The following is a 144,179-nucleotide window of genomic DNA, read 5'->3' as shown; positions in this document are numbered from 1 at the left end:
AGTGGCTAGTGTTGCTAGGTACGTTCGTGACTCAACTGAACGTCACTTAATTAATCATAAGATTCGTGAGAGATTGAGATTAGATTACTAATAAGAATCTAGAAGATAAATTTGAATGTTATAAATACTCTAAGAGCAAACCACTTAACTGAACATTAAGGTTTACGAATAGTCAGTCAACAAATGATTTTACTTCACTTATTATGTTATTATCGCTTTGCCTATAATGTTAAATATACATAGATACGACAACTGGCATATCATAATATTATTTAGAGATAATTATTTTTATACATCAAAACAATATCCGCAAACATATTGCATCATTCGGACTTTAAAAGGACAGAGGACAGAAGGAGGAAGGACAGAATCTAGATTACGATTAAAAAAAATAAACTTATCCTAGGATGAATAATAAAAACCTAGCTAGCCATAATTAACATGATTGAGGTACTTACAAGACATGCCCAGTAGAGTAACGGGTTATCGAATAATAGTAAAAGTCGCCCATTGATACTAGCTTCTTTTCTGATTAAGTTGCAGTCCTTCAAGGATCACTTCATCTCCCAGTTGTAAATTATGTTTTGTTAATGTTAAGTAAGGGGTTATGATGTTACGCAATAGGGATCCTTTGTCTTCCCTTACGTGACCTTCGCAGGACGTTTGTTGACAAACAAGCAGCGGGAGCGGCCGCGCACAAGGGTCTTATTCCATTCGCTTTCCGCGCACAAGGGTGTAGAATGCTTAGATGAGCCAGTCTATTGCGATCTCCGGTAAAGCCAAGTTGTTACGGAACTCGAGGCACCGTTACATTGATTTAGCAGAGCAGTTGGCTTTGTCTCGTCTGATTTCAGTGAGCAATCCGAATACTTGGCCAGCGCACGTGGTACCCGACCGGTCCGACCGGCACCCGGCAGCCACACCGCCATGTTTGTTGTCACGCCACCCACCCGTCCCTCTCTCAAACGCAGTCTGTACTCTTCTAACCCGTTTTATATTGCATCTCCGTCCATCCAATAGCAATCCTATTCCCCTTCTCTCTTGCTAGCCTACGTGACTGACAATAACAAAACATAACCCCAGCAATTACGGCAGCCAGTCCAATATTCATAAATTGATCGCGCCTAAGTGTTCTTTCGTGTTGGCATCATAGCAATCAAGCGCCACAACATAGCTCTGCATTTTAATTCCGAATATTAACGTACCTAAGTACTAGATAGACACCAATCGCTTTAAAACATTTTGTGAGCAGTTGGCAAACATAACGATGACTCTGTTGGTAAACATCACCTGATAACTGATAACTGTAAAGATTAGAGAAAAGTATTGTTAGAGTTATCTTTTAAAAACAAGTCAAGATATCCGAAGTAACTTTCGCGATTGTGTTAATACGCTTGAACTAATTTGATGGATTACTACTATTTATTTATTACTTGGCAATTTAATCATATTGGGTAGCCAGTGGCTACTAGCGATATAAAAAATCATCGGAATCCACCCAAAATTTTGGGAAATTGGTCACCGATAAGGCTTCATCGAAGCCAAATATCTGCACATAACCCGTTAATTGCAACATTTGCAAACGGTTAATGTTGATTCCATGGTCACTTTCCCTTTTCCAGGAATCGACGGTTGGAACGGGGTGTCGACCATCGTTACGTTACGCATGGGCATCCCCGTAAGTTATGGCGGTTGGGGTGAGCAGGTAGCTTGCGCAATACAAATCGGGGTCCGGGAGCACTTTCTTTGTCCCGAAATGCGGGAACAAAAGCGATACTCAAGCTTTGTACTGTCTCATTATATATGCCTTTGAAAACACTTCGAAATATTGACGTCAGCCCAAAAATAAAGCCCCTGTTTTTTATGCGGGTGGACTGTAAGCAATGTTTTATATTACTAATATTTTTTTTTGTCTTGATTGTGCTTACCTTTAATCAAAAACTTCTGTATGGCTTTTAGGATATCTTCATCGTCATCCATTTTGAAACTGATCTGAAACAATACATACAACGGCTTTGAATCGTGACTACTTTTGAAAAATACGAAAACCAAGTAGGTACTTAATGCAATCCATCCACGCATCTTCTTGAGAACATTTACGATCTGCTATAATGTAAACCGTGAGTTGAAAATTTAACAGTAGGTAGGCCTTTTGTTAGATATCAACAAAATTGTGCTTAAAAGATTATCCGAATAAAGTTTCCTTTTCAATATCAAATCCTATCCGTATACCTATAAATGTGTAGCTTTACTTTGGGAGGGCGGTGCGCCGGGGTAAGTATTCCCGTGGATCAAAAATTTTAGCCCTTTTGTGTAGCTCGAAGGCCTCGAAGTCGCTGCTTCGCGTCACGTACGCCAAATGTATATACCTGATGAACAAAGAACGATTTGGGACTTGGGAATTCGGGGGTCAAAAAATCACAATGCTGCATTGAATGAGAATTTAAGTAATGCAAACTTATAATAAGACTTTTTATAAGAATTTATTTGTTGTGGTGTAATTTTAGTAACACTAAATTCTCTAATAATTAAATTTAGGTCACAAATTAAAATAACATAATTAAGTAGCAAACAGTGAGATGACAGATGAGGATGAACACGTTACGTAACAGCATGTTAATTTTGTAAAACAACTCTAAAATCCTCGAGCAAATATAAGATCGTGGCACTATTTGTACGTCTACGTCAATCAAGCTGGAAGTGTGATAAAAAGAGGTGAACTAAGTGCAACAGATAAGTAAGGTGCCAGATTCAGAGGATAAACAAGTTTTACATTTTAGTGAGAGAAAACATAGGGTCGTGTTAGTAATAAGGAAGAGAATGAGATTTTATCTAAATTTGGATCGGTTTAAATTAGTTTCATTCTTATATAGACGAAACTGAGACACCACACTAAATGTAATAAATTAGATAGAAAGTGCTTATTTTATTATAAGTATTAACTGAAAAATGTATAGTGGTAAAATCAAATAGGTACTGAAAATTATGAATTCCTATACGTAGGCAGTTTATTGCCGCCACTACTTATAACGCTGACTTAGCTTTGAGTTGAATGAATTAAAATCTGAGCAAGTATATATAGATACATACACAACTTAGTAAGCTGATGAATAATTACAATACTACTCGTAATTAGAAGATATTTAATAAAGTTAACCTACCACTAAGAGTAAGTTGGCAGCGATTTTGATAGCCCAGACCCAGACGGTGCAAGTAGTATGGCATGGGTATTAGTTCTACATATCTGTCTAAACCTGCAGTGGTAGGCAAAACATGGCCCGCGAAATAATATTATCAGGTCTGCCGCCGGTCCTTCGAAATAATTTAAGTACGTATGAGTATATAGCCCGCAAAATAATGAAAATGCATTTTCACTGCAATTCTGGCCCTCCTCTGAAATTTCTTAAACTTTCTGGCCCCTCATGAAGAAAGTTTGCCCAGCACTGGTCTAGAAATCTGTCACCGTACCCAAACTATATTTGATGGTTTACTTTAAACCGGCATATTAACATACCTACCACAATATAAAATATAAAATAAATATATATATATTTATATATTTTGTATATATATAGTATAATTTAAAATTTAAATTATTTTTTTAATTTTGCAGCGTAGGCACATCTTACGGTAGGTACATCAGGTACATGCATTTGATTATAAACTATTATTGGCATACGGTACATGGCATGGTCTCGTATATTCTAAAACGACGCAATAGCATAGAACACGGCATGACAAATATGTTCTCATCAGCTTTTCATGAGCCCGATATAATAGCACATAGTAGACATGGCACTATTTTTCCCCTGATCACCATACATTATACGGTCACCCAACACAAGGTTGCGGGAAACATTTGCCTTGCCGATGTAGTTTGCGCCTGTGCGCTAATCTAAGATGTTTTAAACATATGAGGCCCGCGGGCGGTAGAGTTAAGTCGACAACCTCGTACAGTCGCAATCAAATAAGTCGGAGCGTTCCAAGGTTCTCAAAAATATCTGAACACGCACTCTAACGCCTTGACAACAGAGGCGTGTTCAGATATTTATGAGCACCTTGGCCGCTCCAATATAACTGATTGGCGACTGTACCTACAAAAATACAGTACCTTTTTTTAAGCCTAATTAAATTAATTTTGACCACAATGTCTATGGTCTAGAAGTCTAGATTGTCTAGAATGACGCTTACGCTTAAATATAATTGAAGAGCCATTTAACGCAAGCAAACATGCCGCACGCAAAAGTTAACCCCGTAATACGATAGCAAAAAAATGTGCGACTGCGAGTTCCAAGTCTAAAACAATGGTGACCCGAACTAGATACATTATACTTAGCAGGGACTATTGGCTATGTGTGAATCAGAAATGCATAATGTTAAATATACATAGATACGACAACTGGCATATCATAATATTATTTAGAGATAATTATTTTTATACATCAAAACAATATCCGCAAACATATTGCATCATTCGGACTTTAAAAGGACAGAGGACAGAAGGAGGAAGGACAGAATCTAGATTACGATTAAAAAAAATAAACTTATCCTAGGATGAATAATAAAAACCTAGCTAGCCATAATTAACATGATTGAGGTACTTACAAGACATGCCCAGTAGAGTAACGGGTTATCGAATAATAGTAAAAGTCGCCCATTGATACTAGCTTCTTTTCTGATTAAGTTGCAGTCCTTCAAGGATCACTTCATCTCCCAGTTGTAAATTATGTTTTGTTAATGTTAAGTAAGGGGTTATGATGTTACGCAATAGGGATCCTTTGTCTTCCCTTACGTGACCTTCGCAGGACGTTTGTTGACAAACAAGCAGCGGGAGCGGCCGCGCACAAGGGTCTTATTCCATTCGCTTTCCGCGCACAAGGGTGTAGAATGCTTAGATGAGCCAGTCTATTGCGATCTCCGGTAAAGCCAAGTTGTTACGGAACTCGAGGCACCGTTACATTGATTTAGCAGAGCAGTTGGCTTTGTCTCGTCTGATTTCAGTGAGCAATCCGAATACTTGGCCAGCGCACGTGGTACCCGACCGGTCCGACCGGCACCCGGCAGCCACACCGCCATGTTTGTTGTCACGCCACCCACCCGTCCCTCTCTCAAACGCAGTCTGTACTCTTCTAACCCGTTTTATATTGCATCTCCGTCCATCCAATAGCAATCCTATTCCCCTTCTCTCTTGCTAGCCTACGTGACTGACAATAACAAAACATAACCCCAGCAATTACGGCAGCCAGTCCAATATTCATAAATTGATCGCGCCTAAGTGTTCTTTCGTGTTGGCATCATAGCAATCAAGCGCCACAACATAGCTCTGCATTTTAATTCCGAATATTAACGTACCTAAGTACTAGATAGACACCAATCGCTTTAAAACATTTTGTGAGCAGTTGGCAAACATAACGATGACTCTGTTGGTAAACATCACCTGATAACTGATAACTGTAAAGATTAGAGAAAAGTATTGTTAGAGTTATCTTTTAAAAACAAGTCAAGATATCCGAAGTAACTTTCGCGATTGTGTTAATACGCTTGAACTAATTTGATGGATTACTACTATTTATTTATTACTTGGCAATTTAATCATATTGGGTAGCCAGTGGCTACTAGCGATATAAAAAATCATCGGAATCCACCCAAAATTTTGGGAAATTGGTCACCGATAAGGCTTCATCGAAGCCAAATATCTGCACATAACCCGTTAATTGCAACATTTGCAAACGGTTAATGTTGATTCCATGGTCACTTTCCCTTTTCCAGGAATCGACGGTTGGAACGGGGTGTCGACCATCGTTACGTTACGCATGGGCATCCCCGTAAGTTATGGCGGTTGGGGTGAGCAGGTAGCTTGCGCAATACAAATCGGGGTCCGGGAGCACTTTCTTTGTCCCGAAATGCGGGAACAAAAGCGATACTCAAGCTTTGTACTGTCTCATTATATATGCCTTTGAAAACACTTCGAAATATTGACGTCAGCCCAAAAATAAAGCCCCTGTTTTTTATGCGGGTGGACTGTAAGCAATGTTTTATATTACTAATATTTTTTTTTGTCTTGATTGTGCTTACCTTTAATCAAAAACTTCTGTATGGCTTTTAGGATATCTTCATCGTCATCCATTTTGAAACTGATCTGAAACAATACATACAACGGCTTTGAATCGTGACTACTTTTGAAAAATACGAAAACCAAGTAGGTACTTAATGCAATCCATCCACGCATCTTCTTGAGAACATTTACGATCTGCTATAATGTAAACCGTGAGTTGAAAATTTAACAGTAGGTAGGCCTTTTGTTAGATATCAACAAAATTGTGCTTAAAAGATTATCCGAATAAAGTTTCCTTTTCAATATCAAATCCTATCCGTATACCTATAAATGTGTAGCTTTACTTTGGGAGGGCGGTGCGCCGGGGTAAGTATTCCCGTGGATCAAAAATTTTAGCCCTTTTGTGTAGCTCGAAGGCCTCGAAGTCGCTGCTTCGCGTCACGTACGCCAAATGTATATACCTGATGAACAAAGAACGATTTGGGACTTGGGAATTCGGGGGTCAAAAAATCACAATGCTGCATTGAATGAGAATTTAAGTAATGCAAACTTATAATAAGACTTTTTATAAGAATTTATTTGTTGTGGTGTAATTTTAGTAACACTAAATTCTCTAATAATTAAATTTAGGTCACAAATTAAAATAACATAATTAAGTAGCAAACAGTGAGATGACAGATGAGGATGAACACGTTACGTAACAGCATGTTAATTTTGTAAAACAACTCTAAAATCCTCGAGCAAATATAAGATCGTGGCACTATTTGTACGTCTACGTCAATCAAGCTGGAAGTGTGATAAAAAGAGGTGAACTAAGTGCAACAGATAAGTAAGGTGCCAGATTCAGAGGATAAACAAGTTTTACATTTTAGTGAGAGAAAACATAGGGTCGTGTTAGTAATAAGGAAGAGAATGAGATTTTATCTAAATTTGGATCGGTTTAAATTAGTTTCATTCTTATATAGACGAAACTGAGACACCACACTAAATGTAATAAATTAGATAGAAAGTGCTTATTTTATTATAAGTATTAACTGAAAAATGTATAGTGGTAAAATCAAATAGGTACTGAAAATTATGAATTCCTATACGTAGGCAGTTTATTGCCGCCACTACTTATAACGCTGACTTAGCTTTGAGTTGAATGAATTAAAATCTGAGCAAGTATATATAGATACATACACAACTTAGTAAGCTGATGAATAATTACAATACTACTCGTAATTAGAAGATATTTAATAAAGTTAACCTACCACTAAGAGTAAGTTGGCAGCGATTTTGATAGCCCAGACCCAGACGGTGCAAGTAGTATGGCATGGGTATTAGTTCTACATATCTGTCTAAACCTGCAGTGGTAGGCAAAACATGGCCCGCGAAATAATATTATCAGGTCTGCCGCCGGTCCTTCGAAATAATTTAAGTACGTATGAGTATATAGCCCGCAAAATAATGAAAATGCATTTTCACTGCAATTCTGGCCCTCCTCTGAAATTTCTTAAACTTTCTGGCCCCTCATGAAGAAAGTTTGCCCAGCACTGGTCTAGAAATCTGTCACCGTACCCAAACTATATTTGATGGTTTACTTTAAACCGGCATATTAACATACCTACCACAATATAAAATATAAAATAAATATATATATATTTATATATTTTGTATATATATAGTATAATTTAAAATTTAAATTATTTTTTTAATTTTGCAGCGTAGGCACATCTTACGGTAGGTACATCAGGTACATGCATTTGATTATAAACTATTATTGGCATACGGTACATGGCATGGTCTCGTATATTCTAAAACGACGCAATAGCATAGAACACGGCATGACAAATATGTTCTCATCAGCTTTTCATGAGCCCGATATAATAGCACATAGTAGACATGGCACTATTTTTCCCCTGATCACCATACATTATACGGTCACCCAACACAAGGTTGCGGGAAACATTTGCCTTGCCGATGTAGTTTGCGCCTGTGCGCTAATCTAAGATGTTTTAAACATATGAGGCCCGCGGGCGGTAGAGTTAAGTCGACAACCTCGTACAGTCGCAATCAAATAAGTCGGAGCGTTCCAAGGTTCTCAAAAATATCTGAACACGCACTCTAACGCCTTGACAACAGAGGCGTGTTCAGATATTTATGAGCACCTTGGCCGCTCCAATATAACTGATTGGCGACTGTACCTACAAAAATACAGTACCTTTTTTTAAGCCTAATTAAATTAATTTTGACCACAATGTCTATGGTCTAGAAGTCTAGATTGTCTAGAATGACGCTTACGCTTAAATATAATTGAAGAGCCATTTAACGCAAGCAAACATGCCGCACGCAAAAGTTAACCCCGTAATACGATAGCAAAAAAATGTGCGACTGCGAGTTCCAAGTCTAAAACAATGGTGACCCGAACTAGATACATTATACTTAGCAGGGACTATTGGCTATGTGTGAATCAGAAATGCATGCATGCACGCAAGCGACAACAACATTAAGTGGGAATAGTGGGATAAATAAGAACGTCCATGGGACCTCATCGTCACGCCTACATAGGCACGACGCACACGTCAGCCAAAGCTGCCGGTCGCCTTCTCTGCGGGCCCGAAACCTGGCCCCGCTCAACCGGTATCACCAGGCTAGGGGACGTATGGTTGGATAACGGCCTGTAGTGATAAAGCTGGTAAACACCAGCCTCACAGCGGTCCCCAAAGCGACGGCGAACGACCGCCCCACGAGGTGGGGCGCGAACAGAGGGCCTACCGCGAACCACGTTTGACGTGTTGCCTCTCTGTCACACTTGTTAATTCGTACATAAGTGTGACAGGGAGGCAACACGTCGAACGTGGTTCGCGGTAGGCTCTCAGACACGGCCTCCACCTCATAAATGCGGGAGAGGCCTCTCACATCCTTCCACACTGCATCGTCATATTCTTTGATGGCACAGAAGAGCTAATGTGTGAAATTTATCTGCCCCATAGCCAGGGTGGCGCCACACTTCCACAGACTGACTGACATTTGGTATTGTTACGAGTGGCAAAATATGTAATTTCCGCCACAATTTACTTAATATTATTCCTTCGTTCCATTCCAATTTTAATATTATTTTATTCATTCCAATTTCAATCCAATCACTACGCTGTCGAATGCAGTCTGTCTGATTCGCATTAAGTTGATAAAATACGTAGTTACTGCCCGCAAGTAAAGTAAAGGTAAGGAATTTCTTCTATTAGCTTCCTATTTGTCAATTTGACATGGTTCCGTGGTTATTTTCTTCAAGCATTGAAACATGTATTAAACATAAAGGACAAAACGGACAAACTTTACAATAAGATAGCAATATCAGAAATAAAACAATGGTATTTGTATTAAAATTATTAAAGCTTTGACGTTAGACCGATAATAATCGTAGTTGCGAATTGACCGCACGAGAATTTTGAAGATATCTCAATTCAAAGAACTGTAGGTATTTGTGATATAACTGGTTACCGCTGGTTGATATCTGTGTACCTATTACCGAAATATTGGTATGACGGCTGTCTCGAAGGCACGAAGATTAAAGATATACCTACTGATAGGTGGTATATTTTTGGCGGTTTGTTTTGGTACCACCCACTGATGTAATTTAAACAAGAAATTTCGTTTATAAGCATAGACTAGATACACTTAAGAACAATTGACCCGTGTCAATTATATGGAGATTTCAGTACAGAATAATTCATTGTTCTTGAGAATCTTGAGAACGAACAGCACCGGCCTAGTGTGCTATTGGCTGATACTGTGTGCCCATGCCGTGCGATGATATAAGGCAGCGGTCGGCAACAAGCAGCCCGCGGGCCGCATGCGGCCCGCAAACCTCTCACTTGCGGACCGCGAGCCTCCCTGGCTATTTTGTATGTAATATTGACAGACAACAATGTCTGATAAAGTCATAAATATGAACAAAGTGCGGCCCGCGTCACCTTCATTAACTATTGTGTGGCCCTTGGCTGCTAAAAGGTTACCGACCGCTGATATAAGGCATAATTAATAATTACCTTGGTTTAGTTGGTTTTCTCAAATAACCGATTACCTATTTGTCTTTGACACTTACAGTTAGGTAATGAGTCGTCTAGCCGTGTGCCTATTTTCTTTGTCTTTGATATAATGATAATAACGATATAAAAAGATTACAAAACACATCACACAACGTTGGTTTTAAATTCCCTGTAGCACCGCGACGTGATGTTCTTATTGAAGATCAAAAGATGTTAAGACGAAACAGGAGCTGAGATGTAAATATTTTAGGTAAATATACCCGTCTCGCTAACGGAAGCGGCTCCTAAAACTAGTGCGATAAGGACAAGGCGAAAAATCCTGCGTAAAAATCTCAAAAATCGAGGTTTCGTACTCGACTGTTTCCTCCTCCAAAACGTAACCAATAGTAGCCAAATTTGGAAATCTAAATTATTATGAAATTATCTGTGTCGGACCGTGTTGCTTTTTTGGCTAATTGATATCAGTTTTGAATACCACGCCTCTCATTGCGGCATAGTCAGTTAGGCCATTTTGGCCATTTATGAAGGGCTCTAGCGCCTTAAAAAACAAAAATATCAAAAAAAGCAAAACGGTCCGACACAGATATTGACAATATTAATTTGTGTCGAAAAAATCATTGCTCTAGCTTCAAAACCCACGGAGGAAACAGTCGAGTACGTTTGTATGGAGAAATGACCACTCCTTTTGGCTCTTAAACAGCAATTGACAGTTGTATATTACACCTGTCGATTTCCACGTGTTCCTCTGGTCAAGGCCTGGCATTGGCAATTCAGATTGCCAAAAACATCACCATTTGTATCTGCTGCATGGCAATAACACCGGGTTCGTTGCGCCCGGACATGTAAAAATAGTCGATAGTCGTAGTTTACGGCTTTGAGTAACCATCCATCACTGCGACAGACGCGATCCATACATTTATTCAATGATTTCAAAGTAATCTACTCCACTATGTTGTGGCGTCAAATTTATCTGGGATAAAGACATATTAAAGTTAATTTGGCCATCTAATAGCTATCCATGTTTCTTGCCGAGGTATTTAAGAACTTTTAGAGTAGGGTCAATGGGTGCTACGTAAATATCGATCGCGAGGACGTTTATCAATGCGATAGATGGACATATACCAATGGATATATAGTAATAGAGGAAACCATTGATATTTGGAAGAAATTTACATGCCACGACAACGAAAGCTGCTTAAGTTCATTCTGTAGAACAAACAAGAAGATTCCAGACTTTATTTCAACTTTCTTAAGTAACAAAGCGAATAGTGGGTTCATAACTTATTCCGTTTTTTACTTGTGTTGCATATTTGGTATCTTACACGTGTCTCTTGTTATCGCGTGGGCCGATAGTTTCCGACAGACAATTTAAATGCTTCCAAAACTTAGACCGAATTAATATTAAGAAGTTAAAACAAAATACTACCTTGTGAATCTCTAATGTTGACGTTGTTGATATTGAAATTGATGATAAAGCTCAAATGTTGACGACCAAAACTTACAACAAGAGGCAAAGATGAACTCAATAGTATAATGTCTTAAATGCTCAGTGAGTCAAATAACGAGTTTGAATACATTGGTGGTTGGTGGCTTATACTTACATATATGATGTCATCCATGTACTCGACTAGACGATACAGCAGGTGTGTGAGTAAGTTGGTACATACAAACACTTTTAGTGTGATGTGGAAAGTTCCACCCATAGACCCATATTCAACCAATGCTAACATAAAATGAATCTAGAATTGCCTCACGTTAAAATGTACACATGTAGCCTTGATTTAGAATCCTTAGCTGTATGTTTAATACTTCTGATTATAAAAGGAAATCTAGCTTATCAAGATTCAAGTGTAAATCCAGTTACGTATAAAACAAGGCAAAGTTGTAAACAAGTTCCTTTTAGAACTCGACGAGAAAATAAACGCCTTTCGTATTATTTTCGGTCAAGGTGTACCAAATACCTGTAGAAACTGTAAAGGTATATTTATACACGCAGATTAGGGTATAAATAAAAGATGAAATTCCGGAGTCTATTCTACCATTGATGGATAGTTGAGGTAACTGAGGTAAGTAATTAATATAATAAAAAATCCTTTTTATTTTATTAACTTGTGATAACTATCGACATGTTTTTCTCATATGTGTACTTTAAGACGCAATAAATATACCTAACGATAACCATTTAAATAAAATACATTTTTTTTATCAGGGGGCCCACTATCTGGTACAATAATAAATAAAATGGATGAGTTTATGATAACCTGGAGGAGCTTACGCACAGCACAGTTGATAGCATGTGATAGCGAGCATGTACCTAAACATTACGGCCAGACGAAAACAAAGCTGTTGCGTAACCACACAAATAAGTTATCGTCCGCTAATGCAAGATAACTAAGAAGCTTAGCAGTCTGCCAATGGCTTCATACGGTACAGGATAGTCTACGTTAACTCGAACTATTGATCCAACTGAACAGAAGACGAAGCTAAGCGAACGATTTCAAAATGATCTGCACAATATTGCTGGCATAACAATCAAATTACCACATTCAACTCCTCAGATCGAGTGACCAGTGAACTGCCACTAATATTCTGTCAGAAATAACATAATTGTAGGCAATATCTGAATCTTAGAAGTCAAAAACCCCCGCACATGATTTCGGGTCCTTTGGGTCTTGGATTTGGGTTCGATTAAAAGTATAAGTCAAGGGGCGCATGCCAGCTTCATGTAGTGACTAAACTACTGCCATATTTTTGGGTACATTATCCATGTTTTATGAGCAATCAAATCAAGCAAAAAAATCAACCCCCGGTTTGCCTTCGCATTTAAATAAAATAATAATTATAAAACTAGACTTGGCTCACGAGATAACCGCCATGTGGGATGTTGATTCGACGATCATTGTCCCGATAGTTGTTTCAGCGAACGGTCTAATAGCGAAGAGTCTCGACCAACATCTTGAGAGACTCTCGCTAGGTGGTTGGATCAAGGGTCAGATGCAGAAGGCGGTGATCTTGGACACGGCGCGGATAGTCCGCCGGTTCCTCTCTCTGCGGCCCTGACCACCGGCAGCTTGAGCCTTGCCCCGCTGCTGGCGGCACCCTAGGTTAGGTTTTTTTGTAATATGTTTATATGTATTTTTTATTGTTTTGTAAGTGTTTTTTATTTTACTTTTATATTCATATTGTAAAAAAACCTAAACTAAGAAGATAGTAAATAAAGAGTAAAATAAAAAAATCTATTTAATTCCATAAAAATACTTAAGTATACATACATATGTGTGCAAAATCTCTAGTATGAGATTATGTGCGCGGTCACTAAGTAACTCGCGTTTTGTTGTTGACACTGCATGACACTGCATACCTACTTTTGTGAGCCCTTGGAAATATTGTCCTCCTTTATTTGTCAGTCGAATAGAAATGTATGTGTTGAGCGTCAAAGTACTATATATTGCAGCACAAAAACAATCAAAACCATACCAATAGGGCATACTCGCTAGCATTTATCGGCCTAGAAAAAGCATCCGTCTTTCCCACATTCGCCATCGCCAACTGGTTGAATGAATACTATTGCTTTTATTACAATGTAAGTTGAGTATCTGTAACCAAAAAAGGAATTTTAACAACCTTCCGTTCGCCTAAAGTTAATTATCAACTCCCACACTTGTTTGCAAACTAGGCCACTTATTGATTATGTCGTGTCGTCAAGCTGTAGAAGGTTGATTCAACCAACTGGCAATCTCATGCAATAGGTATAACCGAAACCATATAACTTGTGCGGTTGCGAAGAACATGGTAATAATTACTTGGGAGTTTTATTTTATATACCAAGTGGGTTGCAAACAAACGTACCTAGTAGTGCGTCTGATGATAATGTTAGCGTCGGTAATGGAATGGACGTTTTTGAGTTGCGGACCCTGCAACTCTGCAAGGGAGTATCATATGGTGGTCTAATTAAACATCTACAGCTCAACTTTGCTTTGCCAGTTACGTCGCCTGAGCAGTTTCATTGACCGCGCGGTCTTAGACCACCCTACTAGACACCTTTTTTCTCTTGAAGGACACAGTCCCTCTTGACAGAGAGCTATTTACAAAGAGAAAATTTGACGGCTGGAAATTCCTCCTGCAACCATAGAATTTAGACTTAAACGAATAAGAATGAACGTGAACTTCCTACCTACCGACAGAGAGTGATACAAAATAGGAAGCAACATAGTAAACATCAACCCCTATATAAAACAAATCTGCTATTTTGATTTCTTCATTATTATACTTTAATTTCTAAATCATTCAATAGCCGTTCTGCACTTGAGGTTGCAGACTTAAACGGACGAGTTCGCAAGCAACGCATATTAATGGATTTAAATGTGTCAATACATTAGCCAAGCCTTCCATACACGCTAGCACTATATATATGCGAAGTTTTGCAGTTATTTACCGATGCAACTATGTAATAATCATTAAATACGCAACATATGCCATGTTACTTGTAATCGTTTACCCGTTTATCATCCATGACCTGCTTATCCGAATGATATTAACGCTATTATTGCCGCTGGATTAAATTGCTATGTATCCATTTGGAATTCCGGAACAACATCCCTGATAGTAACTTTTCATGTTCATTATAAAGCACAAACATCCCTAAGAAACTCGGCTAAACCAAAAATCCTACACTCTTTTACGTTTTTATAGGTGAACCAGGATCTATTGAGGGTGCGCCATGTTGCGGAATTTCACTGAAACTAATTTTTTCATACTACACTGAATTGTCACCCTATACATGAGAATAACAGCGCCCTCTTGACAATTATCATATATTACTGTTCAGGCTATACTTCATTATCGGTTATTTATCGGTTTTTAACATTAGACAGAAGTGTACTAAAATCCATCGGATATTCGGTTAATCCTAGAATCTGGCGTCCCCGACTGAAGTGTACTCAAACCACTCTGATGATAATTCTGTTACGCATGATCACAACTTGAACACTGCAATTATTGCAACGCGTGTCGTGATCGGTAAGTACGTTACGCTAATGTAATTATACTCAAGTTCTATTTATGTACCTTAGCTCTTGAGTAAACAGCGCAGTCAAGCGCATGTTTCTTTAAAATAAGGAAATGATAACAGATATACATAGTAAATACAGGAACTATTCAATTATGTATATTAAAATGACTGAGAATGTGTGTTGAATTCGATTATTAATAAAAACAATACTGACCAGTGTCAAGTACTATCAAAGGGTTAGGATTCTTGTGGCATTTAGCACAGGAAATGCAGTGAAGCCGCCATTATATACTTTTTGTAACTGTACGAATGACTGAATGTAAAATAATATTACATATGTAGATTTTCTAATGTATCATTATATTACATATTTGACCTTTTTGGTTGACCAAAAAGTCCCTGCACTGCAACTAACTTTTATCTCATTGACGTTTTTAGTCTGTCAGTTCAGACAACTCGCACAAATCATAGTTTTATTAATTTGTGGGAAGTAAAAGTTACACAAATTTCTATTTACTTACCTTAGATGTAACTTCCAAATTTAAATAAAATTATACTCCACTTTCAACAATTTTGCGGTGGATTGAACTATATCATGAACTTACATATAGCGAAGAGAGCAATTCTATATATTGTTCGGAATGAAATGTACGTCTCACGCAGATGTAAAATTATGATGTGCTGAAGCAAACAGTACTCAACTCAACACCGACTGCACTGGGGCATCCAACATGACTTTATTTATGACTTATGCATATTTCTGATTGCGTACAATATTCCGAGGAATAAGGTAAATCATCCAAAGTTTCGAAAGTTTTTCGATAAGTACCTATATCTGCTGCAACTATTCACAATCATGACAACCGTTTAACATCAGATGAAGATAATAATGCAAGATTTTGAATCTTTTATTCCAATTGCAAGTTGTTCAAGCTCATTATCACATGAACATTTTAACAATATTATATGTTTTTATTTCATTATCATGAAAAAATATTTACAACAACGACTCCACTGCTCTTTGTGTTCACCCCAATGCCACCAAACATCCCAACTCTAAATCATATTATATATCACCATTGGACATCAGTTGGATATCGAGAGACTCGAGAGTATTAAAATTGTATTGCCACCTTAAATCTACTTCTATTAAACCAACATGGTCCGGATTCGTAGATATTCTGAATAAATATAAACAAAATAAAATATTACACGACAGAAAACACTTCATAAGAAAATCAAGGAACTCCGTCGATTCCGCATGAGTAATATCATCAGATAGATATCTTTTTGGTGATTCGAGAGTCCAAAGTTTTTTTAAGGCACCATGTGATAATGCGATCTAACACAATCCGACGAAAGCAATCCCGTATAGTTATAGCTTGCATAGGTATGTTTTGTACTGTATACCAAGCTCATCCCTACACACAACTAATTTCATTATTAGGCAAGCGTAACGTAGAACGATATTAAAGTGGAGGAAGGGCAGATAGCGTAAATGGTTTATTTCTATTAATCAATAAAATTGAAAATTCATTTACATAATTATTTTATGTATGGTGGGTTGGTGGCTTAGGCTAGAGTTTCTTGTAGGGTTGTTCTGTACGCAATCAAGCTTGATTTAGAACTATGACCACTTGATTAGGAACAAGGATCAAACATGTATTTTCAATCACACCATCATGTGCGCCGATAGCGACAAAACACATCCAAGTGTTTTATTTTTGGACATGAAGCCATTAAACTCCAGATACAGTTTATGGCGTACGCTGATGGAAAACACGCCAGAGGTTTCTGATGGGCCCCGACATTTAACAGTCAAGGTCGACTTATATTTAGATTTCTGTTCGCGTTAATGTGTATGCTTTTACGCAACATTTTTCAAGTGCTTATCATTTTTGCAAGTTGGAGACGCCGTCAGACATATCCACAGTAGGGTGGAGCGAAATCCAAAATTCTTGAATATAGCAATGGAACCCCTCTAAAAGGATGTCTAATTTTTTATTGTTTAAGGGAAAAATAATAAAAAAAATATTGGTATATACTTTTAGCCCTCTACTATTCGATTATATATAGCAATATTTGTATATTTTTAATAAATTTAATTTATGCTTATTTTTTTATAACAAGTTTTATTCATTAAATAACATCTTTTTGTTACATATATACTCGATTCCTATACTTATTTTTGTTTATAACGTATATTTTTATGACATGGTAAAACCACGTAAATAGAGGTTTTATGGAAAAGGCCCTTTAACCCGGATATTGTGCACAAATTGCAGTTTACAACTTATTACAGAACCGTGAAAACTATTTTGAACGTGATAAGATAATAAAAATACTACTAGTAAAAGTAAATATATGCCTAACATACGTGTGAACATGACCCAAAAACGGCGTAAGCGACGCCGAAGGGCAATGTTTGACGCTCATTTAAACATATAAGTAACCCATTTTTTGCAGTAAAATGATACTTTTCGTAATCAATAACACCTTTACTTTGGCACAAGAACGTCTAAAAAAAATAACTCATATAATTTTTTTACACTGTAGCATTTTCCTTGTTTTGCATGAAATTGCTGTTTAATATGAAAGTTTGAAATTTTATTATTTCATAAATATTGAAAAAGGCACAAAAATTTTGGTAATAACACTAATAACTTATTAAATCCTTATTAAGTATTATATAATTTCAATAAAATGTACACATATTAGTGAAATAGTATATTTAAATAATTGATGAAAATTTACCTTTATTAATTTCTTTAGCGGCTGGGTAGAGGGCTAAAAGTAGTGTTTATTTTGAAACTTGATATAATCACTATAGGTAATCTACATGACAAACTGCAACTTTTTGTACCGGTTCCACATTGATAATCAAATTTTTATTTTTTCCCATACAACGACGCTCCACCCTAATCCACAGGACATATCGGAGCGGCCAAGTTGTTCAAAATATCTGAACACGCATTCTAAGTATTCTAACGCCTTGGTAATAGAGGCGTATTCATCTGAACCCACATCTGAATATCTATTTGTGAGCACCTTGGCCGCTGCGATATATCTGATGGCGACTGTACATACAAAACAATGTATTTCAAGTGTGTTTGTTTCAAGTATGCCGTAAACAAAATGTAGTTTTAAAGATAGGTACAAAGCAAAACGTCCGAACCATTAGTGACAATCGATAATAAAATAGGTATTGATAAGTAATATGTGCCACATTATTGTTTACAGATTACGTAACTGTGTAATCAGGTGACTGAATAAAAGCTGATTGATAGCACTTACATAACGTGCCTCTTCAACAACTAGAAGCAACTCTCGAAAAGTCTAGCTGATATGATATGATACCGGGTATGGGTAAATGTTTACTCAGTGAAACCAGTCACGTTCCCCATAAAGTTAAAATAAAAAAAACATGTTTGCAAAAACACGACTGACCTTGAAAACTCGATTCGCAAAAGATACGAGCGTTAAATGTGTATCGTTTAGATATGAGCGCCGATAGGCATATAGCCGGCGGCGGCGCGCCGGTCAAAATTGGTCGGCGGCGGCGGCGAATCGGCGGCGTGGCCTTGAAACACCTTCGATTAATGAAAAAAGAATTTTAACCAAAATTTTACCGAAAAAACATGTTTTTGCTCTAAGGAAGTTATGAAATAAATGCATTTTTTATTTTCAAGGATAATTTATTGAGTAATGGTACGAAAAAAATTGATATCGTATAAACTGTGGATAAGCGGTATCGCGCGGCATCAGAGGTGGTCTTAATCATGGCGAGGCTTTGGCAGGAAGATCTTAGCGAGGCCCTTATCTTTTGTGCTAAGGTAAAAATTGCGGATTGACTGTATCAGGGAAACGTCTTGTCGACAGTCCAAAAAAAAAAACGAGCTCCGTCGTTAACCAATATCGACCCAGCAAAACCGATTTATGTCAAAAAGTGAGGCCCAACGCCGAGCTCCATGTAACACCGAAGACTTGATTTCGACGCCTCCCAATGCGAGGCCAGAGGATGAGCTGCAGGTAAGCATACAGCTAAGAATCGAACGCCAAGTGTAAGCTTGGCTGACGGCTGAACGCCTGGAGCGCCGATTGCGGCGCGCTTCTGTGCGAGGCCGAGCTGCAAGAGAGCAGAGCGAGGGTGCAAGCCGATAAAGACTGAAGCCATAGTGTTAAAGATCTGGAGCTTTTCTGCGGGCGCATTCGTGCGACGCCAAAGGCCGAGCTGAAATGGAGCTAAGATCGGATAAGGACCAATGCTCAAGCGTTTTAAAACAGGCCGAAAGTTGAGCTCCAAACAGGGCCAAAAACTTGCAGGTTCAGATAGCGGCTTAATTCCATGCGAGCGGTGCAAGGCCAAAGATTGAGCTGCGAGAGAGCAAAGCTTGAAATTTCAACAGTGGCCAAGTTTAATTGAGACCCGATTCCGACGCCCTTCCATGCGAAGCCAACGGCCGGACATTTGGACGTGGAAACGCTTAATATCTCAAAATTAACCCCATTTTATACCTTTTAAAAACGTTTAACCATGCTTGCAATGGTTAAATTCGCGGTAAATGACGGATGGTTAGCTGGCAAAATTAGTTATGCATTGGATCGGTAATCCAAAGATGTGGGTTCGAGTCTCACGTTAGCTAGAGTTGATCACAGTAAATTTTTTCATTGTGATTGACATGTCTAGTGTATATATACAATCTATAAATTGTAATGTGGAACGTTCCACAATAAAAATGGAAGGAAATCAGTATGTTTATTCTAGGCGGATTAGACTCTCGCGCGAGCCACGAGACGAGCCGCGAGCCGCGCCACGAGACGCGAGTGTAAGCGGTGGGCTCGCGGCTCGTCTCGTGGCTCGCAAGCTCGTCGAGCTAATATAATTTAAACACTAACGGCACGGCATAAGGTTTATAACCGAATGACAAGCCGAACGCGAGTGTAAGCGGTGGACTCGCGTCTCGTGGCGCGGCTCGCGGCTCGTCTCGTGGCTCGCGCGAGAGTCTAAATTACAAGCATATTGATGTTAAAATTGATATTAAATAATTTCGTTTCCCCAAGACTAGTAGCGCGGTTACTAGACAGATAAGTTTGCATTTGCCTTCGATATTTTTGAATGATATGGGCCTAAAATACCCTTTGAATGCCTATAAACTATTCGAAGTGGCGCCGTTAATGATCTAAACTGGATTAAAAATATATTATCTGATTCTGAAAGCAGTAGTAACTACCAAGGTCACGCCGATGCCACGCCGATAGCGCAGCGTCGGCGGCGGCGGCGCGAAAATTTTGTCGGCGGCGGCGGCGCGCCGGCGCGGCGCTCATATCTAGTATCGTTATGTAACTAATGCAAATAAGAGTAGCGGAGTATGAAAAAAGAATTAAAATAGTCAGTCTGCGATAAGATATGCTTTTTGCGTAGTAATTCCATTTCTACATGAAATATGAACAGTAGATAACGAACAATTCGGGCTCATAGAAACTGTTAACTATTAGCCTTGAGGATATTTGGCGTTGCTCGACGACCCAATAGTAAGTACCTTCGGTATCCACCGACTCTGACCTACATTTAAAAATATTTCTGGTTCTGATGCGGTCTCGACAGTGGCATTGGTCGGAATCTGTATACTTTCAAATATTATTCTATAAAATATATGTTTTTAAAGAGATAATTGAATGACTTATGAATTGTTGCTGTTATACACATTGGGAAATTCGGGAAACCGTGCAACTGCACGGTTTTTCTATCGGCATTAACTAATGCCGATAGAAAAACTATCCAGATACAACATACACAATAATACTGTTGGTCGAGGGTTTAAATCCTGGGTCCTGGTTAATATCGTATGAGAGATTATGTATCTAAGATTGTACACATTTTTAGCACACGTTTTTATATGAAAAGCATCAAGAGGATACCTAATAGCTGGCAAATCCAAAAGCCTATGCAATATGCTACATAAAAGTCTTAGATTGTCATATTTTGCCTTCTTCCTAATTGACTATTATCATCACTACATAGTATAAAACAAAGTCGCTTTCCTGTCTGTCTGTCTGTATGTATGCTTAGATCTTTAAAACTACGCAACGGATTTTGATGCGGTTTTTTTTAATAGATAGAGTGATTCAAGAGGAAGGTTTATGTATAATTTGTTAACCCGTGCAAAGCCTAGGGCTCGCTAGTTCTAAACTAAAACATACGAAAAAGGTATGTAAATTGTAAACACGGACTATTCAACAAAGTTATTAATTAAATTTTACTTATTGCGCAGTACTCGTGGTTCCGAAGTTATCAATACAGAATAATTTACATTAATGTTCCTGTTAAAAACAGTAATACATATGTATGATTATTAGTCATATGTTTATAACCGTTCCTATGGTACAATCCTATCTCCCTATCAGCCGCTTACTTTGTGCCTAATGATTCATTACCCATCATAAAATGAAAGGCATTAAAAAGTATAATTAACACTTTTCCTGACTCACACTTACAGCACCTGACTCACACTTATAGCAGCATCCTATAGTATTTCGCCACGCCACGAGTACCACGACGCACTTTCGGAGCTTGGGGGCCCAAATCCCATGAAACTGCTAATATTTTTTACGAAAGCGACTTCCATCTGACCTTCCCAGATAGGAAAGTAAGATAGGCTTTATTGGCATCTGACTCACATGTTTGACATGTTACATATGCATACACATTTACGTGAAAGATTATTTCCAAAAGTAAAGATACGTAATAAGAGATAGAGTAAAGAAAGATACCTACTTAAAAAGAACACGTGTAACATGAGCAATTAATCATACTTAGTTAACCAGATAAAATGCTTCTACAGAACCTGTCAAAATAAAATGAATGGGTGCTAAAACTAATACTAAACGTATACTATCAATGTGTCATCAAGTTTACTTAACCCGAATTTTATATTTCATGATTAGGTACCTACGTCGAAATAGCGGGCATACAAACGTTACCTGAATTTAACATACAATCTTAGAGATACATATTTGAAATGCTTCTCATAATAAAATGTGATTAGTCGATATGATCAATCCGTCGATTGGATATCGTCAGTCGTTACTACTTTGAAAAAAATCTCTCATCTCACAGTGCTACTCAAAGTTGAAACGTAGTAACTTCATACAGAATTGCATATTTTTCTGTTTATTGACAGAACGAGATACCGAGTTTTTTTTTTCAAAGTAATCACGATAAACGAAAATGGTCAGAAGATGAAAACGGCAATGAGATAGAGCAAACATCTAAATATATCTAAATGTGCTTACTATTCATTTAATTAACTACACGAAACAACATAGTGTAAGGTGCATGAGGGGAGCATAATCCAATTTGTAAAATTTTCGATTGGAATTTATCATCGATCGCGCGAATTTATCATTTATCATTTAGCAATGCAATAGTCACCGCTTAAGATATTAAACTAGTGACATAGCTTGTTAGCTATCTATTACCCTGTTGGGTAAATACATACCTTAATTGTGATTCAGCAATCGTCTTGCGCGCTAAATACCAAAATAAACGCGTAGATAAATACTAATGAGTGGAAGTTACTAGACCTTATGTAATTTAGTTGTTGACAAGTCTGATATAGACAACTGCTGTCAATGTGTGCAAACTGGGTCAGTGCGGGGCGTTGTGTGTTTGTGTGCATCAGCTGACGGCCGCCGGAGGTCGTTGCCCTCTGGCAATGAGGACGACGACCCCCTTACATCGCATCCCCTAATTGGCAAGGTGAATCTCGGGTTATTTATATGTAAATGCGCACAGGAGCGTGGCTAAGTGACGAATGAGTTCAACGCTTTAGGATTTAGGGCAAAGTAGGCGTTTGATATGCGTAACACGAAGGCTCATCTAAATACAATTAATTCCAGTTCAAAATATGTAAAATGTTATGATAGAAATATTCATTACACCAATAGGTCTAAATCTTGCGTGGTAACAACTCCTTTATATAGCTATACATCCCCAATTTGTATATTAAATATGACACAACATAATATTTGCAAAATTCATCATAGATGACATGTCCGTGTTATGTATTTATGTTCTTCATTTGCCTTTGAAATGTCTTTATATGTACTAATACTAATAGGTTATCGTCACTATCAGTTAAGTATCATTTGATCTATGATAATTGATAAAACACTTCTTGCTGTTGCATATTATTTTGTTCCCTTTTAAAAATAAATCTAACCTAATTAGTTCGATGAGGCATATATTTTGTAATATTCGGGTTTTATCTTCTGATTACATATAGGAATAACTTCCTGCTAAGTCCCGTTTTGCTTAAATCGTCTAGTGTATCATTTCATTGAAGAATATGGTTCACCCTACAGATTAACCATTTCAGATCACCACACAGTTATTGATCGAGATAGCATAGTGACAGGTGACAACTCACATTTGGCAACAACAGATTGCAATAGAAAAACGTAAGTATAGAGACATTAGAGGCCCAGAAGACGACGTGACAAACCCTTTAGCTATTAACTTAATACTAATAAATACCCTCACTAATCCTGAAAACCCACAAAACACCTGACAACTAACATGACAATAACACAGTAACAAATGTCAAAAAGTCAGGGTTTTAAAACAGTTTTTATCAGAGCCTGAAACTGAGGGCGTGTTTGAGGTTTTCGAAGTTATAGCTTCACATAAATGGCTTTTAAATAAGTATTTAACCCAAAGGAAAGTTTAATTTTATCTGCCTATAAATAGCAGCCACTTTGAAGCCGTACAGTGGAATACGATTTTATCAAACTATTAATACCGCCCACACGAATAACTAAACCGATTAGAGCCTCTAGAACTGTTTGGGACTTAAATCATGCAGGGCGTCGGGTCTCACTCGTTTCTGTTGAAGGAGAAGAGGATAGAAGACTAGATAAAGTGTCGAGGGGTCGAGCAACTCTAAATTGGCCTTCTAATGCGTCGGCGCAGATATCGCAGCCGGTAAACACGCCTGCGTTCGTTAGAGCACGTACGCAGTGCGAGCGGCCTCGCTTATTATATTTTTAAAGAGATTTTGCAAAAAGGAAAACAAAACACTTTAAAAACATTGAAAATAATTAACAGGGTTACACAGGGTAGCACCGAAGTGTCGGAAGAAGCAGCTAAGCAGATGGAAAAGCCATATGCATAACTAATACTACCAAATAATTATTAATTGTAGAAGAGGTGTAATGACTAAGGATAAGTAACTCGTACCTTGAGTTGGTCAACTGAAGTACATGTGGTATCTGGTTGTCAAAAGTTGACAATTCAAAATTCTGTTCCGTTAGAACAAAATTTATGTCCGGTGCTACGGGGGTAGCCTTGGTCAGCCGATAAACCTTGGACCACGTTTTTTTTCTTTAACTACACCGCTTCTACAATCAACAGGTCTTTAGTCATTTTTCTTTAACTACACCGCTTCTACAATCACAAGATGTCTTTAGTATTACTAAAAAAAAAGCGGCCAAGTGCGAGTCGGACTCGCCCATGAAGGGTTCCGTATTTAGGCGATTTATGACGTATAAAAAAAAACTACTTACTAGATCTCGTTCAAACCAATTTTCGGTGGAAGTTTACATGGTAATGTACATCATATATTTTTTTTAGTTTTATCATTCTCTTATTTTAGAAGTTACAGGGGGGGGGGACACACATTTTAACACTTTGGAAGTGTCTCTCGCGCAAACTATTCAGTTTAGAAAAAAATGATATTAGAAACCTCAATATCATTTTTGAAAACCTATCCATAGATACCCCACACGTATGGGTTTGATGAAAAAAAATTTTTTGAGTTTCAGTTCGAAGTATGGGGAACCCCAAAAATTTATTGTTTTTTTTCTATTTTTGTGTGAAAATCTTAATGCGGTTCACAGAATACATCTACTTACCAAGTTTCAACAGTATAGTTCTTACAGTTTCGGAGAAAAGTGGCTGTGACATACGGACGGACAGACAGACGGACAGACAGACGGACAGACAGACAGACATGACGAATCTATAAGGGTTCCGTTTTTTGCCATTTGGCTACGGAACCCTAAAAAGGCCTTCAAAATCTAACACTGAACTGCACATTCAAATATATTTGACAAATAGAAATGTATAAGTACGCTAAGTGCGTAATGGGCAGCCAGGTGATAAACAGAATATTTTCCGACGGATCGAATGATGTTTATTGGCTGCCGGTCAATATTGACTGATGGCTGATGGCACAAATGGAAGGTTCTACCGAAAACACAGCCGGCTGAATATCTGTAAACCTTATGGCAACGAGTTAAAGTCTACGTTAGTACGATAGACAACGACCATGATAACTCGAGTTATTAAGAACACTAGCTGTTGCCCGCGACTTCGTACGCGTGGATTTGTGAATTGGTGGTTATATATTCTACATTAGCTTAGAACATTGTGCAGCAAGTGATTGCGGTAGGACGGTTAATCATTTGTTAATTATTAATATTATACAACGCATAAGACTTTGTCTTTCACAACCTACGAAGTTTCAAGCCCCTAACTGAATAAAATTGTCCTCGATATAATCCCTCTAAACCCCCTTAGAAGATTTTCATGTCCTCTATTTAATAAAACCTACTACCTAACTACCTATTTACGAAGTTTGAAGTTCCTAGCTTTAAATAAAATTTGAACCCTATACAAACTTTCAACCCCTTTTTAATCATTTTAGGGGATGATTTTTTAAAAGCTGAAATTATTTTTCTTGTATTCTAATAATATGCCTTTATACAACGATTCAAGTCCCGCACTCAAAAAAATGTTTGGCATCCAAACAAATTTTCAACCCCTTTTTCACCACCTCGGGGGATGAATTATCAAAATCTCTGAAATTAGTTTTCTTCTCTTTTGATAAAATACATTTTTACGAAGTTTCAAGTTTGTAGCTTTAAATAAAATTTGAACCCTATACAAACTTTCAACCCCCTGTTTTAACCCTGTTAGAGGATGAATTTTACAAAACGCTAAAATAACTTTTCCTGTCTTCTAATAATATCCTCAAATAGAAAGATTCAAGTCACGCGTTCGAAAAAATGTTTGATATCCATACAAACTTCCAACCCCTTTTTCACCACCTTAGGGGATGAATTTTCAAAAACGCTGAAATTGGTTTTCTTGTATCTTACTTTAATACCTTTTTGCAAAGTTTCAAGTTCCTAGCTTAAAATAAAATTTGCACCCTAAGACGAACTTTCATCCTCTTTTATCCCCCTTAGGGGTTGAATTTCCAAAAACGTAGCAATTACTTTTTTTTGTAATCGGCTATTATGCCTTTCTAAGAAGTTTCAAAGCATTTGTAATGGATTAAAACTTTCAACCCCTTTTTAACCCTGTTGGGGGATGAACTTTACAAAACGCTGAAATTATTTTTCCTGTATTTTCGCGTTCGAAAAAATGTTTGATATCCATACAAACTTTCAACCCCCTTTTTACCACCTTAGGGGATGATAATTCAAAAACGCTGAAATTAGTTTTCTTGTATTTTAATAACATATATTTTTACGAAGTTTCAAGTTCCTAACTTAAAATAAAATTTGAACTCCATACAAACTTTCAACCCCCTTTTAACCCTGTTAGGGGATGAATTTTACAAAACGCTGAAACAACTTTTCCTGTCTTCTAATAATATCCCAAAATACAAAGATTCAAGTCCCGCACTCTCAAAAATATTTGATCTCCGTACAAACTTTCAACCCCGTTTTTACCACCTCGGCGGATGAAGTTTTAAAAACGCTGAAATTAGTTTTCTTGTTTTTTTAATTAATTACCGTTTTACGAAGTTTTAAGGTCCTAGCTTAAAATAAAATTTGCACCCAGGACAAAGTTTCATCCCCTTTTTTACCCCCTTAGGGGTTGAATTACCTGAAACGTCGCAAGTCCTGTTTTTTGTCATCGGCTATTATGTCTTTCTAAGAAGTTTCAAAGCATTTGTAATGGATTCAAACTATCAACCCCTTTTTAACCCTGTTAGGGAATGAATTTTCAAAAACGCTGAAATTACTTTTCCCGTCTTATAATAATATCCCCATATACAAAGTTTCAAGTCCAACACTCACAAAAATATTTGATCTCCATACAAACTTTCAACCCCTTTTTCACCACCTTGGGGGATGAATTTTCAAAAACGCTGAAATTACTTTTCCCGTCTTATAATAATATCCCCATATACGAAGTTTCAAGTCCAACACTCTCAAAAATATTTGATCTCCATACAAACTTTCAACCCCTTTTTCACCACCTTGGGGGATGAATTTTCGAAAACGCAGAAATTAGTTTTCTTGTTTTTTAATTTAGTACCTTTTTACGAAGTTTCAAGGTCCTAGCTTAAAATAAAATTTGCACCCCAGGACAACGTTTCATCCCCTTTTTTACCCCCTTAGGGGTTGAATTACCTGAAACGTCGCAAGTCCTGTTTTTTGTCATCGGCTATTATGTCTTTCTAAGAAGTTTCAAAGCATTTGTAATGGATTCAAACTATCAACCCCTTTTTAACCCTGTTAGGGGATGAATTTTCAAAAACGCTGAATTTACTTTTCCCGTCTTATAATAATATCCCCATATACAAAGTTTCAAGTCCAACACTCACAAAAATATTTGATCTCCATACAAACTTTCAACCCCTTTTTCACCACCTTGGGGGATGAATTTTCAAAAACGCTGAAATTACTTTTCCCGTCTTATAATAATATCCCCATATACAAAGTTTCAAGTCCAACACTCTCAAAAATATTTGATCTCCATACAAACTTTCAACCCCTTTTTCACCACCTTGGGGGATGAATTTTCGAAAACGCAGAAATTAGTTTTCTTGTTTTTTAATTTAGTACCTTTTTACGAAGTTTCAAGGTCCTAGCTTAAAATAAAATTTGCACCCCAGGACAAAGTTTCATCCCCTTTTTTACCACCTTAGGGGTTGAATTACCTAAAACGTCGCAATTCCTTTTTTTTGTCATCGGCTATTATGTCTTTCTAAGAAGTTTCAAAGCATTTGTAATGGGTTCAAACTTTCAACCCCTTTTTAACCCTGTTAGGGGATGAATTTTCAAAAACGCTGAAATTACTTTTCCCGTCTTATAATAATATCTCCATATACAAAGTTTCAAGTCCAACACTCCCAAAAATATTTGATATCCATACAAACTTTCAACCCCTTTTTCACCACCTTGGGGGATGAATTTTCGAAAACGTAGAAATTAGTTTTCTTGTTTTTTAATATAGTACATTTTTACAAAGTTTCAAATTCCTAGCTTAAAATAAAACTTGCACCCCATACAACCTTTCATCCCCTTTTTAACCCCCTTAGGGGTTGAATTTTCCAAAATCGCTTCTTATCTCTTGTACACTTTATAAATTCAACCTAGTGTGCAAATTTCAACTTTCTAGCTTTTGTAGTTTCGGCTCTGCGTTGATGAATCAGTCAGTCAGTCAGTCAGTCAGTCAGTCAGTCAGTCAGTCAGTCAGTCAGTCAGGACACTTGCATTTATATATATAGATTAGACAACCAATATTGATTTAAAGGACGAATTAGGGCATTATCGTGATCTTCACAAGGTTACAAATACAATAGGCGCAGTATAAATATTTATATGGGAAATCAATTACCAGAAGTGTAGTTTAAGGCGAGTAATTTTCCTCATAAAAAATATGTACCTACTACAGCTTATGTTTAGCATATCAGATAAGGTCCCTGAACACTGAACAGTGTCTGGGTGTTCGTTCGAATTTAGGGATTTGTTCAGCAAAAAATATATGTACGATCAGCAATAATTATTATCATAGCACCTTTGCATTTAAACTTCTATCTGTGACTGTATAATTGTACATTCTGCTAAATTTACGAATAATATGAATTTTAATTTTCTCCAAAAATATTACAATGTTAAAATGTGACTAGGTGACCTGTGAAAGTAAAACACATTTATTTTTCTTACACAAATTTATCCTCAGTTCATTATATCGTAATTAAGCTTACATTTAAACGTGATATTAAGGACACTATAAATGAAAGTAATTTTAATGATAATATCGAAATTATGTATGTAGGGTGCACCTGTGCCTACTTGTGCCGATTATGAAACAAAAGGTGTTTGCCTGCCTACAATATATTTTATAGGACCCTCTTTCTCTTATTAAAGAAGGCAAAACAAAGAAAAATACAAAAGCCGGGACGTATACTTTCCTTTTTGTGATATAAGTTAGGTATACTACTTATTAGGGCAGATTTGAGCAAGCACGAATAGAGGAAAGTAAAGGAAAGTAGGGATAGGTTAATTAATACCAACTGCACAGATTGTTACGGATAAATGGAGTAAGGTAATCTTCAAACTAAAAATTGGTTCAATAAAACGGAAGTATGTAGTGCCATAAATAAGTCATTCATCATCAAGCCGGCAATATTTCCGCAATCAGAAAGGAAACGGTAAACGGTTTTTTGGAGGTTTATATATTCAAGCTACAATGTGTATTGCATTTATGTATTCCATTCCCTATCGCACAATACTATATTTTTTACCGGCGGTGAACCAACAAAAGAGAATCAAATCGAGTTCTCAAGTAAACAAAGGAACTAAGACTTAATGAAATTTAAAAACGCATCGAAGTTCCCACCGAAAATGTATTAGTTCCTGTCGATTGTGTAGCAAGTCTTTAACCACTTACTTAGCTTTGATCAATAACATTTATTTTTAGGCAGTACATACTTTCGAGTGCTTCACGTTAAATAATCCATCCAGCGAGCGACCAAAATAAACCGAATGTCTGAAAGTACAATCAAGTGCGTTGAAAACGGGTCCGCTTTGTATAGAAACTTGTACAATTTCTGCCCTTATTCGTACTCTTTAAGTGTAATCCTAATAAATCGACCGTCCTTGTATGTATGTGCGAGTTTCTAAATATAAGTTTTACTTTCTCGGATGTTTTGGCATCGAGAGTCAACAACAAGATTGTAATCAAACGCAAAAGACGCTCGTCACGCATTCTTCGGAAGCTAGAGATGGAAAATCCGTGAAGGAACGTCGAAGATTAAAGAAAGGAAGCAAAAGAGATGATATCTACCTACGCAACATTTTATGATAAGGAAAAGAAAGTAGAAAACCCTCAGCCCTAACAGATACATTTTTGACGAAGACAGAACATAATGAAATGGATTTTTGCTATTTTCTGAAGGACCATCGACCAATGTTTGAGTATCGTGCCACACGTACCTGCGAATATTTCGGTGACAGGCAAAATTCACCGACATATCTATTAACACATTTTGAACAAGATTCATCAATCTATTAACATGTTCTTAACAAAATTTATCAACACGTTAACAAATACTCACGAGTTATTAAAATTTGTTAGAGTACCTATCGAGTCGAGTACCTATATCGAAAAAAATTAGGACAATTTAATACTGAAAAAATAACACAATATAGAACGTGTACTTACTGTCATGCAAAGTATGTTCAGGGGTACGCGAATTTGAGTGATATACTAAGATATAGTACGTAACATGTCCGTGTCATTGAGCTTCGTATAAATAAGTCACAATAGGGATTCCGTCAATAGAGATCATCGCTAATCGAAGTTCAATCGGGATCATCTCGTCAACAAGCCATTGATAGCATTTTTGTGCTTGTTGCCTACGCCCACATCGTACGTTACATATGTATTCGATGTTTATACGGGCAGCTGATGCACGTGGTTCGGTATCGTACGACTGTCGTACGTCAGCCGTATCTTTCAAAGATAGTAATGCAAGTTATAGGAGTTGTCACTTAATTTAATATGCAATCGGGTGCGGTAACACTGGCGCGAAAAATTAAAGGTTCGAAGGACCACCTGGTTCTTTTTTGCCGTTAATACCTAGATCAGTTGTGGTTAACCTACTTCTGAAACTTATAAGGATTAAAGTTGTTGAAGTGAATTCCTGGATACATGATGGTTTCATCATTTCAAAACTGTGGACTTGAATTCTTTTATCAGTACCATTTCTCAATAGTTTAATTCGCTTCCACTTTTAACTTGGGAGCGCTCCGAAATGTATTTCTTGGCATTCGTGGCTCTCGACAAAGACTGATAATGAGGGCCGCCATGTGTTCAAAATGAGTCGTAACAAAGTCAAAGTGTAAGTAAGATGAGACTGATGAGAGTTTTAATGACCATACAGAATACGGGACCACAAGGGTTAGAAATTAAGAAAATTTTGAAGATGCTGAGAGAACAATCAAATTCTAAAACGTTTCGAGATGTTGCACATCATAACATCCTCCTATCCGGTATTTTATTGACGTTGATTGCATCCTGATTTTATAAATCTGTATTCTGTGGTTTCAAGTGAGCTTGTTTACATTGATTTATTTTTGGACAATAATATTTTATGTTTTCTGCTACTCACAGGGCACAGTCAAGGATCATTTTATTGGTCAAGGTTAAGATTATAAGGCGTATTATAAAAGATGTTAAAAAAAGAATAATAGAAACCAACATTGAAGACTAAACCATACAATGTGGCGTTTTCAACCAAACGGGTACTTATTGTCGGTTGTCAATAAGACGCTCTTTCCATAAAGCTTCATAATTAAATCAACCTAATCGACAACCGACAATGTGGTACCTTTTAGTTGAAAACGTCACCAATGTTCGAGCGTATTGAATTCAAAGGTACTTTTCAGTAATTATTTCCTTTATCCAAGAATGGCACGTATTAAGTGCTTACGTTGACGCAGACAGTGCTCACGTGCTTTTTGCAACTGTAGTTACCAGTCGTCACCCTTATTACCTTAGCCAATAAGTTCTATGAAAAATATCAGGCACGCGAGTGGCTAGAGCAGCTCCTCTTGTTGATTGCATAAAACTTAATATTTTGAGTGTTAACGATCTCTGCTATGCTATTCCTCAACGCCCACGCGAGGTATGTATTTGTTAATAAGGTATGATATATTGTCACGCCAGAGTTTCACGAAAGACGTCAATGGGAGAAGAAGAAATCGACCAGGAAGAACGCTAGTGACCGAGTATTCATTTACTGAAATAGATTTAGTCGGTATCACATAAAGTGGGTGAATAATTACTTTGAAAGTTTACGCGAGTTGGACACTTTTATTGTGGTCCAAGATCTTTATGTTTGCATAGTCTGGCATTAAAATTGAAGACAAGCTGCACTTTCTGCAGTCCTGAGAAAGTTTTCGTTCGAACATAAATTTAAGACGTCTTTCTGTATATACATTAAAACTCATACTACTGCCAATCTATATACATTGAGTATGGCTCCCGACTGGCTGCTGATGCGGGGCGGGCATATTTACTACTTTGACACTTGGTTTCCGTCGAATAGTGGAAAAACATAGGTCCACGAAAAAGTCTAATTGTATACCTACGCGACGATTTATAGTCAAGGAATTTAATTTCAGCAAGTACTACTTTCGTACCTTGTCACAGTGACAATACTATAGTATATGAGGTCCCTAATAGCGACTTTCATATAGGTTGTCACTGTGACAAAGTACAAAAGGTACCGAAATTAAATTCTTTAACTGTAAGATGTGAATGTTGTGATTGCGTCTTGGCAAGTATTTAATAATTTATATCCAAAATCCTATATATCGCAAGTAAGTAATCGCAAGATTACCTCCGATTAGCCGTGGACTTGTGGATCAAGTCCAAATGTCGCAAGCAGAGAACTACCTATAACTGCTGGTTACAATCTCAATTAGACATACAGATAACTGCAACTTGCCCGAAGAGATACGAAGTAACCGCTAGCCACGCCTTGGATAAATGCCAACACCTTTCGCCAGGCCATTCTCGCAAGAAATCTGGAATAACTTCTGTCTGATCTAGTATGTAATCGACCGCATGGCTGATACCGAGAACCCCTCAACCTGAGTGGCGAGAAGTAAAAATAAAAATTACCTCATTATATATCTTGACTGAGTAGCCAGCCTTTATCACAACTCTGGAAGAACTGACTCAAAACTCAAACCGTCTGCTGACCAACCGCGTGGCCGATACCCAGAATCCCTAAACTTGAATCAAAGCCAGTGGTGTTACAGAAAATGTAAAAATAAAAACCTCTTAACTCTTGAGTGAGTATTTCACAAACTCGACGCATGCAGTGACAGTGACTAAAGCCACTGATATAGTGTAATGTGCGAAATCTACAACTGAGTGGTAGATTTTTAGAGCACAAGGTTATTTGTTCCGTCTGTGAGTTCCTACATTATCATAAACAAACGGACTACTGTCTGAGGCATTAACCTATTTAACGTTAGTTAGGTCCTAATTGAGTCACAATCCTTCCGCCCAGCGAACCGTTTTTATCAAAGCGTAGGAAAATTACTTTTCTATAATTGTTTTTTTGTCTAAATGCCTGCCTACTCATTATGAATTTGGCAAGTTGTAATGCGATGTGCCTAAGCGGGAGGTGGTCCGATTTTTATTTAAGTACTTAGCAACAGCTTTTAAGAGTTAATCACAGCTACATTTTAAAGACTAATCTGTTGTTCGAAATAGTTGGAAAAATTCTCGAAAGTTTCTATAGGTACAGGTAGAGGTAGGTTACAAAATATAGAAAAGTTTCCAAATTATTTCCACGCGGAAAATTTCGACACAGCTATAAGTAGTTGACTTTTAGTTATTAATAATTATGATAATGAAATGAATCCGTTCCGAAGGTAGATTAAACAAGATATTTATCGTCGTTCATTAAATAATAATACCATCAACTATGTTAGCCAGTTGGCTACTGCGCAGTAAGTGAACAATATAACATTATGTACAATATGTATCTCAAGAATGTAGCTCAAGAACTAAAGTATTGTTATATTCTGTGTGCTAATCCATTGGACACGAATTTCAGTCATGAATCATGAATAATCGTCGCAGAGAAACCCTGATTGTTTTGAACTTCTGACAAAGTGCTTGCATACTGTGACAGCAGAATGCTTTTTGTTCGCACCTTTTTTTGTTCCAGAAAGGTAAAGAAAATAAAAGATCCTTCAATTTTAAATAATAAAGCAAGGTGATCAAAAGTACCCAAGAAAGAAGTTTAGAACTGTATGACAACTGCACATGTAAAGATATGTAGATATTTAATAAAATCCCTGCTACCATTAAAAGCACTAAGACACGCTTAGGTTTTGCCCTAAAACTAAAATCACTGCTGTTACAGAAGGCCTACTATTCCGTCTCTGAATTTCTATCCGAAGTAAGTTAAAATAACTTCTTTAGATACCTATGTATAATTGTGTGTTGTGTCCCATAATGCAGATTTTTTATTATAATTTAAATTACAATATTACAATTTTAAATGTTTAAATACCTATATTGATAAAAAATAATTAATTTCACTATCTGTACATATTACTGTTAAGTTATCTGTTTGACAATGTATAATCAATACTGAATAAAGGAATATAAATATGAATATGAATAAAGAATGACCATATGAACAAACTTTCTTCGGATTTTTCTTTGCCTCCTTATTTATGTTGACATATCTTATTGAAATCCGTAGAACGTTTAAAAATCTCACGATCTGCAATTAGCAGGTTCATTTGCGGATACAAGTAATCAAACAAAACGATAAGATAACCACTCTTAACAATATGTAATAAATGTAATAATCTTGTACAGTCAAAATCAAAAACATGTTCACACATTTGTACCTTATTCCATTGTGATAAGGAGATAAATGTTTAGATATATTTGGCATGCCCGGCACAATTACCGCAGTAAACGGAACGCACTATTATATACCCGCCGGTAGTTCTGTACCACCTTTAAATCAGGTTCTACATCCGCTCGCTATCATTTGACTTGTAATCTTTCCATTTCATCAACCACGTTGACTGGTTTGCAACGGAAATTTAATATAAAGCCCGATGTACCATAAATTTGCATAAAGTACAGATTTATGCACAAATCTGGCGCCATGTCTATGAAAATAATTAATGGCATATTAAGTAGTACAAATTACAATTCACGCAACAGCGTCAACAGCTCTGTTGTATGCGGCTATGAATTGAGGACCGAAAAGAAAAGATAGTAGAAAATGCCTTTTGGAGTGACTAACATAGTAAGTAAGTACAAGTATTTCAGACAAATATAATAAAGTTCCCATTGAAGAAATCTTAAACGTGTTATTATACACTATTACTGCATTTTACGGCTATACATTCACAGCCAACGTTTATGAAACGAACAATAAACTTGATAGAATAAATTATAATTCTGTCGGTATTGTGTAAGTATTCAAATATTTCAAATGTTCAAATTAAGCAGAACAAGTCTGACCAGTCCTGTTTACGGTCTCGCCTCTAGCACAGGGGATAATTCCATAGGCGATAATTTCGTTGTATAAAAATTAAAGAACAAGAAAATGTTCTGATTGCTAATTTTGCTAAAAGATACAATTAGTAATCTCTATTCACAACTGACATAGACTTTGGTATTTTGACCTGATTCTGTCCATAAATCCTGAAAATGTCACATATTATGCAATGTGTGACATATGCTGTGGGACATCGTTGACAATGCAATTCATAATAAATGTAAGCGTTAAACATAGAGGTACAGGGCACTGAAATGTGAAATGAAATATAGCGAATGTATAGGTGAAGAAATTCGGTATTTCACATAACTTAGAACGTAGTGTAGATATATTACGTAATCTCGAAGGCATAGTATAGGCCATAGGCCTATCAGTCATATGGTCATATGTTAGCAACGCCCAAAGTCTAAACGATCAATCAAGTTCAAATCGATTTAATGCTATTTTTATAGATAGACGAATGATAAAAATTGGCATGATTATCACGTAATGTGGAGCAGTGGAAAATTTCCTCAATATTATATCTCTGTTAGATAGGTATAAGTTTCGTGCAACAGCAGGGGTGAATCAACTTACGGCGCGATTCGGAAAATGAATAAGAGATTTACTAGATATGAAATAGTAAAGATATGTCACGTTCCACGGCAAAAGGTACCATTGCCCCAGCTGAATATTGGAGCGGCGTTAATAATAGCGTAAGCCCCAGCCGCCGTATCCTTTGCCGTGGAACGTCACATATCTTTACTATTTCATATCTAGTGAAGCACTAATTCATTTCCCGAATCGCGCCGTTATTCGTTACCATGGTTACGGTCTCCTGAATCAGTATTGAAACGGTTCTCTTTGGTTTTATGGTACCTATTTAAAAAAAACCAAACATATTTTTTATGGCAGTTATAAACCCTGTTCATAATGGGTCATCAGTTTTTCATTTGTGCATTAGGGTTTAAATAAATAAATAAAATTATTGGTAAAAAATACCTCCACTTCAGAAAACTCTTCCGTTCCGCTGAAGACGACCTGCTCAGACGTCATACTTCTCAAATATTACGATCTGCATTTAAAATATCTACCTGTAGGGCTAAGATGGTCGGTTTTTTATCATCTGTCGTCATGCCTGTCACGTTCTAACAAGTATGTAAGTGCGAAAGTGACGCTTGACATGACAAGTGATAAATATGCGACCATGATATCGCCGCTGAGATGTCACTTTTAGCTTGCATACGTAAATTTTCAAGTGTGTGTTTTGCTTAATCTGTTATATTTTAATACCTATGTATAATTTTATTAAAACATGCAATTGATTAAATGTCGTTGCCAAATAAATCTATAATTACTTACCGTATATTTCCCAGCTCGCTAGCTTTTCCATTAATAAAATGAGAATGAATCAAACAATGCCGTGTAGGTAATAATTGTAATCATTTATAAGTATTACTTTTTGCACCATGTCTCGATCCTGCACAATCTCCTGCAAGTTACCGGCTTGAAGATCGCGTAAGACTGATGTAATAATAGCGTTACCATACCAGAGGGTCCTGAGGGTCTAACGCGAAAAAAGAAAGTCGAAATTTCGTTATCTGCCTCTCTATCGCTCTTTCCTATTTGAGCTATTTCGTTTTTCGCGATAGGGCCTCTAGGGCGTCCGATCGGCCTTCGCTTTACTAAGCGTCCGATTCGATTCAAATTGAATCTTATGACAGTGACGGTTTATTGACTACCGAAAATAGGTACCCTTTTGATAGAATAGGTACATAAGTAGTACATATGAGTGTGTAGTGGGGATATCGCGGGCATGGCGACGAGCGAACTGCGCAGCGCGTTATTTTGGTCGGAACAGCTGACATGTGGCAGCTAACATCGTTCCACATGGCGGGAAACGCTTTTTATGCCTATTATATTTCAAATTCATGTTTTAGACGCTATTCTGTGTATTATTTATTACTACTAAGTAATAATAATAATCCACTTCCCGGTGACTTGTAGTTCTGTAACTTTCATGGCATTTAAATAATATGCTGACCTGATGAGATTGATGACGCAGTCGGAAGATGGCTATAAAAAAATGCAAACACATCGAGTTTGGGCTGAATATAGAAACTAAAGGTCTAGAGAAGCTGTCAGACGTACAGACAGCAGCAATAGTTGCTAAGCGGGCGAGATGTTCAAAATGATCTTGATGCGACTTTATTGTTAAGAGAATAAGAGCGCCTTAAAGTATTTTTGAACACCTCGCCCGTTTAGCAACTTCTGCCGCTGACTGTACAAACAGCAACACTCTTTTACTGTCCATCGGTGGCCTTTGGTAATAAGGTTTACGAACTGTCAGTTAACAGTGTGGGCAATGGTATGTACTAGGATGTACAAAGAACAGAAAGTAGTACCAGTCAGCAACATGTGTCTATCATAATAACGCGTTAAACAATTACGGCATCGCAAAAACATGTGCTTTATCGACGTGACAATTACTTGACTGTCAACCTTTATTGCAACGACGTAAGATCTACCAATGGCCATTCAATTATGTAGCTGTAATATGGCGAACTTATTTCATTGCTTACTAAAGCAAGTTAGTTCATATGATTCATAACGTTATGGTTGGTATGGTAAGTTTATAATATGTATATAACTAATGAATCATCAACATAGATTGTAATCACGAACTATTCGAGCAGTAAAATTGCTTTATAACACGACCATATGAACGGTATTGATCGGGTGACATTGAATGGCAGATAGTTATTGCGAAACAGGTTCAAAGGAGACCCACAGAAAGGTAAAATGGAGCTTGGAATTTACTTCGTAATTTAACGAAACACGGGCCAGTAGAGAAATTTGTACTTTGGCCATTTAGTTCAAAATGCCTGGAAGAGCTACTGGTCCATGAAGGAGCTAATGAAGGCCGACCTTTCAATGCCACTGAGCGTAAACTCGTTGACATGTTCATTCTGCCTGTCCTAACCTACGGTGCCCAGTCATGGTCGCTCCCCGAGAGTCAGAACTGTCAAGTCCAAATTGAAGGTTTGCCAGCGAGCAATGGAGCGCTGCATTCTAGGTGTCACAAGGACGGCGGGATCGCATTCGAAACCAGTACACTGCGCTCCAAAACACGCATAGCTGACGTAGGGGAGAAGACCGAAAGCCTGAGGTAAGACTGGCGGGTCACGTCTAAGTCTAACCCATGCATCCGGACAGGTGTGGCAAAAGTTAACTTTGATTTTGCGTATCTCGGATTAAAAACCTGAACCATTTCAGTATCAGCCGACTAAAAATCTAGAAACTGCTACAGTGTAATTATAAGCGCTATTTACTCAATCTAAAGCTGAGTCATCACACCTTTATACGGTTGAACAATCAACATCGATCGAAATCATAAATCGAGCGTGAAACGTAGTAGTAATATGATTTATAAGAGTATTGTACCTATTGTAAGAGCCAATATCATAGCTTTTTTCTACTCCAGCACTTAAATGTGTCAATTAAATGACTGACAGTGATATCTAAAGCAATGTTATTTGAATGCTTTGTCTATAGGCTCATAAGATGACTGCTAGCAGTCATCTTATGAGTATAATACAACTGCTTTATTTTTTTTAAAGATACAAGTTCCGATCATCTTGATTGAAAGAGGTATGTTTTCATTTACAATAATAACTCTTTTTTTTTTTTAATTATAACTTAATATTTTTAAATAATAACTCTTTTTTTTAATAATAACCTTTTTTTTTTTTTTTTTGCTGCAGCTGTCATAGAAAAAGTAATGTATGCAACAGCTCATAATTGGTTCTTAAAATTCTCGGGTCTTTTTTTACAAAACTCGACTACGTCTCGTTTTGTAACTTCGACCCTTGAATTTTAAGAACCCTTATTATATCACTGTTGCATAAACTACTATTCTGTTTCTACTTGTATAAGACATCGACATATTGTAATTGATTTTTACAGCAGCCCACATATTGTTGGATGTACCGTTATACCGTAGGTACTACCTCCTGTTCTTTGCTCTTCATTAACTCGACGTTGTTGCACTTTATCGTCCTAATGGTTGTAACATACCAGCGAACACAATAAAACGTTAATTTAACTCGTACTGCTCTCGACTCTGGTCAAGAACACAGGCATTTATTTGACTTCTAAATCCACTCCACATGTCATAGCCAGACTCAATTGCGTGTGTGGCCATGGACAATGATGACTGATGAAAATTACAAAAAAAAAACAAGTGAACGAAGAATTTTTGTTCCCACTAGGATACTATCCCTAGAGATTTTGGAGCGCCGCCAGTGGGTTCAATTGCCTTAGGTTAGGTTCATTCACGTGGCTTTTACCTAGTTGTTGTGTTACCGTACCGCCCGTTATTAACGAGCCGATAAAGTGCAATTTTGGTGTCACATGTATGCGCAAAATATTTTATTATATTTGTATATAAACTCTGTATATAGGGCAGAACTTTTTGGGTTTATTTCTTATTTACAGTGGATAGCACTCACGATCCAGACGATAAATGACAATATCACCCTTTAAAATTTATTGCATAACTCGACTAGATAAACCAGTCATTCAAGAATCGCTATTGCGTCATTTACAATAAACGCTAGGGGGAAAAGAAGGGTTGCAGCATTGCGACATACTTTCATCATTTGTGGCAGCAAGCCAACAAGCAGTGTAGTGTAAACCTACTCTTTTTCTAATTGGATTTAATAGCAGCGTTCAACTATTATAATTTGTAGCGTCGGTAAACTCAGCCATTAGATATTTATCTGAACTGGTTCAACCTGCACTACCGGCGCGGGCGACTTCAAATGGATCATGCCTGCAATTTGTTCTGCGTTCAGTCCCCACAGGTTTACCGAGTATAATGTAGATACATTTGCATAATCCACAGCCTTCGGCGAGCTCTAGATTTACATAAGAAGCCCAACAAAAAAGAATTGATAAATGAATTTCAGTACTTAGATGGTTTGATCACGTTTAATCATGCTGTACAATAATTTAGTAGAACGGAGTGTGTCAAAGTGATTTAATATTAAATAAAAATATAAAAAAATGAATTAAGAGTCCGACCACGTTGAGTGTTCTCCATTATATTCCAAATAAGATAACAATTGGTCAGGAAACTGAGAAACGAGTCATACACATGCATTTCTACTCGATCATTTCTCTTTTCCGTACTTGAAAGTTATAATAAGTTATGATAAGTCACTTTAATAAAGTGACTTTATCATCAACGTTATTACATTAAGCATTTCTTTTATTGACGTAGTCCCTACAGTAAAATTACGCAGGACCCTTGAACATAAGAAATATACAATACAAGTTAAGTTCCGGTGCAAAAAGGACAGAAAAACGAGCCGCCTTCCGTTCATTATTTGGATTTATGGTCACCCAGTGAAAATCACAGCAGAATATTAATAGTATGCAAATGAATTACGTAATTTCAACAAAAACGTTGGCACCCTAAAGTGTGCGTAATTAATTTTCTGTTCCTTTCACTAAATAATTGTTTCTGTATTATAACAAAAGGTTAGGTCAAAGTATTTTAAAGCATACGACGAAAGCAGGTATGCTTGTATTAGAGAAAATCTTAATCCTTTTTGAACACCACGCCTATCGTAACCGTAAATAGTAAACCTTGTCCCAATGCAAGAAGGTTGACTTTGGGATGTAGCTGAGTGTGTCAGTTGACGTCTTTGGTGGTCAAAGGGTTAATAATGTACAGGAAGATAATTTGTATACGATCTCTCCGAAAATGATACTGCTACTTTTGACAAATGTGTGCCTGAGCCCGTACCATGAGTCACTGACAGTGTCAAAACTGACATTTACGCTATCGAGAACGTAATTTACTTTCTATACATCTCGTTTGCACTAATATGCGAGTACGAGCGAGATGTATAGAAAGTAAATTACGTTCTCGACGGCGTTTATGTCAGTGACAAACTGATGGTAGCCGTACTGATGATATTAAATAAAACTTGTGAGACTTCTGCGCGTGAATGCGTGAAAAACGGAATCCAAACTTCAAAAACAAAATCTAGATTATAATTCTATTTGAATCAATGTGAATCTTCCAGAAGTTTCTGAGAACTTTTCCAACCTAGAGAAATTTTCTGCAACGTAAACATCTCTAAATGAAATCGAATGGATACTATATGACTCAATTAAGTACTAAGTATGTTTAACCATTAAAACTACAATGGCTATGACAGTGATAAACGACCGAGTTTTCACAAAATAACTTAGCTCTGACATTAGTAAATGAACACGAACGTAATAAGTCAAGAGATAACTGGCCAGAAACTACAAACACTAACGCCTAATCTATGGAATCAGAGCAGCGTGCCGTGGAGTCACGACAACAACGCTAAAGCACAGCCATTTCGGTGTATGAATAGACAACACAGCATGTTGAAAAGCGGTTCCAAGGCGGCAAATAGGTATTTACGAGGGTGATTTGAGAAGTAACTTGTTTCGCCTACGTATAGATGGCGTTGGCGTCAACTCTGTATGTGTTGATTTAGTTTAGGAACTAAATATATTTAATCTGTGGCGTCATGTCATTTTTGGCGGGAAATTGACTTTTGACAGTAGTTCAAACAAATGTGGTCTCACTTACGCGGCAAAATGGAGAAAATTGGAATTCGTGGAGTTATTCAGTTCTTTTTTTTGGAAGGCAAAACTGCGAAACAAATTCATGAAAGGATTTTACCTACGTTGGGTAGTTCGTGTCCTTCCTACGAAGCGGTTCGACTTTGGGTAAATGAGTTTAAGCGAGGCAGGACAAGCATGGAAGATGCACCTCGCCCTAGAGCCCCGAAAACGGCAGTTTTACCCGAAGTCATCGATAAAATCCATGATTTAGTTTTAGCCGACCGAAGATTGAAAATACGCGAATTAGCTGAAGCCACAAACATCTCTTCTGAGCGGGTGCATTTTATTTTACACAACGAGTTGCACATGAAAAAGCTTTGTGCAAGGTGGGTGCCGCGATTACTGACTCCAGAACAAATGCGTATTCGCATGCGATTATCTGATGAAAATTTGCAGGTGTTTAAAAAAAATCCAACAGATTTTATTCGCCGCTTTGTCACTATGGATGAAACCTGGATCCATCACTACATCCCGGAGATGAAACATCAGTCGAAACAATGGGTTGGTCATGATGGTGAGCCTGCTCCAAAGAAAGCCAAATGCATTCCGTCTGCTGGAAAGGTGATGGCGTCTGTGTTTTGGGACGCAAAGGGAATACTTTTAATTGACTACCTTGCCAAGAGAAAAACTATAACTGGTGCATACTACGCATCACTTTTAGATCAGTTACAGGCGGCAATAGCTGAAAAACGTCCAGGGTTGGCAAAAAAAAAGAGTTATTTATCACCATGACAACGCTCCGGTGCATTCAAGTCGTGTCGCTGCACAAAAACTGTCGGAGTTACGATTTGAACTTCTTCCACACCCTGCTTATTCACCAGATTTGGCTCCGTCGGACTATCACCTCTTCCCTAAACTCAAAACATTTCTCTCAGGACGAAAATTTAAGTCCAATGAGGAGGTTATATGGGAGGTCAATGCGTGTTTCGAGGCCCTTGAAGAGACGCACTTCCGTGAAGGCATAGAGAAGTTGCAGATTCGTTGGGACAAGTGCGTAGAACTTCGGGGGGATTACGTAGAGAAATAAAATAAATACATTTACAATATTATTATTTTTTCATATCAAACCAAGTTACTTCTCAAACAACCCTCGTATTACATCTAGGCTACGCCAGAGTAGAAAAAGTAGATCTTTAAACAAACAAGCAACAAACCAGTCGTAAAACTATGTTCGTCGATTGACGGGAGGTAATCGGCTGTAGTTGTTATACCTACTGACCCCCGGGGGTCGGGGACGCCATACACAACATATAATTTATAGTAGATGAATCACAGTTTTGAATATCCTCACGGTGTTATCCGCTAAATTCGAGATTCCCGTCAAGTTCTGCCGTCTAAAATAGTCTAAATGAATAATAATGTATCTGCAATGCTATATACAACTCCAGTCATGGAGTTGATTACCGTCATTTCAGACTGAGCTACGTACTCTACAGATTGTAATCGACAGTACGTATCTCGCGCCAACTCAAAATTATTAACCTGTTCGTATCCAATACAACATTCACTCTTGAAGGGTCTGATATACTACTTATTACCGCCTACTCTGTCCCTGCGGCCGTCAATACCAATTGAAGTTCACCGTCTGCGTCAATTAGATTGTTTACTAACTTAAACCGGTAGTAATTCCTCGTTAGCTCCCCCTCGCTATTTAAATAGGTTTTATTGGATCATTTGAATTCTTACACATCGTGGGTACACTTAAACGATGTATTTCTCTCATGACCATATTATCCAACTCGATGTTGTCTTAATTGTTGTCGATATGGCGGACTAAAAACAGGAACATAGCTAGGGCTCCTGATATCCGTGCTACCCGCCAACCCGTGCGTCCGTGTTCTTAGCCCCGGCGGTGCTAAGCGTCCGAACTATCCGAACCCGTCGAAGTCCGTTCTCGTGTAGTCCGTTCCCCCGTGTAGTGCGTTCGGATCCGGATCTCGGCTCCGTTCGGGTATTGAATACACGGCGCCGACGGACCGAGTGGAGCGACCCACTCGGGCCGGTTTGAGTTTTGAGTTGAAAGAAATAAGTACCTAGGTATCATTAATTCATTAGAAAATGTTAAAAATTATGTAATTATGTCTTCTTTCGAAAAACGTTTCGCTATTGGTATTTTTATTCCAAAACAAAAAATTATTAGATTAACAATCGAATCAAGATTGCAAAGCAAATTATTGTTGAATTTAAGAATCATTGTTGATTAAAAAATTATAATGACAAAGTGTTGATTAAAATGATAGATATAAAGAATGATTTTTCTTATTTTACAGTCGATATTTTTAAATATACTTAGTTGTTATATTTTCAAGTAATATAACAATATTACTTGAAAATATAACAACTAAGCTAGCTTTTAAGCTTAAGTAGAAGTTTTTAAATTTATCTTATTATTAATAAAATTGTCTTAGATGTTTTTTTTTAATTAAGTATTTATGTAAGGTTTATTCGGGTAATTCCGGAAATCGGGTAATCGCGAAAATCATTGTAATCTCACTCATATTCCGTTGTAGTAAGAGTCAGCTTTCGTTCGTTTCGTTTCGTTAATTTTTATTTTTTCATATTTTAATAAACAAATTTATACTGCCTGACTTGTTTTGTTGTATCAATTGCCCCCCGCCAATTGAAATATTTATTTCTTTCCGCCTACTACAGTACTACACTCATGAAAAAATTTAAAGAGAACGCAAAAAAAAGTTTTAATTACTAATTTTGAAATTAGGTCCATTAGCGGCATTAAGTCAGCCTGTTATACCTACTCTTTTTTATTATTTATGTGCAATAAAGCTTAAAAATAAATAAGTAAATTACTTTAGATGCTGTAATCCAGTCATTTAAACCTTTTTTTTGCGTGTCTCTAAATTTGTCCATGAGATTTATATTAAATATTTATTTTTCGTTCTTGAGACAAATTTTCGTTCTTCGCTCTTATAAAGAACGCGTCAGATCGTCACTGTACGTTGAGAACGGGCCGGACCCGCGTGTAATTAATATCCGTGGATCCGGACACACGGGTAACACGGGTACACGGACTTTAATTACACGGACCCTAATTACCCGTTCCGAACGGGCCACAAATCCAGTTTCGTGTAGCACGAGAACGGGGCCCCGGCAACGGGTGCACGAAACCCGGACGCGACCGCGAGCCCTAGAACATACATGAATCTAAATACTAATGTCTCTGTGTTGTTTAAGCTATTGATCCTACGAATCACGAACGTCATAATATTAGATATTTCCACGATTGGCAAGAAATTGTATACAAATCCAATTTCGCACCTAAGCAAATGCATTTTGGCTTACATCTGTCGTGCAATGGCAAGACAGCGAACTTGTTATTGAAACGTATCAAAATACGAATATCAAATACATGGAGCTCAGCAATTGCTTTACAATAGAATATCACATATCACCTACTTAACGTAATACTCGTGAGTGTAGGATAGGGCAAATCATACTACGTCAACAACATAACATGTAGTAAGTAGCTACCTACACCATGTTGCTCTAAAACTCTGCAGATGGCATTCTGTACTTGGTTAAAAAGTCAAGAAAACAATATTCAAGTTGTTTCTGCAGATTGTCTCCTGCAAAACAGGGTCGAGTCCTACGTAAAGTAGACCGACTACAGCAACCGCTGTCCGTGGCAACATAACCTGAGGGCAGTGGGAGGCACACCTGCCCCAACTGGTTCTGAGCGGGGACGTCGAAATCCTACGGAACATTCTATGTAAATTTAAGCCAAGGGGGCTTTATTACTATCGCGACCGACCGATACCCACACAGGATAATGCTGTGTTTACAAAAAATAGACTAGACGATGTTTTGTGTTTACAAAGATACCGACTAGACAAGCCTATTTCCGTAAATCCGTAGTAATTTGTAGTATCCGATACACACAAGTAAGGTATGTATCTTATAGGCCGTATTTCAATAGTTAAAGGTCTAGCTCGTTAGAGCCAAGAGTTATGGTTACGGTTATGTGCGCAGATTTTCGCACTTAAGTCATAAATAGTAGGCCATTGTGTCTGTCATGTATTAAGTATGCCAGCCTAACTCCTTGAACTCCATCCAGACATGCAGGATCGTTGTACAGAATTTACGCGAGGCCAATTACAAAGACAATCCACTAAAACCAATCCAAGCTCATCGTCTAAAAATGCTTAAATGAATATCAGTCATGCTGAATACTTGAACACATGAGCCAAGGTGACGATCGCTTGCGCTTAGCCATCGAATCGAGTGTCTCTGTCTCTCTATCACTCTCCCATATTAGTGCGAAAGTGACAGTTGCGTTTCGTTCGCTACGTAGCGTTAGCGTTGGCATGTTGTCTACGGGGCCTGGTGACGAACTTATGGATTTCTACTACATATTTCGCATATTAATATTATGTTTTTCGGGGAAAAAATACCTTATCCGTGCATACAATAAGGTATTGATTGTCATGGTAAAAAAAATTGTTGGACTCTCCTTTCTTAACACTGCCCTACATTTCTACTGCGTAGGTACGTTATTGTGCCAGGTCACACAACTACTAAGGTCGGGAATGTTAGGGTGCATAATGAAAAGGGCAAGTGGTCGGTTACGCTCGTGACCATGGTGTATAATCAACTTCATTCAACCCTCGATTCACTGTGCCCAAGGACGATATAGTTACGCGCTCTGGTAATCTGGGGGCACGGAAGTGCCCCCGCCAAGTCGAGCAAAACAAAGAGGCACGGCCGTACCATCCTTTTCTCGATTCAGGCCATTTTCGACGTCCTGTAATTTTGTGCTGGCTGAAGCTAGAACCCTGAATTTTCAGTGACATAAGCCCTAGCTCAGTGGTTCCTAACCTTTTGAGTCCGGTCACCCCTATGACTAACTAGGGAACCTGATTTTACCCCTCCTCCCAATGGTAATAAAAAATAAAACGTGTACGTTTGTTGTATTGTTATATTAGGTTAGCTTATTACCCCCGTAAAATACCAGTTTTACTCCCACGGGAGTAATTACCCCCAGGTTAGGAACCACTGCCCTAGCTTAACATGTTTTAGATATATTCTCAAAAACATTAAATCTTGTAGTTTAAGAATATTGAATATTGTACGTCAAAGTTCCTTAGTTTCGACACTGACACACTCACTCATTCACTCACCTACGATCATCATAATTCTAAGGCACTTCTAGCATACCCACAAGCTTCAAATTTTAAACATAAGTAGTTTTCAGCTTATCAAGCCATAGAAAACCTAAAAATATTGCAATATCAGTCACCTTTAAAAGATCTAAGAACTGCATAAGTAAGTTTGTAATTCCATATAAATATATGCTATTACAAAGTTACTATTGCAGTTCCTACAAATAGTAGAGGTAAAGTAAAGGTACACTACGATGTACGATGTGAATATGAATAAAGATGTGTTTAGTTATGATATGTGTATACATAGTATGAGTATGAGTACTCGAAAAGAAGGACTGTCTACAAAAAGAGATGAGATCCCATCAAAAACATTACATGTAAAAAGGTGCAAGTCTCGCAACGCTTCTATTACAAAAAGTTTTGAGATGTAATGCTAATGTGAAACCAAGTCGGTTATTTTAATCAGTGCCAGGGGGTGTTAAAACCGTATCAATAAGATATCTTTAATTTGTAATACATACATATAATGACTTGGCAATCGCACATAATGCTTTACTCGTACCGTACTCGTAAATATGTGTAATGCTCAAACTGCAATTAGCGCTATACTAGCGTTATGTTCAATTAGAATTATTTTTAATAGGTGACGATGATCCTTATGTCATTATGCAGCCGTGCGATGGTATTAAAAACTTAAAAGGTGAAATTAGGCTTAGCTTTCTTTACATAGTCTTTTACCGAATATCGGGAAAAGAAAAAGGGAATAATGTAGGTAAGTCATTAAAATACAGATAATTGATTGCATGGTTACTTTACGCATGAATTCTGCCCGGATAATGTTGTTGTTATAACTTATGAGGAATAAGTTGCACATTAAAATGCTTACTACATTACGTTACATTTATATTATATATATCTCGAATTCGTTCAGAAGTCTAATGGCGTTTTCCATAAAAGTCTGTCAAATCTATCAAGTCGTTCATAATCCTTTGTCCTTATCCGTCATCTAGAAATTTGTATTTGTTCAAACAAAATTAATCTATGCCTTAGTTTTAACTTCAATCTATACACAGAAAACCATGCCAGGAGCCATGCATTGCTCCTTTAAACATACTCGTAAACCTCGACAATAACGAGACGAGAAGCTGTTTGAAAACTTGTCATTAGGTACTTCTCTCGCTCAAGACAACGGAGTCCTAACTAACCTGTTGCACGAAAAGCAATCACAACGAATAACGACGGGAAACACAAATTTCAAGTGTGGGGAACTAGGCAATAATAGAAACCTGACAAGCGCACGTCATGCACGGAGCTTTGACCGGCCGCGTGCGTCAGCAATTTTTGGTTTGCACGGAAATAAACTGCCTAGGAAACTTTGGCACCGTATACCGCAGCGGGAGACACGCGCTTAAATCTAAAACACGTTGGATTTTGGAAATTTTGAAAGAACATGGGTGATCAATAAATCAATAAAGAAGACTGAGTGTTGTTACTCAAAGGAATAATTATGTAGTTTGTAAATGTAAGGTGACCAGCAATTACTAACGTAATCTCTTAAAGCGCAAGGTTATAAAAGAAATTTTAAACCTTTGGGCGTGTCAGTCGTGGACAAGTAAACAATGATAATAACCACGCGCCAAAAGGTTATACAACTCTTTTGTTATTTGAAGATAAGTCATTTCAAGATTACAAGATTAATTCATACTGTTCAAAACAACACTAATTGGATTTAATTTAAGCCGATTAGTCTGGTTAGTAGAAGATACCATGAAACACCTACTAACTACTTACCTATGTGTATAACATACATCATTATGTGATTTCCAAATGAAACTGAGATGACTGTAACTATTATATTCACTATGGTGAAATTAAATGATTCCTTAAAATCAAATCATTTAAGTTTGATGAATAGTCGCAGCAAATAGTGGATATTAATATTCACATGTTACATACACATACACTAATACTTATAGTTTTCATAAAATGTACTTACCTCGCAATATGGACGCGCAGCAGGCACGAGATTACACGATGAAGATATCGAATGGAAATCGAGCAGGGGCCACGTTGATTATCTGAAACAAAGGAAGCTATTGGAGCTTAGCTTATGTAGATAAATTCAATCTTGTTCGTTGAAAATATAACTAAATATTGTGAAATAGCACTGAAAACAATGAGTGTGATACATCTTTATCTGATTGTATTTGGCGATACAAACATTCTAACTCGTACAGTACCTTCAGTCATTATCAATATGAGACAAATTTCATTGATGCTTATAAAATGCTCATAGTATCTATTATGTATATAAATGTTACCTAATAATGTAATTACAATACATATTTACAGTCGCCGGTCAAGAACCATAAGCTCTCCACCGATTTTATTTTACAACTTCATTTGTATGCCGTACAACCTAATTGTAAACCATATAAGTATGTAGTTTCAGGAAGCATATTCAAGTCAAGCTACTGTGTCAGTGTTGTACTTAATTTGTAGAATGCAGGAATATGACGAGCTTTTCATAATATTTAATCTCGTTGCATGTGCTTTAGCAGTGCTGCGATGCGAGCTTTATCATTAAATAAAGTCCCGGATACAGAAATGGATTTGACGCAATTTGAAAGCGGATTGGGCACTGATCCAAGCCACCGGAAACCACCGATGTTTATCAGTGATTATCATACACAAAGTATGAAAAATAAAGACAGTCTATTATTAATAATTAAATATTGATCGAATAGGAGGGCTCAATATGCCCGAAATAGATAAATGTATAATGAAATAAACTGCCTCTTCTCTTATTGCATAAATAAAACATGGAAGGTTCATAGTGGCGCGATTATTATCTCCGAATATATTAATGATGCTCGCTGGCCGGCTCGGCTATCAGCACGTAAGCACTGAACCTTGTTTTCAATTATTTGTTATCAGTGCGCGATATATTTTTAGTTCACGCGGCGTATCCACGATGTAGAGCAGGGCAGCTGAACTGTAAACATTGCAAAAATTGAAAGGGGCAGACTACGAACGACCACGTAGTTGTAGTTCGCGTACCTAGATAAAAATCGAAATAGATTTGGCTAGGCGCCGCGTGCGCATACGCAGAGAGCTGAACAATGCTGGAAAGTAGGTCGACAATCTGTTTAGTTTACAGTCAGTAAAAAATGCGAATAATCCGATACAGATGTTGACGGTGACTTTAACAACCCTCAAATTGCATTACTTGAGATACTGAAATGTGATTCAGTCTCGTGAATTTGAGTAACGCGGCTAAAGAATTCTTATGCGCTTATCAGAATGTTTATGGATGAAAACAACTTATTCAGCTAAGCTTGTTTTTAAGGATAATATTTCATAGGGGTTTCACGGTGCTTTTGACAATATTTGAAAATGGTACCTACATACGTGATTACGGAAACCTTGAGTTTTAATTTTAAATAGCAAATTTAGTTCGCACTAACAACATAGTTGACATATTTATAACCTCCGCGTTAGCATATTTAACGTTTAGCACAGCAATAATTGTGGGAATTAAATGACATGTGAGAATGAAACATCCTTTATCGAAAAGTGACTTTAAAGACAGCGACAACGTATGAAGGTAAGGATTAAAAAATATGCTGTGAAAGTAGAGTATCACATATTTTTTTATTCATTGGAAAGAGTTGAAACAATTAATTTGTACAAGCGAAGCGGAACTTATCTCTGTATACAGTCAGAAAACGGTTGCCCTTGTGGGCAAATTTCATTTCCTTGTTTACTTACAGTAAGCGCTTTATTCAACAGTTTAACGGAAGAAATGTCAAATTAGTTAATTAACGCTTTCAGTAGTTTATTAGTTTCAATGGCGCAGGGTAAAAGAAGAAGATATTTCTTTGGTTTCGCAGTATATCTTTTGTGAGTTGTCTCGACTGTCAATCGGCAAGTTGGAGAATTTTCAACATATTTTGTATAGTACTTATTTTGATAAAAAAATCCAAGCGCCCTTATTTCACAGCCGTTTTATTTAAAAGAAGTTTTCAAGAAGTTATTAAACGATACCTAAGTTAAAATATATGTAAGGTGACAACAGCTAAAACATGCAAGTTAACAGCAGTTGATACCACGTCATGGGCATCTATCAAACAGTATTAAACGTGCCTAACAAATATTTCTAAAATAGACATTTGACGTCAGGACCTATAAAGGATGTGCCCGATAGTCGAATCGCCATCCGTTAATACAGTAAGTGGGTGTCTATTTCGCTTCAAGCGAGTCAAATGCTGCTTGCGAAGTTCACGTGATCACCCAGCAGACCACCGCGGCGTGTACAATTGTAGTTTCAATGTCAGCATTCTAAGTTTCTTGCCACGTTAAATCAGTTTTAACAACTACTAATACAATCGAATTTTGAAAGCGAATAGCAATATGAAGGGTTCCTCCTTCTTTATGATCATATGGGACCCGATCATATGGGCTTACCGTGGGACTAGGTCGATTTGTGTAAGATTGTCCCATAATATTTATTTATTTATATGACCGTATAAACAATCACTTTAAATAGCTCGTAAACATAAGTCATCAGGTCATCACCATCAGGAACAGTGGATGTTACGATAATAATTCAATACTAATTACTAGAAGTCCTCTGACTCCACATATGGTTATTGGTATATTTATCTACAGCCACTTGATCTGCTTCAATTTATTTTCGCATATGACCTCGAAGACAGCAATATTCGCGACAACGTTTACGATTGCAATATCGACTTGACCTTCTGTTAATCCAGACGGTATAATGGGACGGTAACAATAAATTTAGCAAATTTCAAGATCTTTGAACAGGAAACTTCACAAATGTAGTGAGAAAGTGCTGCTTCCGCGTTCCACACAATTCCCATATTCTCAATTCTAGAAAAGTGAAGATATTTTAGTATACATTAAAGAGCGAAATCACGCATGTGTTAGATGTTAAATACCTATAAAAAGACGCGAGGCGTGCCGGAAACTTTGGCTACACGGCCGAATTAATTTAACTATTTAAATTCGCATACGCCAATTCAACTTATTTTTATTTTATACGTAAACTACGCTCTACATTATACTACGCACCGGTTTAAGTGCGTAACACACAATTCCCATATTCTCAATTCTAGAAAAGTGAAGATATTTTAGTATACATTAAAGAGCGAAATCACGCATGTGTTAGATGTTAAATACCTATAAAAAGACGCGAGGCGTGCCGGAAACTTTGGCTACACGGCCGAATTAATTTAACTATTTAAATTCGCATACGCCAATTCAACTTATTTTTATTTTATACGTAAACTACGCTCTACTTTATACTACGCACCGGTTTAAGTGCGTAATATGAGGTGATGTTGCATTGTTTGGTTACATTTTTCCGTCTATTCAGTGTAAATTTAACACGAACCACCACCACGAACGTGGAATTTTAACACGCAATGAAGCCAGTTGAAAATCTATATCAACCATCCATAACCGTAGATTTTTGTATCAATTTCGAGCAGATAAAACTGATATTTACTTATTCCATTGTTAGTCCCGAAAATTATGACGTTGATTCTCAAACTCATGCACTAATCGCAATTGGTCAATCGAGCCTTTGCCAATATCAAATTTGAAACCCGCCCAATCCATAGCTAATCTGGTTCCTTTCCTACGTTTTGTAACTGGGGCAGTATGCTATGAGACTTTAATTCGTGTTGGAGTAAACGTGCCAATAAACACGGGCGCACGGGTAGACGGCCATCGACTGTTATTCGGTCAAGGATCACAGTGGATTTAGAGGGAATTAACGACGTTCTCTAACGATGGTTTAAAAGAGAGTAATGTAGACGGATTATTTATTATCAAGGGTCGAATAAGGATACCGGGTTATGGAGGGAACGGGATAAAATTAAAAATATATTTTTTGTGAACCCATCTCTTTCTGGGATATTTTTTTTTACTAACCATTAACTAGCTTAGATGGTTGGCTGGCTAGTTAGTGTCTATTTAGCTTGCAATCATATTTAAGGCGGTAAAAATTAATATCCATACACTCTTAATGGCTCGACACATAAGTACAGTATAAACAGCTAGCATTGGACATACTCAAATTGGGTCCGATTTGATTACATTTTGACGTCACTCGCAGTGTCTGTCTAGATGAGTGGGAAAACAACAAACAAAGGAGAACCAATTCTCCCGAAAATATGCTCCCGAAAGTCCGCAAAATGTTTCAAAACTAAGGCACTTGAAAATTTAGTCCTCAACAGATAAAGTAGATGAGGACTTCATTTTCATTTGAGAATACTCGTGGTGCATTTCTTTTAATATTCATAACAATGTTCAGTCTTTTAGTTGGCAAGAGTCACGATCATTTAAATAGACTATTGACACGGGGGTCAATAAATAATCTCTGGTTTGTTGAACTTAGAACATGAAATCCAAATGTAAGCGGTCCGTAAACCGACGACGAAACTGTATTAACCCTGCATCACTGAATGCTTAAAGAAATGTCTTATTAAAATGTATAAAGCAGATGGAAAATTCATTCAACTGAATAATCTACTTAATTTTATAAACGTGCAACAACTAATATCTTTTTCAAATGACTAAATTGTATAGTATATCTTTTTCAAATTACTAACTTTCCCTTCGATCCACCATTCGATTCCTTCGAAGTAAAATGGAGAAGAAAAAAGAACAGAAATGGCTGAAAGATGTGCTTCAATCATTTAAGAAAAGTATCGATAGCTTTAAAATTAAAACTAAAAATACATCTAAAATAATCGTTTTCAAGCTATGATTTTATGATGACACAAACTATAACATAAAGATCTCAAACAAAATCCCTTGGTTAGCGGGGATCCAAACAGTTAACGATATTCAAAGGGAGACATAAGAATCAATGAGGATAGAAACGAAAATACATATTAACGCCCACTGATATTTTGCAGACAAGCAAATACTATTTAAATCGAATCGAAGTAGTAGGTCAATGCCGCATTGGCTATCGATTTTGGAAGGTGACTGTAAATGCTGAATACACTTGTACTACATAAGTATGCTTTTGATAACAATTATGATGTCAGTCGGTTTTTCATAATACCACCTCATAAAACTCGACTAATGATAATGTCGACGAATGAGTAAGCTGTTTTAGATTACGGAGGTTGCTTTTATTAAAAACCAACGATATGCTAATTTTACGAACCTTTAATTGATATTGGAAACTAGAAACAGAGCAATTATCGTCAGACTCATACCATTGCCCACACTGTTAACTGACAGTTCGTAAACCTTATTACAAAAGGCATAAGGTCCACCGATGGACAGTGAAGAGGGTTGCTGTTTGTACACGCCTCAGAGCTGGCAAGGTTCAAAAAAATCTGAACATGCACTCTAACGCCTCGACAAAAAAGACTCATAGGTAACCTATGAAATTATTTTCTCAACCCAATGAAACAAGGTTGTCAATTGCATTAATCCTTTACCAAACTGGATTTAATGAGAAATACTTCCGTTATTGAAGTGAAAACTTCTTTAGCGGCGCTGGGCACTTTTTGAGGTGGGGAAAAAATGATAAACTCGAGACAGCGTAAGGCGATCACGATTTAGATGGCCACTCATTTAGATGGCATTTAAATCAATAAAGAAAAACTCAATGACATTATATGAAAAAGATTCTAATCTTGTACGGGTTGAAATACGAGGATCTCACAGTTACATTCCAACTTTATATCACTCAAATATAATTCAATAAAGCTACATCTTGATGAAATCGCTAATAAAAGTGAACTCTAGTACTGGTGAATAAAACTCAAAATATCATGACCAAATATATTTAGATGCGAGGTCTGCAAGGTAACTTTACAATTTCTATTCGAATTTGAAACAATTAACGCTACAAATTTGAATTTCGAATTTTAAACAAGCTCACTGACGAACAATTTCGGAACTAAAGTTTTTCAATAGAAAGGAGGATGGGTCAATTATACATAGCGCTGCAGACATTTTGGACTAGTCATTGAGTTTTCACTTCTGTCGGAACTCCCGGAGTGCAACCCGTTGTTTTTTTTTTCATTAATATAATGTAGGTACTTCATAAAAATCAGATTCAGTAACGGTGTCGATACTGTGAGTAAATAAAATGAAATTGGTATTAGTTAAAATGCGTGTTGTAAATTTGTCACGAATTGCGTCAGAAATCACACGAGAGGGTCACAGATTTGCACTCAGCTGATCCTTCTTTAATTTAAGCATTATCTGCCTCGTGACCACTATCGCCATTATCAAGAGTATTTTCTTGCAGCCAATACAAAATAAATGCAGACTAGGTTTGATTGCTGTCTACCTGTACGTAAGTTAAATTTTTTTCCTCATTGTTTGAAAGTCATGAGTGTCGTGACACAAATTTCATGACATAAATGTCTACGAGTTTCGCGATTTCGATTAAATTACGCTAGGCACGGGTTTCTTCTTAAAACATGCACATGTTTGCTTAACACAGCGACTCTAGATTGAAAACCAAAGGCTATAATAATAGGCTGATGGCTATTTCTAATGCTTTAACTAAGATCTGAAAGAACACTTGTGGTTGTGGCTGGCTGTTTAATTAACAAAATCATCGATAAGCAAATCCTTTCCTACGGTGTAACCTCTATTTTCTTTAGGCGTTAATGTTAAAAATACTCGTAATATTCCTACTCATGTCATCATGTCCTTGTAAACACCGATGAAAACTGGTTTTGTTCGGAAAATATATTGTTCCACGCTATTTAGTTTGTACAAGTGTACCCTTTGTAGGTGTTCCTACTCTACATATAATCCCAACTAATCGTGCTTCTGACACATTTCTTATGAATGGCTGGATTCGCCAGACAATTTAATAAAACAGTTCTCATTTTTTTACGAAATAAATAAATGGTTCATTCAGTAGCGGAGAAGAAATGTTCGGTCTTTGCAATAATAAACTGTTTGTAATAACCAGCGGTGTTTACTAAAATGACATCACTGTTGACCGATCATGTTTAAGCACGTTTATGAGATGTTTGTTTAACATGACGTTCAGGACGTACGAGCATAGGGCTCAGACAGGATAAAAATATTGGCTTTACACCATCGAACAAATATGGCCGAGAAAACAATAAGTGCAATCAAGCCAAGTGAGGTCAAAAAATAAAATCGGAGTCATTGATTCGCACCAAGAGAGTGCTTCTAACTTTTAAGATGTCTCAAATCTGATAAGCACTTGACGTATATTTTCCTTCCTTTCCTACCTATTGTGATTGTGATGAGTTTAACCGTAGACGTCAATAGTGCTTCATATTATTAAATTGTACAACGGGACTTAATCGCGTATCTAAGTTTTAAGATTTACCTCCGACGTTTCGAGGACGGCGTTGTCCCCGTGGTCTCGGAGAAGACTGGCTTAAGTTGACATTAGCATCTTCTAACCGCGCGAGTTTTTCGAACTACCTCGAACTACCCGCACATGGTCTAGTGCTTCATATGTTTATTTATAAACTAAGTAGAGGCAAAATATTAAGTACATTGGATACAATACCTATTCGTATTCTCTAACCAGCTTGTTGGAGACAATTCGTGAATAGCTAAATCTGCGGGCTCAGCACGGTTCCATTTTTATCGACTATCACTATGCCCGTCACTTTCGCACTTACATACTTGTTAGAACGTGACAGGCATGGTGATAAACGATAAAAATGCTACCGTGCTACTAGGGCTGAAATCGTAACGGCAATGTTGAAGATAATTATAATAATAAAAAAAAAACGAAAAAGGAATCTAAAGAAAAAAAAAAACGATTAGGTATATTTTAATTAAAGCAAAAGTATTAAAGCACTTGATTGCATGCCCGATCAAAATGCCCTAAGAAGACACCCTTTTTGAACGGAATCAACACGAACTTGCAAGGGTTTTAATTTTAGTAGATTTTGTATAAGCAAGTATAGCAAGTTTTAGTTAAGCAGTAAAGTGACCAAACTGTAAAACATAAATTGTACCCAACAGCAATATTAAGCGAGAATTAGCAAATATAAATTAAAAGCTTGCGTTCAACGTAAACAAACGAGAATATTAAAGCAACATCATAAATAAAATACGCAATAGTTCAAGCTATGCAATAAGGTTTCATGTCGAGACACTGAGAAATGCTAATTAAATTAATGACTGCACTGTAAGACTAAAGGGTTTATACATACAGAGTGTAAATGGAACGAGATTCAAATACAGATTAAAATAGAATAAGGGCGGGTTGCACTTGCACTACGCACAATATCCAAACTAATCACAGTCAAATATGGTGGCGGTAGCTGTCAATTGTCATTCCATAGAGAAAAGACCAACTTGTAATACAAGTAAATTTTAGCCAGGTTCAGACGTTGACAGACGTTGGTGCAGCTCGTCATAAATCTATGGGCCAGTTGTTCTAAAGCTAACGGTCGATAAAGTTATGTTTATCAAAATAAGAAGTTTGCAATTGTCTACAAATAAAGCCAGTGATCAGAAAAATATTTCGCATATGTTACAAAGGTAATATAAACTTATTCCAATGAAGATATTTTTATTATGTTATGTGTCATGACATCGACGATCTATGCGTTCGTATATCGTTTAACCCAGTTCGTGAAAGATAGGAGATAATCACAGAATGGAAATGGTAATGCATGTTTTGGTGCTATAATAGATAAAAATGTCACGCCAACTTATTATGGTACTTACTTCAGTGGTGATGCAAAACAAATAAATGGTTTCATCAGCAAAATCTCTGCTGTCGCCTATTTATAATCCGTTCAGTTTATTCCAAGCAAAATGGCAGTAGTGCATGTTTATTTGATGAGAGATCTCTGCAAACAAGCAAGGCTCAGGTCGCGATTGAGTTCAGGGTTTCTGTGGAACCATCTGCGCTGAAGGTGAAAGGAGGGCACTGCCCGCCGAGCCTAGCTTAGACAGCCAATGCCATAAATCAACACTCAACTGAACTAAAAGATATGGAAGTGCATACGGGTATTGCAAACTCTAATGTCGGTACATAATGGAACAACATATCGTGTTGCTAGGGATTTTAATGGGACTATCTTAACTGCCTGGGACTACCTAAATTGAATTATATTTATAACTGTTTTATGAATCATAAGCTTAAGAGTAAGTAAATCAGAGGCACATTATGTCGTTATGTTATTTAACGAAACGGTGTTAGGCTGTTGCGATTAGGATTTTATATATATTATGTATTATGCTACACCTAAAGCGTAAAATACGAGGAACAACATACCTGCCACAACACGGTATTCCGTGGCAGTCACGTAACACCATCACGACAGTTTAAATATGTATATCGAATACGTCAAATCAGCATTGGCAAGATATTCGTAAGGTAATTTCAGTAATGTACAACTTACAAGGGACTTTCGAAGGCTGAGCGTTCAGTGACCGCAGGCCGATTTATCATTTGACGCGTTTAAAACAACATTTTACGTCCGTATACCGCTCGATTGTGAAACTTGCGGCATTGTGATACACGAAGAACTTAGTCGTATTTTTTTTTAAACAGTTTTTCGAAAAAGTTCGTAGCAAGTAAGTCATAACAATCGTATCCATTACCTCTAAAAATATACTGCGTTTATGTTTTAAGGGAGAAACTGAAAATAAAGACAAGGACAAGAAATGAACGGCAAAACTGCATAAAATTAACTCCATTCCTTGTCAAAATGAGTAATTGTTACGTCATTTATCAATTCCAAAACTTGGCATTGTTAAGCAAAATTTTCCATTAAATAGAAAAGTCCGTCTATTCCTGTTCGTGGTAATGGCCATGGGAGCCCCTGCGGACGTCAGAAAGAAAATCGCTATGATTCTGGGAAACACGAAAATGGTTGCCAAAAATACATTTTACAACTGCTCTGCCAATATCTGGTCACCGCCTGTTATACTCCAAGAGCTTTCTACGAGCGAAGTGCAATAAACGCAAAGTTATAGATCTACCATCTAACTCACGTGGTTGGTTAGAAATAACAGTAATCTTCAGAGAAAGTAAAATGACATTGACAGTTTAAAAAAATACTAGCGACCCGCCCCGGCTTCGCACGGGTTACACAAAACCTTAACAAATTATACACTTAAACCTTCCTCAAGAATTACTTTATTGATATAGTTTTTGACTTTATCGCGAACATAAATACATGTTTACGTACAGACAGACGCGGCGGGGGACGTTGTTTTATAAGGTGTAGTGACTATACGATGTAGACAATTTTACTTGAAAATATTAATGAAAACGAGTGCAAACATAACATGAACTTCAAGTCATTATAAAGAGTTGATTGCACCATTTACACCAAACCGTCTGTCCTCTTATTATTAAAGGTTCGCAATATTTTATTGTGTGGGATGCTGGGATGTTTCATACGAGTAGTTCATTGCTGAGTGACCAGAGTGACGTTGATCAGCCCGCTTGAATGTGGTTGATGCCCTGTATACTAAGGTAAACGTATTGGTGCTCGACGCGGTACCAATACATGTCATCTTGAAACTTAAGTAATTGTCAATAGAGGTGACAGCAGGGCGTCATCTATTGGGCATTAGCATGCCGAGCACTACGTTTACTTTATAAGTCATAACTCTAATTAATTAATACACAAACGTCAGATTACTCTTTCCAGTTCTGGTAACTGTAATACGGTTGTGGTCGAAGATTACATTAGATAAACTGGAAAATGTCTAAGGGGCTATTCATAAAATACGTCATTTCAAATTAGGGAGGGGGGGTCTGGACATCGGATGATGGTAGGATGACGTAGGAGGAAACGGGGTCATTCAAAGCAAAAATAAAAAAAAAATCGTCGGGGTTAAAAATCGTCAAAAATAGATGACGTAATTTATGGACAGCCCCTAAGTTTACCTCTGCAACCAGCTGAGTTAAGTCGCGCTGTACATACTAGTATAACTATTGACCGCATTGAATGACCAGATATTTCGGAGGAATTTTATGTAGGCGCGGCACTGGTTTTAAATTAAGTATTTAAATTGTAAGTAGCCAATGTAGTGATTAAGGGCCTACTGCAGCCGCGTCTGGCGCTTCGTAAACCACGCCCGCTAGTTCTTCCCTCCCCGCTAACACGCACACATGGAAACGCTTCGCGCCGCACGTGAAGTTTGTGTGACCTTTTAGCACCATCTAACGTTACAGAAGTTAACTACCATTATACGCGGTCGCTGCGGTCGGCCCGAAACTTAAATTCGGAAAAAATTTAAACAGATGGCGTTGTTACTTGTTCATAATAGCAAACAATAAAATAATTAATTAATAAACCTGAATATTTATTGTTGTTTTGGAAGATGTTAACAGCATAGAAGCAGCAGCGTATATAGCATATAAGTTAAGAGTATTGATAATAAGAAAATAGCACAAGAACAGAAAAGAGATTATTTTTGATAAAATATGATGAAAACAGATTTACTTGATTACGCTCACTCACCTGACTTTGCGGTCACTAAATGCAAATTTCAACCTTATTGTTAAGGGGTTACAATACCCCTGGGGTTGCAGGCGTCCATAGTCGTTATTATTATAAATACTTTGGTTGAAATGCTTTTTAACCCTCGAATTTTTCATAGGTACAGTCACCTGCAATAATATGTTACTCTTCGACGGCCGCAAAAATATGTGACACGCTCGCTCTTATGGCTCTACAAATAAGATCTAACATGATCTACCGCAAAACGGCCTTCGGTGTGTAACATATTATTGCAGCTGACTGTACTCGTATTCATTGTTGTATAGGTAGGTATTAATATCTTTTATCCGATCGATTTGCATTTATTTGAAATAAATCACAGTGTTTAGTAATTATATATTTTATTGAATAAGAGATTATTTAGGTATGTAAGGAATACAGGGTGCCTTTTTGAAACACTCATTTTTAGGGTTCCGTAGCCAAATGGCAAAAAACGGAACCCTTATAGATTAGTCATGTCTGTCTGTCTGTCTGTCCGTCTGTCCGTCCGTATGTCACAGCCACTTTGTTCCGAAACTATAAGAACTATACTGTTGAAACTTGGTAAGTAGATGTATTCTGTGAACCGCATTAAGATTTTCACACAAAAATAGAAAAAAAAAATTTTTTTGGGGGCTCCCCATACTTAGAACTGAAACTCAAAAAATTTTTTTTCGTCAAACCCATACGTGTGGGGAATCTATGGATAGGTCTTCAAAAATGATATTGAGGTTTCTAACATCATTTTTTTCTAAACTGAATAGTTTACGCGAGAGACACTTCCGAAGTGGTCAAATGTGTGTCCCGTCCCCCCCCCCCCCTGTAACTTCTAAAATAAGAGAATGATAAAACTAAAAAAAAATATATGATGTACATTACAATGCAAACTTCCACCGAAAATTGGTTAGAACAAGATCTAGTAAGTAGTTTTTTTTTAATACGTCATAAATCCCCTAAATACGGAACCCTTCATGGGCGAGTCCGACTCGCACTTGGCCGCTTTTTCTGGATAATTTTGAATTTCAATTGTCAGGGGTGCCTACATTATTTTTTAATACATTTTACAACGACAACAAACAAAAGTTCAAATTCGCCGTATTTTTATTACCCGGGTCGATCGCAACAAAATAGAAAATCATGTTTTTCAAATCTAAGCGTTATTGTAATTTATCTCAAATAACCAAAAAGTCAATCTGACTAGAACTTAAAAACGAACTGAATTATTTTAATATGTCGATTTTTCTTGGTGACCCAGGAGAATTTTTTTTTGTATCCCATATAAAAAGAGCGTATCCCAATCGCGTATCGGTTTTGGTTTTTACTTATAAGTGTGAAAAATATATTCTACCATATACGAAGGATGTGTGTTTTTTCATGTTTTATGTGTCTTTTTGTAAAATAAAGTGTTTTACTGCTACTTAATATATCATATTAACGATTAACTAAAACGGTATTTACATCTAATTTAACTGGTAAATTATTAAAGTCCGCTAAAATTAATATATACCTATTCAAAACAATATTTGTTAATATGTCCCAAAATCATGGCTCATTTTTTAAGTCTCCTGACTTACCAAACATATCGCAACGAAGGCAAGGGTACAACGCAGCATCGTGAACCTAATAACGTAACGTTTCAGTTACTTTTTTAGTCGCCGACCATTTTATCCGGGGTACGAAAAGAGGTATTAGATCTATCCTGGGTCTAATATGTTATAAAAACATAGTTTTTTGAAAAATGTTCGTAGGTAGTACACAAAATTTACATTTTCTTTTAAATGTGATTTGGGTGATCGTTCTCCCTGGTGACTTTTCTGGTGACCCAAGAGACATCAATTTTATTATGACTCAGGAGACTTTTTTTCTATGCACTTTGATTTTTTTGATGCGCTAATTTTGTAATCTAAAATAACTTTAAACTGCTGATATACTTATATCACTTTGCTGATGAGTGGAAGTGGAATTGAAACTTAATTTATTGTTCTCTCCCTTGACATTTTGGCATACATTTGACATGCTGCAGTGCACTCCTAACGTTAATAACCCAGCAAACATTTTTGGTCAATATTCCGAGAAAGGCACCTATTTTAGGTCGCACAATTTAGGTGACCAAAATGAGGCACCTCGAATCGACGTCGAGTCGACGTCGAGTCGACATAAATGGGGAAAAAAAGCACGTGCCGGCGACGTATTTATTGACGGCAATTTGGTGATTACAACCATTAGGTCAACATTAGGTCATGTTTCCGACGTGGATTCGACGTCGCCACGACGTGCCGCGTAGTTGAAATGTACTAATTTGGTAATCTTTACCACCTTTGGACGTGGTGGTGACATATTTTTTACCATATAATTACTCTGCGAGGCAATGTTTAGATGAGACGCGATGATGAGAAAAAGAGACACAAACATTACGCTTATATATTCTTTTCACTCAGAAACAAAATGTCTGACAAAAAAACAACTTGAAGTTTTGCAATGATAATGGCGGCCACTAAGTCATGTAAAATAATTTACTTAGGCCGATTACGCAGATGAAGAACGATGAAATCTAGTGCTCAGAAACTTTTTTCGTGCAGTATGTTAGGTTTACATACAAAACTATCGATGGGCTCTTGAAATATTTAAGTTTTCAACATTTTATAAAATCAAAATGCATATATTTGCTTGTAATTGAGTGTTGTAATTGAATATTTGTGTGTGTGAGTGTATTGACTCGATCAAAAATATTGTTTTATTTTGAATATTAGCAATATGAAGTACCGTGCGATGGCACCATTCAAGATATAACAACTTAAATTATGCAATTTCATATTTTGCATCCCGTTATAATGAAAGAAAATGGCGGCACAACCTTATGGTATTGATAGTACTTTACAAGTGTTTTTAACTATATGGTCGCAAATTGGTATCTATTTTAAGTAACATTTACCTAAAATTAGTTTCTAAATCGACATAAAATCGACTTCCTAAAGGTCTGCGTATAAGAAATAATTACGTTGCAAATACACCTAATATGTCTTATTAGTACATTTGACCTATTGGTCAGAGTTTGAAGTTAATTTTACCTCATATTTCGACTTATTTTTAACCATTAAGTCCCTGACTTCATGGTCCCCGTATAAGAAATAATTACGTCGCATATACACCTAAAATGCCTTATTAGTATATTTGACCTATTGGTCAGGATTCAAAGTTAATTTTACCTAGTAATTCGACTTATTTTCAACCATTAAGTCCCTGACTTCATGGTCCCCGTACAAGAAATAATGACGTCGCAAATACACCTAAAATGCCTTATTAGTAGATTTGACTTATTGGTCAGGGTTCTAAGTGAATTTTACCTAATAATTCGACTTATTTTCAACCATTAAGTCCGTGACTTCATGGTCCCCGTATAAGAAATAATTACGTCGCAAATACACCTAAAATGCCTTATTAGTAGATTTGACCTATTGGTCAGGTTTCAAGGTAAATTTTACCTAATATTTCGCCTTATTTTCAACCCGTAAGTCCCTGACTTCATGGTCTATTTATGAAGTGAAATTTACGTTTTATTGTCCCTATATTTTGACTTTGAAGTAAAAGTGTACATTACGTAAAATAATTGGTGACTTAGGACGTAATTTTTACTTAAATTGGTAAAATCTTCTTCGAGCCTAGGAAAAATACTTAAAATGTTTGCTGGGAAAGACATAATTTTTAGAAAAAGCTTTAGGAAAACTCACTCTTGAGCTTAAAACGATTAAGTCCTTATCATATTATGTTAGATTTTTAGTACAGACCCCAAATCAGTGAAAATGTCTCTTAGCCAACTAAATTTGTCTCTGGGAAAAGTACGATATCCCTAAAAATTGTACGTATATTTCGCATTTTTCTGAAGAAACGGAATTCATAAATTGGGTTATTATTATTTTTTCAGATTATTTGATTGCATTGACATATCACCAAGATAGATAGAACATTTAAGTTACCAGAAGAAAAGCATTTGTGTTCTTTTATACAGTGTGGAAAAAGTAGGTTCGATTCCCGGGCGCGACTAAGCGAATTTTAAAAAAACAACGTGTTGCATTCCGGGAGTGCCGACAGAAGTGAAAACTCAATGACTAGTCCAAAATGTCTGCAGCACTATGTATAATTGACCCATCCTCCTTTCTATTGAAAACTTTTGGTTCCGAAATTGCTGGTCAGTGAGCTTGTTTAAAATTCGAAATTCAAATTTATAGCGTTAATTGTTTAAAATTCGAATAGAAATTGTAAAGTTACCTTGCAGACCTCGCATCTAAATATATTTGGTCATGATATTTTGAGTTTTATTCACCAGTACTAGAGTTCACTTTTATTAGCGATTTCATCAAGATGTAGCTTTATTGAATTATAATTGAGTGATATAAAGTTATAATACTGTGAGATCCTCGTATTTCAGCCCGTACAAGATTATAACCTTTTTCATGTAATGTCATTGAGTTTTTCTTTATTGTTTTAAATGCCATCTAAATGATTGGCCATCTAAACCTTACGGTCACATGATCGCCTTACGCTGTCTCGAGTTTATCATTTTTTCCCCACCTCAAAAGTGCCTAGCGCCGGTAAAGAAATTTTCACTTCAAAAATCTTTGAATGCAGTTGTTTTTTTAAAAAATAATAATGTTTCATTTAAGTAAAATGAGCAAACTTAAGGTTTTAAGGCACTTTCCCTCCAGGGCCCATAATTTTTTTCCACCCGGTAGTAGACAACTATTTTTTTCGACTAAATGAAGTTTTATTAGATAAATCGTTGATCACATGGTTCGTTTCACACATCACATCAAATCGTTTGTCATCACAATCAAAATTTGTCAAAAGTAATGAAATTTATGCCAAAAAAACATAAATAAAACGTATAAATTCAACACATTTTTTTAATAAAAATCTTTCTCGATGATATAAAAAAGAACATCGACAAATTATGTTCAAAGAATTAATATCAAAACAGATGTCATAATTAGGATTGGCTACTTTAAGAAAGGGACAGAGAGATTTAATCCTCTCGCTCTGCACGTTTTTCTCATTCCTCCTTGTCAAGCCAAAATAAACTATAAAATGATAGTAACACAGTACATTGTAATATTCACTTTTTCCACGGTATCATGTCATTGTAAATTACTTATGTGAAATTGTAGTGGCGTGCGACTTTCAAACCGGAGGTCACGGGTTCGAACCCCGGCCCGTGCAAGTGAGTTTTTGTAAGTAGGGACCTTTTTTTAGTGGTACTTAAATATAATAACTTTTCGTATTATTGAAATAAAATATTTTATTCAAACAAACTTAATAATATAATAATTAAAACGAATAATATCAATTAGTTTTTAATATTTATTCAATTATTTTAAATTATTTGAGCATGAAACATACTAGATTTATTTTTATCATTACAATAGAAAAAAAGGAAAAAATATATTCTTATAGATATTTTATTTTCAAACAAAAATAAAGCAAAAAGTTACGGTTAGATTCTGATGGCTAAATACCAAACAGCTACCGATACATTTCAATATCTGTCGAAATTTCCTAACCCGTTGTAACTGACAAAGAGTATAGATTTCGACGTAGCATGACGTAGCCTAGCAAACACGCACACATGCGTAACGTATAGGCCTGTAAGAAGGCACCATCATAGGTTTACCTCCGATTCCGTTACTACTCAATGGAGTTACGACTCAACGTTTATTGGATATTAAAATTTTACGTAATTCGGAGAGCGGCGCGAAGTGACATAGGTCTTACCTCTTTGAGGCACGACGGCCATCTAACATTACTGGCATAAAGGATGCATTTATGACTTTGACGCATGACAGAATGAGAAACCGAACTGCGTAAAATTGGGCGTTTGCTGTTGAATTCATAAAATCAAAAATCGATAATAAATCCATCGGTAAAGGATAATAAGTTAATATTTAGTTCTTTGAAAGTTAAGACGAGATGAAAACCTTTGCTGTAAGGTGGGTTGTGCTGGATATGGATGTGTTTTCTAGTTGCACGAAGCTAAAACCGAAAAATGAACACGTAAGTTTGGATTTATTTTCTATCGAGAAAATTTTAAGCATTCGTGTTTCGACTACTACGAAATCTCTTATCATATAGTCAAGAAACATATATCCGAAAATCACTACTGTTTGTTTCCGGGGCTAGCCACTGCCACCTTTCTAAGATCCTGTTATTTTTCGATGCACGGCCTTAACATAACTTGATTGTTTGTGGGTGCAACGCAAACGTTACCCAAACGTACCTGTGATGGTGTTTCGCCAATTTAACATTTAAATGTCTAGGTACTACAAATTATAAAATATATGACAGTACAAACAAAACAATAGATTAGATAGGACTAAAATTCCCGTAATAAACAAAAGAGAATAATGTAGTTTAATCAGTCATTCCGCTATGATTAATATACAAATACCAATTACTTAGCCATAATCGATCAACTCGCAACGCAAGTAATCGCTTTAAGGTCTCGTACCCGTCAAGTATCTTATCCAATGTTGTGAATAACGCTTATTTTTAGGCTTAAAGACTCGAGCTCTCAAGACTCGTAAGTCTTGAAGACTCGACTATATTTAAGAATTGTATTTATTTATTTTATGCGTATGGATGTATGAAATCGTCTTTGCCGCCTGTGAGGCGTTAAGCCTCGAGAGTCTTAAGGGTTCGAGTCTTTAAGCCTCAAAATGAGCACTATTCACAACACTAATCTTATCGCGTACTACTTCGAACGCCAGCCGATTTGTGGGTCTATAAACTCTATAAGGAGAAAGTCGTGTATGGTTCGATATAATTTTTGGGACAATTTTGTATGTATTCATACTAGTTATTCATTTGTTTTAAATATCAAGTTTCGTCGCGGGCTTTTGAGGGCCGACCCATGACCGCGAGAGGGTTAGTAATATCATAGAGAAATATAGTAAGACAAGAGTGCTCACTCCATACATCAGTTCAGACTATTAATTTGTGTTAGTGTCTACATCTACTACATCTAGCATCGAGTAGCGGAGCTATCAGTACTGCTACTTGACAATAGATGTAGATAATATCTTGACAATAGGTGCTAGATGCTAATAGTCTTTTTGGTACCTACTTGTAAGTTATGTTAAATGATACAATAACTGTGAATTGAATGATATATTGATTATTCATGCACATCGCAAATATAATCATGAATCGACAGTATTGACAGTGACAGCTAGTGACGCAAGGAAGCGCGGGAGACGTCCAGGCTGTGACCAGCTATTGATGCGTTCCATGTCATCCTCCCTTTTCAGCGATATCTAGCAGGCGTGATCACTAGCCGCCCACTGCGAGTACTTCTAGTTTGAGGAGCTGTCAGCAGCGGCCGTTCTGGACTCTGCACAGTCAGTGTGGGTTTTGCTGGTGAAATGGGTGACGGCTGCCCTACAGGGACTGGTGACTGGTCTATAGATGATGGCTGTCCAACAGTGTCTGGATCTTCTGTTCCTGGCTCTGGGGCTTCTGTGGCCAGCTCTGTAGAATTGGCTGTCGGTTTTAGGTGCCAGGAGTTTCTTTTATAAATTGCACCATCATCAGTTTCTACTTTATAGGCTCGGTGGCCTTCTTCTGTCACTATTTTTGCTGGGACCCAGTTTTGATGACCTTTTCGTAGCATCACATTTTCATTACTCACAAACTCTTTATTTACCTTTTTTCCTCTGTCTGCATATTTCTTTTCTCCTTCTTTAATATTTTGTAATTGTTTAGTGACATTTCTTATTATTTTTGGTATAAAGAGTTTACTGTTTGTAGGAAGTAAGGTTTTAGTCCTTCTATTAAACATCCTTTGTGCTGGTGACCCAAGATCTAGTCTGGGTGTGTTCCTGTGATGCAGTAACGCTAATTGTAAGTCTGTGTTGTCTTCCATACATTTTTTCATTAAGTTTTTAGCTTCTTGAACATAGCGTTCCGATAATCCGTTGGAGCGTGGAAAGTGTGGACTTGATATTCTGTGTTCAAAGTTCCATTCCTTTCTGAATTGTCTAAACTCTTGGCAGTCATATTGTTTACCACCATCAGTCAATAGTATATCTGGAATTCCAAATGTCGCAAACCAAGATTTCAGATTGTCAATTATGTCAAGGCTGGTAACTCTTTTCAGTTCCTTAAGGTCAAAGAAACCTGAGTAGCCATCTGCTATCACTATATAGTCTTTGCCTTTCAAATGAAATAAATCCGTTGCCACGAGACTCCAAGGGCGTTCTGGTGCTGTTTGTGTAACAATAGGCTCCATTGGATTATCTTTTTGTACTTTTGCACATGCTGTACAAGATTTCGTATAATTTACTAAATCTGTAGTCATACCTGGCCAAAATACGTTGTCCCGGGCGAGACGTATTGTGCCTTGAATGCCTTTGTGACTTAGGTGGCACTGTTTCATCACTAGTGGTACCATTGATATGGGTACTAGTACTCTGTCATTTTTGAAAATGAGGTCGTTATATACACTGAGCGTTTCTCTATAGTGCCAGTATTTTTTTAAGTTATCTGGTAATTGCCCCATTTTTTCAGGCCACCCATCTTGTATAATTTGTTTTAAGTTACTCAACTCACTGCTATTTTCAATTTCTTGTTTGATTTCTTCTCTACGGTTTTTTGAAAATGGCACAATCGCACATATTTGCAAGTTTTCTGAGTTAACATCTTCGCAGGTTAGCTTCTCACAATCTCGACTCAAAGTGTCGGCTACATACATCTCCGAACCCTTTTTATATGTCACCTTGGGATTATATGGCAAAATCTGGTATAACATTCTTTGCAGTCTTGGTGGTGCACTGGTAAGTGGTTTTTTGAAAATTGTTTCCAAAGGTTTATGATCAGATTCTATTGTCAAGTCCTTGCAGCCCCAGATATAGTTATGGAATTTTTTACAAGCCACTAAGATCGCATTGGCCTCTTTTTCCAATTGACTGTAGCCTTGCTCAGTTTTAGTGAAAGATTTAGCACAGTAGGCAATAGGTTTTTCTTTTTGAATCATTACACCACCACAGGCATAACTACTAGAATCAACTGAGAGCAAAATTGGCGCTTGAGGATCATAAAATCCCAGAACAGGTGGGTTTTTTAACAGCTCTTTTAATTTGGTGAACGCCTCTTCTTGTGGTTGATCCCAAACCCATTCTACATCTTTGTGTAATAATTGTCTGAGGGGGCTGGTAATGTCTGCCATATTTTTTATGAATTTTGACAAGTAGGTAATTAATCCTAGAAACCGTTGCAATTCTTTTATATTTTCCGGTCTCTTGATTTTTGTGATGGTTTCTATTTTTTCCGGGTCGGGCTTTAAGCCTTCGCTAGTTACTATGTGGCCCAGAAATTTGACTTCTTGTCTACTGAATACGCACTTTTCCTTATTAAGTTTAAGACCTGCATTTCTAAACTTTTCCAGTACTTTATGTGTAGTCTTCTCTAATTCATCTTTAGATGCAGCATGTAGAAGTACATCATCCATTGACACCTCTGTATTTTCCAAGTCTGCTAAGAGTGAGCTCATAACTTGCTGGAAGACTTCTGGAGCTGATGCCAACCCGAAGGGCATTCTTAAGCAAGAATATCTTCCAAATGGTGTACTGAATGTGAGATACTCTGATGTGCGGGGTGTCACTTTCAGTTGCCAAAATCCTTTTCTACAGTCTAGCAGTGTGAACCATTTCGAGCCATGAATTCTGGCAGCAATTTCTTCCAGAGTATTAAGTGGGTAATGTCTTCTTTTTAAATTTTTGTTTATATCTGAGGGATCTAGGCACAGTCTTATTTTGTCATTTTTCTTCACCACAACCATAGGTGAAACGGCTGGTGTAGGCGTTGTCACTGGTTTAATTATTTTCTGTTCCACCATGCTATCCAACTCATCTTTTACTTTTTGTCTTATGGTGTGGGGAATTTTACGTGCCGGGCATATTGGTAACTTTGGATTGTCTACTAAATCGATATCATATTTGTACTGTTTCAGGCAACCAATTCCTTCAAACAAGTCATCATTTATTGTAATAGCATCAATTCTCTTGACTAAATTTAATTTTTCACATGTTTTCCTGCCAAGAATTGGTGACACATTTTCATTAACAACATAGTATTTAATCAAGTTTTGCTGTCCTTTACTAATAGTCATCAGTTTGGCTTCGCCTAAGACTTGCATCTTATGCTTTGAATAGGATGTCAGATATCTGGTTGTCGATGGACTGAGATGTGATTTTGTTCTATCCATTATTTCTCGGGTAATGACATTGCACCGGCTGCCTGAATCCAGTTTGAACATCACTGTGACTCCATTAGGTAAGGTTAATGGCTCAAACCAGTCTTCTTTACCCACATCATCATCATTATCTATTGATGACACCATGAATCCGTCTTCACTATCATATTCATCATTCTGGAGAAGCGAATCCACAGTTTTTATTTTACAACATTTGGTGAGATGGTTTCTTCGGTTACATCTCAGGCATATTTTCTTAAAAGCAGGACAATTTCTCCGGCCATGCATAGTGTCACATCTACCACAATGAAATGTCTCTTCACTTTTATCTTCTTTTTTCTTATTATTATTCATATTGGTGTTGTCTTCTTTTTTCTTAATATTTGTGTTTTTACTGTTCCAGGTAACCGCATCTACAGTAGGAGCCTGCTTCATAGTTTTTACTTGCATTTTGACTTGCTCCGCTGAGCGGCTGAGGTCAATTGTTTTCTGCAGTGTAAGGTCTTGTTCAGCTAACAACTTCTCTCTAAGGGAGTCGCTCCTTACTCCTACTACAATTCTGTCACGAATTAGGCTGTCCTCTACAGTACCATATGCACAATTTTTCACTTTACTTTTAAGTTCTGTGAGAAATTCATCAAATGGTTGGCCCTCTTTTTGTATTATGGTATTAAATATATACCTTTCATATGATTCGTTGATCTTTGGAGTGAAGTGCTTTGTAAATTTGTCTTTAATGGTTTGTAATTGTAACTGCTCATCACTTGTAAGATTGAACGTATTGTATATAACCACCGCGTCAGGTCCGATACATGCCATGAATACTGCCACTTGCACGGTTGGTTTTTTTTCTTCTAGGTTTGTAGCTATGGCATACCACTCAAATTGCTGCAGCCACAACTTCCACGCCTTAGCAACATCTTCATTGGCGTTTATTAAGAATTGCTTAGGCGGCTTTATATTAACGTCTGTTTTATTTTCAGCCATTTTTTTTAATGGTTTTGGTATTCGCGTTTCGGCACCATGTAAGTTATGTTAAATGATACAATAACTGTGAATTGAATGATATATTGATTATTCATGCACATCGCAAATATAATCATGAATCGACAGTATTGACAGTGACAGCTAGTGACGCAAGGAAGCGCGGGAGACGTCCAGGCTGTGACCAGCTATTGATGCGTTCCATGTCACTACTAAAACTGATGTATGGAGTGAGCACTCTATGTATTTTTTTCTCTATGGTAATATATATGTAGGTACCTATTGGCACAGAATAAATAATAGTACTAGGTACAGAAGATTCACTCTCTAACAAAACGCGTCTATTACGATAGATATGACAAGCGCGAGCAGGCGTCCCCGTTCCGTAGCGGTGCGCGGCAACTACTATGGCTAGACACCAAAATGTGTGTGGGCCGCATGTACTTGTAGGTACTTGTAGCGACGCGACGAAATCGCGGAGTGAGCCACGCCTGGTATTGGCTAGTCGAACGATATACATAGGTATTATACATGTTATACATGTCTGTGCCATCGTATCAACAGATTGTATGTACAGATGTAGTGCATAATTATTTTCCTTCGTTATTTTCACGCAAACGTACGAACGTATCTTGCTATTTCAGTCAGTATCTGTACAAAAAGTACTGTGGTTGATTGAGGTAGCAAGACAAATACTAACGTTTCCGAGAAAATACGAGGAAAAACAATTATGCACTACATCTGTACGTCGTACAAAACGAAATAAAAGGTCACTGCTATACGATGGTGGTTAAACTGAAGAATTGGCTTCCAGTCGTAACATACATTTTATTTTTAACCCTATTTATACATGGGTATCTAAAATGAGTTTTAGACCAAGTAAAATTTAGACGACCCTTAAATAAAAGGGCTAAGTTTAGCGTGAGTGACGTAGATTCTAAATGTGTAAGTCAATTGGTTTAACTTTTAAATAAGCCAACGCCACAAAAATAATGAAACAATGTTTAACTTGATTGGTTTCAGTTATAAAAACAGACGCTCACAAAACCACAATATGTTATAAGATGGCTGTAGTATTTTTACAGCGCAAATCATCAGAGAAAAGGGTCAGAAGGCGCTTTACCGGTTCTATGTATAAAAGGAAATCCCAAGCAGCCTTTACCATGTTAATGCTAATCTAGAACCGTTCTCCTCCACCAGTCATAGGTTCTAGTTCAGTCACAGAATAAATAATAGTATACTAAGTACAGAAGGTTCAGTCTCTACAAAACGCGTCTATCACGAGAGATATAAGCGCAAGCGCGAGCAAGTGTCCATTCCTAAGCGGTGCGCGGCAACTACTATTGCTAGACACCAAAATTGGTGTGGGCCGCATGTACATGTAGCGACGCGACGAAATCGCGGAGTGAGCCACGCAGTCCACTGTGTGCTGCTCGAGCTATAAATAAATATCGTTGATCTTGGTTTTCCTCGATAAGAAGGCCACCAACATGGCGGTAAGACGCTTTGGCCCAGAACACAGACAGGTATAGAGATTCTGGGAGGCGGCCATTGATCAATAATGGAACTGTCTTTAGGCTTGTATGATCGCGGTGACGATGAAAAGGAAATTTGTTTCACAAAGAAAACTAAATAATATCCGGCCATGAACTCCGGATATAATACGCTAGGCTAGAGTCAACTCGAAGAAGAAAACGCTTACAAAACTATAATCAATCAAAAGCGATGAGTAATCAGTCCTTATTGCAAAGCTGAATGCCTAATAAGCACTTAATAGCAGCGGACAATTGCAAATGTTAAGCAATGCGAAAAGAACGTTAATGAACTCTTAGAAGGTAATTTAATTTGTTTATTTTTTTATAATTTTCTTGCATCTAACTTATCATACCTTGTTATTATACAATACCTTACCTATTTAGTAAAAACGAACAGTTTTATGATATTTAGTTACGTGTAAACTCTGTAAACTACTAGCTAAATCAGCCATATTTGTAAGTACCAAGTACATGTTTCCAAATATGGCAATATAAGTATATTTGTAGACATTTATACTTTCTAAAGGGTAAAATATGAATACTACAATAAAATGTATAAAATATTTTCAATGATAGCATTTATAATTACAGCAAATACTTTATTCGCTTTTGCTCCAACAAGTTATTTCTCCAACTGAATAATACAATAATTCAACAACGACGACTACACAATCACATAAGCCACACCAATACCAACTCTTCGTGGACGCCATAAGCACCTCTCATGACGTATCATCAATATTATCATGGTGGTGTTAATGTCAATATATTGGAGGCCGTTCCCTTTTGTCTCCGCGTTATCTGCGTAATCTGGCATTACGCAAGTCTTCAGTTGAGCGGACTGAGCACTAAAGCGGTCACGGCCGGCCGTGAAATGAGTGGCATGCGATGGAAATTGATGGAAAATTACTACTCCTTGCTGGCTGGACGGGAAATTTAATTGGCAATCGGGGATTGGGCGAGGCAGAGAACTAGTAAAGAGTAGTTAAACCCGCACTTGTCCCTTAAATTGGCAAAATTGTAATGTCTATAGTTTATGCTTCGCTGGCCCAACTATTTTGATTCAAAACAAAACAAATACAGTCAGCAGCAGAAGTTGCTAAGCGGGCGAGGCGTTCAAAACACGCTCTTATTCTCTTAAAAATAAAGTCGCGTCAAGATCATTTTGAACACCTGGCCCGCTTAGCAACTTCTGCTGCCGACTGTACAAAAAGATGGTCGTTGGTGATGTAATGTCTGATGTCACTCCTAACGGACACAAGAGTGGGATTCAAAGAAGAAGAAGTGTGAAATATACTTAGTCTCAGTTTTGACAGCTGAGCTGGAGTAGATGGCGCTCTACACCATAAATTCATTAATATATACGTACTAACATCATATGAACTGAGAAAAGTAATTCAAAAGAACACACGAGTATTACAAAGATCATCCTAAGTAATTCCTAATCCAAGTACATACTATAGTCCTTTGAACAAATATAAACAATAGATGTAAACCCTTATTAAAATGCAAAATACATTAGAACTAAACTCACGTTCCAAACTTTCAAACGCCTAATAGAGAATCGTTTAAAAAAAGCGGCAGAGGTCAACCGCATATCATAATATGTCAACCACATGACAAGCATTCGAATAACATAAATCATTGGAAGTTTCGTACGCCTAACACCTACGTATCATATATATCCATAATATCAAAATCTAATACCAATCTGTTTACGCTGTCTGTAGACTCGTACAGTCAGAGAAAGTGATCTTCACGCGACTTTATTGTTAAGAGAATAAGAGCGTGTCAAGGTAATTTTGGACACCTCGCCCGCTTAGCAACTTCTGCTGCTGACTGTAGAGCATGCAAATGAAATATACTATACTATGATGTCCTAAGACGAAGCAATTGCTATAACGTGCAATTGTGTCGATAAACGAATGAACATACATTTGGAAGACGCATTTAAGAATTGTGCCCATGGCGGTAGCACGGTCACATTTTTAATGCCTGTCATCATGCCTACGTTCGTCAAACGTTACGTTCTAACAAGTACGTACATAAGTGACAGGCGATAAAAATGCAACCATGCTGCCACCACGAAAGTTAACTTATTCATGGAACAAAACTCACAAGTTCTCCTACGGAAGTGGCTCCAAATGTCACTGATACCTTTTTTGTCACGTTTACGGAAGACCATTTCAATGTCAGCACAAACACTAAGAACAACTAAACCAAAACCTTCCGTGGCACAAATGTGATCCATACTGACTGATTTTGATAAAGACTGACATTTAACCATCGTACCTGCTCACAAAATTTCACGAGAATCGGTTGAGCATTGCGACTTGTAGATGTGAACATTTTTGCCCAAGCTGAAACGGACACGTTCGCTAACGCTCGGTCAATAAAAATAAAGGTTTATGGTACCTGCAACGATATATATCTGCGAAGGTTTATGATCAGACTACACTACTAAAATCTTATTCAAGACGATTGACAAAGCAAGGATTTTTAATCCGTCTCCATAGGTACGTCACCGCATCCTTTTGATCAGCTGACAGGATCAACGGCAGGTAGCGTAGCGACCCAACACCGAGATATGTGCATGCCAGAATGTTCGAATTTAAGATCGTACAGATATCAGGGGGGTAACGCGAACCACGTTGCCTCCCTGTCACACTTACGTACGAATTTACAAGTGCGAATAGTCGCATGCGATAGAGACAACACGCCGAACGTGGTTCGCGGTAGACCCTCAGCATCGGCAGGAGAGTTGAGGTGAATAATACTACTACTACCTAATCGCAAAAACAGTATTGAATGAGTGAATGTGACTTAAGAGCACGATATTAAAGTAAAATAATAAAACCTTGAAGAAACTTTTTGGTCCATTTTGCAGTTGTAAAAAAGAACACTTGATCTCAAAATCTTGCTGTCACTAGGATGATTTTGTGGTTATGGCGTCTTCAACTATCGTGTCAATACCTATAATTTTCAGTGCAATAAACAACAATGTGAATAAAAACTAAAACAGTAGTTAATAGTTAAGATATTGAAATGTATGCTAAATAATAATTAGCACTTTTTTTTATTACGTCCGCATAAGTAGCTTCTTCCAAAATAAATAATATTTAAATACGACCGCCGGTTGTTATCTAATTATAACTTTAGGCGTAATTTCTTTGCTAAAGTAAGGACTCTAAAGCACGAAGAATTCCGTACATTGATACATTGACCCGCTTGTTTCTATTCCTATCTCTATCGCACGCTCATAATTATATTTCTGTCCCGCTACTATTCAACTCGCTAAATAGGTACTATTATAGTAATGGAAAATAACATTCTCCATTAAATATTCGTTTTGTAATTAAATTACTTTCCAAGACATAATAGGCTACATGACAAATTTTTATTAATGGTATCAATCAATCAGGTTTGTTTTTAGGATCAAATGTCTATATGGGACCCACTGCATTAAAACAACACAAAAGTCAGAAATTATAGTCAAAGTCCGACAGTCGTACTTCACTCGCGAAATTGATATTGATATGGGAACGTGACGTCAAGGTAACTGAGAGCGCATCTTGAAGTATGAACAAAACAAGAAAATTGCGTTTTTGTCGGTAAAATATTGCGTTTATGTACCTATACATATTGGTATACAACATTTTTTTGGATAAAATGTAAGGAATCGAATGGTACCCTTACTTTTATCATTTTTGGAAGTTAAAAAAAACTTAAATTTTGAAACTTTCAAGTGCTGTATTTTTGTAACATTTCCATAAGTATATTATTTTAATATCCACATTATTGTGATAAATTGCTCTTTTGTTATCTATTTTACTAGATTTTGTTATAAAATTCAACATAATTTGCGTTAAAATAAATTGATTCCCCTATGTTTCAGAAAAACAAGTTTCATTTATTCTAATTCGCCGGTTCAGGAGGCATTGACATTGACCTCATGAATTTTGGAAGACCTCTGGGTAAATAATCAAATTATACAATATCATACGAATATATAAATATTTGTTTGTTTCCCTGAATTCTACACCCCTCAGAAAGATTTCACTGACATCTTTAAGGAAAATCGTTTCAATAAAATAATAAATTGTAGACGGCTAAAAGCGGTGGTGGCCAAGTGGATATGACGTCAGACTTTCAATCCGGAGGTCGCGGGTTCAAATCCTGGCTCGTACCAATGAGTTTTTCGGAACTTATGTACGAAATATCATTTGATATTTACCACTAGCTTTTCGGTGAAGGAAAACATCGTGAGGAAACCTGCATACATCTGCGAAGAAATTCAAAGATGTATGTGAAGTCCCCAATCCGCATTGGGCTAGCGTGGGGCCCGAGCCCTCTCGCGCATGAGAGGAGGCCTGTGCCCAGCAGTGGGACGTATATAGGCTTAAAGAGTACGAAATTCTTCACGAGTGGAATTCCTTCATAAAATTGGGTAAGCACTTTTGCAACTCGCTGTACCTACTCGCACGATTATTAATATTATTATTGCAGGTAATGTACACATAGGTTTTTATTTTGAAGGCCAGAAAAATAATGTACAGTCTATTTTTTTATTCGGTAGACTAAAATGACATTTCATATTATGTAATTTTATTTTATGTTCATATTATGAAATGACATTTTAGTCTTCTTCTTCCTCGATTCCTCATGACTGAGGGTCGCGACCACATGAGGTCGTTATTTTGCGCACCAAAGCTCTCCATTTTAGTTGACCGAATAAAAAAATGGACTTTAGGTGAGTTTACCTCTGATAAATCTGATTTTAGCGGTCAGTAACTCTGGATGTCTGTCTGTTACCTCTTCACACTAAGCGCCAGTTGCAACATCCGCACTTGACAGACTGATCAACGTCACCCGGCGCGCCGCTGCGCTTTACTATAAAACTTTCCATATAATAAAATTTAGCAAACTCTTTAACAATGACAAACAGTTTGGTGCAGCCGACCCTTAATCCGCTGAACTGAACCAATTTATATCAAATTTGTTATGGATATAGTTTGAGGCCTTAGAAGAGACACAGGACAGTTTTTGTCAATCATCATTATTCAAAGACTGACAAAGATGCGGGCAAAAAATTTTTTTACTATAAATATGCAACGCTTTAGGCTGTAGTACAGAAAGACAAATTTATATATATTACCCCTGAATTCACTTTGTGGTTTATTATCTAATTGAGTGGCTTCATTAGCTACTTTACTTTTGTTTACCATGTTAAGGAAAATAGCTGCAACATGGCATAGCTGCCATTAAGTTAAAAATAAAATGTGTTAACATATGAGGCCACTTTAATTCACATAGGTTAAACATTTTGTTGTACCTATAATTGTAATAAAATATAAGTTTTGTTATAAGAATAGTATACGAAGTTTAGTACTAATACCCGGTTGAAGGTTTTTTGGCATATTTAAAGAATACAAATTGAGTAGGATTGTCAGATATTGTATTGTATTCTTTATAAATACAGTGGACGTGTAAATCCTGTAATTATCTTGCTAAAAAACAAAGTTGAGTACTGTTACCAGTTGAAGGTTTTTTGCATACATATTAAAGAATTCAAATTGAGTAGGATTGTCAGATATGTATTGTATTCCGAACGGAGATCTTTATAAATACAGTGTACGTGTTATTGTCTTCCTAAAAAACAAAGTTCGTCACGGTAAAAAAACAATGCCTACAAGAAACGTTGTTCAAATGTTCAAATCAAAGAATTTGTTTATTTGCCTCGTATTGTATATCTGGTAAAATGTATATCTTACTCACCGAGATTGCTGGTTTTCGTATTTCACCCATAATCCTTCATTGAGCGTAGATTAGTTAGAAGAAAATCTAAGATTCTCTTCCGATGAAAATTTTATTCAATGGCGTGGAGCGGTGAATTTAAATTTCATTTGACAGTTGACAGTTCCATAGACAAAGTCAAAAATAGTGTCGTCCCCGACAATCTAGATTTAGGGGTCCATATTTACATACGGAACCCATTACAAAAATATATAAGTCAAAAGTTTGGTATACACGCTTCAGCTTCACAAACAGATTCACGAGTATAGTAAAAAAAATGGAAAGACGCCTTTGGAAATGCCAAAAAAATGTTTGCGTTGTCGGTTGTTAAATGTAGGAGAATCTAGAATTTAACAATTATTGCTTTTATGTACAAAAACTAACAAATAATATTTCATTCGTGTTCTCAAATCGGACTATGTTTCAATAATTTTATAGAAACTGTAAAAGAGAGGTTAAGTGTCAACAAAACAGCGCGCCGTTTAGACGGCAAAATACTTTTTTCAGTTTTTGCATCATATTTCTAAATGAATAGTGAAAAGAGAAATGCCCGGGGCCGTGGCCGGGGTAGAGGCCGCGGCCGGGGTCGCGGAAGAGGCCGTGGTCGCGGCAAGAAAGTGCCGAAGGTGATGTCTTCTGATGAAGAAGAGTGTTCTGTTGAAGAAAGTTCACAAGACCAGGAGGAGTCCTTAACTACTGAGGAGGCAAAGGAAGAGGTTGAACAAGCCGAACCCCCTAAACGTGAGTAACTAGGCGCCTTGTCACTCTTGTCAGTGGTGAAAAGTTTATTGTGATCTTTCCTCAGAATTGTCAGAATTTGATAATAAAACCCACTGGCTTGAGTAGTTTCTCTGTATTTGACAAGATTAGTGACTAGCTTGGTCATAAACAAATCCCCGGGTAACGTTTTTGAGTTACCAGAACATCTAATCTAATTAGACTTTTTTGTTAAATGTGTGATTGCAATACACATTCCCTTACTGCTTTGCTTTTAAGCTAGGTATCGTGAGTCATGAATTATATGCAAAAGTCTTGCTAAAGAAATTTAGTAGGCTGTTTACCACTTTACATTACATTTTTTAAGCTAATTGTCTTTGAGGAATGTATAATTTACCATTTATCAACCGTTCCAGTGGAAGTCCCTTCCGACATATCACAACTAGAAGCCCCAGTATTCACAACACTGCAACGTGGCCCGCCAGAGCCTATGCTGCGCTTGGACTGGGACCACCGTGCAGCACTCATTGGGGAAAAAGTCCTGAACCCTATGATATACTGCTGTGATATCTGCTCAAAGCCTATACTTATATATGGTAGAATGGTAAGTATCATTTAAATCATATATTTAACGAAATGTCTCTGTCTCTTCCCCTCTCTCTAGCCCTTTTCTACGCTTCGGATGTAGGCTCCTTGATTTTACGCCAAAGGTAGTTTAAATTAAATTTATTTGCATTTATAACTTTTTATTTGGTCAGAATTAAACACTGAATTGGATTAAAAACTTTGGAACTGATTTCTTAGTGTTTTAATGTTTTTTTTTTGCAGATACCATGCAAGCACGTGTTTTGCCTTTCTTGCGCGCGAGCAGACCACACACACTGTCCACGGTGTAGGGAAAAGGTATGTTTGAGTCTTTCATTAAAGCTATTTTTTTTTATTAGAATAATCACATCAATGTCCAAAGGGTGCATTAGAGTGCAGAGTTAGCTCAGCCGGACTCTAACACTTTCCCTGTATTGGCAGGTTCTGCGCGTGGAGCAGACCGGTCTCGGCACGGTGTTCATGTGCACGCACTCGGGCACGCGGTACGGGAACACGGGCTGCCGGCGGACATACCTCTCTCAGGTACGGCTGAAATAGGTCACCATTTCTAATTTAACTAGGCTGCAAATGAGGTGGACTGATTATTATTTACGAAATCTGGACTTAGGGCCAGTTGCACCAACCACTTTTAACAGACTGATCAACATCACTCGGCAAAGAACTATGAAAACTCCCATACAATCAGATTTAGCAAACGCTTTAACGGTAACAGGCGTTTTGGTGCAACCGAACCTTAAACGCGTATAAGTTATTGTTGCCTGAAATTTGTTTTTACAAGGTTTAAATGAAAGTGTTATTTGTCTCAGTTCCCGAATGGAACTAGTGTGACTATTGGGCTGGACTGGTTAACCTTTTCGCCGCCATTGACTTGATATAAAGTCAGTACATTTCGTGCCCCACACGCCACGACTTGATATGTTATACGGCTTGTTTACGTGCAATTTGTGGCTTGCCGTTGATGACACTTTACTTCATTGACGTGGCGGTGAAACGGTTAAAGAAATTCAGTTATAAAACATTGCAAATGGCATGGCTTGATCTGAGTGTACTTCATACCGCTTACCGTGGGGCTTAGTGTAAGGCCTGAGTGAACGCTCGAGTTGGGCGTGCAGCGGGGCGGGGCGTGCGGCGTGCATGTTAAACAAATGCAAGCGTATAGGAGCGGCCTTAGTGCACGCTGCTCACATCACGCGTGAGCCCGACGCCACGCTGCACGCCCCGCCGAACGCTCCGCTTCGAGCGTCCACTCAGGCCTTACACTTAGTCAATTTGTGTAAAAATGTCCTATAATATTTATTTATTCATGCTCGGAGCGCTGAGCATTAACTTCGTATGTTATGTATGCAGAGGGACCTGCAGGCGCATATCAACCACCGGCACGTGTCGGGCTCCGAACCGCACGCCGCCGCCGACGCCGCCAGCGTCGCCATCGTCAAACCCATCTCCGTAAGTGGTTATCATTGAACCGAACTTAACCATATATGGGGCATTATCAATGAAAAGGGACCTTATTGTCGATGGCGGTTACGCCGCACAGCGTCGCGCGGCATTGTATTTATATCGGAGCATCGTTAATAATGGCGTAACCGCCATCGACAATAAAGTCCCTTTTTATAGATAACGTCACATTAGTTCATGGCTTAACTTAGACTTAGGTGGGACGTAGACTTGCCTCGCCCGACTCAAACGCGCGCCTCTGGTGAAGGTCATGCTACGCCCGGCAATGGGGTTGGCAACTGTCAAAGGTTTTTATAGATGGCGCCAGCATGGGTTTTCCCTTTACCTAGTTTTGGTCTATGAGATTTGGCTTAAAGAGCATGCAGGCCTTAAAATTAAAAAAAAAACAAGTAGGTATGTGGTTATTCGTGGAATTAACGGGTAAAACCTATGCTGGCGCCATCTATAAAATACTTCGATCGGCCAACCCCATTTCCTTGTGAGGTGGCTCATTCAGTGTAGACCCGCCTATTTATGCCCCTATTATCCATATCAAGAATAAACATTTGCGTTCACTTACTTAAACCAAAGAGAATAGCTTAAACAAAGCGTTTACAACAGGGTTCGAAAGGATAATTATCAATGATAATTATCGTGATTTTTATGCCTGATAATTATCGATTTGATAATCTAAGATTTAAAATATAAAAAACGCCCCAGTCATTATTTTTAACTATCAAAGAATTCAAAGAAAATAATATAACACCATCCATATACCTGGGATAATTATCGCTATAATTATCAAACTCTATAATTATCTGGATAATTTCGAACCCTGGTTTCCAAATTGGTATTCCACTAGCTAGTCAAATATAACGTTAATAGTTCGCCATTGTTATACATTTTATCTCTGTTATGTCAGATGGCAGTCGCTTTCGTAAAAACTAGTGCCTACGCTAATTCCTGGGATTAGTGCCAAGCGGACCCCAGAGATGGGCAAAATTTATTCGAATAACGAATAAGAATAACAAAATTTATCGCGAATGACGAATAAAAATGTCGGATGATTATTCTTATTTGAATAAATTATTCGTCGAATAATTTATCCGCGAATAATTTATTCGTCGAATGAATTGCCACGAATAATTTGTTTATTTGAATACCTTATTAACTTTTCACGGTTTAGAAAGATTGCCAACTGTGATGTGCAATTTAGATTTTTAGATTTTGCAAATATCGGGAGTGGTCACATGTACAACACAAAATCGTGAATTATTGTTTATTCGAATGATTATTCCGATAAAAGTTTATTCGAATGATGCCCATCTCTGGCGGACCCCAGGCTCCCATGAGCCGTGACAAAATGCCGGGACAACGCGAGGAGGATGATGATGTATATATGCAATAGTGTTTTACTACAAATAGAACGTATTGTGGGCAGGTCGGAAGCGGGGTTGGGGTGTCCAACGACCCGCGGCACGCGGTGTCGACGCGGCGGAACCTCATCACGGTGCCCATTCAGGACCCGGACCCTAATTATTACAATTATTATCCGGTTAGTATCACACATTTTTAAAATATTTTATCTACATACTTAATTACAATTAATCGGTAAGTTGAAAAAAAATACCTTTAAAACATGCTAGAATACATGAAAACAATTTTTTAGTTTATTAGCACCTTGGAATAAGGTGTGGATTCAGGTCATAGGGTACGTCATAAAACACCATCAACTTGTCATAGAGCTTGTTCGAATCTCCTTTAACCGATTCGGTGCGGATGGTACGACATGCGTGTCATCAATGTTTTTATAGTGTCGCGTTCTATATGGCGTAAGGCACGCCTGTCGTGTCATGAAATAATTGTTCACCGCCACAGCTAAATGTTTTCGAAAATGGAACACGCAACGAAACGGTTAAATATAAAAGCTTATATGTTATATGTAAATGCTTTTATTTGTTAGCAGCCCGTGGCACCGGTAGTGGCGGGTGTGGGCGCCGGCGCGGCGGGTGCGGGCAGCGGCGTGCTGGCGCACAACATGAGCGTGCCGCCGCCGCAGTACTACGCGCCCGGCGCATACCCGCCCTCATACTCGCAACCGCAACCAGGTACACATCTTCACATAATACCGTCTACCGCACAGTACAAGAACAGTAGTGAATCTTCATATAAATGTGCCGCTGCCGGGTTGAATGTGTGCGTGCGCGCCGGACGCCGTGTATAGTTTGTAGCTTTCTAATAGACCCCGAAGGCTAATTTGTTGTTGTGTAAGCTATTGTCTATTGTTAAGAAAAACCGCTCGTGCCACGTGCCACAACCACCTGCATAAAAAATCGGTACTTCGGTTACTGAGTGCCGGCGAGTCGAACGCTACGGAACCAGTCTAAAATGTGTCATCGAGATGCGTAACAAAGGCGCGGTATCGGAGAGCGCACCTACACTGGTTTTTTGAGCGTTGGACTAGCCCGCGCTCAGGTGCCAAATAGAATAATTAGGACCCTTTTTTGCAGGTAAGTAGCACGGGCGGTTTTACTGAACAATAGACAATAGGATTAGCCTTCGGGGTCTATTAGAAAGCTACAAACTATACGCACGCGCTGTCACGCACACATTCGCATAATATACGGGGGAATACGGTGGCGGCAGTGTGGGCCGTACCGCGACTGTGATCGCGCGCATTCGAGTACGCTCGCATTTGCCTGCTCTTACCGGCCTTAATTTATACCTCATTTATGAATTGATAGAACATTTCATTATATTATATAAATAGAAACCTAGTGCTACTCATAATACGCAAATAATATTTAACTCAAAATAAAAGTGACGACCCTAAGCGCCAACGCAAGAGTAGGTAAATAACTTGCCGAGCGGCCTTAGATTCACTACTGTTCTTAGTATACTGTGGTCTACCGTCCCTACGGCTCGGTTGCACCAAACTGTTTATCATCGGTAACCCTTTCGCTGCCATTGACTTGATATGAAGTCCGAACATTTCGTGCCCCACACGCCACGACTTGATATCAAGTCGTAGTTTTGGTCAGGTTGTATACGAGCAATTTTTGATATGGCGCTGATGAGACTTTATTACTTCATTGACGTGGCGGTGAAAAGGTTAAAGACTTCGCTAAATTTTATTGTATGGAAAGTTTCATAGTAAAACGCCGCGGCGCGCCGGGGGACGTTGATCACTCTGACGAGTGCGGATGGTGCAACTGGCACTAAAGGGGCCCACTGATTAACAGTCCGCCGGACGGTATCGGCCTGTCAGTTAAAACAAAAAGTTGACAGTTCCGAACGACTGACAGGCCGATATCGTCCGGCGGACTGTTAATCAGTGGGCCCCTTAAGTAATTGAAAAAGGTACCTAACTGAAACTGATTACAGTGATTACTAATCTTCCTATTCCTACCTACTTTTCGCTCAGTTTAATTTTATTCGAAGTCAAATTTTATCATGGTTTACTCAGGAATGAACCGCCTTATTCATAATAGTATAGCCCTGGTTCATTTCAGAGCAATCCGTCGATCGTTGTCTAGTACTTTGGTTTGTCGTTGGATTTCCTCGTTTCAGATTCGAATTTTATCGCGGAGAGATGAAACGAGCATCCCCAGTTCCGTGGCGATATTATCTAATCTATTTATTTATTTATATACTTATATATCTGCCCTGCTTATCGCAAACGCAGTACTTTGTATGAGGGTTTTCATGCAAGTACTGCACCCGCGATAAGCAGGGCAGATATTTCGGGGATCTCGGAAACGGCTCTAACGATTTCGATGAAATTTGCTATATGGGGGTTTTCGGGGGCGAAAAATCGATCTAGCTAGGTCTTATCTCTGGGAAAACGCGCATTTTTGAGTTTTAACCTTTTCAACGCCAAGAGCCACTAAAGTGGTCGAGTGCTGTCGTGCGCATGACGCCAACAGCCACTAAAAAGGCTATGACGGACGCTGTCAAAGCAATTTTCCTGCTGACAGATAAGGTTTATTTTCGCTCTTCATATTGCAACCATTTGGCGTATAAGCCACATTTTAGCATGGGACGAAAAGCGTTGAAAAGGTTAATATGTTTTTCTACTCCCGTACTTTTATTTGTCATTTAAAGGGTCGTGCACACACCTTTAAAACCCTACCTTATAGTTGCCAAGACAAGTCTTTAGTCTATGCCCCAAAAAAGAATTTGTGCATACACGCAGTATCTTTTTGGCGATTTTACGATACTTCGTTTAATGACCACTTTAAAAATATTGAATGAAATACAGTGTTGCCAACCTTATTTTAAATGTCATCTCTGACAAATAAGTGAACCATAGACATGTTTTTTTTTTAATTTCATTCATTCATTCATTCTTTTCCCGCCCGTACCCTCCATTTTTGCTACTTCTTGAATTAAAAATATTTGTTAAATTTACAATTTTATTTCAAAGTAAGTGCTTGGTCGTAGAAAAAGTATTGTATGCAGCGTTGTTTAACTCAGTCAAAAAATACTCGTGGCGTCTTTATTAACAATTTTCGGCTTCGCCTCAAATTGTTACTCACGCCACTCGCCTTTTTTGACCTCTCTTAAACAACGGTTGCATAAAATACTATTTCCGAGCGAAGCTCGGTCTCCCAGATATTAGCGAGTTAATTACGCACATAGTGAACGTACAGTAAGCAGTTGTGAATGTTTCAGGCGGCAGCCTGGCGGCGGCGGGCTCGCCGGCGCCCGAGCGCTGGCCAGAGGGGTACGCGCCCGCCTGGCCGCCGCACTACTACCGGTAGCCGCCGCACTACTACCGGTAGCCGCCGCACTACTACCGGTAGCCGCCGCACTACTACCGGTAGCCGCCGCACTACTACCGGTAGCCGCCGCACTACTACCGGTAGCCGCCGCACTACTACCGGTAGCCGCCGCACTACTACCGGTAGCCGCCGCACTACTACCGGTAGCCGCCGCACTACTAAGGTATGTTCGACTAAGATCGGACACCGGGTAAGATCGTATGATTCAAATTTCTGCCTGTTGCGGGGCTTTTTTTCAATGCTGGCAAGGTGATGCAATGCGCTGTTTTGTCCCGGGCATTGCATCACCTTGCCAGCATTAAAAAAAAAGCCCCGCAACAGGCAGAAATTTGAATCATACGATCTTACCCGGTGTCCGATCTTAGTCGAACATACCTTACCGGTAGCCGCCGCACTACTACCGGTAGCCGCCGCACTACTACCGGTAGCCGCCGCACTACTACCGGTAGCCGCCGCACTACTACCGGTAGCCGCCGCACTACTACCGGTAGCCGCCGCACTACTACCGGTAGCCGCCGCACTACTACCGGTAGCCGCCGCACTACTACCGGTAGCCGCCGCACTACTACCGGTAGCCGCCGCACTACTACCGGTAGCCGCCGCACTACTACCGGTAGCCGCCGCACTACTACCGGTAGCCGCCGCACTACTACCGGTAGCCGCCGCACTACTACCGGTAGCCGCCGCACTACTACCGGTAGCCGCCGCACTACTACCGGTAGCCGCCGCACTACTACCGGTAGCCGCAAGCACCAGGGAACAGCTCCGTCTCACATAGTGTGCGGTCTCAGTCTCCGTTCGGCGGGGCGTTAACCTTTTGGACGCCAATGACCGATATATCCGCACCGTAGGTTCAACGCCAAAAACCAATTCACAACCAATAACACTCATGAATATTTCTCCCTTAGATGTACATCTCAATTTCTTAGTTTTTAAGTCTAAATTTAAGGTTTATCTGTAAAAATGTGTTACACTATCTGTTAACTCTGCAACTTCATGTGATGTTGAATAAAACTTTTCTATGTCTATGTCAATTAATCGGTCACAGACAACAGAGCAACATATACCTACATGCATATGCATAAAGTTCAATTTCAGTTATGACACTTCGGTGACAATGGCGTCAGCGTGACAGTTTGTGTTTGACACGGCGTCGAAAAGGTTAAGCTTCAGAGTACTTGTACAGTGTGCCCTGAGATCACAAGCATAAGTTTACCCTTTGAACGCAACGCCATACTAGGTCCAGAAGATTCACTCTTTAGCAAAACGCGTCTATTACGACAGATATGACCGCTAGATGGCGCAAGGCCGAGCAGGCGTCCGTTCCGTAGCGTTACGCGGCACCTACTATGGCTAGATTGATGTCTGGCGTTTAATGGGTTAACATGGGGGTCTACTCAGTTTGTATACTCAGAAAGGGAAAAAAGACACTGTTACCCGGGTGAGCGAATTTTATGAGAGTTGTGAAAAATGTAGTGGACTTGAGACTGGAGTGATATGCGGCTTTGACGAGTTATATGATTACTTAGACATTATAATGTACTTTTGAACGTCCAGTGCATAATAATAATTTTCTTGTGTATCAATAATTGTTCCAATCGTTACTCAAAACTTTCAGAATTTGTTCTAAGAAAATAATAAATTATGAAACCCTTTCATACGACATGAAACAACAAATTAGGTATATAAGAAATTGGAATATAATATTAAATAAAATTATACACCACATTGATTGAATATTATTTATTAATGTAACACTAGTCAATATTAATTATATTTACAAGTCTCATTCACACCTCCCAATATCTTGATACCAATTTTAACAAATGCATTAAAATCTGCAAAAAATATCTTTCTTTGTATACCATACTCGCTCTCCCCATACTGAAACAAGTATGGGCTCAAGAGAAATAACATAAATACTAGAATTATTTTGTAAGAATTCACGAAGAAATTTCGATTTGAAAAATAAATTCATTGTTAAATGCTTTACGATTACTGCTTAATTGAGCCTGCATAAATCGGAGCGGCCAAGGTGGTCAAATATATCTGAACATGCACTTTAACGTCTTAACAATAAAGGCTTTGTTCAGATATTCGTGAACACCTTGCCGCTCCGTTAAAATGGACCCCAGACATTTTTATAACCCTAAATGCGCCACGCATGCAGAAAATAACTTAATTTTAGTTTATCGTTCGTCGCGATTACCTCTACTTTAGAATTGACAGATGGTTTAAGATTTACACCTACCTGAAAATCGCATACATTAACAGAAAATACTGGTTTTAAAAGAAAAACCGATAAAATCGTCTCATTTCAGTTTATAAACAAGTTTCTATAAACCTCTCAACTTTGTTTAATACATGGGTGAATCAACTTTTTCTTGTCACTCGTTGCCATGGTTACGTTCTCCTGGGTCACTCTTTAAAACCTGATTTTTAGGCATTTAAATTCACCAAAAACGCTTTTTTGTGATACTTATAAACCCTTTCCATCGAGAGTCGTCTACCAAGCGTGTCAGAAGAAGGTGGTGTACAATGTCTTCTAACAAACTATGCTACTATTGTCTCTTGGCTGACCGGACAGAATAACAACAAGAAATAGTTGATCCACCCACATAAGGCGCGCTTAATATAGCTGGATTCTAGGCAACATATTTTGTACAGTTACTATCAGATATATCGGGGCCAAGGTGTTGACAATAGAAGCGTGTTCAGATATTTATGAGCGCCTTGACCGCTCCGATATATCTCATGGACCATCCAACACAAATTACTGCAATACCTGGTAGCCAGGATCTCCAGAATTGTGTTATATGCATAATTATTAGATCGCGGTTTGACTTCTGATCCTTGTAGCGGAGTGCCTAGGCTTCTAGAAACCCAATGTTGCCAGGCTGGTTCGGGTTACTATTTAACGAGGAAGTATTCTAGCCTCAATCGTTTATCATCAGCTGATGAGGTTATATAGAAATGTTTAGCAAAAACAAAGAATGATTGCATTTTAGAATCCGATTATATTCTCGCAAATCGGATTAACTTGTCATATCCCATGGCTCATATATGAGCCGCAACACTTATGGGTGACGTCACACGTGGAAATTGACAAGTTAAAACTTAAAAGGCACTTGGCATTTCGGGCCATAGCGACTGGCAGAATTTGTCAGTCTCAGAAAGTGACAGATTTTTTCCTGTGACTATAAAAGCCGCAACCATACAGCTGTAAGTAATTTTAACACATTCAGTGCCGGAAACCCGACTATCGGGTATTTTATGATTTCGTTCCCAGGCCGGACGACCCGATAGTCGGGATCGTGGTACTACAGCTTTATATGACGAAATTTTTGTGGCCTGGCGCGGATGTCTTGTTTGGCTGTTTGGCAATGAATGTGTTATTCATATATAAATAGCTAAAGTTAATGAAACATGTTCTTTTCCACTTTAGCACTCTTATCTTCCTTCACAGTAGCAACTAGTGATTTAAATTATCATGTTATTGTAGAATAGGTACGTCTCTAAGAACGCAAAAACACAAGTAACCATACTAGGGGCCCGTTTCTCAAAAGCTTGTAACTTGTAATACAAGTGGAAGTCCCTTTCTAACAAAAGCTGTCAAAACGTGACATACGCTTGTATTACAAGTTACAAGCTTTTGAGAAACCGGCCCCTGTGCCCTGTTTATCAAAAGCTTGTAACTTGTAATACAAGCGTATGTCACTTTTTGACAGCTTTTGTTAGAAAGGGACTTCCACTTGTATTACAAGTTACAAGCTTTGATAAACAGGGCACTGGTCTTACGTTTTTGTTTTCCGAAGCTCCTACCTAAAATACAAATAGATTTCTTGAGAATTTAGATCAACTAATGCTACTGCTATTCACACTCTTTTCTATAACTGCGTCTAGATCTGGCGAAAACGGCGCGAACGCGCGTTTGCGTCTGACAGCGAAAGGCGCGCCGACTGCCCGTACAGTCAGCAGCAGAAGTTGCTAAGCGGGCGAGGTGTTCAAAACTACCTTGACGCGCTCTAATTCTCTTAACAATAAAGTCGCGTCAAGATCATTTTGAACACCTCGCCCGCTTAGCAAATATTGCTGCTGACTACATTACCAACTCATTTGCTTCGGGTAAAGTAAGCGCTAAGCACGAATAATTTCGTCGCACGCGCGTAATAATTATATTGCCGTCCAGCTCATCATTCCGGCCAATCAGTGCCAGTGCAAGCTCACTAATACAGTTAGAAAAAAAAAGATTCCGACGAATTGAGAACCACCTTTTTATGAAGTCGGTTAAAAAGTCGGGTAATCTATCGCGCGGGCCAGATAGTTTCGCGGCCGCGGCGCGGTCTTAACCTTTTGAACGCCACAGACGGCATATGACGTCAACGCAAAATCGTGACAACGACGCCAAAGACTGCATTTGACGTCGATCGTTTTTTGATGAAAATCTACTGAAAAACACCCCACTTTTAGGTTGGCATTATTTATTCACAAAACTAAATTTTACCCCCGTGGCGTCAGTGGCACGACAAATGGATATGCCGTTTGGTGTTCAAAAGGTTAAACTCGATACATTTTATACAATCAACGGATAATCGGTTGGTTAGATGTATACGGCGAGCGATTAGCAAATAGCTTAGCGGCTTCGCCAGACCCAAACGCACTATACCACATAATTACAACCATTCCAGTGAACATTCTGAACAGTCTGAATTGTGTGTTGCCACTCGTTTAGTCTTAGTTTAGATGTAGATTAGTTTTAAGTCAGGTACCCACTGAAAATCAGCGTCATGGCTTGCCGTGGCATTATGCTGAGTGGGGATCCTGTTTAGCATCTAAGTTGTTTGTGTTACTTGTATTGTGTGTTACTTGTACCTGATGCTAAATAAATGTATTTCTTCTCCTTCATTCCTACTACAACTTGTTCATAGATCATGACTGCTTCGTCGTGGGGGTCTCCAGGTCTACTAGTGTGGCCTCGGGGGGAGGCGCGGGTTCAGCGGGGAAGGGAGGGATGACGTTAGAGGCCTGCGCTTTGCGTAAGGCCTCCATGTTTACTTTGGTCGAGAGGTTCTTCTGTCGCGTCTGTTCGGACGTTTTGGATAGGCGCTCGCTTAGAGCTTTGAGCGCGATTTGTCTGGAAGAGAAAAATATATTTAATTTAGTCACGCAGTTATCTAAAGGCTTCGTCACACAGGCGCGTTTTCCGGGCGGCGCGTGAGCGGGACGCGAGCGTTTTATATGTAAACGCGGCGCGCCCCGATCACGCGCCGCCCGGAAAACGCGCCTGTGTGACGAAGCCTTAAATATACACGGTGTTTTTATTTAATTCCGTTAGCTTCGGGAAATCTTTGGGAAACTAAATGGCATAATAGTAATAAAAAAATTGTTATTTAAAAAAATGCTGCATTTAAATAGCGTAGTAATAACACATACATAATAATAACTCAACCAAACAAGCGAAAACTATGACTTATCACTGTCATTTCGAACATCGATAGTCCGAGTTAGTACATACTTCTGTACCGTACTAGTACTACCAAGATAGTAATCAATATGTAAAATTGTAAACAGACTCTAAGGCTGTAAAGGTCTTATCAGATAAAGTTAAATTATTGATTATCTTAACCAGCATACACCATACTGTAAACCAGTCATAAAAAAAATACGATGAAAAGATATGACCTAGACCACAAACAATAACAAGTCAAGGGCGCCGCTTATTTCTAAGTGCTATTGATTAGATGCATATAAAATTGTCATTACAGCTCAACCTGGTTTGAAGAAGCATTTAGTCTAGTATTACTAATGTTGCCAAGGTCATATGTGTAAGGTATGTCGAGTAAATGTAGCAATTCATGATACTTTTGTCAGGGGGGTGTCATTCCGCAGTTTAGGTACATTTGGCCGGCGCGCCCATCGGTCAGGCGTATGGCAGTGGGCTGCCGCTCGGCGCGCACGATAGCCGTGTCACGTGGCGCTCGCGCAAAATTGAAAATACACAATGGCTTCGAAACTTACTACCGTGAGAATCAGACATACTATCTCCGGATAAAAAATGTATGTTTACATAATCAACGTTTGTAATTCCTACATATTTATCTTAAAAATAATAAATCAGTGGGTATAGGTATAAAAACTTGTCAAGTGATAACCCCGTGCCGACACTCACAGCTCGGTCATAAAACTGCGGCGCGCAAAGGAGATTCACGGTTCGTGCGCGGTTATAAGTTTCAATTTTGCTTGCAGGCGGCGATATAGGTGTAATAGGGATGTTGACATGAATCGCGAATATATAACATGTTTTGTTTTTACCATAGCAGGGAATATTAGAACGCGGAAAATCATATTTTGCAAGTGTAAATATGCGTAATAAATTAATTAAAAATAATCAAAAGTATTTAAAATAATGCCCAGTATCACGTGACTGCAAACGCCAATCGGAGCGCGTGACGTAATCACAGTGGAATCACCAAAGACAAGTTATAAAACCTGCCTAAGTGTCTACAGATTATCGTACCGAAACGCGATCTTGGTGCGGTGCGGCGCACGAATCGATAGTGTAAGGTGGTGCGTTAAGGACGCAGCTATAAGTTAGAGCGAGAAAGAAGGTCGCTGTCCGATGCGGCAGTGTGTTAAGGCTTTAAAAAAAATTGTCAGTTGCCATATAAAGAACTAAAAAAAATGACTGACAGCAGTTTGTTTAAAACGCCGTTACGTCATCAAGGTCACGTGACAGTTTGGAGCATTCAGGCGCGAAATTTAAACACGAAACTTATTATACATGTTTTTTTATTCATAATTAATGAATATATTTTTTTAATATTTTTTTCTGTAATTATTACGTGTCTATCTACAAAATAAAACCAGTTCCAAAAAATTGTCAACATCCCTATTTTATACCTAAATCTGACTGTTGTGAAGGAGTGAATTTTCTGTACGGTAGTACTATTAGTTATTCTGTGCTTTTGTGTCTTACCGTCTCCTCTCCATGTCCTGGGGCTCCACGCCCGGCATGGAGATGGTGACGCCGCGAGGACTCATGGCCAGGTGCACCCGGCGCTGGCTGGGCGAGCAGAGCCCCATGCGCACCAGGCAGCGGTGCGGCGGGCCCAGGACACCCCGCACTATAGGCTGTAGGACTGTTGGGAAGAAGCTGAAACAAATTTTTGTGAATTAATTTTGTGTGGTGTATCTACAAGATAGGTAAAGTCAGCAGCAGAAATTGCTGAGCGGGCGAGGTGTTCAAAATTATCTTATTATCTTAAGAGCGCTTCTCTTACAATTTTGAACGCCTCACCGGCTTAGCAACTATTGCTGCTGACTGTATAAGTATGTTTTTAACTGAATTAAGGTAAAAACTCAGACATGCTACATGAAATATTGAATTCATTCATTCATTATACAGGCATTGGCCTGTGAAAAGAAAATGGGAGAGCCAAATCCCTTAGGTTAAAAACTTTGGAGACCTCTGGGTTTAAAGTGACATTATTTAATGGTCTTCATTAGCAATTATCCTTCACCAAGTGGTGATTTCCGAGAGTAAATGCAAACAAAAAAGGAATTTCCTAATAGGACCACACTGGACCCTCTCGAAGAAAGACAGACAGAGAAAATCCAATAAAAATTTTTTGATAACATCCTCCTTTAAACTTTTGAATTCTATTCGAAAAAGCAAAAATTACTCATAATAATATTTTTTTTTAAATACGCTAAAACTAGAAAAATCATACTGCAGTGATATAAGAGATACTGAACATAATACTTAATCCATTATAACTTATATTTGCAACACCTTCATGTCTGTTTCTGAAAATTTAAGAAAACAAAGAAACAAGTTTGTAAACAAATAAACTATGTATGATATTCAATATTCACCAGTGCTTTGTTATACTACAGTTTACACTAACTGTTAAATAAACAGTTACTCACTCCACTGACATGAGCAAATAACTGTTTTTACTGTTTGTTATAGCAGATAGATGTTAAGATTTTTGCAAAAGGTTTGGCTGTATGATAATAAATGAGGTTTTATACTTAAATTTTGGAACTGTATAGGGTTGTATTGTGGTACATAATGTATAAATATAGTTGTTTTTACACATTTAATCTTTTTATAACCATTTCTATAAAAAAAAGTCTGTTTTGGAGTTTGTAAGGTTGTCAAATCTTGCATCATTCAATACTCTGAGCAAGGCTCGGAACCGGTTTTTTCTTCATACAAAAAATACCGGTATTATTTCGTTCTTTTTCGTTCTTCATTTTTAATTCGTTAATTCATTTTTAATGGGACAATCTAATAATACGAAGGTGTTACCTAAATACATGATTCATGCCTACGTAAAGAGCATAAAATAATTAAAAATACTGGGCTATTCGGGGTTTTACAAAAAAACCGGTTCCGAGCCCTGACTCTGAGCCACTTGTCATTGGTTAAAGTTTTTCCTCATCAAGCACTTGTAGGTAAATACCTACTTGTAGGCAAATGAAATCATTTGTTATAATGAATAATTTATATGCTAATTCGTGGTTAGATATTGGTGTTGATGCGTTTTAATTTTATGTTTAAAAAAATATATACATTGATTGTTTAGTATAGTATAACACACTATACTTTGTAGAACACATTCAAATACAAATATTAAATTGTTTTTGAAAACCGCCTTAATCCATTTAATAAAATATAAAAAGCACCTTATGTGCTATAATATAGGGAATGACAGCATTTTCTTTATATTAATTTCAGATATGATACCAAACCTTCCATGAAATTTAAAATCATAAGTGTAATTGTGTACACAATTTGATACACATACTTCAATATCTCAGTTTACAATTACCACCTTATCAGTAACATTGTTGTTACATTACACAGCATTAAATTAATTTACTGAATACAAATGAAACTCACTTGTCAAAGCTGAAATTATCGGCCATATCCCCTCGGGTCCCGCTGCTATGTCTCTGCCAGAATCGCAGGTACATCCATGACAGAATGGTACCACTGCCCCACATGCATGGATAGGTGCCCTCCAGGGCTCCGATAGCCCATAGGATTATAGCCGCTATGAGCAGTAGAAGTGGTAGAGATCTATTTGTAAGTTTGCCTGGAATAGATGACAATGATGTTTTAGAAATAGATATTTCACTCATTTTACTCTATATTTCATTACATTCTTATAGTTTTGATTTAGTTTTACTCTGATTTATTATAAAAGTAATCACTTTAAATGCGTCTACAATAAATGATATACTATTACAAACTACATATAGGAAACAAAACATAGTATGCTATACCTAAGGGTGTCTTTACAAGCAGATGATCAGGTAATATCTGCTTTACTGCCACACACACCGCGGCCAGGTACCCCGCCAGGCCGTGCACATGTATGTCAAACAGATACGATGTCTGGCCTGTGCACGCAAATATCACCAAGTAGTAAAAGGTCGTCAGAAATGCCACGCCAAAGTTCGTCAGAAAAAAGAACTTCATCATTTCCATTTGGCCCCATAGCGGCTCTATTAACTTCCCACACAATCCCACAGTTACTATGTCGATAACTACTTCCCATAAGTGTATCTCGAGAAACCAGAACGTAAAAGTAGACCACAATTGAAACGAAGGAGGCAACAAATATCCTGGTGTTACACTTAGAACGTTCACCACATCTTCAGAGAACGATAACACATATCCTATTACTACGACAACGCAAATAAACTTCACTGAAGGCGATGTGTTTCCTAGTAATGCTGAAAATTGTTGTCGAAAATATGGTAAATTACGGCTAAATACTCTAAGCGCAGCCATTTTTGTGACGGTTGATTGGGAAAAATAGACATTAGAAATCTGTCAATTGTTTTTCGTTCAGAAACACATCGTTTATTTTTATTGGAGTTAACCCTTTGATGGTTGTGGGTTCCATAGCAGAACGGAACCCTCGGCTTTTGAAAATTATATTTACGTAATTCTTTAGTTTAAAATGTATCCTTGTCAGAAATTTCAGATAACGAATTTAAATACTTGTATTTATACAAATTTTAAAATATTATCTAATTAAAAATGTATTGTGAGTCCTAAAAGCCTATACATACTACCGCACCGCACCAAGGTCGTGATGCGGTGCGATAGTGTGTGAAGACTTTAAAAACCAAAGATAAAATTTAATGTTGCCTCAAATCATCCTCAAATAGTCTGATATGAAAATGTCAATTGATGTCAACAGTGTCATTGACAATGTCAACGACCTTGTTATGATAGTGAAATAATGAAATTATAATTATTTATAATATTATATTAAACGAATTTGAGTTACCATACGGCAAACTACAAATTGCTTCTACTCATTGAGAAGTTGTAAATGGGTAAATGTTATTCCTCCGGTACATCGGCAGCGCTTTGTTGGTATGATTGCGGTATACTCTAGTAAATTATCAATGTAATTTGATATGATAAGTACATTCGTTAATAAACTGATAATTTAAGTTGCGGGCAGCCAGCGTGTGGGGTAACGGGATGACGGGTGCGAAACAATGCAGCAGTGGCCGGGTGAGCTACCTCACGCAGTCTAACGCAGCGGCGCTGGACCAAGACTTATTCAATGAGTACAAATTCAGCGTTGACCAGTTGATGGAGCTGGCTGGATTAAGCGTGGCGACAGCGGTGGCAAAAGTCTATCCGCCTCAAACGTAAACCTTGTCTTTTTGTCCTTTCTTATAAAGTCTACTATTTTATTTTGTATTTACTATAACAAATACAAGTTTATTTCACTTTGAGAATAAGAAACTCCTACTTATTTATTTATTATTCAGGAACAAATGTAAAAATCAGTGTATTTTATTTTCAGTCATCAATCTGCCCTTATAATCTGTGGCCCAGGTAACAACGGAGGTGATGGCTTGGTGGCAGCCCGCCACATGGCTCTGTTTGGATACTCAGTTGCAGTCCACTACCCTAAACGCACACCCAAGCCCCTCTATGAGAACTTACTAGAACAGTGCAAGCAGTTTAATGTGCAAATTGTTGATGATTTACCACCAGTAACCGAGTTAAAACAAAGTTACAAAGTACTCGTAGATGCACTGTTTGGGTTTAGTTTTAAACCGCCAGTCAGAGAGCAGTTGAAACCTGCATTGGATGCTTTGATTAATGCAGGACTACCAGTTTGCAGGTATTTTGCATTTTTGTTAATATTTTAAAACTATTGTTGTGAATATTTTCATTACTTTTCTAATATGTGATTTGGTTTTACAGTGTGGATATTCCCAGTGGTTGGGATGTCGAAACTGGACCAGGCAATGAACCAGCATTGAAACCATCTCTTCTGATCTCTTTATCAGCTCCTAAGCTTTGTGCAAAACCAGAATTTCTGCAGGATGCCAAACATTATCTTGGGGGCAGATTTCTGCCACCAGGAATTGTTTCTAAATATAATTTGACATTGCCACCTTATCCAGCTCAGGAACAAGTGGTTCAGTTGTCTTGTTAAAATTTCAATCATGTAGAAATAGGCTGTTAAATTAGGTTAAGTTTTTGGTGTAATTTTAAAGAGAAATAAAATGTTATTCCTTCTCAATTCTTGTGTTTCATCTTTCTTCATTTAAATGTATTTTTTGCTACGGACACATTACAGTTAACATAAGCGCGCCGCAACATATCTCGTGCTAAGCCTGTGAAATAATTTTAAATAAAAAAAGTCGAGCCCATTTCTATTAAATCAGAATAGAATAGAATCATTTATTGCATATCACAAACCAGTTATAAAGGTGGTACTTATTATTGGGTTAGTTTAAGTGACGCCGTGTAAGGACACAGCAACATATCACTTATACCTATACTACAATTAACTTAAAAACTACTAGCTTAACAATTACAAATATTTACAATTTTCATTAAGTAGGTACATAATAGTACATATTATGAGATCATTTTAATCATATTTTTCGTTAGTCTTTCACACTATAAAAGCACTTATTAATAAGGAATATTTTTAACTTGTTTTGGGATTTTTTGGGATAATTTTAAATCAGTGCACAATCGAATTTCAAATTTAGTCTCTCTTGATCTACAGACAGGTTTGCCAACATTACTGTTACTAACTATACCTTTGAAAAAAAAAACTAGAACTATTCGAGTCACATTTTAAAACTCTGAAGCTAGACCACGCGCCAATGGCTACATGATTGACGTTTTAACTGTCACTTTCAATTCGCGCCATTTTTTCCCTCCACCGGCTGTCATGTCATGTCACAAAGCTCGTGAGGTCAGCACCCAGCGTCATTTATTTTCTTGTCGCATTTCCGCAAATTTTCTGTAAAACGTGAGTATTCTTGTGCAATAGTATCCTAAAGATATAAGTTACATATGTACATATGCTATGGTGCATTTGAGACAGTGAACTAACTTTGCAAAATCCGTTACTTGCGTTGTTCGCTATGTGCCATGTTTTCTTTGTACCGACGCTTGTAGTTGAACCACTAGTTTTAAACTTACGCGATTAACTTAAAGAAATGCTACATTCGAAAGTATAGTGTAAATGAAATGTGTTATTTCATTACTAGGTAACAATGTTCGAGGCACGTTTACTCAAAAGCTCGATCCTCAAGAAGGTGCTGGAAGCCATCAAAGATCTGCTAACACAAGCCACGTTTGACTGCGATGACAATGGCATTCAGTTGCAGGTAAATTCCTTTGTTTATGGATTAACCTAACCTACACAAATACTTATGAACTAATTCTTTCACGACCTGAATGAGACTATTGATTATCTCTTTGATAATGTTTTCCAAGATCCCAATATCTATATAACCACATTTGATCTTAAAGTCTTACAGTTAAAATACTGCACCTAAAGAATTTACATCAGGGGTTGCAAACCATGGCCATCAACTTTCACATTAACCCCTTTATATGATGATTTTACAGTCAGCATAAAATAGATATGATGGATAGAATGGCTAAATATATCAGAACCATTCTTTATTTCTAATGGTAACAAAGGTGGATTACAATATATCTGGCCGTCTATCTGTTTGATGCGTACACCACATTTGGCTTTTGAAAAGTAACAGCTGGTTTAGATGTGATTATAAATTTCTTCTTCGCATTCTATTAGGCCATGGACAACTCCCATGTGTCTCTGGTGTCCCTCACTCTCCGAGCCGATGGCTTCGACAAATACAGATGCGACAGAAACATTTCCATGGGCATGAATCTGGGAAGGTAAGTTTATAAAAAAATTGTTCTTTCTTAATCCTTCCACTGGCATACATCATTTTAGAGCTCTTCGAATTATAACTAACTATTAATTAACTTTCAAATAGATGAATATAATGTCAGTAGAGCCAGGGTCACCAATTAGTTTCTTTGGGGGTCCAGTTTTTAAAATAATCTGTTTCTACTCGAGTTTATTAAATAAGTAAAAAAAAAATATTGGTTGCTGCTGTCTGCCATTTGGTGACCCCTGCAGTAGAGTTCATTCATTCATTCATTTATTTATTGATAAAATGGTACAATACATTTTACATGTCAATGATTACATTATATATACAATTATATTACATTTTAATCCATTCATTTTATTTTTGTCATTAATATTATTAACAAATTATTGTTATTATTAATAGATAATAATATTTATCAACACACGATAGGTTATCAATTTAAAAATTAGTTTGTATGGCAAGTATGTACTTTGGTTGGTTATCAGTGTTATCACTTGAGGTACTTATTATTTATTAGTTTTCAGCCAGCAACCCCATCAACGAATTCGTCAATATTATAACAGGCTAGGTTTGTTAGCAACGTTTTGAGTTTGTTAGCAAACAATCTGTCACTCTGTACTTCCGATATTTCCAGTGGGAGTGAATTGTATAATTTGGCTCCTATGACGCCGAGGGACTTCCTAGATTTGGCAAGTCTACGTTGTGGAATTAACAATAGATTACGCCTACGAGTGCTCCTGCTGTGTGCATGGGTCATGTCGTAGCTGAGTAAGTTAGCTCGAACATACTTACATGCAGTTAAGATGTAGACTCCTGGCAGCGTAAGTATTTTGGACTCCTTGAACAGGTCTTTCGCGGGGTGGTCGTAAGGTTTGCGAGTTAGTATTCTTATGGCTCGCTTCTGCATTTTGAATGCTCTGTCGCGGTCGGCTGCTGTGCCCCATAGATCTACCGCTTGAGTTAATAAGGAATGAAAATACCCATAATAGGCCTTTTTTAAGTTTTCGAATGATAGGGTTTTGGCCAGTCTAGAGAGTGCGAAGCACGCTGATGCCAACCTATCACACAGCGACTGAATGTGGGGGGACCACGTGAGTCCGGAGTCAATGGTGCAGCCTAGGTATTGAACCTGGTCTACTTGCGGAACGTTGATCCCGTCAAGTGATATACTTAAAATATTTTTGTTTGCTTTTAATTTAAAGTGCATAACGTTCGTTTTATCTATGTTTAGTTGCATGCCGTTAACAGAGAACCACTTTGACAAAAGGTACATTGCGTTATTTATTTTATGTTGTAAGGTTTCACAGTTATCGGCGTCTACCAATACACACGTGTCATCAGCAAAAGTTATGAACTCAAGGTCGGGACAAGCTGTAGGGATGTCGTTTATTAAAATTAAAAATAAGTTATTCCCCATAGATGATCCCTGGGGGACAGCTCGGTTGCCGATTTGTTCTAGTTCCGATACCGTATCTAGGACATATGTACACTGCCTTCTATTTTTTAGAAATGAAGCTATTGTTTTGAAGAACCCTCCTTCGACTCCGTATTCAGCCAATTTTTTTAAAAGAAGCGTATGGTCTACCATTTCGAAGGCACGCGACAAGTCGCAGAATATCGCTGCGACCTGTCGCCCACCCTCGAGGTGCGACAACACCCGCGTCACGAGGTCACGACAAGCGTCCGCTGTCGACCTGCCCGGCTGGTAAGCGTACTGCCGACTATTCAGTAGGTTATTTGCCACTAGATATCCCATAAGTCTATAACTAATTAAGTTTTCAAATAATTTGGAAATAACGGGAATTAGGGATATCGGACGATAGCATTTCTCTAAGTTCGTTTCACCTTTTCCCTTGTAAACTGGTAGAACTTTAATTAATTTTAAAACATCTGGATATACCCCGTTTAAGATACACTGGTTAAATAACATTAGGAGAATTGATACAACTACAGGTGGCAAATAATCTAATAAACGAGTCGACATATCGTTTATGTCTTTTGATTCTTTTCTTTTTATTATTTTTATAGTTTTTATAATTTCTGTGAGAGTAAAAGGTTCGAATTGAAGGGTGGGCCTGTCTATTGGCAAGTATTTAGATAGATAAACGAGAGCGGAACGATTGCACGGGTGTTTATCACTAACGTTAGTACTTACGTAATACCGGTTCAGCCGGGATGCCGCGTCAGCGGCGCGCGCCTTATCGCAGTTACCAGCTGATTGTGATACAAATATGTTTATTGCACTGTTTTTGTTACTGACATTTTTGCAGGTCTCGGAAGCAATTACTCGCCAAACACTTCGGCTCATATTTATATTTGGTTGGGATATTTGACTATTTATATAGTCGCTACGTTGACTTTTTAACATAGCCCAGTAATCTACTTCCAAATTTTGCACACAGAGAAGTAGCTCGGCGTCAGTGGGGTGTTTAATGAGTTTCAACTTTTGTTTGCGTATGTTATCACGTAGTTGTCGGATAGCGGCGCCGACCCAAACATCTACCGGTTTTTTTAATAAAAGTTTCTTAACAGGAAAACAAATGTCAAAATAGTGTTTCATAACATTCATAACTAGCCCTACTTTGTCACCCGGGCATATACATTTAGATAATATACTATTCCAGTCATACATGTTCAGGTTAGTCGTGAAGCTAGCTATGGTGTTCTTAGTAAACGTTCGCCTCGGTACATGTTTGTTTAATAGGTTGTTTTTGTGAATAACAACGGTTACATTAGTACATAAGTGATCGGAGAGGTTGAGCTCATCGCAAGAGATCTTTAGTATGTCAGATTTAGGTATATTTGAAAATGCATGGTCAATACATGTACTCGTGGAATTAGTTATTCTCGTAGGAATATTTATTAATTGCTTAAATCCAAATTGTTTTAGAGTGTTGTTAAGATTATTGCATATATTACAATTAGCCAGTAGATTGATATTTATGTCTCCGACTATTAATACCTGATAATTTTGTATGACTTCGAGGCTAAGAGTGATAAGTCTTGTGTTTTAGATATTCTTAATCTACATAATTTGAACCAGTTTCAAAGAAGAAAAAGAATGGCAGCATCAAATACTAAAAAGAATTAAATAAATATTATAATTTATTTTTCCACAGCATGTCCAAGATCCTCAAATGTGCAGGTGACAAAGACACAGTGACCATGAAGGCTCAAGACAATGCAGACACAGTTACATTCGTCTTTGAGAGCCCCAACCAGGAAAAAGTCTCGGATTATGAAATGAAACTTATGAATTTGGACCTAGAACATTTAGGTAAGTTGTGTGAAGATAATAGATATTATTTGACATTTTTAATTTAAAATGTGTGCCCTCTTGTTTTCACTTTATTAGAGTTAAGATTTTCATTTGATGATGCACACTCGTATTTGTTTCAAATTGCGCGCCTAATTAACGTAACTCTTGCACGACTCACAAAGCGCGTAAAATTATTTTTTTAATTAATTATACTAGTTATATTTTTATTTAAACAGCTGGGGCCCGTTTCTCAAAAGCTTGTAACTTGTAGTACAAATGGATATCACTTTCTGACAGCTTTGGTTAGAAAGGGACTTCCACTTGTATTAAAAGTTACATGCTTTTGAGAAACGGGCCTCTGGTATCAAAATGTATTCTTTTCCTAGAATTAAACGTAAATATAATATTAAATACCAATTAGGCAATTCCACCTAAATTACCGACTTCCCAATTAATAATTTCCGATTTTAATAAAATATAAAATAATCCAGGTATTCCCGAGACTGAGTACAGCTGCACAATCCGCCTGCCGAGTGGGGAGTTCGCGCGGATCTGCCGGGACCTGTCCCAGTTCGGAGAGTCCATGGTCATATCTTGCACCAAGGAGGGTAAGAGTTTCTATATTTAACTAATATTAACAGGTTGCGACCACGGTGGGCCCTTTTTAAAAGCCTAAGTCTGTCTAAAAATATGGTAGTAGGAGAGAGACTTTTTGTTATATATATTAAAAATCAGTCTCCACTCTCGCCCGGAGAGCACATATGAAGGCAAATATTTATTGTAAGCAGTATCTTAAACAAAACACCATTTGAGTACTGTGATTTTATATGTAATGCAAAGTTTTAAGTTAATATTATTCTAACTATTATAAGATATATTTTTTGTTAATTTACATACATACTATGAGAATAATAGGAAACAAAACAGGTAATTATCTAATTCTTAATACAGAGAAAAATCTGTTCCTGACATAAAGGTTCTTTATGTCCAATTCTTGTCTCCTTATCTACTATATTAAATTCCATCCCATTTGCTCTTAAATTCTGAAAATTCATAATCATGCTATTTACAATCCACACCTTTGTCCAGTCAGCAGCAGAAGTTGCTAAGCGGGCGAGGTTATCAAAATGATCTTGACGCGACTTTATTATTCGCGCGGCATGTCAAGGTAATTTTAAACACCTCGCCCGCTTAGCAACTTCTGCTTCTGACTGTACCTCCATTTTTATTTAGCACGTTCCCTGTGTACCTAGGTATCATATGTACCCTAAAATGCTACACATGATGCATGCACAGGGAACGTGTTAAATTTTTCCAACCTCCTCAGGCGTGAAGTTCTCATCGACGGGCGACATCGGCTCAGCCAACATCAAGCTGGCGCAGACCGCGTCCATCGACAAGGAGGAGGAGGCCGTAGTTATCGAGATGGACGAGCCTGTCACGCTCACGTTCGCCTGCCAGTACCTCAACTACTTCACCAAGGCCACGTCGCTGAGCACCCAGGTATTTGCCTCTTGGACAATCAGGTCTGAATAAGTGTCCGTGAGCTTGGGTTCATCAACCTGGCGCAGACGGAGTGGACTCGGGAGGAGGCGGTCGTCATCGAGATGGACGAGCCCGTCACGCTCACGTACGCCTGCAAGTTCCTCAACTACTTCACGAAAGCCACGTCGCTGAGCACCCAGGTAATTCATAATTCATTTATTGCGTTTATAATCATGTGTTACATAAGGTCTTACAAAGGGCATTTTACAGCTAGCGTTCACATGAACCCCGTTAGGGTACATAACAATGTACTTAACTAAAACTTAATACTAAAGTAAATTAGTGAAAAATAATTAAAAATTTAACAATTAATAAAAATATTTTTCATTTTAACTAGTTTACAAAGTAATAGGTTAAATTTAACGTCGACAATAAAATAAATTAGTTCAATTTATGTATAAGTATATAATTATAGTAGGTATTTGCCTCTTGGACAATCAGGTCTGAATAAAGTGTCCGTGAGCTTGGGTTCATCAACCTGGCGCAGACGGAGTGGACATTGAGGAGGAACGCGAGCGTCACGCTCACGTTCGCCTGCCAGTACCTCAACTACTTCACCAAGGCCACGTCGCTGAGCACCCAAGTATTTACCTCTTGGACAATCAGTCTGAATAACAATGTCCGTGAGCTTGGGTTCATCAACCTGGCGCAGACGGAGTGGACTCAGGAGGAAGCTGTGTCATCGAGATGGACGAGCCCGTCACGCTCACGTACGCCTGCCAGTTCCTCAACTACTTCACGAAAGCCACGACGCTGAGCACCCAGGTATTTACCTCTTGGACAATCAGGTCTGAATAACAGTGTCCGTGAGCTTGGGTTCATCAACCTGACATGGAGGAGACATTCGCCTGCCACCTGGATGTCCTGGATACTTCACTAAGGCCACGTCGCTGAGCCCCCAGGTAAATATTGCCTAGGACAGACTGATGTGTATCTATTCCACTATAAACTGGACGCAGTGGACGCAAATGGTCACGGTCTGTTTGTGGCATAATAGACTTCCACTAGCCCGGGGTTAACCGGTTAAACCTGGAGTTACCATGGTTACCAGTACAATTTGACACTAGGTTAGCGGTTTAACCGCTTAATCCTGGGTTAGTAGGATGGTGCAAGTGGGCCTTACCTCTTTCCTCCTTAACTTACCATAAGCGCGCTCAGTTTTATTGTCTTTCACGCGCTCAAGTTTATAAAATGTTTACATAACGGCCAAAGATCCAGGTCCTATCTACACCAAACTGTTGGTCTACGTTGTTAGTGAGCACCTCTGGCTGCGTTCTGCCTTTCGCAGTCGCCTTTAAAGTAACTTATCTTATGAGACCGCGTCTGAGCATGTAACTATTCTTATTCAATAATTTACAGTACTCAATTTTATCCACAGGTCCAGCTGTCCATGTCTGCTGACGTCCCGTTGGTAGTGGAATACCGTATCCAGGACATCGGCCACATCCGCTACTATCTCGCGCCCAAGATCGAGGAGGAAGACAGCTAGACTGATCGCCATTAAGTATAATGCTAGTTTTAAACCACACTAATAATTTAGGTTTTATACAGCATCGGTTACTGTTATCATGTCTTTGTGATTGTCAATTTCGAGAATAAATTTAGTTAATTACATAGTCTGGCTATGGGATTTTGCAAATAGTTGACTATAAACCCATTTCATTTAGTTAATTTTCCAGATTTGTTAACCATACTGCTATCATTAGTGAGCGGGACTCGCGCAAGTATTGTCACGACTGATATAAATTATGCTATTTTTGTACTATGTTGCACAATATACGTAATTCCATAAACCATTTTTTAGTATAATTTGCTCCGTCCAATCATACTTCAAAAAAAAAAACGGGTTGCACTCAGGGAGTGCCGACAGAAGTGAAAACTCAATGACATCTTACGTCTTACGGTCACGTGATCGTCTTACGCTGTCTCGAGTTTAACATTTTTTCTCTACCTGAAAAAGTGCACAGCGCCGCTAAAGAAGTGTTCACTTCAATAATATTATAAACATGATATAAGCCCGGGATCTTCAAACTGCCCGGAACAAGAAAACTGAAGAGCAGAAGGCTAAACAATCTAAGTTAAGACTCAAAGGTCTGGCCTTGACCCTCAGGTCAAAAAGTTAAGATAACCATAATTTTCGAAATATCAGGATGTTATGCAATAAAAACAACGCTTTCTATTAATATCTTATAAAAGAGAAAAGGCTTAGACAAATGTTATGTGATTTAACCCGTGGAGCGCCCCGAACCATGAATAGTATGGAGTTACTATCACACGTGTCTTGTTAGGGCGCTCCACGGGTTAAGATACGCAATCAAATTAAAATAAAACACAAGATTACTTTTAGGAAAATTTATATTGACATTCCATCATATATCAAATACAACACAGTAGATACTGTGTTACAAATCATGTCCATGTTTCACATGAGTATTAATCTGAATTATGAATACTAAAATCTATACTTATTACAGAGAGCTCACAAAATAAAATCATTCTAACTCAAATGGAATGTAAAACTTACGTCTATTCAATAATTTAGCAGGTTCTAAACCTTAGTTTAAAATAATATTACATCTACAAATGCCTTTGGTCTTTATGTACTAGCCAACGCGGTAAAATCTGTGAATTTTTACGGAAATTGTACAATTGCATGCATGTGAGAGGTTCTTCAAACGTATATCATCATCATTGGGTTAAATTTAATAACAATGATACTATTATAATTTATAACCGTATGTTTTAATACGCGCAATGCCTCGGGAGAGGCACGTCTCCACCGACCGACCTGCTTCGCGCGGCAATTTACTCGCGAGGCAACTCGTTCTGTGTGTGCAGTTTGACAATAACCATTCACTGTGTATTACTTTCATTTCCAAATATCAAAGATATTATAGTAATCTATTATGCGGGAACTTTACTAGCGAAGGCGGAATTATTTAATCACAAAATAGCTCTTAAATGGCAACGTGACTAGACCATATTAAACTTACAAAGTCGTACAATAAGCATACACAGATTGTAAAATAAATAAAAATACTCTGTTCCCGAAAGAATACAGTTGGAGACTTAACTTCTTACTTTCAGGAACAAGAAATACTAATTTAGAACCTAAATCTGTGTATGGTACATAATACATAACACTAGTATTAAAGAAACGATACACTCTTATACAAATAATGGTAAACATAAGGAGGGCGGAACGGAGCGTAGTTCAGATGACCGCGACGCTACGAATTTTGATAACAAACTCAGAGAGATAGAAATCAAAATAAAGTCCCGTCCGGGCCGGTATTGGGTAACATGACAACTTGCTTCAAATATGTAAGACTGAAAATGACGTCAATGGTTTGTAAATTTGGACTTTGGACCAGAAAACTGCATTTTAGACTGCATGGCATTTTTCATGTAAGAAGTTTTTATCTTGTAACTAGACAACGGTAGACGAATTTATGTGGTGTTAAAGGCGATATCGTCTTATGTTTTCATACATTTAGTTCAGCTTTTAATAAGGCCAGTTATTTGATACAGATCGATTCGCCAAAGCTGAATATCATTAAAACTGGAAATAGGCAACATAGTCGATGTAGGTACAGTCAGTAAGTAATATAAGTATACGTTACCATCAGGGATGTTGCGAATATCCGCATCCGCAACCGCGGAACTTCCGCATTATTTTCAACATCCGCATAAAATCGATGCGGATTTAATGCGGATGCGGATGTGGACCAGGTCGGTACAGGAACGTCTTAGCATCGACGTAAGTGCTAGACTGCTAGGTAATTTAGCCATTAGCCAAAAAAACCTATTAGAAATTAGCAGTCAAGCGTGAGTGGGACTTAATGTACGGAACCCTTGGAACGCGAGTCCGACTCGCACTTCTCCGGTTTTTTGGAATAAAAATTACTAAAATGTAATATTTGACGTTTTTTATGTACCTAGTCATGACATCCGCATCCGCGGATGTGAGCCTTTAAAAATCCGCGGATGTCAGAAAATCGGCATCCGCAACATCCCTGGTTACCATACTAGCTGTGTAGAAAAGTGGATACTTATGTTAGAGCACTGACGATACACTACCTAATCTGATCAATCAACTCATCAGCGCCAGCTTTAGTGACTGGACCTGTATATTAGTCTCTCTTTAACTTTCCGACCACAGGTTTTATTGATTAATGATCTTCAAATCGCGTCACCGAATAAAGTCTTACAATTGGTATAGTTTGTAGCTTTCTAGTAGACCCCGAAGGCTTATCCTATTGTCTATTGTTCAGTAAAACCGCACGTGCTACTTACCTGCAAAAAAGGGTCCTAATTATTCTATTTGGCACCTTAGCGCGGGCTAGTCCAACGCTCAAAAAACCAGTGTAGGTGCGCTCTCCGATAACGCGCCTTTGTTACGCATCTCGATGACACATTTTAGACTGGTTCTGTAGCGTTCGACTCGCCGGCACTCAGTAACCGAAGTACCGATTTTTTATGCAGGTAGTTGTGGCACGTGCGGTTTTTCTTAAGAATAGACAATAGGATTAGCCTTTTTAGAAAGCTACAAACTATAAAATGTGTCAATCGTTACCCGGGTCCGGTCCGGCGGGACTCGGGTCGTGGCGTCTCGGGTTACTGCTTCCACTTCTTGGCGGAGAAGAGCACGGCGCGCTGCTTGAGGAACAGCGAGTAGCTCTGCTTGCGCGGCAGCACCGCGCGCCGGCCTCGCCGCCCCGCCCCCCCGCGGCCTCAGGACTCGCGCTTCACCTGCAACACCTGCGGTTACAATAGGCTACATGACTCATTTTTAGGGTTCCGTAGCCAAATGGCAAAAAACGGAACCCTTATAGATTCGTCATGTCTGTCTGTCTGTCCGTCTGTCCGTGTATGTCACAGTCACTTTTCTCCGAAACTATAAGAACTATACTGTTGAAACTTGGTAAGTAGATGTATTCTGTGAACCGCATTAAGATTTTCACACAAAAATAGAAAAAAAAAACAATAAATTTTTGGGGTTCTCCATACTTCGAACTGAAACTCAAAATTTTTTTTTTCATCAAACCCATACGTGTGGGGTATCTATGGATAGGTCTTCAAAAATGATATTGAGGTTTCTAATATCATTTTTTTCTAAACTGAATAGTTTGCGCGAGAGACACTTCCAAAGTGATAAAATGTGTGTCCCCCCCCTGTAACTTCTAAAATAAGAGAATGATAAAACTAAAAAAAATATATGATCTACATTACCATGTAAACTTCCACCGAAAATTGGTTTGAACGAGATCTAGTAAGTAGTTTTTTTTTATACGTCATAAATCGCTTAAATACGGAACCCTTCATGGGCGAGTCCGACTCGCACTTGGCCGCTTTTTTACTCTATTTAGGATAGTGAAATAGGGAAGTAGGTTACCTCGCTCGGCCCCTCGGTCTCGTCGTCCGCCTCGCCCTCGACGAGCGCGGGGCTGATGATCTGGTCGTGCAGCGTGCGGAGGTGCCGCAGCAAGTTGGACTTCACGTTGAAACCCTTGTTGCACAGCCCGCATACGAACGGACGCTCACCTGAAATGTTTTTTTGATGAGTATAGGGTATTTGACTGTATTTAAAATAAATTATTTTACACCATGCAAGAAATAAAGCAGCTGAAGATTTAAGGGTTTTAAAATAGACACAATGTCTATTTTAAAACCCGTATAAAACTTTGTAATTTGATCGTCACGTCACATGCTAGTGTTTCGTATAAATTCCATAGTAGCAAAATCGTTTTGACAGTTCGAAAAAATATACTGATTTGACTAGTCAAATACCCTATTGTTTACAAATTGTGTACATTTTTTAAATAAATGCCTTATACATTTTAACCGCCGCCACTTAATTATGATTTTTAATAATACTTGTAGTATTTAGTGGACGGTGCTGGTGGTCAAGAGGTTAAAATTTGCCCACTTTTATTGCTTTAGACTACCTATATTTCTTGTAAAGACAGCTGATTTATAGCTTTACATGACGGCACAGCAACAAAGTAAGTATACCTTCCGACTACATTAATTACAATTAGTACCTAAGTATGTTTTATATACAAAGTAAAGATGCGGAATTTTTGTTCGATCCGACTTCAATCATTACAGCCCATATAAACCGACATCTGATAGAAAAAAATGTTGTTTAATAGATATGCAATGATATGCACATACAATGTACGTAAATTGCACACCCTTAAAGATTATGTACGCCAAAGTAAAATTTAATCGAGAGATTATTTCACGGTAATAACACGTACGTGTTTGCGTGTTGAAAAATCTCTAGTTTAATTAATCTGTTGATTTCAATAAAATGTCAATGTTTTACAGATTCTATCTAATTAATCTCATTGTTATTTACTATAAAACATCGATTAAAATAAAAAATAGCAAATTTCAACTACTACTATATAGTCTGTCAAGCCATTTCCGTCATTTAAAAAAAGTGGCAAATTTAAAAAATGTAGGCGCGAAGAGTTACCGTCTCTTAGACAATTTGAATTTCGCGCCTTTTCCTGCTGACAAAGTTGTTTGACCGACTATATTATTATAGTATAGTAATATATTTAAAGTAACACAAACCTGTGTGCGTCCTCATGTGTATGAGCATGGAGGCATGAGACGGGAACGTTTTCTTGCAGTGCGAGCAAGTCTTGTTTTGCGCGCCCTCTGTGAAACGATTGTGACGTTTTGGTGGGGCACTGTTGTTTGATATGGCCAATTCTAGACAACCGACATCGATACATTTAGAAAGGGTTATTAGGACATCATGTTTGAAGAGATGATGGCATGCTGGTGTTGTCACAGTTACGTATGATATCAGAAGTGGGATTTTAGTTATATTTTTAGCTTACTAACGGATTAATATTGAAAGGGAATTTAAAATGTTTGCAGTAACACTGAATCAGCTGCCGCGGCACATCATTTTAGAACACTACTCAAGGTGCGTTATAATTTATTAGCGGACCATTCATGATTTATAAAATTATACACTATAATTTATAAGAAACGGTTACGCTATAGTTTGATCACATTTCTTTAATAGGGGTTGGCTATTGTCCCAAGGTATTGCCATCACCATTTTCAGACCTATAGCTTCGGAAGCGACTTAATTATTAGGAGTTTTCCAGTCATTATGACGGAGGAACATTTAAATGCAATATTTCTTTCAGTATCTATCCGTAGTCTTCTAAGTGTTCAGGGAGACCTCCATGCCATCATCTCAGGTCGCAAAGTGCTGTTAAGCAACAAGCAAAGCCAATATTAAACATAACTGAAGTGATCATCATGTGTAGCGGGGTGAGAGCGTTGCGGGAACTCAGTGGTTAAAAGGTAATAAGTAACTTACGTAAACTTTATTTCAATATTCGCTTGTCGAGAATCAGCCACGTACATAACAATCAGATTTCAGCTATGTTGCTTATTTCAATTCACAGACAAGACATCCTCCAGAGTGAGCATAGTAGCGCTACCCCCTCTGCCACAAATATACGGTAGTTTTACTCCATTTTCGAGTCAGTGTCTTTGTGTGACGTCCGTGTCTTTGAACGGACCAATCACGGCACGGGACTCGCTCACCTCGTCCCCCGCACCTCAGTTTTTTTGGCAGCATCGGTTTCATGAAATAATTGCTCTAAACTCCGTCTAGAGGATTCCTAGGCTATGTTTCAATTTCATCCGAATTCAAATTACCACTTTCCAAAATAAACTTATACATTTTAATTCAGAGCGAATTTTCGCAAAAAAAAACCGCTTTGAACATGATGACAGATCATCAATGGTACTTTGAGAACGATAATTTGTATAGTACCTATCAATTATTTGGGGTTTATTCAGGGCCTAAAGATATTAACATTCTCAATAGATTCAAATCAATAATGTATTGATTTAAATTTTAAAACATTCCTTTAAATTCCTTAGGCAGGAGTCGGCAAACCGAAGACTTTGAAGGTACAATTGTGGCTCTTCAAGGCACCCAAAAGATTAACCCTTAGGAGTACCTATAGTCCTATACAAAGTAAACCAACATTTTCAGCTCTTTGAAATTCTTGAAATGAAGATTTCCACTGCCACACACACACCACTCTGCTCAAAAGTTTACTGACCTCTGACCTAAGAAATCCCAGGGCCCACCGCGAACAACAAAATTGCGGGCATCTTTCTCTGTCTAATTACGCCTAAATTGGAGTAAAAAAAAAAGATTCCTGCAATTGAACTTCGGTGATCACGACGGTAAAGTCACTTTCTATGGAACTTGCAAACTATGTAAACTAACCGCCATATTGAAACCGTCAAAAAATATGAATTTACTATTTCATGCCCGAAAGATAGTAGTATTAATAGTAAATCTAAAGTGTGAAGGTGTAGTGTAGAGTAAAAAGGTACACACCTGTTTCAGTGTGGGTGCTCTGCACGTGGCGCACCCACTCGGCGGGGTTGGGGAAGTGCTTTTGGCACAAATCGCAGCGCAGTAGTGCCATCGTTTCTTCGGTGTCATCGCTCTGTGCACAAATAATACTAAATTAAATTAGTGTAAACGTTAAAGGCCTCCACAGAATTTGCATTAACCTTTTGGACGCCAATGACCGATGTATCCGCACCGTAGGTTCAACGCCAAAGACCGTTTAATCGGTCACAGACCACAGAGCAACATCGACCTACGTGCATATACATAAAGTTCAACTTCAGTTTTGACACTTCAACGATGTGGCGCCTGAGTGACAGCTTTTGTGTTTGACACGGCGTGGAAAAGGTTAAATCGCATGCGATTTTAGATAATCGCCGTTAAAGTAGGTATAACAAATTCGATCGATCGATCAAATGCCGCAATGTAACGCAAATTGCATGCAATTATCGGTAAGTTGTGTAGAGACCCCAATGCAGAATACGTTGAGAAGAGCTCCGTAAGATATCAGACTCGTTACCGTAAACAAATCCTCTTTCGCAGTCGGTTTATTAAACAGTTACCCGCGTCGTAAAAACGAAAAACGAACCAATGTCGGCTCATTGGTTAAATACCAATATACAACAATAATATAGAAATCTATAAACATAATTCATTTTAGTATAAGGTGGTGGTAATGTTTTACACTAGCCAAATAACAGGTAAAAACTGTAAAAAACGATACTAATTTAACATTTATAAGCACATTTGGACCTTACTACCTACGTTTAATTCATAGTTTGGTAATTATTTTACAATAAACAAAGTTATAAATACACTAAATCATTCCCGCACCGAAAACCCCGATGTATGATCATTATTTGCACGCAAAATGTTTACTTAAGACTAGGGATTGCAATCCGGTCTGGTCCTCAATCCGGGGATCCGGCCGGATTGGTATTGCGGATGAAAGTTTCGTCCAGTCACGTATTTTATTATGTTTTTTAGCGTTATATGCGCAGTTAAGGATATTTTTCTAATGGGTTAATAAAACGACAGTTTGAGGTTTCAAAAATCAATGTTTTTATTACGTAACCACTAAGTCTGATTACAATAATCAGTCTCACAAATTAAAATCTTCTTTTTCTCTTAAAATATATAGCCCCACAAATCCCACAAAAAGGTGCTTTCAATTCTTCGCTTTATTTAGTAGCATAATAATAACAAAATAACATATTCTATTTACTTTAAATTCGACAAAACATTTAACTTGACTGCTGAATGAAGTCTTATAAATATTTCTTCATTCTATTTTAAATGCAGTTAACACTTATTATAGCTGGGCTATAATGGTTTGTACTAAATTAAACGAAACAACATGTACGTTATATTATCATGTAACAACACAATTAATTAAATATAAAACAATTCAGAACTTACTTACGGTGCACGGGAATCTCAACCAACACTACGACGACACATATTTCGTCGGTAGAAGACTGGCGTCAACTAACAAACAAGTTGTTGTGTTGCTGTTTGCGAACGGGAACGCGGGGAGGGGAGCATTAAAATAGAATTATATATAATAAAAGAGAACTTTTAAATTTTAGCAGTGTTTTAAGCTGTAATTTTATATTTTAGGGCTTTTATTCCTTTTACCGGATCCGAGACCGGATCCGGTGAAATTTGCCGGATCCGGTAGCTTGAAATATGTATCGGATCCGGCCGGATTAACGGATCCGCCGGACCGGATTGCAATCCCTACTTAAGACGTTCTATGTGGTAGTTTAATCGTTGGAAAACTATCTACCTTGTTAGTCTACTTGAAAGCAGGAAATATGTCGTTTAAAAGGTAATTTATTTCTTAAGTACCTACCAAGGTCAATGATCAATTCGAGGCTATGAAAAAAAAAACAAATTAACCCTTTACCGCATATGGAGCCATATATGGCGGATATGATATTCAACTTTATTGACAGCTATTAAAGTTCAAAACAAACAACACATAAATCATGATTAAATTAATTTTGACTTTCACGTTAGTACTTTTAACATAATGTATATGAGCTCAAATAACAAAGGCATTTCATTTATCGTCTGGTGCTAACACACGTTATAGTGATCGCACCTTTAACCTACATTTACATAAAAGTATTGATCGACAGAAGATAAATATTATCATATAGCACTGTATCCCGCAGTACCCATTGTTATTATTTCAAACTTTGTTCCACCTCGTCGTCAGTAAGTTTGACGAGTGTGATAGATTCTTCCCACAGTATTCGGGCATTCTTGGCCTTGTCGCCCCAGAGTATGGCTCGAGCTGGTCTGCAATTCTCGAAATATCCCCCGCTCGTTCGACCAATTTCATCATCTAAAGCTACATGCAATGCCGTCTGGGCACCCACTTTAGGCGTCTTGCTGCAGAAAATTAGTAAGTATCTACAGATGGCGCCTAGGATTTTGCCAGAGCAATTGTAGATACCCGTCCCGACGGTACCAGGGTCTACGCTGTGAACCACAAGATGAAATCCTTTGATTCTCCTAGTCAGCTCTCTGGAGAAGAGTATCATGCTGTATTTGCTGTTGCAGTAACTGAAGAAGCTCAGCCAATTGATTTCAGAATCGCTTAGATCGACTGTCCCAAAATAATGCAGTCTAGATGACGTGTTGACCACCCTGGCCGGTTCCGCGGCCGTTCCAGTCTTCTTCAAAAGCGGGAGCAGTAGTATCGTCAGTAAAAAATGCCCGTAATAATTGACCTGCATTATAAAATTCAAACGATCCTTAGTTTCAAAGTTCTTGGGCATTCCGATGCCAGCATTGTTCATTAAAAGATCCAATCTATCTTCATTCTTCAGGATATCGGCGGCGAACGATCGGACTGATTCCAAAGAGCCCAAGTCGAGGAGTTTGAAGACAACTTTTTTGTGGGTTTTTTCTTCGATTATTCTCTGTGCGTCGATCCCTTCTTGCGGGAACGGGCAAGCGATGATAACCCTGGCGCCTCTGCGAGCGAAGTCTGTGGCTATTTCTAGTCCCATGCCCGTCGTGCCTCCAGTGACGATGGCCGTTTTTCCATTCAGAGTTTTTAGGGACCTGCATTCTCGATTAGTCGCCGTGTGGTACAGTCGGAGAAAATACAGAGTTGCGAAGGTCGCGAGAGCCGCGAAGGCTAATGTGAGCACCATCGTGGACGCGAGTCGAACGCGAATGAAATGTGAAGCTGACTACTTTGGATAAAGGAGCAATCGCGGTTATTCTCAAATCTTTATCGAGAACATTGTTATTAATGAACCAGTGTAAGTCTACCCCCAATGCGTATAAATAATAGTTACACATAAAAAGAACGGAATCGCGAAGTACAGTCGACGTCAAAAATATGTATACATTTTTCGCCTTATCACAAAGGAGTAAGGTGCAAAAGTGTAAACTTATTTTGGACGTCGACTGTACAACGCGAAATATGCGTACCTATTGAAGTGTTTGTATTTAACCTGTTATTCTACCTGAGACGTGAGCGTTTTATTGAAGTCGTTATTAGATTAGCATAAGGAGAATATGTAATTAACAAAGTAATAATGAGGACCACTGTGCCCACTGTAGTTACTAATACAGTAGTGCAAGTATTTTTAACCTATTAACTTAAATGCAAAAAACACTTAAGCGATAAAATTAGGTACCTACTTTATAATGATTATGACTTTATTACAAAACCAAGTATAAGTAATTTTTGTAATTGTACTAAAACGCTTTGACCACACAGAATAATTTAATGATCATTCTACATAATATCATACATATGTAAACCTTTTCCATTCCAACCCCTTATGGGATTACCGGCGGTATTATTAAATAGTCTAACTAAACTAAAAAGCAAACTTTAGTGATGTTACTAGATGTTATTTAAGAATTACAATTATTGTATGTATTAGATTCCGGTTCGTTACAGCCAAATATCATAATAATTAATAACGTGTTCCTATAATATCAGAATGTCAAAACAGGTTATTCTAGTAAGCCTACTTCTAAAACTACCGTATTCTTAAGAGCCCGTTAACGATTTTAGAGTCAAAATGTAAAATTGATAGATTTACTTATTCGTTGAAATTGTGCGCCTTTTGTTACGTAATATCTAAAATATCTAAATAACAAGTATTGGTTTCTATTAGCACGTCTTCTCATCTTGGCTTTTAATAACGAGGTCCCGAGCGTGCGTCGCCGGCAATATATGACGAGAAGGGGCAGTTTTTAAAAATTCATCAAAAAATTGTAGCGGTAAATTATACAAAATGTATAAGAACAGTTTCAGGCAATGTTGTAGATTGTTTAAGTATCAAAATTACGTTGAAATTAAGTCGATTTTCACGAAAAATTGTCACTTGTTTTGAAGTAATTTCTGGTGAAAATTGATTTCGTCTAACTTTAATTTACTCTTGTTCAATATCATTTATAACAAAAATGTAGTCTATTAAAGTTGGAGTACAGGATATGTTTAATACAAAATGACAATTTTTAGCAGTCCAACCTTTACGAAATTTACAAATAAGATCGACAAAATCAGTGCTTTACGCCCGTTTACCTAAACGTCCATCAGAAAAAAAATCATTACTAATTTAGTGAGTATGTTTTTAAAAAAACCGGCCAAGTGCGAGTCGGACTCGCGCACGGAGGGTTCCGCACCATCAACAAAAAATAGAGCAAAAAATCGTGTTTGTTGTATGGGAACCCCCTTAAATATTTATTTTATTTTATTTTTAGTATTTGTTGTTATAGCGGCAACAGAGATACATCATTTGTGAAAATTTAAACTGTCTAGCTATCGCGGTTCATGAGATACAGCCTGGTGACAGACGGACGGACAGACGGACGGACGGACGAGCGGACGGACGGACGGAAAGCTAAGTCTTAGTAATAGGGTCCCGTTTTTTACCCTTTGGGTACGGAACCCTAAAAATGATCTGTAAAAGTGCAAGATAAAAAGACGTGCTAATAGATACCAGTAAATACTTGTTATTTCTATTACGTAACAAAAGGTGTACAATTTCATCGACTAAATCTACCAATTTTACATTTTTGCGACTTAAATCGATACCGGCCACTTAATATGACTATAATTCATTTAGACTCTATCGCGTTTTGATCAATTTTCAATTCTACTATGTATTTCCCAAAATGTCTAAAACTTGACTTGATCATGTTTTGATGATTTTCAATTATACCATTTCCCAAAATGTCTAAAACTCAAATTAACTAGATACAAAAACGTCACATTGTCAAAATATCTATAAAACTCAGTATCTGTGGAAAATATTTAAAATTATGTTGAAGTTTATAGTTTTTAAGCAATGAGTTATTAGGGTGAATCAACTTTTTCTTGTCACTCGTTGCCATGGTTACGTTCTCCTGGGTCACTCTTTAAAACCTGATTTATAGGCATTTAAATTCACCAAACACGCTTTTTGGTGATACTTATAAACCCTTTCCATAGAGGGCCGTCTACCAAGCGTGTCAGAAGGAGGTGGTGGACTATGTCTTCTAACAAACTATGCTACTATTGTCTCTTGGCTGACCGGACAGAATAACAACAAGAAATAGTTGATCCCCCCATTAAATTAATTATCCCTATTAAATAACGGCATCCCAATTTTCGTCTTGTTACTACTTTTATTCTGTACATTTATAAATACGTAACACTAAAAATACTGTGTGGTCAAAATTTTAGGTATTGTGAGATTTATGAGACAGTGTCATTGTGATCTTTGGGCCTGTCAACAAAAGGCTTTTTTGAATTTTGGTAATTATGAAACTAATGCATTTTCACTTTCAGTCTTAATAATAATTCGGTATTTGAAGTTATTGTTCATTTTACCAACTATACAATTTGGATATCGGATGTAATGTGTAAATGTTATTATGACATTTTATTGTATTGAAAATAAGTCAATCTGGGAATTTAGGCATTTTGGAACTAACACAATTTGAGATTTAGTAAAATATGTAAAAGGGCATTATGATATTTGGCTGGAACGAACCGGAATCGTATTATACAGTCATTCTTAACAAAGTCAAGCAGGTCGTATAGAGAGCACGAAGAATATTCCAAAACTACTTAAATAAAGGTACAAATATCAAATATCAACATTTATTCAGCAAATAGGCCACAAGGGCACTTTTACACGTCAATATGGAATTTACATACAGCAAAAAAAAACACGTCAATAATTATAAAATACAACTAAGCCGTAAATATCAAATCAAACTAACATAGAGATGTATAAAGCCTCGAAATGTCGAATTACAAAAAACGCAATAACAATAGTATTGAAAAAAAAACACAAAGATACAAAAACTATAATCTAAAATTATTTAGAGATGTAAATGTCTCTAAGTGTCATCATAACTAAAAGATTACAATATATAGTAGTTAATCAAATTATCCTTAGAGATGTATAGGGTCTCCAAGAGTCAAAATCCTGTATACCTAATTAAAACATTCATTAAATTAAAGAAAATGATAGCAAAAATAAAATAGCATACGAGAACCGAATGAGGTGTGTCCATGTAATTATACTCAAAAATACACGACTGAGAGTCAGAGGATTAAGTAAATGGCAGATGAAGGTAAACATTACATCAGATACCCAAATTGACATATGCAATACATAAAAATATATACTATACCTATCGACATTGTGTTATCTTATCTGCCTCTCTGTCACTCTTGCATATTCGAGCGATAGAAGCAGATAATGAAATTTCGAGTTTCGCGGTAGACCCGCCGTTCGTGGCAAACAAGCAAATACTTACATCGCTGTCAAAATGTCATATCAATATCAGGGAATCCCCACATTGGGCGAGCAGCTCTGTTTTGAAGAACTAGGATTTTGGCTGTTACTATCTATTTGCCGATGACTATATCCATATGAAATTTTTATCATGGTAATTTATTTTTAACCGACTTTAAAAAAAAGAAGCAGGTAATCAATTCGATAGTTTTTTTAATGTGTTATGATTATGACCTTAGAACTTATAGTGATGTATGAACCTATTTGGAAATTATTTTTTTCAAAAGTATATGGTTCCAACTTAATCCCATTTTTATCGAATCCAGGTCAGATGATGGGATCCATGAGAAATTGACGGAACTCCTCAAATCAGTCAAATGTTATAGGCAACATATAGCGATTTTTGTATTTTCATCAACAAATCAAGCAAATGCATTAAAAAAAGTGTCACTGATGAAAACCAGAACGGCACTTTTCCACTACGCGTACTTAAAGTTTGGCGATCTGTCTTCTTCGTTACCTGTGTTTGTTTAGCAAGTAAGGTTCTAAAGGGGCCCACAGATTACCAGTTCGTCGGACGATATTAGTCTGTCAATTGTTCGGAACTGTCACCTTTTGCGTTTAACTGACAGGCTGATATCGTCCGACGAACTGGTTATCTGTGGGCCCCTTAAGAAACATTTTTGTCAAGGTCCAATTCTGATGATGAGTTCCACGAGGAAATGAAGGAAAATTTTTATGGATCTGAATCCAGACCTTGAAACTTAAAATGTACCTACGCGAAGCGCAAAACTGTTTAGTGACACGACTGTGACGACTGTTTGGCAAGACAGGAACGAGTCTTGCAGGATTGGATGCTGTCGTCCCGCTCACACACGGGGGGCGGGGCGGGGTGTAGGTATACATACCGCGGAGCGATGCTTGCGCTTGCGCGCGTGCGTGTGGTCGGCGCGCGCGTGGCCCTCCACGTGGCGCACCCAGGCCGCCGGCAGCGTGAACACCTCCGCGCACAGCTCGCACGCCAGCGGGCTGTACACCTGCAGCACCGACACAACAACATGTACCAACATCTAGATTATTGCATAAAGAGGCCAGCCGAGCGCGAGAGGGTATTATCGCGCAAGACGAGGCGCGCAATAAGGTATTTTGAACTTAGCTAGCTCATAGATACAGATAGTAAGATAGCTCATGTATAGCACAGCTCAAGAGCGAATGTTTATGCTTGAACGCCATAGCGTAGCCTCGGTTGCTTGTTAAGACTCATTTAGACGACGCAAGAACTCGCATGCGAGTTCGCGCGCTGTGTAAGTCAGCCTTTAGGCAAATCCAACTTGGCGCCATCCGTTAAAGTTGCCGCGCGAAGCAGCGTTCCACGTCAGAGGCAAACCATAGCAAGACTCCTCGTTCTGTGTGTTCTGTGCCTATCGTTTTTCTTTGACTATGAATGTCTGATCTGACGCATAGTATACATATCATTATACTTTTAAGGAAATTACTGTCAAATCATGCTGACTAAACTTAAGTAATTTGTCAAAATTTTAAAAGTATATCTACACATACCAGTCCGTCCTCATCGATGTCCAGGTCCTCAGGCTCCTGTTTGACGCTCATCTCTTGCTGGAACATTTCGGCGATGGATCGCTCCTCCTCTTCGATGCTGGACGCGTCCCATTCCGGCTCCTCCTTTATAGACACGTCTGGGTCGTTGTTGCTGGCAGTTGATTTTTCTTTCTAGTTTCCTGGCTACGCCCCTTTTAAAACTATATCTACACATACCAGTCCGTCTTCATCGATGTCCAGGTCCTCAGGCTCCTGTTTGACGCTCATCTCTTGCTGGAACATTTCGGCGATGGATCGCTCCTCCTCTTCGATGCTGGACGCGTCCCATTCTGGCTCCTCCTTTATAGACACGTCTGGGTCGTTGTTGCTGGCAGTTGATTTTTCTTTCTAGTTTCCTGGCTACGCCCCTTTTAAAACTATATCTACACATACCAGTCCGTCCTCATCAATGTCCAGGTCCTCAGGCTCATGTTTGACGCTCATCTCTTGCTGGAACATTTCGGCGATGGATCGCTCCTCCTCTTCGATGCTGGACGCGTCCCATTCCGGCTCCTCCTTTATAGACACGTCTGGGTCGTTGTTGCTGGCAGTTGATTTTACTTTCTAGTTTCCTGGCTACGCCCCTTTTAAAACTATATCTACACATACCAGTCCGTCCTCATCGATGTCCAGGTCCTCAGGCTCCTGTTTGACGCTCATCTCTTGCTGGAACATTTCGGCGATGGATCGCTCCTCCTCTTCGATGCTGGACGCGTCCCATTCCGGCTCCTCTTTTATAGACACGTCTGGGTCGTTGTTGCTGGCTGTTGATTTTACTTTCTAGTTTCCTGGCTACGCCCCTTTTAAAACTATATCTACACATACCAGTCCGTCTTCATCGATGTCCAGGTCCTCAGGCTCCTGTTTGACGCTCATCTCTTGCTGGAACATTTCGGCGATGGATCGCTCCTCCTCTTCGATGCTGGACGCGTCCCATTCCGGCTCCTCCTTTATAGACACGTCTGGGTCGTTGTTGCTGGCTGTTGATTTTTCTGATGAAAGAGATAGTGGTTAGGGGCCGGAAAATTATAATAAAGTAAAATACACAACAACATGAATTATGTTGTATACAGGGTGGATTTTCTTTTTGGGTCAGTGAGGGCAGCTACCAGATCCCGTGCTGCTACGAGAATACGGTCTTAGAAGACGTTCCCTCGATTTCAAATTAATGAAGATTGGCTTTTACAGATTTTGGAGAAAACATACAGGGTGCGAGAAAAAGGTCATTTTTGACAGACTTTTTTTTTGATGCCAATCGATCCCATTCCTATTGAGGATCAAAAGCTTATATGGAAGCAAAAAAAAAATTCCGGCTAGAAAAGCCACAAATCGAGGGAAACTTTTGCCATACAATTTGTATGAAAATGAAAACTTTTATTTTTCACATGCTATTTTTGTATGCCAATCGATTCCATTCCTATCCAGTATCAAGTTTCCTAGGGGTCAACTTACGATAATGAACTAAAAAGCCACAAATTAATAAAAACTTTCTGCATACATTTACTATGGAGAAAATGTGAAACTTTATTCACAATTTTCTACCTCACCCATAGAGTAGAATGAGCCCAAGAACGTCCAGATTTGAAAGAATCGGGTTTTCGATATTTATTTTAGAAAAAGCCCTTGTATGTCCTAGAGTTTAAGGTGTAGATTTGCATGCTACTATGTAGTTAATCATAACAGTAATAACAATAGCATAAGAACCACTGTACCATGTTTATTGCAAATAAATGAAATCTAAATCTAACATGTAGGTAACCTGTCGAAAAAGTTATTTCATTCCTAAAACTTTTATAATTAGCTGTATCACCAAATTTTGCGTTGTAACACTTGTAACTGAAATGTACCAGTCAGGCGAATGGAACCTAAACAATTGCAACGCCATCGGTATTGAGTTTAAACGTATTTGGTCACAAGTTGTGACTCTCCAGAGCTTAAATTTTCCCTCAATTTCGTAGATTTAACTGTGTACCTGAACATAATTATTACGGCTTGACTTGTTATTTTGAGTTTACGATAAAATTTGGAATGGAGATCTTAAGCGTAACAATTGCTATACGTAAGTAATTTTTTTTTATTCTGCCCCCGAGGGAAAGGAAATTGACACAATCACAAATTGAATCTCACGTGGACCGAACCATCACGCTCCGCGATTGTTACGCCATTTAGGGTTCTAGCTAAATTGGACATTCCATAGCGTAAGTATGAACAACCAATTTAACTAGGACCCTAAATAGCGTATCCCGTGTGGTGACTGTACCTACTTACTAACAGCAACTCTCTTGACAGACCTATGGTAAACCCACAAAACAAAGAAGTAATAGAAGCGAAACGTACGTGTATAACGTGTGGCATCATTAGGATTAGCTGCACTAAACTTCACCGCAGGCTACTGTCAGTCGTTGTCAGTTCAGTATGGCGCTTATGAGATGTCAGATGTGAAAACGATTCCAGTTAAAATTACAAATAATTACAAATATGCCGTGCTGCTCCATTTTGGAGTGTAAAAACACTAGCGGGACAAAAAATATTAGACATGGAGGCATTTCATATCATCGGCAAGTATTATTTCATGTAATACGTATTTCAATCTTTTTTACATTTTCGGTTTCCGCAAGGATTTTTGGATTGTTTAGTACAAAAATCAAATTTATGTAAATGAGATAAGGTTGATATCTACTTAGCGTAAAAGTCATGTACGGGTGCGCTATTCGGCCACAGTGCGAGGACCATATCAAAAAAGTTATCGATGTCGATGTTTGTATAAATACACAGTTCGTTTTGTTTATGTTGATACATGTTCTTAATATTTTATTTTTCTTTTTGTGGAAGGCGTATTTTCTATATTTATCGAGTGGCATGCATTACGTAGCGTTAGTAGTCTAGCGGTAAGAGTAAGAGTACGAGTTCGGAAGTCATGGGTTCAAATCCCGCCTCGTACGAGTTTTTAGGAAGTTGTTTATACGACAACGGTTTCACTCACTTGAATTTTTAGTCGCTATTGGCGACATGTTTCGGGCCTTTTTTTTCGGAAGTTATGTATGGTGAAGAGAAACATCGTGAGGAAACCGAACTATTTCCAATAAGGCTTACATCCGTATTCGCACAATGAGATGCGCCAAATACTAGATATTGAAACGATATGGATCGGATCTGTCAGCGTCAAAAGTGACGTATTTGTTTGAAGAAACGTCACCGACACTTGTTTGACCCATATCGTTTCAATATTTAGTATTTGACGTATCTCATTGTTCGAATAGGGCTTTAGTGTAAAGTCTCCTCTCGAAGTTGGAAGGTCAGATGACAGTCTCTTTCTTAAAAATGAGTGCCTACGCCAATTCTTGTGATAAGTTTCCAAGCAGACTCCAGGCTCCGTAACGCAGGTCGGCTCACGGGCCGTGGCAAATAGCCGGAACAACGCTAGGAAGAAGGAAGATGATGGTTGAGCGACGTGTAGCACGTAACTGAGGACGCGGACATCACGCGGGGTGTGCTGAGGCACAGTATAAGTAATAGTATTATCATACAGAACGGCCACGCACCGCCCCGCCCGACTCGCATTATCTCGCCCCGCGACTGGCCCAGACATGAATCTGGCGGACTTCTGGCGTCTTCTCAGTAAAGCGACTTACCCACACATGCACATTGACGCGTGTACAGACGTGCCGCGCACACATATAAACGCAAATCATTTTTGATGTATGGCGTGTCCGCCCTGTGACTAGGGTTCAACAGTTTTTATTATATAGGTACTCGCTTACAGTTATATTCGTAGTTGGTGGCTTGATTACTTTCAAAACGAGCATTTTTTTATTAAAAAGTAAGTAGGTAACCTAATCTTCGCCAGAAAATATAGTATACATATGTATAAAAAACTGAGTAGTTTACGTGTACTTACACTAATTATTAATAAGCGTTTATCGATATCACACCGAATCATGCACATCCCTATAGCATATGTCAACGTCATAGTCGAATATTTTATCTTATCGCATTCACTCTTGGAAAAGCTATGCAAGTGTAAAAGGGATAGCGCATAAATGACTATTTACAATAAATAAAAATCGTAGTGCAATTTCTACATAATTTTCTTTACTGTAAGGTTCAAATTATTGTGATGGGTGAGGGTTCATAATCCCTTTCGAAATAAGAAAATATGGCCAATTTTTGTGACAGCGTGTTGGCGACATAGGTTCCCATACTAATCCAGGCACATGCCGTTTCCCCTTAGAGCGCGGCGCGCTCTTTCTTTCTTCCGTGGGTAAACCTTATGCCTCAGCAATAAGGTTTACGACAAGTTAATTTAACTGCGTGGATTGACTGACCTATGGTAGGCCTTATGCCTCAGCAATAAGGTTGAATTATCAGTTAACAGTGTAGACTGTACTCACTGGAGGCAGTATCCTCGGCGTCCTTGTCTTCGGTGTCGTCTGGTTTCTGCCGCTTGCCGTACTTGCGCTCGGCCGCGTGCCGAGGGTTCTAGCTAAATTGGACATTCCATAGCGTAAGTATGGAACAACCAATTTAGCTAGGACCATAAAATTAAATGGCGTAACAATCCCGTGTGGTGACTGTACCTACCTACTAACAGCAACTCTCTTGACTGACCTATGGTAGGCCTTATGCCTCAGCAATAAGGTTGATTATCAGTTAGCAGCGTGGACTGTACTCACTGGAGGCTGGAGGCAGTATCCTCGGCGTCCTTGTCGTCGGTGTCGTCTGGTTTCTGCCGCTTGCCGTACTTGCGCTCGGCCGCGTGCCGAGGGTTCTAGCTAAATTGGATATTCTATAGCGTAAGTATGGTCAACCAATTTAGCTAGGACCCCAAATGGCGTAACAATCCCGTGTACTGTACCTACTGACAGCAACTCTCTTGACTGACCTATGGTAAACCTTATGCCTCAGCAATAAGGTTGAATTATCAGTTAACAGTGTGGTCTGTACTCACTGGAGGCAGTTTCCTCGGCGTCCTTGTCGTCGGTGTCGTCTGGTTTCTGCCGCTTGCCGTACTTGCGCTCGGCCGCGTGCCGAGGGTTCTAGCTAAATTGGACATTCCATAGCGTAAGTATGGAACAACCAATTTAGTTAGGACCATAAAATTAAATAGCGTAACAATCCCGTGTGGTGACTGTACCTACCTACTAACAGCAACTCTCTTGACTGACCTATGGTAAACCTTATGCCTCAGCAATAAGGTTGAATTATCAGTTAACAGTGTGATCTGTACTCACTGGAGGCAGTTTCCTCGGCGTCCTTGTCGTCGGTGTCGTCTGGTTTCTGCCGCTTGCCGTACTTGCGCTCGGCCGCGTGCCGAGGGTTCTAGCTAAATTGGATATTCTATAGCGTAAGTATGGTCAACCAATTTAGCTAGGACCCTAAATGGCGTAACAATCCCGTGTACTGTACCTACCTTCTGACAGCAACTCTCTTGACTGACCTATGGTAGGCCTTATGCCTCAGCAATAAGGTTGATTATCAGTTAACAGTGTGGTCTGTACTCACTGGAGGCAGTATCCTCAGCATCCTTGTCTTCGGTGTCGTCTGGTTTCTGCCGCTTGCCGTACTTGCGCTCGGCCGCGTGCCGCCGCAGGATGCGCGGCGCCGGCGCCTCGTCCGGCGAGTCGTCCGCTATCGTCGTCGAAGCTAGAAATACAATACAATAGTTATTTGATTGGAGGCAGAGTTGTTGTTATTTGTTTAACCGCTCGTGATAATATTGATACCCGAACTAGCGAAAGATTTCAAGGGAGCGGGCGGACCCGGACGCGACAATATAATTTGGCCCTTGTGTTGTGTCCGCCCATAGACAAGACATCCTCTAGACTGAGCATAGTAACGCTACCCCCTCTGCCAATTATACGGTAGTTTTACTCCATCTTCGAGTCAATCCCGTGCCGTGATTGGTCCGTGTCTTTGAACGGACCAATCACGGCACGGGATTCGCTCACCTCGTCCCCCCGCACCCCCGTATTTTTGGCAGCATCGGTTTCATGAAATAATTGCTCTAAACTCAGTCTAGAGGATTCCTAGTCTATGTGTCCGTCTGACCGTAGCCACAGAATAAATAATAGTACCAGGTACAGAAGAATCACTCTCTAACAAAACGCGTCTATTATGACAATTATGACCGCTAGGTGGCGCAAGCGCGAGCATGCGTCCGTTCAGTAGCGGTGCGCGGCAACTACGGCTATACACCAAAATTGCTGTGGGCCGCATTTACTTTTAGGTACATGTAGCGACGCGACGAAATCGCGGAGTGAGCCATGGCTGCCGTAGCGTCTGTAATTCTGTATGCCTGCTGCCTTAATGAACACCATTTTGGGTCTGATGAACATGGATCTAGATATAGCTGGTCAACCAAATCTTGTCAGTAAAAAAAGGCGCGAAATTCAAATTTCCTATGGGACGATATCCCTTCGCGCCTACATTTTTCAAATTTGCCGCCTTTTTCTACTGTCAAGATCTGGTTGACCAAGTATAATTACCTATAGCTATTGAAGTGGAGGTTGTGGTGGTAGTAGCAGAGGTGGTAGAGGTGTCCAGGGAGGGCGCGGGTGCAACCAGTATAGTTTGGCCCTTCGGCCCGGCCGATCGTAACGCCGCCTGCGTGCCGCCCTCAGTGGTCTTGATGAACACCAGTTTGGGTGGTCCGATGAACATAGGCCTGGAATAGAAATTACAATTATATTTGAAATGGTTCAACAAACCTCAAACACATAACTGCGATGACCGGTCTGGCCTAGTGGGTAGTGACCCTGCCTGTGAAGCCGCGGTCCTGGGTTCGAATCCCAGTAAGGGCATTTATTTGTGTGATGAGCACAGATATTTGTTCCTGAGTCATGATTGTTTTCTATGTATATTATATATCTATCGTTGTCTGAGTACCCATAATACAAGCCTTCTTGAGCTTACCGTGGGGCTTAGTCAACTTGTGTAAAAATATTAATATTTATTTATTTATTTATAACTATGAAACTACCCATACAATATGAATATGGTTTAGTAACTGACCTTGGTAAGGCCTAACTAGAGCCAAGGGCAGAATAACTTCAGGTCAGGTGAGTGTTACATGTAGTATTAAAATGTAAATAAGATTTTTTATTTTTAGTAGCCTAATAAAACCACCCACTTACAAAGTACAGTCAGCTGCAGAGGTGACCCCCCTCCCCCCCCCCCCCCCGCATAGAAATTTGTTTCACCTCTCTCTGCAGCTAACTGTACATAATTATGCTCTGAACTCTCTGTAGACCCATAGAACCCTTGCACAATAAAAGAAAACCTTATTGTGTACAAAAGATGGACTTAATGCCAAAAGGCAGAGGCCAGCTTGGTAGAGACCAGGTAAGGCAAAGCAGAGAGAATGTAGCCGAATTGTTGTGAGTTTACCTTAGACAGTTTATCTAGGTGGATTTTGAACCTAGGTCAACAAAAATAAAATTAATGATGTTTAAATGCCTAAAGTAAAATAAAAAAAAAAATTGTCTTAAAGTTTTCTCACCTTGTGACCCCTTGCTGCTGCATTGGTGTAAAAGTCTTAAGTAGTTTATCATCTTTCTTGACTGCAATCTTAGGCTGTAAGTCCTCCGGTTTCTTCACCGGCTGTTTGTTAACGCTAGCTACTTGTGCAGTTGTCTTCTCTGCCGGAGGGTCTCCAGCTTCATCCGTCTGCCGCCATAAGCCTCGGATCTTTAGGACCTCCCCGGCTTTTAATACTGTATCTAGAACTTCATTTGAAACTGTTGTTTCACCTGGAAATATAGGGGTTTCTTAGTTTTTCTGTTGTTGTGATCCTCACCTCTGTAGACTATAAATTTAACTGATCAGAACTGCGGTTTGGTTATAGCAATATGATTTCGACGTAAACATTTCTTTTCTCCCTCAATTCCCACCTTCCACCGTTACGGTGTCGCACACGCAATTTCATACAAAATATATGAATAATCAGAAACACCTGGGACTCCTGGTTCAGGTGCTATAAATGACTACTAGGATAGTACCTAGATATGAGTAAAAACTAAAAAACGTACCTTTATACATATACTCCACTAAAATCTTGAGCGCCTTCGTGGATATCTCCGAAGGCAGAACGACGTAAAGCATACCGCCCATCCGCGTGACATGCCGCTGGCCCTCGAACAAGCCGCTCAAGTAAACACTGCACGAACTTAGGATGAACTTGTGAGCCGGGATTTGAGACCCGTCCATCGTGCACAGCACCACGTCCGTGAACCGCTCCGAGCGCAGCAAAGCCGCAACGGACCCGTTCAAATGTGAACTGTGCGAATGCCATTTCAACTGATATGTGTCCGTCGACGTCATTGTCGTTATATCACGTCCACTCCATCTGCGGCGAAATTGTTATTTTACGTTACGCGGTTTGTTTTTGTTTACAAATGCGAAAACGCCGCCATCGAGAAGCGGGCTACTTGTCTTGTTTTACCGGAAATGGAACGAGGAACTAATCAAACTTTATGTTTTAATTGTATAGTATGGAATTATGCATTTAATTCCTCGGGTTTAATTTCAAAAACATTTACTAAATACGTAAATATATTAACAAATTATTTATAAAGAATTAATTTATTTTTAAATTAAGAAGTTATGTAACGATTTGAAAATGTACAATTAAAAAAAATACCTTGAAAAAACCGGATATTAGGAAAATCGATATTTTAAAACGGTTACGATTTACGATAACGACTATCGGTTCATTTTTTGATTACACAATATAATAATCCTTATTAGGTCGCGTTTACGAAAACTAAAGAAATATGAAAACAATGCGCGCAACCACCGCGTGCGACCCTCAAATCTAGTGTGCGGCGGCTGCGGCTGTAAAAATCGATGGAAAGGGTATTGATTTTTGGAGCGGGGTTGCGCGTTTATCTCATCGATCCATGCCGGTGAGCGTCGGTCTGCGCCGCGCGCCTGCGCCGTGTACGAGGGGTGCGTCGGCCGCGGCCCGCGCGTCCGCCGCCAGCTCGCGCAGCCACCCTGTTCACGCGCAAAATGCGAGAAGTATCAACCGGGCTACGAATAGTACAAATGTACAGCTAAACGGTAAATGAAGAGGTATTTAATTTAATTGCCTGGAAACACATTCTTCATCAATTTTGTCTTAGGTAAATAGTCCAGGATACGAATGCGGGAATTCGAATGTTATCTAGTTTTATGGTTCATTTGCACTTACCTTGAATTTCCCTTTAGGTAGGTAGGTATAATATATTTGTGTACGTAACATTTATTAATTAGTAAAAGAAGAAGAAAGGAACAATGTTGAGAGGAAATACGGCGATATAAGTGAATATCCATCACACTGAACTGTATCCATATCACATATGTAGGTACCTCATTATCACGCGATTAGATTTATGGTTCAATCGAGATGAAACAAAAGGTATATTACCTTGTACTGATTTTGATGGCAGGAACAGGTAAAATTTCTGAAATCAGTAGGTACAATCAGCAGCAATAGTTGCTAAGCGGGCGAGGTGTTTAAATTATCTTAACGCGACTTTATATAGTTAAGAGAATAAGAGCGCGTCAAGGTAATTTAAACACCTCACCCGCTTGTCAACTTCTGCTGCTGATGCTGACTGTAATTTTTGCCCTAGAAACAACATGAAATATGTAAAGTAAACGAGTAGTAAGTAGGTATTTATTGATGTACAGTCGAGTTCATAAATATGTCTACATTTCTTCACCTTAATCCATTGCAACAAGTACTTAGGTAAGGTGCAAAATCATGTAAAGTACTGCATCGAAATTTCGGGAGTACAAAAATAATACTTAAGGTAATCACGGTCAATATATACCGGTAAATATAAGTCTAGTAAAACTAACTGTGAACCATTAACCATTCAAAACTTTTATTATAATTCCTAGTCTCCAATATCAATATTACTTTATTACTTTTTGTTATATTGCAAGTAAAATTAACAGACTGTTGCGTTGCGAGCTACGGTTCTTAGGGGCTATTCATAAATTACGTCATTTCAAATTAGGGGGGGGGGGGGGCATCTGATGATGGTAGCATGACGTAGGAGGAAACGGGGTCATTCGAAGCATGATTTTTGGATGATTATAGGGGGGGGGGGGGGGGGGGATCAAAAATCGTGAAGTAATTTATGAACAGCCCCTTAGGCTTATTCTTATCATATTATGTACATTCAATCAAACTAACCTTGGATCCGATCGTAAACATCATCGTTTTCCGGATAAAACTCTAAACATGTTGTTTTAGGGTTCCGTGCATGTTAACAAATAAATGAGCAATAAAAATATAAGTAATAAATATCGAGATTGTGATAAATTGATTTATTGAAAATGTACCATGTATTTTGTTTTATAAAAAGGTTTTGTTTTATATGATTTTTAAACAAAATGTTATTAATGTAACACGTCAGAAGTAAGTCAAGTTACATCAAATAGGTAATTAGGATGTGTCTCCATTATTCATTGGTAGCAATGGCTTTACAGCTAATTTGTTTATTATAAAATATGACAGGCATTTAGTATTATATCCCGAAACTACCGAAAGCGATTATATAGGTACATTACAACTATGTAACAACATATACCCTACTGCTTGTTATGCTAATTTTAGTGTGCTCGGTAATAAAGCAAGGTAAAGTCACTTCCAGCCAGAGTACAAGGAGACGGCCGCTTCTCCATACAAACGTAGTCCCCGTTTTCCTCTCTGGATATTGACATTACAAAAAATATTTTTACATAATTTGATGTATGATCTATAGCTAAAGTCAAACGTAGGAGACGTTTGATTTATCGATGTTTTGATTATTGTAAAAAATTGGTGCGAAAAACAGATTTCATACAAATCTTTAAATGCTCCTAACTCTTATAATAATTAAAAAATCAAACGTAGGGGCAAAGTTGTAGTTAATATTACTTGATATACAACAAATTGTGTCAAAATATTTTCGATAATGTTAATACCCTAATAAGAAGAAAATGGGGACTACGTTTGCATGAAAAGGCAATTTCGCGCGGGTCCTCCACTTTCGTTTCAAGTTAGTTTCTTTAATTGAGAATTCGATATCTTGTAACTTTTAGAATAAAATATAGGTGCGGTACCATTTAGTTTCGGTTACATTGAATTTAATTATATTCAATAAATCTAGTATTTTAGTAGCTATCACGGTTAGAGCATGGTTGGAGCACATTAAATTAGTTGCAAGGCTCGATCGATCAAATAGAACGTAGATAGGTATTAATAATAGAAATGTATAGGTATATAGAGGGTTGTTACGCGTGGGGTGGCCCCGATCAATACGAGCTACGGACTGCGCACGCGTTTCGGGTAGACTTATGTCATCATGGACGCCATAGAGATATTTACGCAGATATACAGACCAATACAGTAAGTAATTAAACCAAATACTGACTCTCTTACTTAGCACATAAAATAGTACAGTCAAGTGTAAAAATATGGGTGCACACATCGTACTCAAAAATATGTAGCCCGTATATGTGTCCCGTAGCTCTTACGTCAGCGAATTAAGAACTATAGGACCTATTTTTGAGTAAGTTATATACAGCCATATTTTTACACTTGACTGTACCTACTTAAAAATATTCCTTGATAAATAGTTATTCCAATAATATTCAAACAAAACATCATGTAGTGAATGCATAATACATCGTTATCATAATATTTGAATTCCAGTACCTTTGCTTCAGAATAAAAATAAATATGAACACGGAGTCCGAACACAAAGCCGATAACTTGTGGAACATGTGGTAAACAAAGTTACCCACCCACCACTTCGCTACCGAAAGACCGATATAAGAATGAGCTTTGATTACACATTGTTATTACGATGATGCGGGTCACACTATACTAGCGTAGCCGCCGTAGCGGCAAGTTCACGTCACGGACGAAAACGAAACAATTTGTAAATTGATAACGCTGGTGAATTGCGTCTAGCTTTGGAAATAATACAGAGTTATCGATATAGGATACACTTGAAAAACATTGACTAAAAGTTCATTAATTCTAAAAAACTGTTGAAGATATGCAAGATTTTGTTTTATGATTCCTTTTCTTAACTTATTCTGACAATGCGTATTATGCGTAAAATTTTTGATTATGTATGTACATTACTCTAAACTTGATTGTTAGTAATTTGTATATAGGTCATAATACGCTACATCCTAAGCACTTCAATTCTTTTATATGATGCTGTTGGTTTCTAATTCTAATGAACGGGCGTTAGTATGTTTAGTCAATTTTACTAACTAGTTACGCTCTTTGATATTCGAGATCCGATAAGCACTTGCCTAATATACCATCAAAAACATTACATGTAAAAAGGTGCAAGTCTCGCAACGCTTCTACTACAAAAAAGTTTTGAGATGTAATGTGAAACCAAGTCGGTTATTTTAATCAGAGCCAGGGGGTATTAAAACCGTATCAATAAGATATCTTTAATTTGTAATACGTATAATGACTTGGCCATCGCACGGCTGCATAATGACATAAGTATCATCGTCACCTATTAAAAAAAATTCTAATTGAACACAACGCTAGCGCTAATTACAGTTTGAGCATTACATATATATACGAGTACGGTACGAGTAAAGCATTATGTCCGATTGCCAGGTCATTATATGTATTACAAATTAAAAATATCTTATTGATACGGTTTTAACACCCCCTGGCACTGATTAAAATAACCGACTTGGTTTCACATTACATCTCAAAACTTTTTTGTAGTAGAAGCGTTGCGAGACTTGCACCTTTTTACATGTAATGTTTTTGATGGATCTCATCTCTTTTTGTAGGCAGTACTTCTTTTCAGATACTCATACCCATACTATGTATACATATATCATAACTAAACACATCTTCATTCATACTCACATCGTGCATCGTAGTGTACCTTTACTTTACCTACTATTTGTAGGAACTGCAACAGTAACTTTGTAATAGCATATATTTATATGGGGTTACAAACTTACTTATGCAGTTCTCAGATCTTTAAAACGTGACTGATATTGCAATATTTCTAGGTTTTCTATGGCTTGATAAGCTGAAAACTACTTATGTTTAAAATTTGAAGCTTGTGGGTATGCTAGAAGTACCTTAGAATTATGATGATCGTGAGTGTGTCAGTGTCGAAAATAAGGAACTTTAACGTACAATAATTCTTAAACTACAAGTTCAAATTGAATGTTTTTGAGAATATATCTTAAGCATGTTAAGCCCTATATATTACTGAAAATTCAGGGTTCTAGCTTCAGCCAGCACAAAATTAGAGGACGTCGAAAATGGCCTGAATCGCTTCGAGAAAAGGATGGTACGGCCGTGCCTCTTTGTTTTGCTCGACTTGGCGGGGGCACTGCCGTGCCCCCAGATGGTACGGCCGTGCCTTTTTGTTTTGCTCGACTTGCCAGATCAGTTATTAAACCGAAGTCAGTGGTTACTATATTTATTTTACCTATTTCTCTACATATACTTAAGTACTAATGTTTTAGAGCACCGACACCGTAACTACAAGTGTTACTACAACACCCTCATTGTAGTAGTACCTAAATAATTATTTTAACAATGCCAGATTTTCCTTGTAGGCTCTTCGACTATATTAACTGTGACTTACGTATAGAGATCGATTTTCTTGAATCGATTTTTGATTATAATACTTTGCATTTTATGTCTTTACCTTTTAAATTCAACGACATCAAAAATATTGTAAATATATATTATAAGTTTTTTATAAATATTATCGGTATGAAAATTAAATAAATTAATAGAATATATTCTATTATTGAGTAATTTTGTTTGTTAGAATTGTATTTGATTTGTATTGATAGAAATTTGCACTGGTAACATTAAAAAAAATCAACATAATTATCTGTCAGGCTGGCATGTGTCACTTGTGTCACATTTGCGTTTTGTTTTGCGTGCGTAATGCACGCAGGGCTTTTTATCACTAATGTAATGTTATTAGACACCTAAGCAACGAAATAAACAAAATGAATCCCTCTGGCAATTCCACTGCATTGTCTGCAGACCTTAACAACTTTATTTATGGTGTATCACGAAGGAACATCCAGAATGCCTCCGAGCTAACAAAAATCGGTATCAGCCTGTTGAAGACGTTCCCAGCCGCTCGAGATGCCGTTCTCGAGTATTTCGCGATGGTTTTTCATAGTGCGGTCAATGTTTCTATCAATCCAACCGACTATGAGGTATGCTTTTGTGAATTTTGCGTTTTAAAGAACCGGTCTTTAGACTAGCCTATTTTTCTTAAAGTACTCAGCTTTATAGCTTTAAATAACTCACGGCATGTTCCTCAGAACGACCCTAGTACAAACGGAGCGCTGGAGAGTGTCAACATGATCGGCCCAGAGCTTTGCAGTCTTGGTGAAGCCTGGGCGCCCTTCATTGCGCCATGGTGTATCAATCTAATTATGGATATTGCTACACAAAAAGAAAATGTGCCAAGTAAGTAAACAATATTAGAAATAGCAGCCTTATTAATCCTTAGGAAGCTTGCTTGGTTAAAGTTAATCTTTTAGTTAAATCACTTCATGAAAACTTGTCATCACTACATAGTATAAAACAAAGTCGCTCGCTTCCCTGTCTGTCTGTATGCTTAGATCTTTAAAACTACGCAACGGATTTTGATGCGGTTTTTTAGATTGATTCAAGAGGAAGGTTTATGTATAATTTGTTAACCCATGCGAAGCCGGGGTGGGTGGCTAGTTTATGATACAAGAAAAATAATTAATATTAATAGGTTACAAATTGTGGGACAGTAAAATGGTTCAAGCTTTGCATTAAGCTACAGTTTGCTATTTTCGCAGATGATTTTTAAATTGATTTTTAACTTAAGTAAGTATGTACATAACTATAGCCATGTCCATGGTAATGGGCCTAAAATGCTTGCCCGATTTTGATTACATGAGTATTTCTTGCAAATTTTTAACAGTGTGGTCTGTTAAAGGTTTACAATACCAGTTTTTAATTAAAGTTTTTGCCTTTTAGGTGGAACACTCCAAACAACTGAACCAATAAGGATACTGTTGGACATCACAGCACAAAACCTGACATTACTAGACACCGACAGGAGAGCTAAATGCATAGATATGATGCTGGGTAAGATATTGTGCACTGAGAGTTTGTAAAGTTTAGTGCCTACCCAGTTTTGGGTAACTTTAAAACTGGAGGTTGTGAGTTCACCCTGGCTTGTACCAGTGAGTTTTTAGACCATTTTGGTGGAGGAAATAATTGTGGCCTAGGCCTTGTTATCCCCTATGGGTTGAAATGTTAATGGGGATTTTTGGTTCACTAAGGGCCAGTTGCACCAACCACAGTTAACAGTAGTGATGGGTGGGACATCAATTTAAAATGAGTTTGTATGAGTACCTCATTTTCTAAGATGAAGTACTACAATGTCTTACTTCAAATGAGGTGAGGTACTACAATTTTTTTTGCATCGACCGTTCCTCCGGCTTCAAAAAACTCCAACGGCAACAAAAAATATTTAATGTATAGACATATTTATGAAAGACATATTTAAGATGTATGAAAGCCTGCAGCGCTTACGCTTGTTGTCTTTCGTGTGTCATTTTCGGCGAGGCGACATTGAAGTTGGGCGTGTGTCTGTCTCACTCCCTCTTTGGATAAATATAATTCATTGTTTCATTTTGAAAGGATTTTTGAGGGAATGTCCCAGTCAGTGACGCGTGAGGCGGTGAGCGAAACTTCAACGAATTTCTTGGTGGACCTTTTGTCTTTGCAATAAGGTTTGTAGTTCGGCAGTTAACAGACTCATTTGAGACTCAAATGAGGATTTGAATGTCGGTGAGTACCGAGCGGCTCGCGCGCTTGCGAGTATCGCGACTCTTGCGAGTTGTCAGTACTTGTGCGCATCGCGCGCTTGCGCGCCTCAGCCGCGAGTGGTTTTTTCAAATGAAGTGTTTGAATGATTTGTGTGGTAAGACCTGTTGTGATGCGCGCGAGTAAATGTTTTTTTTAACGATTAAATTGAATTTTTTTGTTGTTTTAAGTGTTTGTCAAGTCTGTTTTTAAAACTGTTCACTGATGTTTAACATCTTTAACATCTTTTCTGACATGATTATGTTGTTGGCAGGCTGCCGCGCGTGCTCCTGGGCGGTGGGTTGGATCGGGCGCGCGGAGCCCGCGCTGGTGGCGCCGCGGGCGCTGGCGCTGGGCGCCGACGCCGTGCTGGCGCACCTGGCGAACCATCCGCCGGCTTTGTTGCATGTTCGACGCGCGCTGCTCGACCTGTTCCAGGTACTGTTGACTTGTTCATGTGGGCGGTGGGTTGGATCGTGGGTAGAACCAGCGCTGGTACTTGCGTTGGGTGCCGACGCGGATCTGGCGCACTTGGCGAAACCACCCGTTTGGAATGCGTGAAAGCCGAGTTTTAGTTTGACACTGTTAATAAATTATAGGATGTCATCAGACTAAAAATCGACTCTCTGAAATGAAATGAAATGCTTTGCTTAACAAGTTAACATTATGTACAGATAAGATGGTAGAGTCAATATTATCATGTCCAGATAATGTCAATACCTTATACTAGTAGGCATGCAAAATATTTACATTAAATTACATATTTACATAATCCATTACAATAATTTATGAAGTCAATGAATATCTGTCATTGAATGGAACTTGTAGAATGCCCCTGAAGCTCCTTTTATGAGGCTATTTTCAGAAGAATCCATAACGTTATACAGGTTAGGTTCGAGCAAAATATAAGCGCATAAATAGTCCAAAATATGTCAATATAAGGTTTATCAATGCACAGTACAATTTTCTCCATCTAGCTGTAAGTAGGTAAGTATAATTTTTGACTTGATTGCAGGAAGCCATCTCATTGAAAGGCGACTCTGAGAAGCAGCGAGATGTGATCCCGTACTTGTTGAACTTGGCTGCCAAGTCCGATATCGTGCTTAAAGCTATGACGCAAGACATTAAGCAGACGCGTAAGTATAAATTGATCATGATCAGTCTGTCAAGTGCGGATGGTGCAACTGGCACTAAGTCAGGGCAGAATTAACTTAGACGGACTTAAACACATATTATGTCCAACTAAAAGTTTGTTTTGTTTGGCAGTGACAGACGAGGTGGTCCAACGCCTATGGGTGGTGTGGTCCCACCAGCGCAACACGGCGGCCTGGGAGGGAGTCGGGCCCGAGTCGCTGGTGGCTCTACTCGTGCGCGCGTCCGTGCAGTGCACTCTACTGCTCCTGCACCACCCTGTGTGCCGGCAGCTGCTTGGTAAGTGGTCGCACCAGCGCAACACGGCGGCCTGGGAGGGAGTCGGGCCCGAGTCGCTGGTGGCTCTACTCGTGCGCGCGTCCGTGCAGTGCACTCTACTGCTCCTGCACCACCCTGTGTGCCGGCAGCTGCTTGGTAAGTGGTCGCACCAGCGCAACACGGCGGCCTGGGAGGGAGTCGGGCCCGAGTCGCTGGTGGCTCTACTCGTGCGCGCGTCCGTGCAGTGCACTCTACTGCTCCTGCACCACCCTGTGTGCCGGCAGCTGCTTGGTAAGTGGTCGCACCAGCGCAACACGGCGGCCTGGGAGGGAGTCGGGCCCGAGTCGCTGGTGGCTCTACTCGTGCGCGCGTCCGTGCAGTGCACTCTACTGCTCCTGCACCACCCTGTGTGCCGGCAGCTGCTTGGTAAGTGGTCGCACCAGCGCAACACGGCGGCCTGGGAGGGAGTCGGGCCCGAGTCGCTGGTGGCTCTACTCGTGCGCGCGTCCGTGCAGTGCACTCTACTGCTCCTGCACCACCCTGTGTGCCGGCAGCTGCTTGGTAAGTGGTCGCACCAGCGCAACACGGCGGCCTGGGAGGGAGTCGGGCCCGAGTCGCTGGTGGCTCTACTCGTGCGCGCGTCCGTGCAGTGCACTCTACTGCTCCTGCACCACCCTGTGTGCCGGCAGCTGCTTGGTAAGTGGTCGCACCAGCGCAACACGGCGGCCTGGGAGGGAGTCGGGCCCGAGTCGCTGGTGGCTCTACTCGTGCGCGCGTCCGTGCAGTGCACTCTACTGCTCCTGCACCACCCTGTGTGCCGGCAGCTGCTTGGTAAGTGGTCGCACCAGCGCAACACGGCGGCCTGGGAGGGAGTCGGGCCCGAGTCGCTGGTGGCTCTACTCGTGCGCGCGTCCGTGCAGTGCACTCTACTGCTCCTGCACCACCCTGTGTGCCGGCAGCTGCTTGGTAAGTGGTCGCACCAGCGCAACACGGCGGCCTGGGAGGGAGTCGGGCCCGAGTCGCTGGTGGCTCTACTCGTGCGCGCGTCCGTGCAGTGCACTCTACTGCTCCTGCACCACCCTGTGTGCCGGCAGCTGCTTGGTAAGTGGTCGCACCAGCGCAACACGGCGGCCTGGGAGGGAGTCGGGCCCGAGTCGCTGGTGGCTCTACTCGTGCGCGCGTCCGTGCAGTGCACTCTACTGCTCCTGCACCACCCTGTGTGCCGGCAGCTGCTTGGTAAGTGGTCGCACCAGCGCAACACGGCGGCCTGGGAGGGAGTCGGGCCCGAGTCGCTGGTGGCTCTACTCGTGCGCGCGTCCGTGCAGTGCACTCTACTGCTCCTGCACCACCCTGTGTGCCGGCAGCTGCTTGGTAAGTGGTCGCACCAGCGCAACACGGCGGCCTGGGAGGGAGTCGGGCCCGAGTCGCTGGTGGCTCTACTCGTGCGCGCGTCCGTGCAGTGCACTCTACTGCTCCTGCACCACCCTGTGTGCCGGCAGCTGCTTGGTAAGTGGTCGCACCAGCGCAACACGGCGGCCTGGGAGGGAGTCGGGCCCGAGTCGCTGGTGGCTCTACTCGTGCGCGCGTCCGTGCAGTGCACTCTACTGCTCCTGCACCACCCTGTGTGCCGGCAGCTGCTTGGTAAGTGGTCGCACCAGCGCAACACGGCGGCCTGGGAGGGAGTCGGGCCCGAGTCGCTGGTGGCTCTACTCGTGCGCGCGTCCGTGCAGTGCACTCTACTGCTCCTGCACCACCCTGTGTGCCGGCAGCTGCTTGGTAAGTGGTCGCACCAGCGCAACACGGCGGCCTGGGAGGGAGTCGGGCCCGAGTCGCTGGTGGCTCTACTCGTGCGCGCGTCCGTGCAGTGCACTCTACTGCTCCTGCACCACCCTGTGTGCCGGCAGCTGCTTGGTAAGTGGTCGCACCAGCGCAACACGGCGGCCTGGGAGGGAGTCGGGCCCGAGTCGCTGGTGGCTCTACTCGTGCGCGCGTCCGTGCAGTGCACTCTACTTCTCCTGCACCACCCTGTGTGCCGGCAGCTGCTTGGTAAGTGGTCGCACCAGCGCAACACGGCGGCCTGGGAGGGAGTCGGGCCCGAGTCGCTGGTGGCTCTACTCGTGCGCGCGTCCGTGCAGTGCACTCTACTGCTCCTGCACCACCCTGTGTGCCGGCAGCTGCTTGGTAAGTGGCCAGCGCAAATAGTTTTTATACTTTGTCAACCAGATCTTGACAGTAGAAAAAGGCGGCAAATTTGAAAAATGTAGGCGCGAAGGGATATCGTCCCATAGAAAATTTGAATTTCGCGCCTTTTTTTACTGACAATATTTGGTTGACCAGCTATAGGCATTTTTATACAAAACATTATACAACAATAATATGGCCTCTCGGCGGGAAATGTTTTGGGATATGCGGTATTTTTATTTTGTACCGTCGTAGCGCCACAGCTACAAAGCCGATTTTGATAAAATAGTTGTCGATGTTTTTGTTTTATGACCTTCCAGGATGTAATAGTCCACATTTCAAACGGCAGCTACACGAAAAAATCCAAAGATGGCTTGTAATTTTTCGATATACATATAAATTGTCAATAGTTACCAATGGTGACTTTATCTTATTACAGAGTACCTTCTACAGAAGCTAGAACTATCAGGATTACTCCCAGACGCAGACTTTCCACTCCTAACCAGTGCTGCCGAAGAGGCGCCGGTACTCAGGGAGAGACTCCTGGTCGGAGACCAGTTGGAACAGTATACTATAGCCCGGCTGCTCATACTTGTCAGTAAGTATTATCCGCAGAAGCTATTATGACTTTTCAGTAAATAAAACATATATATATATATATATATTGAAGAAAAATCATCTTGTATGGAGGGTCCAAATTTTCAAAGTGCGGTAGCGACCTCTAAAATGTATTTAAAAATTCTGAAACAAAATTACATTCGTTCTTTAGTGGTAGATATTACATTAACTTGCACCATTACACTAACCCGGGGTTAACTGGTATAACCTGGAGTTACAATGGTTACCAGTACAATTTGACACTGGGTTAACGGTTTAACCGCTTAACCCCGGGTTAGTGGGAAGGTGCAAGTGGGCCTAAGCGGGTGCCCCGTAGAAAAATATAACTTCGACGAAATAAGGGCCACCCTAATATGTACATTATTAACTTTTTTTGTAATTTTTAGGGTTCCGTACCCAAAGGGTAAAAACGGGACCCTATTACTAAGACTCCGTTGTCCGTCCGTCCGTCCGTCCGTCTGTCACCAGGCTGTATCTCACGAACCGTGATAGCTAGACAGTTGAAATTTTCACAGATGATGTATTTCTGTTGCCGCTATAACAACAAATACTAAAAACAGAATAAAATATAGATTTAAGTGGGGCTCCCATACAACAAACGTGATTTTTGACCGAAGCAACGTCGGGCGGGGTCAGTACTTGGATGGATGACCGTTTTTTGCTTGTTTTGCTCTATTTTTTGTTGATGGTGCGGAACCCTCCGTGCGCGAGTCCGACTCGCACTTGGCCGGTTTTTGGGATATCGTCCTTACTTAAGTAACCCATTATTTCCAGGTTGCCGCCTCCCCTCAGAATACATAAACACACTGAGCTACCTCCTCCAATACTCTCGCAACGACACAACCCTAGCTCTCTTCGTACGCATCATGTCCGGCACCACGACCATGCACATCCCTAACGACACGTCAGAACGCGCGCTGGGCTCAGCCGAACGATACCAGGAGCACATTCAGACAGCCGTCGGAAACGCTCTGAGGAATTCTATGCAGTCAGATACGCAGATAAAGAAGATTTTCGTGCAGGGGACGGTGCCGGCGGATCAGAAGACGTATTTGCATCATTATTGTCTGAATATCGTCAAGTTGTTGAGGTGAGTTGACTATTATTATTCAGTTATTACGTATATAAATGTAAATGAGTGCTTTACTCTATATATACGACACAACTATACCCATTATCGTGAATGTCCGGCACCATGACCATGCACATCCCTAACGACACGTCAGAACGCGCGCTTGGCTCAGCCGAACGATACCAGGAGCACATTCAGACAGCCGTCGGAAACGCTCTGAGGAATTCTATGCAGTCAGATACGCAGATCAAGAAGATTTTCGTGCAGGGGACGGTGCCGGCGGATCAGAAGACGTATTTGCATCATTATTGTCTGAATATCGTCAAGTTGTTGAGGTGAGTTGACTATTATTATTCAGTTATTACGTATATAAATGTAAATGTTTATTTATTGCTAAAAAAATGCTATTATTCCATAGACGAGTACCTGAATGATGAATCATTGCCTAAATAAAATAAAATAATAATAAATAAACAATTACATAATAATAACTTATAATGATAATTTAAATTAAATATACCTACCTATAATATTATATAATGAATGAATAATAAATCGATGAATTGAATATATTTAATGCTAATTTGTTAATGAATGATAAATTGAATAAATATTCTTAATGCTAATTTATTAATGAATGATGAATTGAATTAAACATTCTTAATGCTAATTTATTAATGATACTATGGAAGTGTATTTAGAAACAAATTAATAATAATAAATCAATGGTACCTATCAAAAATCATACCCAGATAAGTAATTAATGTAATAACATAAGTATAAAATAATAAATATTAGCTTTTAATCTTATGCCTTGAACATAAGTACCAAAATGCATTTATTTTAAATTATGTACCTACACATGTGCCTGCACTGCACCTCCTAGTTATAGTTTAGTTTTAAGAAACATTTGCTGTGCCCTAACAGGGTTCATGTGTGAACTTACCCTGATGTAATATCTGTCCTGTACTCGTACCACATGATTATTATGCAATAAATTATGAATTATGAATTATGAATTATGAATTAAATGAGTGCTTTACTCTATATATACGACACAACTATACCCATTATCGTGAATGTCCGGCACCATGACCATGCACATCCCTAACGACACGTCAGAACGCGCGCTGGGCTCAGCCGAACGATACCAGGAGCACATTCAGACGGCCGTCGGAAACGCTCTGAGGAATTCTATGCAGTCAGATACGCAGATAAAGAAGATTTTCGTGCAGGGGACGGTGCCGGCGGATCAGAAGACGTATTTGCATCATTATTGTCTGAATATCGTCAAGTTGTTGAGGTGAGTTGACTATTATTATTCAGTTATTACATATATAAATGTAAATGAGTGCTTTACTCTATATATACGACACAACTATACCCATTATCGTGAATGTCCGGCACCACGACCATGCACATCCCTAACGACACGT

The 144,179-nt window shown here is 38.6% G+C and overlaps 7 protein-coding genes across 7 annotated transcripts; 3 read left to right on the top strand and 4 right to left on the bottom strand.

Moving 5' to 3' along the window:
* Nucleotides 1–68,021: 68,021 nt before the first annotated feature.
* On the bottom strand, nt 68,022–71,954 carry LOC134650415 (uncharacterized). The gene is made up of 2 exons (XM_063505370.1): nt 69,326–71,954; nt 68,022–69,034 (listed from the first exon to the last, which is right to left on the bottom strand). Exons 1-2 carry the CDS (start codon nt 71,952–71,954, stop codon nt 68,022–68,024), a joined length of 3,642 nt encoding a protein of 1,213 aa, XP_063361440.1.
* Nucleotides 71,955–79,699: 7,745 nt separating this feature from the next.
* On the top strand, nt 79,700–86,802 carry LOC134650414 (E3 ubiquitin-protein ligase Hakai). Its single transcript, XM_063505369.1, has 8 exons — nt 79,700–80,020; nt 80,413–80,600; nt 80,825–80,899; nt 81,023–81,124; nt 81,950–82,048; nt 83,481–83,594; nt 84,003–84,147; nt 86,714–86,802. The coding sequence occupies exons 1-8, from the start codon at nt 79,807–79,809 to the stop codon at nt 86,800–86,802; spliced, it is 1,026 nt and encodes a 341-aa protein (XP_063361439.1). The 5' UTR covers nt 79,700–79,806.
* A 4,930-nt stretch (nt 86,803–91,732) lies between these two features.
* On the bottom strand, nt 91,733–96,665 carry LOC134650012 (transmembrane protein 115). The gene is made up of 4 exons (XM_063504828.1): nt 96,118–96,665; nt 95,732–95,927; nt 93,800–93,976; nt 91,733–91,957 (listed from the first exon to the last, which is right to left on the bottom strand). Exons 1-4 carry the CDS (start codon nt 96,626–96,628, stop codon nt 91,753–91,755), a joined length of 1,089 nt encoding a protein of 362 aa, XP_063360898.1. The 5' UTR covers nt 96,629–96,665; the 3' UTR covers nt 91,733–91,752.
* A 457-nt stretch (nt 96,666–97,122) lies between these two features.
* LOC134650011 (NAD(P)H-hydrate epimerase) lies at nt 97,123–98,378 on the top strand. Its single transcript, XM_063504827.1, has 4 exons — nt 97,123–97,222; nt 97,304–97,506; nt 97,665–97,988; nt 98,072–98,378. Exons 1-4 carry the CDS (start codon nt 97,187–97,189, stop codon nt 98,304–98,306), a joined length of 798 nt encoding a protein of 265 aa, XP_063360897.1. The 5' UTR covers nt 97,123–97,186; the 3' UTR covers nt 98,307–98,378.
* A 684-nt stretch (nt 98,379–99,062) lies between these two features.
* Nucleotides 99,063–106,484, top strand: LOC134650010 (proliferating cell nuclear antigen). The gene is made up of 7 exons (XM_063504824.1): nt 99,063–99,137; nt 99,379–99,498; nt 99,933–100,039; nt 103,161–103,318; nt 103,792–103,908; nt 104,628–104,803; nt 106,224–106,484. Exons 2-7 carry the CDS (start codon nt 99,385–99,387, stop codon nt 106,332–106,334), a joined length of 783 nt encoding a protein of 260 aa, XP_063360894.1. The 5' UTR covers nt 99,063–99,137; nt 99,379–99,384; the 3' UTR covers nt 106,335–106,484.
* Nucleotides 106,485–109,466: 2,982 nt separating this feature from the next.
* LOC134650413 (zinc finger and BTB domain-containing protein 16) lies at nt 109,467–130,063 on the bottom strand. The gene is made up of 12 exons (XM_063505368.1): nt 129,646–130,063; nt 129,117–129,366; nt 128,104–128,282; nt 127,121–127,261; nt 126,850–126,941; nt 126,567–126,654; nt 122,444–122,610; nt 120,928–121,056; nt 113,238–113,349; nt 111,431–111,571; nt 110,241–110,389; nt 109,467–109,597 (listed from the first exon to the last, which is right to left on the bottom strand). The coding sequence occupies exons 1-12, from the start codon at nt 129,935–129,937 to the stop codon at nt 109,580–109,582; spliced, it is 1,758 nt and encodes a 585-aa protein (XP_063361438.1). The 5' UTR covers nt 129,938–130,063; the 3' UTR covers nt 109,467–109,579.
* LOC134650009 (retinol dehydrogenase 11-like) lies at nt 115,443–116,463 on the bottom strand. Its single transcript, XM_063504823.1, has one exon. It carries the CDS (start codon nt 116,420–116,422, stop codon nt 115,445–115,447), a length of 978 nt encoding a protein of 325 aa, XP_063360893.1. The 5' UTR covers nt 116,423–116,463; the 3' UTR covers nt 115,443–115,444.
* Nucleotides 130,064–144,179: the final 14,116 nt, after the last annotated feature.

The sequence above is a fragment of the Cydia amplana genome, chromosome 8 (genome assembly GCF_948474715.1).
Source record: "Cydia amplana chromosome 8, ilCydAmpl1.1, whole genome shotgun sequence".
NCBI lineage: Eukaryota > Metazoa > Arthropoda > Insecta > Lepidoptera > Tortricidae > Cydia > Cydia amplana.
The sequence above is the reverse complement of the archived record's forward strand: the minus strand, read 5'-3'. Positions and strand labels throughout refer to the sequence as shown.

Coding starts and splice junctions, on each gene's coding strand:
- LOC134650415 (XM_063505370.1), bottom strand. CDS start 71,954: ATGGCTGAAAATAAAACAGACGTTAATATAAAGCCGCCTAAGCAATTC. Junction 69,035..69,325: donor ACAAGAAATTGAAAATAGCA/GTGAGTTGAGTA, acceptor AATCTTGTACAG/CATGTGCAAAAGTACAAAAA.
- LOC134650414 (XM_063505369.1), top strand. CDS start 79,807: ATGAATAGTGAAAAGAGAAATGCCCGGGGCCGTGGCCGGGGTAGAGGC. Junction 81,125..81,949: donor GGCGGACATACCTCTCTCAG/GTACGGCTGAAA, acceptor TTATGTATGCAG/AGGGACCTGCAGGCGCATAT. Junction 84,148..86,713: donor ATACTCGCAACCGCAACCAG/GTACACATCTTC, acceptor TGAATGTTTCAG/GCGGCAGCCTGGCGGCGGCG.
- LOC134650012 (XM_063504828.1), bottom strand. CDS start 96,628: ATGGCTGCGCTTAGAGTATTTAGCCGTAATTTACCATATTTTCGACAA. Junction 95,928..96,117: donor GCTTGTAAAGACACCCTTAG/GTATAGCATACT, acceptor CATCTATTCCAG/GCAAACTTACAAATAGATCT. Junction 91,958..93,799: donor CAGGACATGGAGAGGAGACG/GTAAGACACAAA, acceptor TTTCTCTTCCAG/ACAAATCGCGCTCAAAGCTC.
- LOC134650011 (XM_063504827.1), top strand. CDS start 97,187: ATGTTATTCCTCCGGTACATCGGCAGCGCTTTGTTG. Junction 97,507..97,664: donor AAAGTCTATCCGCCTCAAAC/GTAAACCTTGTC, acceptor TTTTATTTTCAG/TCATCAATCTGCCCTTATAA. Junction 97,989..98,071: donor GCAGGACTACCAGTTTGCAG/GTATTTTGCATT, acceptor TTGGTTTTACAG/TGTGGATATTCCCAGTGGTT.
- LOC134650010 (XM_063504824.1), top strand. CDS start 99,385: ATGTTCGAGGCACGTTTACTCAAAAGCTCGATCCTCAAGAAGGTGCTG. Junction 103,909..104,627: donor CATATCTTGCACCAAGGAGG/GTAAGAGTTTCT, acceptor CAACCTCCTCAG/GCGTGAAGTTCTCATCGACG. Junction 104,804..106,223: donor CCACGTCGCTGAGCACCCAG/GTATTTGCCTCT, acceptor TTTTATCCACAG/GTCCAGCTGTCCATGTCTGC.
- LOC134650009 (XM_063504823.1), bottom strand. CDS start 116,422: ATGGTGCTCACATTAGCCTTCGCGGCTCTCGCGACCTTCGCAACTCTG.
- LOC134650413 (XM_063505368.1), bottom strand. CDS start 129,937: ATGACGTCGACGGACACATATCAGTTGAAATGGCATTCGCACAGTTCA. Junction 129,367..129,645: donor AGTGGAGTATATGTATAAAG/GTACGTTTTTTA, acceptor CTATATTTCCAG/GTGAAACAACAGTTTCAAAT. Junction 121,057..122,443: donor ACATCGATGAAGACGGACTG/GTATGTGTAGAT, acceptor TCGGTGCTGCAG/GTGTACAGCCCGCTGGCGTG.